Raw genomic sequence first — 144,179 nt, 5'->3', positions numbered from 1 at the left:
TCTACAGTTATCTCAAAACCTACAAAGAATTATGATGCTTTTTAACATATATGTACTTTAAAATTTGCATTTGTGAATGGTTAAATAACTTTAAAAAACATTTCAATGTTTATCTATTAACAGTTATTTTCTGTCGTGATTTTTCAGCATTTTGTTGGATATTTCCTTTTGCAGTGAAGCGTCCTGTCCAAAAAGACACTTTTGTTTATTTGGTCCCACAAAAGGTGAGTGCAACACAGAACAATCAGCGGCCGCGAGCATCCCCTGAGAGGCACAGTCTGGGTCAGGTTAATGCCACTCTGACCCTGAGCCATAAATATATTTACACACCATTACACGTCAGTGTACAAACGCTCTCTGTCTCCCCCACTCACAAGGACTGTATAAGGCTCACAAGGCTTGATTGAATATTTCATCTATAGACTGACAAACATTAATAACGTGAGAATTGCAGTGACGTGATTGGATGAAAACATGAAGCCTGGGAGTGTGAATAGAGAACAGAGACATACAGTACTTTATAGTAAATAATCAGATCAGTAGCCTGCACGCCCCTTCTAGATATCAACGTGTGCGTATTGCAATTTATTAAGGATATTGCAAAATTTTATATCTAAAATATGAAAAAAACTGTGGGCCTCTGTTATATTCAATAAAGCACCCTTTTTGAAATGCCTATTTCCTTTTTTTCTAATTAAATTACATTAAAAAATCAAACCATGAGTTTTTGTTCTGGTTGCTATTTAGAAATTAATATATTATTGACACAATACAATACATTCACTTACTGTAGGTTGCACCATCTACACCCCCAAAAAAATGATGTTAATTTCTCTTAACATTTGGATAGTTCCTTTTCTTGACTTTTCTTCATATATCATTGATTTTTTAAATTTTTATTAAATTAAAATAAATTACATTTCCCTGTGATTTATATGTTTAACTTAACCACATAAATCAGTAATATACCAGCAGTGTTTATCTCTAAACAATTAATGGTGATCAAAATTATGATTATTATTATATTTTATTTTTATTTTACATTGCTCTTAACTAAGTAGCACTCTAATTAAATTTAGGTTTGGCACATAGGACAGGTAATCAGATGTGTGTCTTTTCTGTTACCAGTCAGCAAACACCAGCATGGTAACTAAGTTGCAAAGCTAAGTCCCACCCTGGCCATCCACTTCCACCCCTTGAAGATTTTTCGAGCTTATTCATCTTCTACTGCTTATCGAAACGGATTCTATTGTGTGCGTGTAATCTTAGGTGTGTATTTGTTGCTGTGTTCAGGGTTCTGCATGTGTCCAGGATGTGCCTTCAGGCCAGGGCCGCTGGCCTCTATCAGAGCCAAGCTGCCATCACCTCCCTGCAGTCATTCCACAGGTCAAGAGGTTTTAGCCTGAGGGGCTTTGTTTTTCACCATCTTAACTGCTTCTCCAAATGCTGACTGGATGACCGAACCATTCATGAGTATCAGTGGGCTATAAGCGAGCTATTAGAAAAATATAATTTATTTTAAGTTTATTTGAATGTTTTTTTATATATACTTTTACTAAATGAATAAAATGAAGATATTATTCTTCCTTATTCTTTTTAATTATTAATCCAGACCAGGGGTCGGCAACTTTGAATCCTCAAAGAGCCATTTTGACTGTCTCCCAAAAAATAAAATAAACTAAACTAGAAGTAAACTATAGTGTGTTGCATTTATGAAATCAATGATCTGCTACGGAGAAAAACATTTTTCTTTTGTTTTATTTCTGCATGTAACAAAAACATTTTGAACTCTGAAAAATGACGCTTGGTTGAACGTTGGAGCTTACGTTCAAATGAAGTGGTCAACGTCTATTTGAGTCTTTCTCATATTCATGAAATTCAAACGCAAACCTAAATTATCCACCTGCAGCCAGCTAAAAATGAAACCAAAACTGTCGTCTGTTTCTGTGTTCCGTCATCATTTTATCACGGGGAGCGCTGAGTCAGCTGTCAACGTGAATTAAAAAGGACTATTTCACTTGACAATGTCAAATATTTGCAAAATAATAGCCAATTAAGCTATTTATTAAATTAATGAAATTAATTAAAGTGATTTTTGCTCCTGAGCCTCAGTCTCAGTGTGCAGCGGCGGAACATCAGGGCTGTAGACGTCGCCTTCATTTTCACACACGATTCTAAGCTGTCATCTGTGGGGCTATGTGAGTGATGTTTGTTTTTTAATATATTTCATGTAGCACATAGAATGAAGTGTGTTTCCTTCAGAAACTTTTATTTTCTTGTATTTATCCCTGGTTTACCTAAGGAGGGTCAAATAGCACCATAAATAAAAAAAAATATGTGACCCATATTTTGAGCTTTTCAGAGAATGTATTTATTTTAATGTTCCTTGAATTCAGAATTACATTTGCGAAACAAACAAACTAAAATAAATTTTAAAAAAAAAATGTAAGTTAAATAATCATTATTTTCCGAAGTCACAGAGAGCCACAGCAGAAGGGCGAAAGAGCCACATGTGGCTCTGGAGCCGCGGGTTGGAGACCCCTGTCTAGATTCTAAACCATCACAGTGCCCGAAGTGCTTTACAGAAGCTCACATTCACCCATTCCCGCTGGACGACTCGCTCTACCAACTGAGCCAGAGCAGTTCATAACTTAACACCGAGGAAGTAGTACAAATACATTGGGCTTGACGAGCACTCTACAGCTAGTCTAGCTGGTTAGTTAGGAGGCTACTGTACATAAAAGCAGCTTCTTTAAGAGCACGTTTGTTTACTAAATACAACAGTATACTGTAATTATATGATTATATAATCTAAAAATATAGGCAGATAATGTTAAAGTGTCATTTCAAAAGTCATTACGTCACCATTTATGAATGCAAAATTATCGATTGGTGTCAATACAGACCGTTTATCAATTAGTCTTAGTTTGTTTTTGTACCTCTGAGTGTTTATAGTTTGGGACTGTTTTATCACTTACCCTCGAAAGGTCAAGGGATTGTCAAGAGGATGTGATCATAGGTCATCACCGCACACTTCATCTCCGTCTGACAACTCAGTTAAACTCAGCAGCAGATAACAGAGATTCTGCAAGCCCGTCTCTTTGGTTATTCTTATCCAAGTATTTTGAGGGTTAAAATCAATGTTTTTTTTTTTTTTTTTTTTAGCCATGCCAGTGCCTGGACTTAGAATAACGCTTCATTGTCACTGTTACAGGAGCAAAGAAAATCAGTTAAGCATCTCCCAATTTGCAACATTGACTTTTTACGAACTTTATACCAACGGTCAACCATTTTGTTTTGGAACAAAACATGTTTCTCACAGCTACATTTCATAATGTTTTATTTTGCTAGCTTGCGGACACCCCAAAACCGGAAAATAAAAATCATCATATATATATCCATCCATCCATTTTCTGAGCCGCTTCTCCTCACTAGGGTCGCGGCCGTGCTGGAGCCTATCCCAGCTGTCATCGGGGTACACCCTGAACTGGTTGCCAGCCAATCGCAGGGCACATAGAAACAAACAACCATTCGCACTCACAGTCATGCCTATGGGCAATTTAGAGTCTCCAATTAATGCATGTTTTTGGGATGTGGGGCCAGGGATTGAACCCGGGTCCTCAGAACTGTGAGGCTGACGCTCTAACCAGTCGTCCACCGTGCCGCCATATATATATATATTTATATATATTTTTTTTTTATTTTCAAAACTGAAAAACAGTCTTGTAACCATGTGCCCTTCAACTGACTGGTGACCAGTTCGGGGTGTACACGGCCTCTCGCCCAGAGTTAATTGGGATGGGCTACACGACTCTAAAGTAGAAAATTGATGCATAAATGGCATTTGAACATTTGACATTTGAAACCACTAAACCAAATATAAGGCTAAAATAAAACAATTGTCAGTTTACATGACTCTGGCAATACAAATGTCAACATTTAATATTCAGTAATAATGTGTTAAAATGTGTCCACTCACGATGCACAAAGTGATTACAATATTATATAATACAATTCAATACATGACATCGAAGCTATTGTTGATTGCAGCATGTTTCCAGGGATGAATTGAATGCGTTTTATTATTTAGCAAATAAAAAATGCATAGTCAACCAGTTTTATTTTATTTCTTAAGATCGGCATATACTTGACAAGCCTTAATCGAAAACAGAATTATAGCTACAGTGCAGTTGTTTTGCAGCTCGAGTTCCTCTGCGGGAGCAAGAATGAGGTTCCAAAATAGTTCCTTTAACAAGTCCCACAGCGAGAGGGAAAGAAACACCTTTTTGGGCACATCACTTCTGGGCTACAACATGTAGTGTGACGATTCAATAACTCCAACAGCTCCGTTTTAGGCTACTGTGGGCGTTTTGAGAGACAGCCCGGCCAAGTGTGAGGACGTGCTCGCAGTTCGGGGATTCACCACCTGCAATGTGTCTCAATCAAGGCGCCTGTTTGGCTTCACTTACTCCCAACTTTACTCCTTTTTGCTTTATTCTCCTTCTATGCGCTAAGGTTTAAAAAAGGGAGAAAAAAAAGAAAAAGCAGGGATTTAATTCCCCTTCAAATTGTTCAGATTGTGATGAGTCAGCCAAGCGATTTGATTTCCACCTGTTTTCAGAAATAAATGGCCGACGCAGTTACAAGCTGTACATTTTCTTGACAATCTTCAGGGAGGAGGGAGAGTCAGATTCTTTTTTCACAGGCTTGTACCTGCAGTGGACTGGTAGTGGTTCAGTTTACTGCGTCCGCTGTCTGTCAGAGTAACTGGGACTCCAAAATGTTCACGTAAAAATGTTCAGGAAGTCACTATTTCTTTTAACACAAGATAACCAAAGATGACCTGTCGAATTTGAAACTAAAAAGGAGTATGCAAATAACGAGCCATCCCTTTGTCACTTTTTTTCATTTATGCTACAAGCCAAAATTGAAGTTACCATATAAATAAATAAGAATAAAGATAAGTAAACTTGCGGCATGGTGGCCGACTGGTTAGAGCGTCAGCCTCACAGTTCTGAGGACCCGTGTTCAATCCCCGGCCCCGCCTGTGTGGAGTTTGCATGTTCTCCCCGTGCCTGCGTGGTTTTTCTCCGGGCACTCCGGTTTCCTCCCACACCCCAAAAAACATGCGTGGTAGGTTAATTGACATCTCTAAATTGCCCGTAGGTGTGAATGTGAGTGCGAATGGTTGTTTGTTTGTATGTGCCCTGCGATTGGCTGGCAACCAGTTCAGGGTGTACCCCGCCTCCTGCCCGATGACAGCTGGGATAGGCTCCAGCACGCCCGCGACCCTAGTGAGGAGAAGCGGCTCAGAAAATGGATGGATGGATGGATGGATAAGTAAACTTGACTTGACAAGTGGGGAAAAAAAGAAGCGATTAAACAGTCCTTGCATTTGTGAAAAAGAAAAGCTAGTTGTGAAGGCACGTTCAGCTGTTTATTAAATGGGACAAATGGTCAAACACAGAAATACAAAATGAGTACACTCACACGGAGCTGCTGTAAGCCACAACTCATGCTCAGACGCTCACACACACTCACCCAAACAAATAGGCCAACCCAAAGTATGTACAGTAATTACACTTTATGAAACTATATTTTTCTTGACATTGTCTTTGATTGTCTTATCATGTTTTCTGCATTATTTGGCTCTATTAAAGCCCCACCCCCCAAGAGGGCCGAGAACAGAATCTTCATGGTCTGTCTTTTTGTTTCGATGAGGCCTGCATTCAGTTTTGTTTCATGTTTTGTCTTGTTTTCCTGTGTGCCATGTTAAGGTCTTGTCTTGCTTAGGTTTTCGTTTCCACCTGTTCTAGTTAGTCCTGTTCCTTGTGTCTACCAATCTAGTCTACCAATTTAGATCTAATAAAAAAAAATGTTTATCAACTTTTTTTTTTTTTTTTTTTGCATCCTGAATAAATGTACGTCTCGTTTGCAAATAAAAAGTACAGTAACTGTATTATACAGCCGTGGTTAAAAATATTGGCACCCTCTGGTTGCAAATGACTGTACAGTATATCTAGCAATATGCAGTCTCCAAGAGCGACACATGGCAGCAGGAGTTGTCTGGGAAATGTCGTGCATCGTTTGTCCAAACTGCTAGTCTTCTACAAATGTACTCAAATGAAATGGCTTGTATGTTAATTCTGTATTAATCTATTTGCAGTCAGACGAATGTAAATATGCTTTGAGTTGAGGACAATGCAATTCAGTAAAAGCTCAGCTAGTTTAGAGGATCGCTGTAGCGCTCCCAAATGTGGTTGAAAGCACTGAGGTTCTTGTGTGCATGAGCAGCGTGTGTGACTGGTACAGTGGCTGCGGCTGACTGGGCTGCCTCCTCATTAAGGCACTAGCGAGCCCATTTGGCCTGCTCCTGTAATGGGAGCCTGTACAGTGTCAGAAACACTTATTTGCTCCACAGCCATCACAGAACATTAACATTCACGACAGCCCATCACCTGAAGAGGGCGAAGGGGTGGGGTGGAGGTGCTGAGGGGGCAAGGGAGGGGTCGGGTGGATGTATTTGAGGGGTCACAGGGCTTGCTCACTGGCGCAGTCACATAGACAAAGACTTTTCGTACAGAGACACAATAGCGCTCACATCACCCCAAAACACATACACGAATTATTGTTTTTCATTTACTGTAACTATCCACACATCTCTGTGTTGTTTATGACCACCTGAATCCATGTTCACACATGCATATTTTCATTCTCTTAGAAGTCTCACTTTTGGAGATCACGCACACACTTCAAAAGTCTGCGTTCTCCCGTGCGCTCTGCAAAATATGCAATCAGCCTTCTAAGTAAAGGTCACATTTGCAATGCAGGTGACTCAAGCAGAAGGTAGCAGGTAATTGGCCGACGGGACAGGGAACACTAATACTTCGTCTCTGGAAGATAATGTGATGGATGGTGAATGCTTGGCATCGGTGTTATTAGATGTGTTTGGGGCTAGTGCAGACCAGACCGTGGCCTCCACTTACTGTGAGTGGAAATAAAAAGCTTGGGTTGGGGGGTGATGGACGTTGGGGATGTGGGGATTTACACATAGAAACAGATAGTAGTAAGGTCAAAGAGGAGGGCTTGACAAGGTCCTCTGTTCAGATAAGGAGTAACAGGCTGATGTAAAAACAATATATACACATTTAAATGACAAATAAACTTGAGAGTAGCAGTAACAACTTCGTCATCTTTTTCTTCTTTTTTTAAAAGACCTTCTCATTGCAACCAATAAAGCAATAGTAAGGCTCATTTTCTTATTAATTGTTCTTCATGCAATGTTGTCTTTTAGTTTGGACAGCAAATGTTTTTATTCCCTGTCCCTTTTATGCAACAAGACATTAGGAGCGAATAGGTAATAAATGCTGCCATGGGACTGCAATGGTCCTGGGCCAGAATAGCAGTTCTCAGGTGCCTGAAGTTGGTCAACGCCATACAACACAGATGTGAAGGAGTATCAACAAGCAATTATTATACAAATAGATATTAAATTAGTGATTCAGCAGAAAGAAAATTATTCAAGTATTTCTTCTCTTTATAAAGTACATGCAAAAGTAAAAAATGTTAGTTCACAATGCATTTGCATGGATGGAAATATGTGTTTTTGAGCTTCACTCATTTTGTTTAAACAGTCCTATTTTTATTTTATTTTTTAACGCAACTGTATATGTACTGTAAGTGTGTTGACATGTCTCACCTCCCGTTCTATTTTTTGAGACATCAATTTGGGTCGGTGAAAGTAGGCAATGTGTTCATGAAATCTTTGTAGTTCTGTTGACTTGAACTGTAACCTTCAGTGAAACTCATAGTGGTGAGCATGGCAAACGAGATGAAGGGCATATGAGAAGCATGCTAAGTGCTATGCATTCTAATTGAAGTGGGCCAGCTCTGGTGGGCTGAAACACTTTAAGACACATGCATTATTTACATAATGTCTGTGGCAGTGTGGTATGGTGTGTGTGTGTGTGTGTGTGTCTGAGAGACAAACACACACTGTATCACACCTCCTTTGGTGAGGAAATATATTCTATCACTTGTATTCATGTGGAAAAAAAGGCTCAGCATCCATATGTCCTTACGCACCACAGACACACGCTAAGACAGAAAACGGAAATTCTGTATTGCCACTTACTGTTCATAAAACAGGACAAAATGGGTACTATAACTTCATTACCCTATTTCATAAACGCTATTATTCAGATTCAGATGTTTTAACAGGAGAGCCCATCAGAACGCTGTTGCTATTTCTGAAACTAATCAAAACAGCAGCACCTACTGAGGCTCATAAACAGGCATTCAGACTGTAAAGTGTGGAGTCAGACCGCCAGTAGAGATGAGTTTGTGGAGATTAGGCCTTTTACAGAGTTCCCGTTGAATCTCATGTGCTTACTTTTGCACTGTTAAGAGTTTTTGTGTTTGTGTTCTCTGAAGCTTTGCACCAGCTACGTGCACACACAGCCACTAGGTGATGCTCGAGCACCTGCCCTTCTGCCCTGAACCTAAAAAGTGCCATTTTTGCTTCCCCATTTTTTCTCCCTTCATTCATCAATATACATAGTCCTTGGAAGATTTGTATATGTGCTCCCACCTTGCACAAGTTGAATACATACTACAATTTTTTAAAACTGCATGAATAATTTTGGTGATGGGGGCCTGTTAATTTTGGCTAGAGCACCTGCCCCCCAACTGTCTGTGCACGTGCCTGCGCTGTTCTGCTCAGCCGGCCTCAGTTCTTGCTGACTGAAACCAATAATACAATGCATATTATGTTATTATTATTCTAAAAAAGTATTGCTCCAAATAAAATAATTGCCCAACCAACAAACAAAAGTCCACCGCCCGCCCTATTAGACACCTCCAGCCATCTGCAGTTGAGTGAATAAACACTTGTGGTTGCGGGGTACATGTACAGTTTGAGTGCAATTGACTGTTATTTAGGCGGCATATTTGCTTGAGAGGAAGTCAAATCCCTCGGCTCATCTCTCCTCACTCAACAGGTTATTACCGCTGTGACCAAATAAGATTAGCAGGTTGTATTTTCTCAGGTCTCTGCCGCGAAACAGTAAACCTGGCTGTGTATATAATTAGATAGAGATTACAGCAAGGTCACCGCCAATGACCACAGCCAAGTGAAATTTGTGTGAGTGAATGTGCGGATGTGTGCATTGGCTGCGGTTAGTGGTCGCTGGCCTCTTGGTAATCGCTGCGTGTGATTGGCCCTGAGTGTCTGCCCCTCTGCATGTGTGTGTTTAGGATCACGGGGGATAAAACTACAGTAGAAAATCCAGGAAAATTGAAACAAAAGTACAGTCAGCACATTGGATACAAGGGGAGTAAAGCAGTAAAGTCACAAAAAAGTGAGGCAAGAGGTTTTTAAGCATCTGGATGAATGAAAAAACATATTTTATTACTAATCCAAGTCATTGTAAATATGCACCCCTGAGGACTTGGCAGATGTTTGTCGTCGGTGTCAATCTCGCTGGTGGTTGGAGTGTTTTCCTCCATCAATATCCTGTTTATTCAGTCTGCATAGGCATAATCACTTGTGTAAATGTCAAGTATTTTGCCGGATTTATAGGTCTCTAAGTCAGTGTGTTTGTCATAGTTGTTGTTGCCTTTATTTTGTTAACGCATTTGTTTGTTTTGGTGCACAGTTTTAAATGTGACTTTCCTCCTAAGAGTAAATCTAAGATGAAAGACTGAAGTTTGTTTCATTAGCACTCCATTATATATTGCTTTATAATATGATTTTGTTTGAGTTTGTGAATGTCTGTTAGAAGTTTAACTCAATAGGTTGAAAACAGATCGATAGAACAGAGAGCAAAGTAAACAGCTGCAATAATCTGGTTGCAAAAGTGTGCACACCTACTTATAACTGCGATGTGGCCTGTGTTGAAGTCGAGTCAAGCTTATTTGTATAGCCCTTATTCAGGAAAGAGTCCCAAACGCTTTCACAGTTGGCAATGATTGACGATTTACCCTAATCTAAACCCCAAAATCGGGTGGGGAAAAACTGAAAAAAATGAAACCTTGAGAGGGGACCGCAGGTGCGGGGGGGGCAAGCCCCCTTCCAGGATGACCAGGCTGCAATGGATGTCGAGCGGGCAACATTTATCACATAGTCAGGTGCTGTACAATGTTCATTACGACGGCGTAAGAGTCCACTTCAAGAGAAAAGGTGCCGCTGGGTTGACGCCTTCGGTGGTTCTGCCTTCATTCAGAATCAACCGGTCACATTCCAAATCATGTTTAATGGGAGTCAGCAGCACACACCTGCCACCATATAAAAGGTACCTCTGATGAACCCCAAATACATTTCAGATGTTCTATTGGGGTTTTCACCACATTTGTTTTTCTTTCAAGGAGCAGCCTGAAGATTTTGTGCTCAAACTGACTGCTACTTCAAACTTTTGATAATTGTCCTGCTGCAGAAAAATAGCCCCAAAGCAAAATGTTGCTAAAACCACGCTTCACTGGAGGTATGGCGTGAGCATTGTTGTGGTTGCGCCAAACATACCTCTCTCTTAAACAACCCATGTGGCAAATCGTGTTATGGTCCACTGAAACCAAGCCTGAACTTAATGGCCACAATTCCAAAAAATTGCAATCGACCTTCATGAAAGCCTCCATGTTTGACTGCAATGGTTACTGTGATCCTTCCCTTTTGCCATCTATTGGAACTTGTTTAATTAGGAAGCAATGTGCAACATTAGTAACTGCAGACATTCAATGGGACGACGCTCTTCTCCTACTCTCATTTGCTGTCTGCTTCCCATCCCGCCGCGTTGCTTGAAAGTTACTAAATAATGGAAGAACGATGGGTATTTTATTCTGCCATTTTTCACGCACAGTTTCACACAATTTTGCGCTCAAAGGGCTTTTCTAACTGACTGAAGAATCTTCCTCTTGGTTTCCCGTCGCATCTCCTAATAGATGCCTCACAGCTGCCCACTCGTGCCCTTCACAATTAGTTTTCATTGAATGCTATTGATCTTTACCGCCTTTAGAATTACACACACAAAAGTCACCAAACCACGAGGATGTTAATAGTCATTAGGACCCACTCGCTGTGGTTTCTCCAATACTAATTACGTCTGGCTGCTGGTGTTAGCTATCCTCTATGGATGAAAGCGGGGGTGGGGGTCGGGGGGGGGAATGAAAACTCCACAAGGGACAAAAAATAGAATCACGACATGCACCAGTGGAGATGTGGGGTCCTGTCACGTTTGTGCATGTGTGTGTATGTGAGGGAGTGTCTGAACGCATGGCTATCCTGCCACCATGAAGCCTATGGAGAATACGCCTAATAAAATAAATATGACTTGGATAAGGGAAAAAGTCGAAAGTGTTTGTCCCCTGGCACGTCTCCCTCAGAGTGTGTAATCTATTGTGTTCGCAGTGGCCTGGAATTTCCCGTGCTTTGGTACAGAATCGCTCCACGGATGTCTTTGTCGGATTTAACTCCAAATAAATCCAAACATCCGTACATCCATTTGCTATACGGCTTGATGTTTAAAACAGAAAATTGTGAAAGGAAAGAAGATGTCACACTGTAAAATTGACAGCGATTTGGGGGAATCATCCAAAGGATCATATCACTCAAGCGTAGATAACGGTTGTGTTTTACAATGATCATCATTATATTTTAATGTTATGTTATTTCATGTAATCAACAACATTAAAGAAACGGCCCGCAGAATTTCCTTCGGAAAAATCTATTTCACTGATGTGTATTTGAATTATTGGGAGTTGTTATCCATCAAATGGTTATAGTTGTTTCTAAGAAGAAAAAAAAACATTGTAAAGTAATATTTTCCAAACTTTTACTGCCAAAATGTCTTTACCGTTACCTTTCCTGAATTAGGTTTCATGATGTACAGCATGCTTTCTGAAGATGCTAATTACATTTTGGGATATATAGGCTTTTTCTCCTATTGCTGAATGTTCCCTTTCCATGAAAAATAACACAAATATTATTTTTTTTTGGGGGGGGGGGCAGGTTCTTTCACAAATGTTCCGTCTTTGTCACTCAATCTGTCTTTATGCCACTAGGGGAGAGTTTCATTATGTTTTTGCAGTACACCAGAGGGTTCTGCGAGCTGAAGTGCCAGGATGAGGCGGCCATTTTACATTCACACAATGGAAGACAGCAAAATACATGGTGTTATTTTTGAGATATGAATGAATATGTATGGATTTGTGAAAGTGTTGCAACTATTGCATTGTCCAAATACAAGAGTGTAACGGGTTTAATGAGTAGTTAGGATCAATTATGCACTTGTATCCGTAGAGTTTGAAGGGCAACGCATGGAAAGTGTGCAACCCACACAATTTTTATGAGGCTGTTTGTCTTTACCGTGATGCACTTTTGTCTTAACAGTTATGCAAGAAGCGTATTTAAGCGGGCCACCACCATTTGCTCTGTCAATAAGGATTCCCTTTTCTATGAATTGAATGAATTTAGAAATTGGTTTGAAGCGCAGCTGTTTCTCCCCGTGCCTGGATGGGTTTACTCCGGGCACTCCGGTTTCCTCCCACGTCCCAAAAACATGCATGGTAGGTTAATTGAAGACTCTAAATTGCCCGTAGGTTTGAATGTGTCTGCGAATGGTTGTTTGTTTGTATGTGCCCTGCGATTGGCTGGCAACCGGTTTAGGGTGTACCCCGCCTCCTGCCCGATGATAGCTGGGATAGGCTCCAGCACGCCCGCGACCCTTGTGAGGAGAAGCGCCTCAGAAAATGGATGGATGGATGGATGGATGGATGTGTCAGTTCTACATATATTTTTTCATCACTGTATGAAACTTTATACAGTATGAATGCAATACACAATCATCAGTTTTAAATGATTATAGTCACTGGTGCAATATATTGTTCAGTATTTTTTCAAATAGCGGTCAAAGGTGTTTATTTACTCACCTGCACATAGGACAATATGTTTCAGGGTGCCGTAGAGGATTTATTAGAGAGGAGGCCAATATACTTTTTAAACGTTTCCCTTTTCATCCTGTATTTTCCGCTAACATCACTTCTCATTTTATTCTTGTACATTTTACGCTACAATATCTTTCAGTTTGTTTGTCTTGATTTGACGATTTTCTTTGGAAACTTTTCTGAACTATTCTCTTTGTGAGCATTTCGCCTTTTCTTCATGCATTTGCTCCTTACTATACCTTATCATAGTACATTTTGTACATTTTTGCACATTTTCTTTTACTTCTCTGAACTGCTGTCTTTGTGATGGTTTTCATAGTAAATCATATTTCATAGTAGTTTAAACCTAGAACCCAGTTCCCCTGATATTCACATAACAGCAGCTGTCCTCCCTCCTTTGTTCATCAAGTCAAACTATTGCACATTGTGTGCAATCTATGTTTGAACTGCCTCCTCTCCCATATTTGCTCGTCGTCTAAACAGGAATGCCATGCATATGTACAAAACAGATTTGGCTGGCGTCTCTGAGCTGAACCATTCTGCCCTTTCTGCAGTATGGCAGCGGTTCAATGAGACTTCAGTCAATGGTAGGACATGCAGAAACCTCTTTCAAACCCTGTTACTACAACATGTAGCTAATATTGAGGCAATATAAACATAACTTTGAAATCTGTGATGACAACCATTCACATTCAATGACTGCCGTGAAGTCTGGAGCTGCGGAACGTCACCAAGTTCAGATTTTCCTCCCTTTTGGGAAGCTTTGCTAGGCCTTCATTTAGCCTCCTTCAGTGGCTGCTTATTGGTATTTTGCTGCATTTGTGGTATTGCTGCTTTATGAAAAAATATTTTATTAATTTGCCTTAAAAAAAAAAAAAGTCTCACTGTTTCACAGACAACTACAGTGGAGGATCGCAACATCAACAGAAGTTAAAAAGCCTGAGGAGAAAGTATGCGTACCAATGTCAAAATCTTCAATCAAGAGACACCTTCATGAATTAGATCGTTTTTGTATGAAATTGTTTAGACAGATGAAGTATATCAGAATGATACGAAGAATAAAGTCTGGAGAAGGAGACAAAGAGCTCAGGATCAAAAGCATAATTGGCACATAGTGTTTGTTGATGACGTGATTACTGACAGAAAAAAAAAGGATGCTTGTCCACTAGATAGTGCTACAGTGTATATACTGTTCACATCATATTCAGCCAACTGCTATGAAACTGAAACAAAGCAACGCAAGACTTTTTCAAGGCAAAAAAAAGTAGAATAGATTATCTCCTCCTGAAAATTGCCATGCTTTATGTATATTTTCCCAAACACCTTCCATTACTGAAGGTTAGCGTTTACCCTCATTTTCCTTTGACATCTAATTAGATCAACTTGTTTGACAGGTGCACATGTCTGAGGTCTAATAAGGCATAAGGATACATCGGATTTCAAACCACTTATCCCTGAGAAAACCTTTTTTTTCTCTAACCACATCAAAGTCAAAGATGTAATTATGATGAAGGCTGCGACTGACTTTGCCTTTCCTTCCATTGCGCGCTGCTCGCCTGATCGCTTGTCACCGAACACAAAATGTTGCTTTGATAATTACACACCAAAATCACTCCGAAAATCCCCAACTTGGTGAAAGGGATCACATAGCCTGACAAGCCAACTTACCTTTAAGGACTTTTAAACAGGTAAGTTTAAAGTATGCCATGCATTTAGGGCAACGTCCAATTAGAGTCTTTCATAACCCCGGGAATCATTATTTAGATTCAATAATTTAGGGGCAAAAAAAAAAATTACGTGACATTCTGCTGTCTTCGTCATCCTCGCGGTTTCTACCATGGCTCGGTTTGTGTGTGCGTGTGTCTGTGCTTGAGCGCAATCAAGCAGGCAGGAAGTAGAATTTGACACTCAGTGAAACAGATAATTAACCAATGTGCAATGACATGGATACATATTTACTTCGAAAGATTGAACGGGTAGAGAGCATGTTGGCTTTGTGTTTGTCAGTTGATGCAATTGAGACTTGCGGGGAGAGGGCCCAAAAGAAAACGGAATGTTGATGGGCCAAATGCCAAACGTCAAAAGTCTCTCGTGAGTTCTACGATGTGTGTGTATGTTTGTATGGAGGGTGGGGTGGGGTGAGGGGGGCAGACCCCGGAAAAAGCCAGCAGAGCCTAAACATTTGGCATGTGCAGTTCAAGTGGTAAATGTGCGCATGCTTGTCAGTGTGTGTTGACGTGTGTTAAACTTGCTTAGCATGTCACATGGTCACACGGACACTTGGACAGCGGACACCTGTGCAGGTGTACCTCGACACAGGATGCTAGCTTGTAGGAGCAAACACATTTCAAATGTTACAGTTCAACTGAACGCAAACACTTATGGTATCCTGCATAAAGCTGACAGAATCTATCCATCGTCTGAGCCGCTTCTCCTCACAAGGGTCGCGGGCGTGCTGGAGCCCTATCCCAGCTGTCATCGGGCAGGAGGCGGGGTACACCCTGAATTGGTTGCCAGCCAATCGCAGGGCACATACAAACAAACAACCATTTGCACTCACAGTCACACCTACGGGCAATTCTGGAGTCTTCAATTAACCTAATGCATGTTTTTGGGATGTGGGAGGAAACCGGAGCGCCAGGAGAAAACCCACGTAGGCACGGCGAGGCCGGGATTTGAACCCCGGTCCTCGGAACTGTGAGGCAGACGCTGTAACCAGTCGACCACCGTGCCGCAGCTGACAGAATATTTCAGATATTTTGTTCACATTAATGTTACAAAATTACAGAGTACACTGACAAGTTCTTCGACACTTTGGACTCTATAGGTGCAGTTTTTTATTCCCGCAATATTATGTAGTTAAATTGTATGGACAGGAACTTTCACTGGGGAGCTAGCAATAAATGTAAAACAAAATGGCCTGGAGCTCGTCCTGTTGCCAGCACAATGCATAATGCTAAATCTTACAATTCTTCAAGCCAGCTATTTTTAAAGTGTGGTATGAGTACCACTCGTGGTACGCTGACACCCTCGAGTCATATGCAAAAGAATCACAGAATTAAATACAAATAAAATGTACATTTAAAACATGAAATACAATCAAACACATAAGAAGCTTGTGCTGTACACACAGCCTGTTTAAACTTTTATTTTTTAATCACGTACAGTACATTTTTTATTTTTCATGCACAGTTCATTTTTTATGAACAATTTGGTTTTATTTAACTTATCTGAACAATACATTTTCCATTAGTCTTTAAACTTTTTATGTGCAATTCACCTAAATATTTTGTTTCCTATAGTGTTAATGTTCAAACTGCATCCTCTTAAAGTCCTTAGAATAATATAATTGTTCAAAAGAAATCTTTTTTCTTGCTTCGATGAACACTATGCGACTGTATTTTAATGTTGGTCCTCACGGTGGTACTTGGAGCGCTAAGAATTTTTTGAGGGGGTACTTGGTTTGGAAAAAGTTTGCGAACCACTGCTTTAAGGTGTGTGGGTTCAAATTAACTTTCTTCGACAAAGCATTTAATCATTATTTCTGTCATTATTATCTGTTCATCACATTAAAATAAATGCTTAAATCTTGCTTTTTTTGTATATTGGGTTGCAGGCCAAACTAAAACTTATGAATGTGTATATCACCGTTCCTCAGTGCAAGGAGGCGCATCCTTGGAAATCTACTCATTGTCGACCTTTTCTTGGGACGCTCGTATATTCATTGTGCATATTAACTTCAACAAACAAAAACACATTTGGTTTTTTTTGTCTTGAATGCATCTAAAAGTGAAAGTCACTTCTACTCACCCCCTCTTTTCTGCTTAGCATTGTGTAGCTAGCTGTCTTGCCTCCACTTGTCTTGCCTCCACCAAAATCTGAACACTCGCATTTCGTTCTTTCATTTGATTCCTACTGGCACAGAGGATCAAAAAGGGTTGATTAAGTTCACAATTTAGCTTCAATGTATTTAGAGTCAAAGGTATTTGGATGCATTTGGAAGTGCATTACTTGTTTAAATGCTTTGTGTTATGTTTTGTGGTTTTGAAACAGGAGTAGCACTTTATTATGGTTCCTATAATGTTAGCAAAGCCTTGACGTCTGTTCATTTTTGCATGCTGAGCCTTGTACAGGGAGTCTTAAAGTATTTTGCAAAGGGTTTGGGGTTAGTTTGAGGTTACACTTTGTTTTGACCTCAGACTCTCATTCACTGCTTGAATTTAAACTGCCAGAATTTCAAAGTTGCATGCGGAAAAGTAAATAAACCACAAGGGCTCAAGAGCTCAAACTGCATCATTTTTAGTATTTATCACCAAAACAGTACGCTTTTGTGTTGCAATATCACAATGACCAATTAATCTTGAGAGACAGTTTGAAGGGGGCAAAACCTGCAGATATGATAAAACTCTATAGAAAGAGTGTTTCTGTGTGATGCATTTATTATCAAAGTAAACAACATTCTGTTTTTATCTGCGAGCATAGTCAAGATGGGATAACATTGAAACAGGCTATTTAATGCAGTGTGTAAAGCAACAGTGACCTCTATGGTTTGAAAAGAGAACTCGAGAAGGGGGGAGCACATGGGCTGGCAAAGCATTTGAGGAATTATAAAAGTTACAGTAGCCCAGTTCTGTTTTTGTTACACAGCCAATATTCACAGGTCTGTTGGACATTTTTTTCATTCATTTTTAATTCAATACAACAATGACAAATAAAAATGCACAATGAACTACATATTTTTTTCTATTAAATGTGATAGAAATACAAGTTATGAGTGGGAAAAAAAAGAAAGGAAGGTTTATTGGATATACAGTATATTTCTTTGAACATAATGGCAAAATAAAAAGCATTTGTGCCAATTTATACAACACATCATCTGTGCTCATCACATACGTGTAGAGGTTTTTACGGCATCGAATACAACACATGAGGGGCAACATGTTTGAGTCTCTGTTCATGTATTCATTTCTTGTACCGTTTATAGGCTCAGTGTTTTGTCCATCGTGGGTCTGCACACATGACATCACAGGTCAGGAGGTGATGCAAATACTTGTCCCACATGGTCATGATGGCAGCTAGCTTGTCACTGCTGCTAAAGTGCTATGTTGTCTGAAATCATGTAATCCTGGAAATAATTGGAAAAGTTCTGAAGAGACATGAGTCAAAAGGCATGGAAAAGTAGTTGGTCTTGGTGGTGTCACTAATGCAGGGTGGTTCCTTCCTTGGGCAAGAAGACGATTCAATTGGATAGTTCTCCTCTTGCTGACTGCTTACATACGGGACCTGAGGCTGATTTGACAGCAACCAGTTCGAGGGTTGCCTTGACATTTGGTCAATTTCACCCTCTTCTTCAGACACAGAGTCCACTGAAATGTGATTTTTCTATTCTGAAGTCTTCCCCTTCATCATCTCCAAAATGTTCTCTCAATTCCCTTACAAGTCTGTCCCTCTTTTCTGCTGTTGTTCTTCAAGGGTCCGTCTCAGAGCCCATCCTTTTTCCGCTCTAAGTGTTTCCTCTTAGCAATGTCGTCAATCAATTTGAAGGTATCACATACTAGTTGTATGCAGATCCTTTTGAAGAAACCTTCGAGTCGTATTTGGTCAGGTCACGTTTTTTGATAAACATATTTAAGCTGTAACCAGTTCCTGCTGTTTCCAACTAAAAAATATTTGCAAACTTTGGTCCATCCTAGGTCATCGCTGGTTAGGCCTGCTGACTGCTTTTTACTTGATGTCCCCTACACTAGATAAAAAAATGTATCAGTGATCATCGAGCCTTGTAATCCGTTGCCCAAATTTTTTTTAATGAACTTCTTTTTCAGTTGAGAGCTTCCTCTTCAGCGGACGTTTTAAAAAAGCAGTTAAAAACATTTGTTTAGTCAGGCATTCCAGTAAAACTTGTTAGTTATATATATATATATTTATATATATATAAAACTCAAGTAAGGATGTGAACACAGTGAATTTGTATGTATGTTTTAATGAGGAAGCACAGTGTGCAGCGTTCAGTCATCTAAAATATGCTCTTTTGAGCAAAGACAAATTAGAATGGAAAAATGATCATTCTGTTTCTTTTTATAAATCACTTTTTAAGTTAACATTAAAATAGTCCACACTTCCCCGCATGCATGTACGGGTTGATTGGGTATTGTAAGTACCGTACCCAAGTTATATCCTAGCAACTGAAAAAACGATGGTTTTTTTTTGTTTAAACGGTGTACGTGTAATAAGACAAATTAGTGGATGATTCCTAGCAGATTTTAAAAAAAAATCAATATCATTGTAAAATATAGAAAGTGCTACTTTTACTTTGACATTGTGACAGTTTTGATCTACATCTCTCAGTCATTTTCTTGGGTGTGTCGGAGAGAGAGTCTGACAATGGGACTGTCCATCTCTCCCTGCCAGTTTGCTGAGGTGAAACATCCAGATATTTCTGCTTGAGCGTGCAGCTTCCTGACCAAAGACAGTCTGGCTCCCCGCTCGGCCTCGTCAGACTGCGCTACTTGTGTATGTGTGTGTGTTTTGGCGCGTAGAAATCAGGGCAAAAAAAAAAGAAATGTGTGGCCGGCGGTTGGACAGGGATTTTGGAATCCGTTTCACCCTCAGGTGACTGTCAAGCTGTCAGAGAATGTTGGCTCCACCTTAAAATGTACCTTGCCATGTTTGTGTTTGCAGTTATTTTCCCCTTTGAGTGTTAACATCTTGTTGACAACAGTGTACGCACAGACAGACTGGACAAGTAAATAAGTCACACACTTCTTCCCATTTGCAGTGTGTGTTGATGCGGGCTTAGAGACAATAACCACATGACAGATACATTTGCTTTTCTTTACGTACTACATTGTCAGAATTGACCTGGATAGCTTGTTTGACTTAATATGAACTCTCTAGCTGACAGAGTGAAATCAAATCACCTCTGTACTACATCCACTCACTCTTCCTCTTTCACAACCACTGGTAAAATTACAGGCCATTGTGCGGGAATGCTGCCACTAGCTGCCACTACTACATTTCCTGTTTCAATAGGCGAAGACATGAAGTTACACAAAATTGTGGATTTTGGCTCAATCCGGACTCTCGTTCGACTTCTGCTAGTTTTCTGCAGCCACAAAGAAACAAAAACGAGTCAGTTATGCATTATCATGTATTGTTATATGTGCATCGTGACTATATAGGCCTAAAAGCAATTGTACTCTAATCCATAGAATTTGTTCATGTTGAAATCTCAGCCAACCGGGGTGCGTGTCACTATGGATTATAATTTATTCTTTGTCACCTCTCCCTGGGTGAGTGTGTAACTGCAAATCATTGCACAGACAAAGTGACAGAGGGCCTTCGTCTATAGAAGTGCTGTACCTGATTACCCATAAAGCTATTGCAACATACTTTCATCTAACAAAACAACACAATGAATATCACATTTTTGGCATGAAGCAGTCACAAAGTGTTTTGGATGAACAACAGTCCAAATGGATCTGTATTTCATGATCCAGGATTATAATGAATGAAAGCATGTGAGATTAGTTTACTTCAAGCGTATGATCAAAGAGGAACTACAATGGCGGCGAGCCTTGTGTGGACCAAAGTTTTTGTTTCTGTTATTTTGTTTTTCAATTTTCAAATCCTTCCCTGAGAATCGCTGGGGGAACCAGTCGGCCTGACACAGTCCATTGTTGCTCTGTTGGGGGAATAAATGCAAGAAGGCTAATGTGTCTGTTGTTTCTGGCTCGGCGCAGCACTTCCCAGAAGATAGGTGACCAGAGATCGAGACAACAGGATGCCAGAGAGATATCACAGAGAATATGAGGATTTACATCTGCACTTGTCATATAACCAGCGGCGTTTACAATGGAGCTCAGATGGGTCCACAAGGACGGGAGCAAAATTGTGAGGGGACAATGGATTTGCAGCTCCAAATCACTCCCCTGTTATTGTCTGTACAATGTGCAACAACGAAAGGAACTTTAATGGAAATGCTCATATCAAGTATTTCACATAAAGGACCAAAAGAGTAGAATTGTGCTTTCAAACCTCTGTTTTGGATGCAAACAAATGCCTGGCAAACAATCCCACACGTACACAAAGTTGCATAAACACGAACCCGAGCACACCCAAACCATCACAGTGCATGGAGGGATTATTTCCCCCCTCAACCAGATTAGACAAAATCAAAATCGTTTCACTTCTCTGATGCCAGTTGTTGCTGTCTAATGCCGGCTTTTCAAACAACACAAGGTTTATTGTGGGCAGCGCTCCAAAGCTACAGTAACACTTCTGGTATTCAGCAGGCGGAGCAGGCCACTTACACTGGCTGCAGCAAAGCTGTTTATGTCTCTTATTCAGCACTTACACAGGCCAGTGTGTAAACACAACCGTATCTTTTTAATTGTGCTGTTTCGAGTCTCTCTCCTCTGTTGCATTAGGATGCAGACCACTTTCCGTCGCCACACCAGGCTTGCAGATTAGGAGGCCTTGCTGTAAGGAAATGCTGGGGTGGCTCAGTTTGAGTTGTCACCGAATCAGCTTAAACTTTACACAGCGAGCATGGCACAGAGCGATAACAACCGGGCGCTTGTTTGTGGTGCGGAGATGCTGCAGCGGGGGCGCCCGGGTGAAGGCGTGCGCGGGCATGTTTGTGTCTGTCCAGCAGATGTTCTTGCTTGTTGTCGTCTTATTTGTTAGAAAGCCAGCGATAAGGAGAAACAGTGAGAGCGCAAGAGTGAGACGCTCACTGTGGAACAGTGTGACAGAGACGTGTGAGGGATAAATCGTGCAGTGCGTCCACAGCGTACGATTTATCCCTCCCTCCTTTTATGGCACATTTTTTAGTCATTCAAATGTGGCAGACTTGTTAACAACACTCTTCTGTAATGTGTCAAATTTATGACATTTTTATTTTCACTTTAGAGGGTTTTCACCTTGCTGTAGAATTAATCACAAGCCAGCTGTCGAGTAAAATAATTTGTATGAGATATGTATAAGATATATTTGAAGGAACATCGGCGTGGCGAACATTCATTTTGACCACCTGACAGACCATCCACTAACATTTTCGTCCAGTCTCGTCATGTTTCAGTTATCAAAGAGCCACCGTCACCTTATCGTCATGAAAGAAGGCGCTTCAACAAAACCTTTTTGTCATCGGTGACAAAAACAACACTACATTCAATTTTGGTGGATTATAGACTTGTGGATGGAGAGTTACATTTTTTGTAGTCATCAATTTAGTGACAAAATGCCAACAATGTACTTTGCACTGTGTTAAATTTCTGTTTTCCCCACAAAAAAGGCAGGATACATGATCATTTTCAGTTTTCACTGAAAAACACTAAAAGCTCAGTACTATATTCACTTTGTGTATGATTGTAGCTCTTTTTACCACTAAAAAACAACAAACACAATACCAAAATAAACAAACATTGGATCTTCCCTTTGCTCTGACCTAATTACCTCGTGGACATCATCAAAATGTATCACTCGGATATATTTGGATGCCACCGTACTGTTTCCTTTCAGCTGGAGTTAAATTGTTTTGGACATATCAGTTCTGAAGTATCAACCAGTGTGTTTAAAATATGGAGGATGCATATAATTGTGCTGGTTGAAGTGAATTGTGCGCATTAACCTTTTCAGTGGAGAAGAGACAAGAAAGTGTCTCACTGTCACCTCTGGCATTCGAGAGAAGAAGGAAAAGCGAGAAGGGGGTGGGGAGAAATGGAATCAACCTCATGAATATTATAATGACAATGATTTTACCTCGCAATACTGTATAGCCCCACATATGTTGCTATGCGATTATTCTTATACTTCTTTATTGTGTGCTGTTGAGTTAGCAGAATCAAGAATGAAATAGCCAGCACATTGTACTTGAAACTGACACTCATTGAACGTAACTATTTCTTTCATTTATTTTTGTATCATGTAGAATGGTGGATCTGTGTGCCGTTTTATGCCAAAACATTATTTTTTTTCTGTGAAACGGGAGTTTGAAGTACTCCCTCTCCCCTTATTAAAAATGTTCATAAAAAAAAATTTGCGATAATAACCGACTTGGCTATTTGTGGTTTAAATAGGTTTTCGGTTAATGTTTGAAAGTGTTGCCATTTCCTTTTGACGGTACAAAATGTTGACGTGTAGATTCCTCTGTGTATGTCTCGGTTTAAAACTTCTCATTGTCTTGATTTTTAACTGTGACTGATATGCTCTCGGTCCAGAAAATCTGTTTTAAAAAATGTACATCAATTCAGTAAAAAAATGAATTTCAATTATTATTTCCAAAGGCTGCACAAACACGTGGTTTCGGAAAAGCACTGAGGTGATGCCTATTAATTCCCTTATCCGACAGCACCGTTGAAAAAGGTAGTCGTGAAACGACAAGCCCCTAAAAAAAAAAAAAAAAAAAAGTGAACGAGCACACTTGAATGATTTCTACTACAGCTCCCCTCAACCATGCCTGTGGTTTTCAAAAGGAGGCGAATATTGTGAATTCTGTCTGTGGACTGATGCAGAGCTGAATGGACAGGCAGGTAATAGGAGTGCGAGGCGAGGAGAGTGAGACAGGCATGGAGCAATCATGAAAATGAATGCAAATGGAGTCAGTGGAGATCTGGCAGCATGGAGAAGGGTGTCATTAAAAAAAAAAAAAAAAAAAAAAAAAAGGATCTCACCAAAGGGCACAGTAGGCCAAAAACTAACCCTAACCCAAAAACTACATTTGAGTACATTGAAATGAGTTCAAATTGATTCATTATAAGTTTGTATTTTTCATACAGTACTGTACACACTTGCCTTCCCTTCAACTGTTAAATGTGTGACAAGACATTTGCCTTTAGAGTGAATGAGAAAGCCTGAACTTAATGTCAAGAAAGAAAATCAGCTGAAGGTTTTAATGTAACGAATGGATTTTGGAGCCTACCTAAGCCTTTATTTATGGACACTTTCAATCGGTAAATCAACCATCTACAACCTTGATTTCACAACTCCTTTCCTTTATTCCTTCGGCTCAATAAACCAGGTTTCAACGACCACACAGAATGGATGCAGGCTTTTCTTTTCAGTCAACTGACAAGCATCTTACAAAAAAAAAACAAAAAAAACTGTCATCTTAAAAACGTGACACTCTGTGACCTTTGCATCATCTCATGCCCACAGCAGATAAATGAATAGGAATAGACATCAAAACTATGCGTGCATGTGTGTGTGTTTGGGGTTTCAGTGTTTCCTGGAGAAGTGTTGAAACGTACACGCATCATCCTTATCTTCTTCCCATCCACTTTTATCGGCACCACAGGTTATTGGCCTTCCTGCAGCTTTGAACATCTCAGCTTGTGGTAGCAGATTAATAAAACAAGAAATTAATGCATTTTGGATGAAATCATCTCAGTTGGGGGCACGTTGCGCCTCATTAAAGCCTGTATTATTGATCAGATTCAAAACCTCCGTTACCCTTGGTACCGAACGGTTCAGCAGAATCCCGCCTGCCCCTCCTCCATGAAGAATGCTAATTGCACAGAGGTAAAGGATTAATAGCTAATTGAGCATATTCTCAGCCAAATCATCGTCATGGCTTGACACTAAAATGTACACCTTTAATATGCATGGGCCCTGTCGCACACAGTTAGCATGGGAATATTATGGGCAAGATTTTTAAAAGGTCATGCACGATCAAAAGAGCTTTGAATGAATGACTTGTGACAAGGTTATTAGAAATAATAATACACGTGAAAAAGAACGTACATTAATGGCATATTTAGATATGACCTATTAAGTATAACAGCCTGATTTAAAAATATATATATATATATATATATATTGTGTCACATGCATACAGTTTTCATTATGGGATTTGCATTTATGACTACTTTTTAAAAACCATCAGTCTTTTTTTTTTCTAATAAAAAAAATATTTCGGGTTTCTATGGTAAAGATTGATGCATCTCTCTTTCTGTAACAGTTGTTTACAGTTGTTTTCCGCTGCATCTTTTGTTGTCTTTGCTTTGGTCACTGCTGTTTTTTTTTCTCCCCTCCCAAGCAGCTTGCCATGAAAAATTAAAAAGATGCTAAGTGACTAATGCATTTTCTCCATCGTGTGTTGAGACAATAAAAAATTAACAATAGAAATAATTAATCTTGATTGGTGTCTGCAGTCGTAAAAAACTTGCATTGTGACCTTATAAGTTATTTATAGCTCATGCAAATCCTCTCCTTTACTTACATCCCAAAATAAATTTGCTTCCGTGTTGTATAAATTCTGAAAGACTTCTGACTTATGTTCCGACATGTTGCGATTACAATATGCCCTTGTGCACCTTGGAGTTGCTTAAAAAAAGGTTATTTGCTTGTGTTTTGAAGTTCCAACCCATTCATCTAATATGCATTTAACCAGAGGTAAACATGCGTCCTAAGTAGGATTTCATTTTGTAACTATTAATTCGTACCTTTCTCCCCGGCATGGTTCATTGTCACACTACTGTAAACATCACCACTTTTGTTCCGGTGCCTGCTACTTGGCATATTGCTCCAAGCACTGCAAGCCTTCGTTTTAACTGTCATTTACCCTAATGCGGCATCCAGTTCTCCTTGTTTACATGATGTTAGCTTGACTGCATACCATTGGGGTTATGTTAATTGGTGGCTTAACAAATAGGTTTGTTGTTACAGAAATATCTGCTGTGAATTTGTGCATCTGCATGGCAATATTATATAGTATATTGTCAAAGTGGACTGAAGGGCAATCTCTGAAATGCATGGAAAATCTGTGCTTAATACATATAGTATAGCACATTTGCTACAGGAACCAAAGAAGCATCAATAAAACAATTTATAATGTATACCATATATATGATGAACTGGTTCTCATTAATTTGTATGGTTTTCTTTTGGGTCGTTTATGAAAATATGTCATAACTTAAAATCGTGGCCAACTACGGTATGTTTAGTTCAACATGTTTGCCATGTTGCTTAATTACTTTGGAGCAGGATTCATAAATTGCTTGAACAAATAGCAGTACTTAAATGTGTACATAATATCCTACTAAGTTCTTGTGAGAACACATGGGCGCAAATGAAGAGTGTCAACAATATTATCTGAATAGGAAGTTTACCATGTTATGACCCTTTGCTGTGAGTTGTAAAACGATTTCAACTGTGGACAAAACATTGTTAACATACAAATACAGTGGAATTCAATCCATTCCATGAGGCGGGTCAATTAAGAATTGTTTTCGGATTTCAATGTAAGTTATAATTGAAATAACTATGTGCCATGCAACTGTAATTACAAGTTATCCACTGGTAATAATTGGAAAAAAATAGTAATTCAATTTGACGTCTTTTGATGACACGTGTGTAGCTGAATTTTGTGTGTAAATTTTGTGGTTCAAATCCCGGCCCCGCCTGTGTGGAGTTTGCATGTTCTCCCCGTGCCTGAGTGGGTTTTCTCCGGGCACTCTCTGGTTTCCTCCCATATCCCAAAAACATGCATGGTAGGTTGATTGAAGACTCTAAATTGCCCGTAGGTGTGAATGTGAGCGCGAATGGTTGTTTGTTTCTCTGTGCCCTGCGATTGGCTGGCGACCGGTTCAGGGTGTACCCCGCCTCCCGCCCAAAGATAGTTGGGATAGGCTCCAGCAGCCTGCGACCCGCGTGACGATGAGCGATAAAGAAAATGGATGGATGGATATTTTGGATCTTCTTTTGTATTTCTATCTCTCTGCCTATCTTTTATTGGGTCTAATTTATTTAGATTTGATGATTTGCCTTTTATATGCCACCATTTCATGCAAAATGTTCAGCATGGGATTCAAATATTGGGTTTCAATTTAAATGTGTGGCCTTTACAATTCAGGAATGACAGTATATCCATAATACTGAGACTATGTCAATTTTTAGGCACCTAATCATATTTGGACATTTGCCATAATTGTAATGGAAGTCATCATATTTGGATGAAATTCACTTGCAGTAATGATTGCTTGAAGTCTTGAGCCTCTGGACGTAACCAAACACACTCCCAGCAACCAACGAAATCGCCCGCCCTCGTCTGACAGGAGACACACAGTCAAAAGCGCACCATGCAGCGCAAATGACCTTAGAAGGTGGGCGATGGTTGCTGGGGAAATTCAAATTGGAGGCAAAATGGAGATTTGTGGAAAGTTTGGAAAACAAAGTAGCATTACGAACCATCAGAAGAGTTTGACAGAAATAAACAGCATATTATTTTTAATTCTCTTCTATGACAAAATAATATGGGAAAGCTCTACATGGCCACACACTAAATTACTATCCATAAATACAAATGGGGAATATCTTTATCTGATCACCTCGTCGCAGTTTCCAATGAAAATGAATGGTGAAATTGCAAAATGCCTGCATTTCAGTCTTCAGTAACTGAAAACCATGCTCAATTGGATCAGTATGAAGCCTCCAACTGACTGAATGAAGAATATTCCATTTATTTTCCTTCAAACGTTCTTCAATTGCAGTCATATAATGTCTAACGTCAATATTTATCTGCACTCTGATGTGTCATTTTGTCAGTTTTTGGCATTAGGATGAATGTGAGCGGCGTCTATGGCGCTCTACATCACACGATTCATCTTGTTACTTCTATCATCAATAAACCCCAGCAAGCCCGATACATTCCCGTTGCCATAACAATATCTCCAACATGTTTGACACATGATGTGGTATGTTTTGGATTATGAACTGCTCCCTTCCTTCTCAATACTTGTGGGTTTGCATCTCGGGTTCAGACCGTTTTTTGTGAAGCGTTTGCGTGTTCTCCCGTTGCTTGTGTGGAGTTTCTCTGGGTACGAAGTTTGGTCGCTATTTAGTGCTTGCTTTTCACTAATTGGAGACAAATGTGAAAGTAACAAGACTCATAAACAACTGAAGGGGGCTTGCAGTCAAAGCCTGCCAAAACATCTCCAAGGAGGAAATCCAGAATTTGGTGAAGTCCATGTGCTCTAGAATTCAGGCAGTCATGGACAACAAAGTAAATAATCAAACTCACATTTTCACTGTTTAATTTCAAAAAGTAGAAAAACAAAATTGAGCTCCTGCCCCCACACCACTCAGACTAAAGCTTGTTATACACACGCACACAAACAAGCACACGCACGCACACAACCACACGCACACACTCACTCACAAATTCATTTCTGTCCCTCATGATCCCTGTTGTTATCCCCATATGGTATCCAAGTGAAAGAGTGAATCCATCCTGACAACAAATGGAATAGAACACAAAGAATATGTTCCCTTTCACTCTACCGTATTACTAATGGATAGACTGTTGGGTTGCAAAGCATAAATACTTTAACCACGTCACCACCATTTGTAACTTTGTGGCCCAAACAGATTCAAACAGGAACATATGAAATATGAATTGGCATTTTATAATGGTCCTTTGTATGTCTGTTTGTGCGCGTGAGAGACAGAGAGAGATAGTTGTAGTGTTGCTCAGCAGGGAGTCTCCAGCCTTTGTAGACAAAGTAAATTGAGGAGAAATAGAGATCAAGCCTTTCTATAAGAATCAGATGTTCAATGGAAGGCAAGGCAGTAAAATTAAGGAAAGTACATTTCTGTGTATTATGGCAAGACGTTTCTACCCGAATTGAACACACAAGAGAACACAGCTTGTTGAGGTTGTGTTGTGGAATTAATTCAGAATAAGAACAATAAATGTTTACTACTGATACCATCCCTGCGTTTGATTGCATAGTATAATTACACATTGCTAAAACGTAGCTCATTACTTGTATGCCTTTGTACTTTATCATTTCCGCAGAATGTTATCACAAACGAGACCAAAAAAAAAAAAAGCTGACAAATAAACTGACATTAAAATGAATAGGCAAAAGGGAGGATGGAAGGAAGATGAGGAAAGATGCCAGAAAGCAACCCAGAGGAGGAAAGTGCTGGTTACTTACCACGAGAGGAAACCGAGTTATAACAGAACAAATGCACCGAGCATGTAGACCAGCAGCAACATGCCTTCTTGGAGCTTGTACACCACTCATGTTGGACATCGTGTCAACCCAAGGCTGATCTATCACACGCACGCACACACACACACTCGTTCACTAGTTTTGCAACTCAACTGCAGATCTGTCATTGTAAAGGCCGTAAAGCACGGTGTCTAAACGAGCTAAACTGCTGTAGTACATCTTGAATCACGTCTTCAATCACGGGTCTATCACTGTAGCAGGTGAGTAAGGCCTTGCCTGTGCTCTTGAGAGGTTAAGACTACAAACTGAGGCAATTACCACAAATACATTTTAGATGTTTTTTTTTTTTTCTCGATTCACAGTCGAATGTGTGAAGCGGTTGGGATGACAATCAGCGTCTCCGAATCCGAGGACGGAAAAAGGGCGGAGTCCCCTCTCTTGGTCGAGGAAGACGTCCTGGCCCAAGTGGAGGAGTTCAAGTATCTCGGGGTCTTCTTAGCGAGTGAGGAGAGAATGGATCGGGAGATCGACAGGCGGATCGGCGCAGCGTCTGCAGTGATGCGGGCTCTGAATCAGTCTGTCGTGGTGAAGAAGGAGCTGAGCCGAAAGGCAATGTTCTCAATTTGCGGGTCGATCTACGTTCCTACCCTCACCTAAGGTCACGAGCTGTGGGTCGTGACCGAATCAACAAGCGGTCAAAATGACTTTCTGGGCTCTCAAATGACATCCGTAGTAATGATAATAACAATAATAACAACTAATTCATAAACATCCGGAGTGAGGGAACGATGCTTCAAAGAATTCAGGAGCAACTCTCTTCATCATCCTTGAGGCCGTTACCAGTGTTTTGCATTAATGTGAGAAGATAGAGGGCGATAGCTTTTGCTGTCGGGTACATTTAATTATGAAGTAACTCAATGTGCAATGGGGAACAAGTACAGGGAATAAAGTAAAGTGGTGTTTGGAAAGCTGACCTGGTTCAATATTTGTCAACTCTTCATGACTTGGCTGCAGAGTTCTATATGAGGATCTATACACTGAGAGAGTGCTCAGTGCAGGCCAGGGTGAAGTTGTTCACCACCTCTCTGGAAACCTCAGTTTCTTCATGTTGTTTGTGTGACAAAAAGTTCTTTTCTAAAGTCCAAGACATTTCTTTTTAAGTGGAAAAGAACATGCGGCTGTAAAATAATGGAATGACCTCAATGGTGCCTTGCAAATGATTGCACACTGTATGGCCAAAGCCTTTGAGAGACAACCTTAAATAATGCATTAATCAAGCAGTGGTTGGACTAAAGTCTTCATTGTTCATTTTGAAGAAGTTGAGACCTCAACCCCTCGAAACATCATTGGGGAGAAACTCGAACAGAGATTGTGAAACAGTCCCTCTCATCCAACATCAATGACCTCTGAACTAAAAAAAACACAAAAAAAAGCTGCATAGCTGTGTATCCCAATAATAAAGTATTTAGCTTCAGGTATTCTTCCAGATCAGACAATTAACGCATACTGTGCCAGGGGGAAGATGAACCGATGTTTAGGATGTGTCTAACTCAGCAAATGATCTGATTGCGTGTATCTCTGTCATGATCCGTGTTTTTGTTGACTTTGTTTTGATTAGATTTCATTTCCTGTTTTTCCCGTGTCCCTTGTCAATGTTAATGTCTTGTCTTGCTCGTTAGGTTTCCTTTTCTACCTGTTCTCGTCAGCCCTGACCCTTGACCCTTTATCTCCCAATCAGCTCCCTCCAGCCACTCTCGTCTTGTCCAGGTACTCCTCGTTGTCTCGTCAGTTTGCTTGTATTTAGTTCCCTACTGTCCTTCAGTCTTTTGTTTCCAGCTCACAATGGGTTCCTTTGATCACAACTGCAAACAGGGCAAAGGGTCTAGCAAAGAACCTGTAGAGTGGAAGCTGTTTTGACTTTAAACACTAGATTATACAAACTACAAATCAATCATCTCGGTTTTATTTAAGTACCAGTTCTGATATCATACCCATTCTTTCATTTGGAGATTTTGGTCTTATTCTCTCCTTTAGGGTAGGTTAATACATTGCATCTATCTGGACTGCCTCACACCTACTCAGTCTGGCGGTGTTAGTCTGACACACGCACACACACACACACACACACACGTCATAGAAACAACATTGGCATACAGTACAGGTGATGCTTTAATGTTTTAAGTACAATTCAGCATAGTTGCCGCTACTACTGCGAGAGAGATTGCAGATGCTTCTGTTAATTGATCAAATGAAAAATGGGTCTTTAAAAGCAATTGTCACTCGACAGGCGCAGAGTGTCTTTCGGAGATAATTGGATGATATATATTAAGGCTGATGATGTTATCGTGGTATTTTTGTTAATCCTGTTGCAAAGGCACTCTTTTACTGTAGTCAAAGTCAGATTTTTACACTTATGTACATCATGTTTTTACTTTGCCATTTTCTGCAATACTAATTAACGTATCTGGTTGCTACAAATCATCGTGAAGCAAAACAACCGAAGAGGTGTATTCCCACTACATGGTGTTTATTCATTTAGGTTTGGTTGCCGTACGGCAACGAAATTACAAACGATTCGGCAAACAGATTCTGTCGCCTCACACTTTTGTTTGTATGTCTCAAGAACGTAACACAAAAAGATACAAGTTAATGTAAAGGATCAGCATAAACAGACTCCTTTATTTACTGAAAAAAAATCAGTAATGCAAGAAGGAAATTAACTTTCAGTTCTTGTGAAAGTGGTACTACATAAGTGCACAGCGATATCAGAAATGTTGATAGACTGTCACTTGAAAAGGAAGAACAGAAGAATTAGTTCATCCAACATTATTAATGACTCGCCAATTTGGATTTGCACAATAATTAAGCATTCACAGGTGAATGCAACCGATAGGCACCTTGCTTTCGCCGCCACAAATCGAATGAACTTTGATAACATCAGTGGTCTCCCTCTTTTTCTTGCACTCATTCATTCTGGTCTTTGCTGGTGTTCCCCTTGGTTATCAAAGTATCTCCCAAATTTGCTCAGCCATATATGGAGGTGGGAAATGGGAGAAAGGAGAGTAGAGAAGGAGACAGGAAAAAGCCTAATTACTTCAGGCTGTTCGAGTGTCAGGTCATTAATAAAGCCGAGTTATCTTTCTGTGATGCCCAGCAAGGAACCTCCCTCTGCTGTATTGACTCGAAACATTAGAATTTTTTCCTCCAAAAATAATTCAAGATTTTTGTCTAGGCATCTGGATATTAATAAACACTGTTCATGCAAGAGATATTCACGGCATAATGGAAAAGTCACAGAAGTGTACGTGTGTGTGTGTGTGTGTGTGTGTGTGTGTGTGTGTGTGTGAGAGAGTGTGTGTTGATGCATTTTGATGTGCGTGTTGGTGTATGTGTTCCAGTTGGATAAATGTCCTGGAATTACACTGGCCCCGGTTTCATAAACATTGATGGATCTGGGAAACCTGCAAATGCAGATAAGGACTGAGGGGAAAAAAAAGAAAAAAAAGAAGAATCAATGGGGGAGAAATCAACTTCTCCCCCACTGTATATTTAAATAAAATATATATGTATGGTACTGTTTACATAAGAATTAATATTTACGTGTGCTTATCCGTGACAAGCTGGGAGTAATAATAGTGTGGTGGTGTTGTCCCATGCACAGACTCCAGTTTTCCATATTTTTTACACCTGCCTCTATCAAAAGGAAAGAGTTACATGATATTGCATTCACTGTGCTGTGCTGTGCTGTGCTGTGTAACCTCTTTGATGGCCTTTCCTTGCAGACAGAATGTGTTTAAAAGCCCATTGTCTTAAAGAGGCTCAACAGATGTGTATTTGAAATTGTATTTTTTGTCTGTCATTATGAAGTAATTTTCAAAATTCTCTTGTTCTGCTAAATGTGTGCACACGTGATGTGCAAGATGTACTTTGGCTTTTGGACACAAGTCATAATACTCATCCATCTACTTCTGCGCCTTCCACTGATGACAGATCACATCCAGCTGCTTTGAAACTGAAGCTCCCTCAGCTGCGTATATTTCTCCGAGCACACAAGGGCCATATTCAGCGGGACATGGAGTCATCGGATAGCTGAATATGGCTCACAGAATATTCTGTCCAAAGCATTCCGGTGTAACCCAACTCATATAAGACTGAGACGATGTGAAGAGTTCACAGCGAGTGTCAGGAGAAACCATGAACAGGTGTCAATGAGAGACACCTACAAATTCTAAAGTAAGCTAAATTGTTCTGTTGAGCCAAAATGTGACTCCAAGTGAACCTCGTAGATGTGTTTTTTTTTTGTTTTTTCTAAGTGAGTGCTTCCATGCCAAATTGCCTCTTAGTGTGTTAACTGAATCAAGTTCTAATAAAAATCCTCCTCTGATCTATTTGTCTTTGCACATAGAAAAATTAACCTCATATCATAGTTAAGATGAAATTTATTCATTCATTTTGAATGTAGTCCTTGTCTTATTCTGACTCACAAAGTTAAGAATATCTCTACGATAAAATTACTGTTAATCCACAATTTTTCAGATGCTTTTTACTCAAATAAAAGTGGTCAGTTGTAATTGTCACAGTAAAATTGGGCTTTAATTTAGCGATTTGTTTCTCACAGATGTTTTAGTTTGCCATGCCATATCACCACTAAGGACAACAAAATATTACAAATATGTCTCAGTATAATGAAGTGAAATTTCCCACCACTGCCAACTGTTGTCAGAAGAATATATATTGCTATGATACAAAAGGTAATTAATTGGGCTTGTCGCACGAGTGAAAAAAAACAATGCACATTAAAATACAATACCATTGTGCAAAGGGCGCAGAGACTTCAAGGAATGTATGCAGTTTAAAGTGACGAGAAGCGCGATAATCTGGGACAATGTTGATTGTGCAAATGTTGCAGATACTCCTCAGTCAGTGTGCAAGTGGTGCAGATGCTACTCTGGCATGAGTGGCCAGTATTGGTCAACAACAGATATGCAAATAGTGCAGCGTGGCGAGACTACTGGAGTGAGTGCACGAATAATATATAATTGGCCCAACAGAAATGGGACAACAAACTCAAGACAAAAAAATGGCAGCATGTTGCAATGGAATTGTAGGTTAGCTGTTTAAGAAGTTGATTGCAAGAGGGAAGAAGTTGTTGGAAGGTCTGCTAGTTCTAGTTTGCATTGATCAGTAGCGTCTACCTGAGGGAAGGAGCCGGAAGAGCTGGTGACCGGGATGCGGAGGGTCCGAGAAGATTTTGCACGCTCTTGTCTTAGTTCTGGCAGCGTGCAAGTCCTCAAGGGTGGGTACGGGGGTACGGACAATCTTTTCAGCAGTTTTGATTGTCCATCACAGTCGGAATTTGTCCTTTTTTGTAGCAGCTCCAAACCAGACTGTGATGGAAGAACACAGGACTGATTCGATGACCGCTGTGTAGAACTGCCTCAACAGCTCATGTGGCAGGCCGTGCCTCCTCAGTAGGTGCAGGAAGTACATCCTCTGGTGGGCCTTTTTGAGGATGGAGTTGATGTCGATTGCCCACTTCAGGTCCTGAGAGACTGTAATTCCCAGGAACTTGAAGGTCTTGACGGTTGACACAAGGCAGCTGGACAGCGTGAGGGCCAGCTGTGGCGAAGAATGCCTCCTCAAGTTCACAATTAACTCTATAGTCTTGAGCGTGTTCAGCTCCAGGTTGTGTCGGCCACACCACAGCTCCAGCCGCTCCAGCCGCTCCATTTCCTGTCGATATGCAGACTCGTCACCGTCTTTGATGAGGCCGATGACTGTGGTGTCATCTGCAAACTTCAGGAGTTTGACGGCCGGGTGCGTTGAGGTGCAGTCTTTCGTGTAGCGAGACAAGAGCAGTGGAGAGAGGACACAGCCTTGGGACACTCTGGTGCTGATGCTGCATGTGGATGAGGTGGCCTCCCCCAGCCTCACCTGCTGTGTCCTGCCCGTCAGAAAGCTGTAAATCCACTGGCAAATGGCAGACGAGACGCTGAGTTGGAGAAGCTTCAGGGATGATGGTGTTGTACGCAGAGCTGAAGTCCATGAACAGGATCCTCGCGTAGGTCCCCGCGCTGTCGAGGTGTTCTAGGATGTGTGCAGTCCCATGTTGACTGCATCATCCACAGACCTGTTTGCTCGGTAAGCAAACTGCAGGGGTCCAGCAGGGGACATGTGAGGCTCTTGAGTTGGTCCAGCACGAGACGTTCAAAGGACTTCATGACCATAGATGTCAAGGTGACAGCCGTGTAGTCATTTAGACCCGAGATTGTAGCTTTCTTGGGGACTGGAATGATGGTGGAGCATTTGAAACAGGATCAGAATCAGAATCTGGATCATCTTTTTTTGCCAAGTATGTCCAAAAACACACAAGGAATTTGTCTCCGGTAGTTGGAGCCGCTCTAGTACGACAGCAGACAGTCAATTGACAGAGTACTTCGCACAGTTCCAGAGATCTATTGAAGATCTGTGTGAAGACTGGAGCGACCTGGTCCGCGCAGACTTTGAGGCGGGACACAAGGTCTGGGCCTGCCGCTTTGTTAATCTTTTGTTGTTTGAAGATGCGTCTCACATCCTGTTTGTGGATGGTGAACGCAGAAGTCAGAGGTGTGATTGTGGTCGGTGGTGCGGCTGGGTGGGTATGGGGTGTGAAAGTGTCCTTTTCAAATCTGGAGTAGAAGGTATTCAAGTCGTTGGCTAGTGTGCTATTGTTCTCAGCTTGGGGGGATCATTGCTTGTAATTGGTCAGCGATCGGAATGCATGCCAGACTGATTTAGAGTCGTTAGCGCTAAACTGTTTTTCCAACTTTGCTGCATAGTTTCTCTTTGCAATGTTAATTTCTTTCGTCAGCTGGTTTCTAGTGCGATTATAGAGGGCCCTGTCCCCGCTTTGATATGCGTCCTCCTGAGCTTGGCGAAGTTGCTTAAGTTTGGCAGTGAACCACGGCTTGTTGTTATTGAATGTGCGAAATGACTTTGTTGGTACACACACATCTTCACAGAAACTAATATAGGATGTGACAGTGTCCGTATATTCATCCAGGCTTCCAGCTGAATTTTCAAAGACACTCCAGTCTGTGCAGTCTAAACAGCTTTGAAGTTCTAGATTTGCTTCATTGGTCCACTTTTTCACTGTTTTCACTGTAGGCTTCGCAGATTTAAGTTCTTGCCTGTACGTCGGTATTAAGTGAATTAAGCAGTGATCAGACGAGCCCAGTGCTGCACGAAGTTTGGCACGTAATGCGTAGTTTAGCGTAGTATAGCAGTGGTCTAAAATGTTATTTTCCCTGGTGGGACAGTCGATGTGCTGCTTGTATTTAGGGAGTTTGTTGTTCAGTTTAGCTTTGTTAAAGTCCCCGAGAATAATGAGGGATGAGTCCGGGTGTTTTTTTTCCAATTTTGTTTACTTGTTCTGCGAGCATTAGCAGTGCGGCATTCGTGTTAGCTTGAGGCGGAATGTAAACACCGGCGAGTATGAACGATGCAAACTCACCAGGCGAGTAGAATGGCTTACAGTTAAAAAACAGCGACTCCAAATGCGGGCTGCAGTGTGTGCTGAGCTCCGTGATGTCCGTACAACATTTTTTGTTGATATAAAAGCATATCTCGCCGTCTTTTGTTTTCCCCGATAACTCCATGACACGGTCTGCCCGGTGAACATGGAAGCCTGGAAGCATGACGGCGCCATCGGGTACAGCCTCACAAAGCCAAGTCTCCTTAAAGCACATGGCGGCAGAACGTCCAAAGTCTTTACTGGTCTTTATTAGAAGATGAAGCTCGTCCATTTTGTTGGGTAGAGAGCATAGATTCGCGAGGTGGATCGACGGAAACGCCAATCTGTATCCTCTCATGCGGAGATTCACTTGGATGCCGGCTCGCTTCCCTCTGTGGCCTCGCCTTCGCCTCCATGCGCCAAAGACCTCCGTGTGAGTAACTCGGGGAAAAAACTGAGCGGATTTGCGAAAGTTGGTGAAAGAAAGTCCGAGGTAGACTCCTTGATGTTTTGCGGTTTTGTCTCCCCTTGTGTAAGTGAGTCGCGTAATGTCTCCAAAGACGAACGAAAAACACAAACATAAACAATATTAGAGAGCGCGTAACCGAGGCGTCCACACGGGTAGGCGCCATCTTGGTAAATTTATTATATATAAATTTATCTAAATGTTTTTCCAGAAAATGTTTGCTCAACTTATACAACCAGGGTCCATCAATACCGTTGTCCACTTTATGTACACTTGTAAATGTTCAGGCATCCTTTAGATCCTCTCAGTAATTTTTGGATGGGATATAAAGTTACCAATATCACAGTAGGTAAAGTGCCTTTTAACATCTGCTAACTGGTATAGTATGTCTTATAAATAAAAATTCCATATTGTCTTACGTTTATCTTATTTGGCGCGATGGATCAAGTTCACATCACAGCTGATGTCGTGGGTTTGATTCAATCACACTTTTATCATCTAATACCCCCCCCCCAAAAAAAACCTACACCCCCCACCAACACTCAAACATAATTCAGCCCCTTATGATTCCTGGTCAGCCATGCCCATCTCCCCAGCTCTGCATTTAGAGCTCATGAATAAGTAATGACATCTCTCATCACCTCAGAGCACTGACAGTCAGGCCAAGAGCTTTCATCTGCTCCAGCCCGTGTTCCATGTTAATGTTTTTCTTCTTCCCTGATCATGTGACAGACAAGCAGCTGACCCGAAACCATAATAAACACAACCAATCTTTAAGTACATGATGGCCATGAAATGGAAATATCTTATATCAAGATTATTTGTTTATCACTTGGCCTTCCTTGATGCCACTTTAGTTTGCAAACTTTAAATAATTCCAAAGTGTTAGTATTAGTGTATTATAATGGATCCAGGACAAGTGCAGGTATTAGCATGCATCCTTAGTATTATTACGTTGTAATATGAATGATTTGACTGAAAAGAAACAAAACATCAATAAGAAAAGTAAGCTTGGGCTCAGTGTAGCCGACAGAAACGTGTATACAGTGGACTCAATAAAGGGACAAAACCAACAACTCTTCTCCTTGTGTTCATTGGCTGTTTCTGAACAGTTAGTATCTCACAGGAAAAAAAGCTTTTTGCAGAGCCACAAAGTCAGTGAGCTGCAAGTCCATAAATTGGACAGCGGGCCAAAAAAAAAGTGTCATCCAAGGGTCTCACATTTTATGACGAACCCCAGCAGCCAAATGCCTACATGTGCAGGCGCAGAGGTTCTTAATAAACTTGGATGTAAACAAGTGTTAACATCTTCTAAAATAAACATCTGGGGTAGCCACCAACTCAACCGTTTATTACGCGAGGAAGAATATTTGGTTACATTAAAACAACAGGAGTACAATGGATATATATGGTATACAGTCATGTACACAAATATTCTTGGCCATGTCAGTTCCAATAAACAAGGTTATATAAATTGATATTGAGATATCATCTCCATATTAGCAGGGTGTTTGATGTAATAATAATATCATTGACATAACTAAATTTTTAGTGATACATTAAAAAAGTAATTATTTTTCACAATATAAAGTGAAAGAGAAAATATGTTTCATAGCAATTTGAACACATTAGCATATGTGTGCTGATACAGTATGTAAGATACATAATTTTGTTATAGTTTTTTAATGTTTAACGTCCAAATATTTATACATGTATCAAAGGGAGACTTGAACCAAAATATTTTATCCTTAGATAACAAATAGCTTAGTATAGTAACAAATGGTATTGTACATCGTATACGCATACCTGAGTAATGTGCTTCTGTAATAGACAAAGTACAGTCGTGATTTGCGAAGGCGTTTGGATGCAGCACGCCTTACCTGTCATTATGAAGTCGCGTATAACATTAAGCAGTAGTGTGATGGATTCATCTTTAGATATAAATATGACTTTTCAAACTCACAATTAATACCACGTCTTTCTGCATGTGTTTGTCCACCTCTTTAGTCATTGCCGAAGAGGTTGGACTCGCCCCCGCTCCGCTCCCTCTCGCTGCTGCTGCATATTCATGTCATGTTAAATTGATAGATTAAGTTATCCCTGGCTCAAAATCAATCGTGGCTTGCATCCCCTTATTCTTCGAGCAGAGACCACAAACCCAGCGAGGGCGAGAGAATGAGGGAGAGGGAGAAGGCACTGAGACACTGATAAGGCCCAGTCCCATTATATGTCATTTTAAACAAAGAGGCAAAGCAGCCTGTGGAGACTCCCTATCAGCTATTAAACAGAGACGTAGCACGCAGCCTGAGATTGATGATTAGCATTTTCCCTTCCTCGAATAAAGATGCCGGCTCGGGCTGCCGATAAACACCAAGTGGAAAGAAATGCATTCCCTTTTCTACTCCTCAATTGAGTATTTTTTCTTTCAGTCTGTGGGACCATCAGGACCATATGTATAAAATGCTCACTTTCCTTTTCCCCTCTCTCCTGTCGCGCTCTCTTTACGGAGGCAAATAAATGCACAGGCCAAGTGTCTGTCCCTTTGTCTCGTGTCCTTGTGTAATCTGTTAGAAATGGACAACACGAAATCCCTTATGTCACAGCCAGAGACTTGTAAGTCCCTTCCAGATAGAAGGCAGAATGACACCCAATGAAAGCACGTTAAAAGAGGGGATTTAAGCAAGCGTTTGATAGGAGCATGTAGGGCCATTGTTTATTTTTGTTTTTTCTTCTACCACAAGACCAATGTCAAGCTTTGTGCCGTGACAGCTTTAACACCATGTTTGGGCTGCAGCTGAGAAGAAAATATGTTACCACAATATTGGCTTTTTGAATGGCAATTCAAATGGAAAGTTGAACTTATAAACGTACGAACGTAAAAAAGGTACTTTGTCATATATGATGTATGATGATATTTTTTTTTTAAATAACCTTCTACCACAAGCTCTACTTCGAGACATCATGTAGCTAAATGGTTGATGCAATTGTACAGGCATGAGTCAAATCAATGAATCAGTTAATTCATATATTAAAAAATAAATGGTTATATTTATTTTCTTCACAAAATGCTTACTTTGCACAAAATAAGTTAGTACACATCTTTTGAAAAGTAAGCCTTTTAATCCACACAATTGGAAGGCACAATTTTCTAAAATATTTGTCGATCATTACACTAACGTGTGAATCGTAAAAATCAGAATTACATTTTCTTAAATGTAAAATATTGCTTTGCTGGACGTCCACTAGCGTGTACTATTTTTTTTACAACATTCCGACATTAACTTTCTTTGTTAGGGAAAAAAAATACAAATACTAAACCTGTTTTGCAATCAACGGCCTACATTTATGGAAGTGTTTTGCAGTAGAATAGGCCACATAGACAATATTGAATTGAAAAGGAAGTTATGTTGAACACTGTGCACGACTGTACAACTCTACTGCAGAGGACAAAATCATGACATCTTACACAAGAGCTGCATCGGAATGTCTGCGTTTATGAAAATATTGAATGTGCTTGTTTGTCTATACTGTATGTGCCCCGCGATTGGCTGGCGACCAGTCCAGGGTGTAAAAGCCAGCAGGGATTGGCTCCAGCTCACCTGTGACCCTAGTGACGATAGGTGGGATGGAAAATGGATGGATGGTTCGATGACAATGTCAGAGAGATATTAATCTAACAACAGTGCAGTTATCATAAAAATATATATACATTTTGAGCTTGACTTTGCTATGGTGCGTCCTACTTTAAGTTACTCAATATGAGATTTTTCAGGTTAACAATATGGCTGGTGAATGTTTTGCAATTCTATACTATACAGTACTGTACTGTGAAGGTTTTAGGCCACCACCAGCTTTGTTTTTATAATCATGCCTTTTACAGCATTCATTGAGTGACCAAAGTGAGCAGGATAACACAAAAACTGTTTCCACAAGGAAGGACATGAGAGAAGGATGAACAAATAATATTTTGGTGAGGATCTGGATAAAGGGCGCAGAGACAAGGATGGTTTTTTTTACGAGTCACTATGGCATCAATGGAACCGTCATCATATGTGTGTCATTACAGTACTGCCAAAATAACAAATCCAAGTCAAACCTCTGCACAGTAGTGAGTGCAATGTAATAAAATGTTTTACAGTTTCTCAACTGAAACAATCAACGATGAGTTAGAAATGTGGTGTACATATTGCAACACTAATAACATTACACATCATTTTTGAGCTAAAAATGTTTGCGAGATGGTTCAGCGACAGTATATTTCATAGTGATAACACTAGAAACAAGCCTTTTCTTCTTCATATCGCGCATCCCTTTTTATTTTCTGTCCATATTTCATCTTTTTTATTGCATGTGCGAGAAGACTCATTGTGTAAAAAAGAACAAAACTCAATTTTAAATGGCTCCTGATAGGAATCTTACGATCACTTGTACAATTACAAAGTGTATGTTGGAACACGCGTATACAACACGCCAAATGATGTGTACCGAACATATGTGCGCCGTGCATACTCTAAATGCAATAACACACATTCCATAACTCGGAGGCAACTACACACACGCACGCCAAAAGATGTTCTCAGGCACAATCAGTGTCACTTTGCTGTCCTGTGGGCTTCCCAAATGGTCGAAAGAGCATCACAAGAGTGCCTCCATTTGATCACTCTTAGTATTGCAATCCAGTAGTGCGCTTGCTTGAGTCAGACTTCACCGAATGCATGTTGTCGTTCAATAAATATGGATACATGAATGCAAATATAGTATAACTTCAAAAGTGGGGGTTGCTTGAATGGGAAAAAAAAAAAAAAACGGACAGGGTATGAAGCCATGAAATGATATTATTTGAAAAGGGGACAGTATATTCATCCCTACATTAGTATTTGAAAATAGGAAATTAAAAAAGTCATAACTGAGGTAATTATTCGTTTGCAGTAGCTCATGAAAAAAAAACGGATCATCTTAAAAGTCAAAATGTAATAATGTGTCAACAGAAGGGCAAACTTAATCAATATACAACATTGTATAATAATACTCAATAAAATTGAAGAAATTATTTTTTTTCCCTTGCCAAAGGGAACAATTCAAGATTCACATTCGTAATTTTCCAGGTCTGCTCCTAAGAATTAGTGAACTTGTGTAAAAGCTCCAAGTAGTCACCACTGACATAAAGACCGGGTTCCGTGGGAAAGTCGGGGGTGGGAATACCCAGATGAACGAAACAAGAGCACAAAAGCAAAATTGCATTGCTTTGATCATCATTATAGCAGCTCAATTAGACTTAATAGTCTGTGGCTAACAGAAAAGCACATGGTGACTCAGGGCTCAGAGGGAAAAAGGAAAACAAGACACATGCTGCAATGTTGACAGATGAGGAGATGAGACATTTCCCCCTCACAAAACTTACCTAGAAGATTTCATTAAAAACATGAAATGTGATCTCAGCCTTTCACCAACTGACAAAATATGTGGCGATGTATTTCAGCACATGTACGATGTCTGCCGCAAAAAAACAGGAACAGAACGCACCATTCAAATGTTAGGCCACTTCTTCATTCTTCAAGAGAAGTGTGCTGATGTGATTGCTGGGCCTTTTAGTGAGATGCATTTTAGTCAAATGATATGCATAATGGATTATTCCTACTAAATTATGAAGCATAACACCTGCTACACTATGATGTCGGTGGTGTTGTTTCATCCTTCAGGAACCACGGTGACGCTTGTCGAGAGCGAATTGTATCGTGATAGTTGGGCACATGATCAACTGTGCATTGTTACAGGAAATTCGAGATAAGAAAAATGAAATTCCTACGACTTGGTTGTATCTGTTATCTTCACTTTAATAGTGAAATAACATAAATAATAGTAAAACTGATGGGAAATTATTACGCAAAATAGTGAACACTGTATCAAGGTTAAACATTGCAGCCTCCCACCCCATGCAGAAAAACAGCACACAAACACAGGTCTTGATAATCCTCCTTCACACATTGCCTGCCTTTGTAAGGTATTTTGGTTTTCCAGTGGACTATTACAGTTGTACAGCTGTATAGGTGCCCAAATCCAGCAAAAGCGAGCTGACAGACAAGTGTGCACAAGGACAGCCAAGCACTTGTGTTTGCCACAAAGATCTTTCTTGTCTTACAACTGCCTGTGTCCTGCCCAACATGTGGGTTTAGTTACAAAAGTAGCTCTCCAAGCAGAAGCCCCTTCATCTCCCTCCGGAACACAGCGGATGATGGAGAGTGTCTTCCAAACATGATCTGAAAAGGGCCTTCCTCTTTCATGATGATGTATGTGGTGCACAGATTCACCTCTTAGCCGGGAGATGGTGAGGCACCTGGACAGAACATCTTGGATGAAAGGACAAGGAGATGACGAGGGGGGCGGGGGGGAAAAAAAGAGAAAGATACTTAGATTTGGTGCCAATAAAGAGACGGGCCGCTTTCTCAGATTTCAAACGTCCGTGTGAAAATGTGGATTTGGGTTTACTAACGATCACCTCCCCACCATTATCGCATGAACTCTGCCCCCACCGCATGCATATACACCACAGTGTGTAGCGTGAATCAGGAATCAAATAATACATGATTCAATAATTAAGAGATTAAGACCTTAATGCCAGCACTCTACTTTTGATCTAAGGAACAAACGTATTCTTTCAATGGCGGTTTTAACAGGTTACTCCAAATTCACCTCGGAGCACCACCCAATTTTAATCAGAAAAGGGAAAACTTTAAATCAGTTTTGTAACCTTAAGGTTTACAGAGTCCATAAGATTTCACCCACACAAAACATGTAGTCAAGTTTATTTATACAAAAAGGCTTTATTAGCTAAAGTACTGATAACATAAATAATGAATCAGGAACTATGACAAAATGGGGCAATATGGATAATGAACACAGAACCTGAAGTAGGAAGCTTAAGGAAAGAAATGATATAGCTGTTGGAATCACGCATACAGCTCAGCTCAAACGGGGTGAACGCTTAAATGTTTTCATCACCAATCACAAGTGCATGAACCCTTTATTGTGATAATGTGATGTGAACTGACTCGGAAGATGAGTGGGCTTTGTGTCTGGGATGAAAGAAGAGGAGGACGAGAGTCAGTGAAGGTGTTGCTTGGTGACGAGAGAGGCAGCATGTCAGTTGGACGCAACCGCAGCCTCCCTCTCTCTGTAACAAGAACCGGATTGTTACAAGAAACTGTTCTTCGAGTCTGACTGGTGTTTCCTCGAAATTCTCACTGCCTGCCTGAGGTGAGTCTTGTGGCATTACATGAGCAACCCTTCACGATTGGGAGACAGCGAGCGCTGAGGACTCTTCTGCTAAACTTTATGCACACAGACTTTCTCGGGAAGCAAAGAGGTGACAAAGGGCGTGGATTGGTTAGACTGGTTGGGCGAACTCCCATGCACCCACCACAACTCTGCTGAGGGTGTCGAGCCGGTCCACTGTTCCATGGCCAGGACGAAAACTGCACTGCTTCTCCTGAATCTGAGAGCCTCCTCTCCAAAAGCCCTGAATAGACCCCTTCTTAAAAAGGCGTGCATGTTAATTACCTCGACGACTTGAACCCCACAAATAGGAGAAGCCGCCTCAGAGTCCCCAGATTCTGCTTCGTCAAAGGAAGCCGTGTCAGTGGAATTGAGGAGGTCTTTGAAATATTCAGCCACCGACTCGCAACGTCCCGAGTTGAGTTCAGCAATGCCCCAGCCCCACCATATACAGTGTTGATAGTGCACTGCTTCCCACTCTTGAGACGTCGGCTGGTGGACCAGAATTTCCTCGAAGTCATCCGGAAGTCTTTCTCCATGGCCTCACCAAACTCCTCCCATGCCCGTGTTTTTGCCTCAGCCACCACTAAAGCTGCATTCCATTTGGCGTGGCAGTATACATCTGCTGTCTCTGGAGTCCTTCGGGCCCAAAAGGCCCAATACAGGACTCCTTCTTCAGCTTGATGGCATCCTTCGCCGCTGGTGTCGACCAACAGGCACAGACCTCCTAACGGCCACAGCGTCGTTCGGCCGCCTCAAAAATGGAGGAGCGGAACACGATCCATTCGGACTCAATGTCCTCCGCCTCCCTCGGGACATGTTCGAAGTTCTGCCGGAGGTGGGAGTTGAAACTCCTTCTGACAGGGAACTCGACCAGACATTCCCAGCAGACCCTCACAATACATTTGGGTCTGCAGGTCGGAGAGGCATCTTCCCCACCATCGGAGCCAACACACCACCAAGTGGTGACCGGTTGACAGATTCGCCCCTCTCTTCACCCGAGTGTCCAAGACGTGTGGCCGCAAAACACGACCGCAAAGTCGATCATCGAAACGCGGCCTAGGGCGTCCTGGTGCCCAGTGCACATATAGACACCCTTATGCTTCAACATGGTGTTCGCTGAGGACAGTCGATGACAAGCACAAAGGTCCGATAAAAAACACCGCTCAGGTTCTGCTCGGGTGTGCGGGCATTCCTCCAGATCATGCCCCTCCAGGTCCCCCCCCCCCCCGACCCCCCCCACCCCCTGCCCCCACTGCTAGAGGCTAGGTATAATATAATTTAAAAAAAATCCTTATCAGATGAATATGATACATGTAATAACAAAAGGTATTCAAGAATGAACCAAAAGTGAAATATATATGTGTCAGTATTTTGTTGAGCGAGGCAAAAATGACAATAGTAAACCTCTTTTTTTACTTGTAGGCTGGGGACAGGAGCAAAAACAAAGAGCTTTAGTTGATTGACACATCCACCGGGTTGCCTGCCAATCATGCGCACAATCCATTTCCTCAAGCCAAAGTGTTTTCTCTGTGTGTTGAATATGTTTCGGAACACGGCGGCCATTGATTGACAACGGCGCAAGGGCTAGTAAAACATTACTGTGGTGCGAAGCAAACAATGGTCCGTATGTCACTCGGCCTCAGATGTTTGGCCTGAGGGGTTATCCGGGTTTAATAGTGGTTTAAAAACCTGGACATCCTCGCACAGCTTCATTTTCTCCCTTTTTCTTTGTTATCCTTTGGCAGCAATGAATTGTATTATTTGTATTTCTTCATCAAAATATGTGAAACATAACTAGATGCACCAAATATGTGTTTGTGTGTCTGTGTTTTTCCTCTCATTGCGAGCCATCATTTTATCAAATTCCAAAGCGATTGTCTACATCAAACACTCTTAACGCACATTCAGCCTTCACATGTTGCGAGTGGTTACATTTCTTAGTTCACTTTGAAGGCAAGTTGCAAGCAAATGTCCAGATGTTTTTCTTTAAAATAAAAAGTCCACAGTTTCGTTTTGTTTTAGTGACATTTCATGTTGAAAGAGGACAGGCACATTATTGTTTGAGCTGCTAAAATGATCCCCAAAGCAGGAATCAAAAATGGTTAATTGTGCTACTAAAGGCCCTCTGCTTTGTTCCTACATGCAGCTTTGGCAAAAAGCACGCTAAAACAATGATAGTGACATATTTATACTTGTCTGGGATATTGTAACTTCCATTTCCCCTCACAAATAGTTGGAAGGCATGGTCTTGCAACACAGTGCGAGTCACCTTGCTGTTACCAAATGAAAACAATACCAAAAAAAAAAAAAAATAATGCTGTTTGTATACAATGTCCTGATACTTGTGTATTTCGAAAATGTCATATGGATTGATTCAACACTGACATTACAGTTTTAATCAGAGGCGTACAACCAGGTGTTAAAGTGCAGCAGCAGGCCTCCGGGCCATAAGAAATTGGACAAGGCACCAGCAAATTGTGTCTCCTTCAGAAACAAGTGTTTTGTGATTGTTTACCCCATGTCTTTAAATTGCATTTCTTCCTTTTTAATTTAAGCACCTCGGCTATGAGATTGAAGGGAAGAGGGTTGGGCGGGGAGCAGGTTGAATGAGGGAAAGCTATTCTGCTGTGTGTTTTTTTTTTGTTTTTTTTTCCTGTCTTTGCATCCTCTGCAGTATTAACCATGTCTGATGTGATTCCTGTCAAATGCAAATGTCGCTACCTCATACGTCAGCCTACGGGGCACTTTGACTGCATGCTCGACAAAAACGAAAAGGAGTGAGTAGTGTGCCTGCTTGTGTATATGTTGAAGAGGTGGTTCCTGCTGTACTTGCAATTACAAAAACAGGAGCGGGAAAAAATGCGTGGAAACATGATGATGATGATGAGAATGTGTGAGTCAATTATTTGAACAACTTCCTGCATGAGGTCAATTAGTCACGCAATCCACAGAACATGGGTCCTTGTCTTGATGGGATTCTGATGACACAGTGCAAGTCATTAAGTACTCTACTTTGTTTTCATATTGTGCCTTAAACTCCACAGATAGATAGATAGATAGATAGATAGATAGATAGATAGATAGATAGATAGATAGATAGATAGATAGATAGATAGATAGATAGATAGATAAAGTAGTATTTACAACAAGAGACGTGAAAAAAATATTATGATTACCACAAGGGGGTGCTCTTCCTTCCATATCACAGTGCCTGTGTTACCAAGCTTGTTGCCACTAGAGGGGAGCAAAGGATTACTTAAAAATATTGCCTCATCGCAATTGAGTCTTTGGGCGGTTGGCCCGTCACTTACATTGGGGCGAGAGGGGGGAAAAACTGTTGCTCGTGTACAGTATATGCAGTATATGATTGGCGTCCACATCAGGGTAGTGGGATGAGTCGTTTTTTAATCAAAATAGCATAAATGATATGCTTCCTCAGTGCTTTCCGTGGACATAAACGCACCAATGCAAATGGAACTGCACACCATATGATACGTATTTAATATGTAAAGATGTGGCTTGTTTGTGGAGCCATGCCTACGGAATACTTTGTGCAGCAGTCAGCTCTAAACTATATTCTAATAAAGAGCGTTGAAAACTCAAATCAAATAGCAACATAACCACATTCGACTACGACTTTCATTTAGTTTTGATTTCACAGATGCACATACGTAAACAAACAAAAGGGGTTGTAAATTGGTTACCGTTGTACGTATTTATTTGTTTGTTGTTTGTAACCTTAAAATGCGGTCGGAGGCTGAAGGATGTCCGGCGCATGCGCAGAGACAGGGCGGCGGAATCGTGGCTCCAGTCCGTTAGCATCCCGAGCTAGCGGATCGCAGCCTTCTGCGCAACGGGGCTGACGAACAAGGCGACTCGGCGTCCAGATAAAGCCGACTTCAAGTGACCCCGCCTAATCCAAAGCTAACCATTATCCCTCCATGGTGCCCGATGAAGGGAGATAGCGTTAATAACCACGCACCGTCGCCGTAATTAGCCGCCGAGCGCGATACAGGCGAAGACTGCAACTGCGAAGTGTCTCTTCCGGAGCGTCGTTCAAATTCGCGTCTGCCTTTTTTGGGGGGATATTTAGGGCGCACTCGACACATATTTGTGGTCGCGATGAGGCTGGGGGCTCGCGGACAACGTGCGATGGACGCCGACGGGAAGAAGCTGGACCGAGCGCCTCCGTTCAGAAACCCTTTTGTACACGTCTTGAAATTCACCGCCATGGAAAAGGCCAAGGTAAATAAATATCTCGCGTGGATGCAAATGAGCCGTTTGCGAGGCTGTCACCACTAATGATGACGACTGTTTGGGCAAGGATCGAAGTCAGCTGTGCGAGTCCTAGCCACTCGGCTAGCATTAGCCATGTTACATGTTGCATGTTCCTCGCCCGCTTTGGAAGGAAAAGGGAAGACATGAGAGCAGTTTCAGTCAGACTTTGTTAGTATCGTCATGTAGAGAAATGGCCCCCCAAAAACACAAAACTAGCAATATTAAAGGAATCCTAAAGCATGAAATGATTACATGAGCATGACCGTCCCTACATGATGATGAAGATGATGATGGTGCTGATGATGGGCCTCGCTTGTTGCTCCTGAACTCACATTTTTTTTTTGCTTATTTCAAACACGAGTTACTGTTTAGTCACGCTCAGAGTTGCAATCAGAGCTGGATCGATTATTTTCCTATTTCTGCTTTGTCGCTTCACGCGTCCCATTGGTACACTGTGGAACAGTGACAGTTTTCACACAATATTTATTTAGGTTCAGAGAGGAAGAGGCCAGTTCAAATTTAGAACAGCTATTAGTCATATTACTCTCTCTGATAAGGCCATTATATAAATAACTGTTGGCCAACCTTTATAGTCAAGGCACAGTTTACATTAGAAACATCTCAGCAACAAAACTGTCATTAATAGTATATATTAAGGCTGTAACTTCACAAACGTTAAGATTTGATTTGGATCTCAATGTCTGTCCAATGTCGGTTTGTCACAAGATTAACCTTTTATAAATAAATACATATGGTACTGTTTAAAAGTAATATAATTATTACAAATATTATATAAATATAAAATTATATTACAATATATTATTCATACTTATTACAAATATAAATCATATAGGTATATATATTATACATATATGTATAAGGTATTAATACATTTGTCAGTATAGACAGTGTGCCTGTATTTTGTTTTATTACAGTACAAAACGGGCTCCTAATATCAAATGACGTGGCAACATTGGGTGAAGTGTGACTAAACTGTTCTGTTTGAATTGTTTTTATTATTTATTGATATACTTTTTATTGTTGTCGTTAACTTGTTTGCATGTGATGGTACATGAAGCCCTCGTTATGCTGCTTAAAATTTTTTCATAACACTAATCTTAAAACTCTCATATTTATTCGATGCAATTAATCATCATTAGATTTATGACAGCTCATGCTTTGTATAGGAATGCACTAACAAATGCATTAGACATTACTGCTTTGATAGTTCAAGAAAAGCTTTTCGTTCATCATAAAATTAATTCAGTCTGCTTTGTCCTTTTCTTTAAAACTGTACACCACTTGATAGCCAAGTGACGCATGCGTATTTCTGCAATACACTGACCAGCCACAAAATTATGACCACTTCCGGGTTATTAATATATCCAATACAAGAGCTGCATCAAATATTCAACCATTACAAAGATTATAATGTTCAAATGCTTATCAAAGCAGTATTTATGTACAATGTAAACAGATCATCTAAATTGACAGATAAGAAGTGTCTCCAGATTAGATAGTCCCGATACAGTTCCCGACTCTAGCTGGTACTATCAAGACAAATATTGACAGAAGATAAACACTGACATCAGTTGTGAGAGTAGTTAACATAAATTGTTTTTGTATTGGCGCCTTGAAAGACTCCTATTGAAACCTAATTATTTTAGTTATTCAAATAATCAAAATCGTCGCGAGACGTGACTGTGAGTATGAATAGTGTTTTGTCTATATGTGCCCGGCAATTACGACTTGTTCCCAAGTTGCTGTCATCTTTATTGGAAGCAACTGTCGCTGTCAGGCTAACGCTGCCACGTGTCTAATAATCTCATTACAGATATTTTGTAGTGATGGGAATTTAGGCTCTCTTTAGAGAGCCGGTTCTTTTGGCTCAGCTCCCTAAAAAGAGCCAGCTTTTTCAACTCCCAAGTGGCTCTTCAGATATTTTTTGTTGCTTCAATTCATTTATTAAATTGTGTAAAGATAATTACTAATGTAAAAAAAAAAAAAATACATTGTTGAATACGTGTTTGCCTTGCATTATGAATTCAAATAGAGTGCAACAAAAAGTATGCAAAAACAGATTTTTTTTGGAAGTGCATATATTGGATTGTGGGCATGAGTGTAGCCTCTGAATATTTTGTCACCCTTTTATTGAAAATTAGCTAAAATTCCCATGCAATGATTTTAGACAGGTCCATCAATTGCATTTTGTTTTTCTGGGGTCACAATCTTGTGCAAAAACAGACTCGTAGAACTCTGACCTGTAGGTGCGTGGTCACGTGCGACTTTAACAGGAAAAAAAGACGAGAAAAACTGACACATTGGCTCCCAATCATTCAGTTCAGAGAGCCCGCTCTAAAAACCAGATCGTTGGTGACCCACACGCAACATTTTAGACACAGCAATGTCCTACTTCATTCAGTTCTGTCTGACAGGGACAGGCAAATAAATTGTTGCCAAAGTCTTGCTAAACTGATGTGAGCCATGCTAGTTAGCGATATTATCTGCATGGGTAGCAAGCCTAGAGTGTCGGTATTTATTTTATAAGTTGTAGACACACTAACTCTCATAGCTGGTTAAAAATTTTAATTTCAAGACGCCGTTCTCGTAAAGAAAAAAAAAAAAAACGGCAAAACCCCTCATAACACAGGAACAGTATGGTGGAAAATTTGTTTGGCGTTGAAACCGTGACCTTTTCAAATTGCAGTATACCCTGAAAGCGGTAACCAGCCCATGCTTATGTACATGTAACACACACTTGTGTTTTTGCACCCATCTGTCTGTCTTCCCACTCTCAAACCTCGTATGTATTAGGATGTTCTTAGCAAACCTGTTTTTACTGGTTTTGGACTCCTCAGTTTTAACACGACGATGACTTCCTGTATGTATCCTTTCTGTTAGATTAGTAATTTTCAAAATTTTGGGGAGTTTGTAAAAGTGTCTTTATATTTGTGATTTATTTATTTTTAAGGGGGGGTAATTTTGTTCTTTTGCATATTAAGACATTTAAGAAATTATGTGCTGGTCACCTTGTGGTCGGCTCTTTTCTGTTCCAGTATGACTACTGACTGTACCCCAGAGAATTCTTGCGCAGTCAGATAGTACAATGAATAACCTTGAATGAGTTGGTCAGATGTTTTATTTATCCATATTTATTTTTCTCATTGTTTGCAGATAGCAGTTATGACAGTCACGCTATTCCCCATCCGTCTACTCGTAGCTGCATCTATGATGCTGCTGGCTTGGCCTTTTGCGTTTCTGGCCTCAGCGGGACACTCTGAGACTGCTGTCGAACCGCAGTGCCTCTGGAGGAGGTGCGTGCCCTGCTGTGTGTGCACGAATGTTTGCATTACGATTCACTCAGCGAATTTGGACACATTGTGGCAGTTGCTGTTGCATTGGTAGTGGTGACCCCGTCCCTGACGTCAAAAGGATTTCTGTTTTGTTGTACATGTTGATAACGGTTTCATACATTTGGTCTACGTTAATAATGTCAATTAACTTGAGGCCTTTAAACTTGATTTCTCTTGGTTTCAGACTGGTTGACATCATTTTGAAGATCATCATGCGGGTCATGTGGTTTGCGGGCGGCTTCCATTGGATAACTGTTAAAGGGCAGCGGGCGTTGCCCACCGAAGCACCCATTCTCACTCTGGCGCCCCACTCTTCCTACTTTGATGCTATACCAGTCACCATGACAATGGCCTCCATTGTCATGAAAGCAGAGAGCAAGGATATACCCGTGTGGGGAAGTGAGTAACTATCACAGATTTCTATCATTTGAAATGATAGTTTATGCACAATCCATGTGTTCATATACTGTAGTAGCAGTTTGTGGCTACATGATATTTTTATGCAGACAGTTGTCCTGATAATTGACATGTACATTTTAAAAAAACAGCATGTTTGGAATTGATTTGAACATTCTGTGCTTGGGAATAAGTGAACACACTTTTTATGTATTTATTTATTTATATATTTTTTAAATAAGCTTTTTTTTCCCCAACCACTTTCTCAGATATCCACGTAATCATGTAAATTCGGTCAGCTGGTCAGATTTGTGGGAGGAACCAGAACCCAATGCCCAAATTGAGCAAGGTGAATCCAGACTAGGTATTAAGACCTGATCAGCCACAGTGACGTGTGCAAAGTGTCTCTTCAGGTTGTAGTTGGAGTCCTAATCCCTTTCCATCAGCTCACAGTTGGAATCAATTAATTCTTTGCATGACTGCGCTACCCGTGCTATGCTGCCCTTATTCTGCTTTATTTTATTTATTTTTAAAGACAATTTATATCAGTTCATGGTTCCTTCTGTAAATCATTTTACATTTTTCCCTTTTGTGGGTCATGTTTAGATCTTAAATGCTGGATACAAATTCCATTATATGTTAGGGGTGCAACTTTACAGGTAACCCACGATTCGCGGTCTGTATCTCGGTTTTTGCGCCACGGTTGTGCATGATGATTTTTTTTTTTCCAAAATTATCACTTTATTTTGTTTCTCAGCAAAAACTGCTTTTCGCAGTTAACACAATCCAGTATCACTGGTGTACTGAATAATTTAACACTTTTGTTTCAAGTTAACAGTAGTTAAACTTACACTTTCAAGTTGTAATCTGCCTCATTTTCCTTGTTTACTACTTTGTATCAAGATCAGACCAGGACTTGAGAAAGAAGACTGTGGAAGAGATCAAACGCAGAGCCCACTACTACTTGTCTACACATGACAATACAGTCGTATAAAATCTGTATAACAAACTAAAACGTAAAAAAATACCCCAAAAAAACACAACTTGTCCAGTCATGGAGGTTGGGAATTACATTGACGATGAAATGTGTACAACAGGGCAAAACATAATATGGGTCGGGCATTTTCGTTAAGTGACGAAACCCCGCATCTTCAACCATGGAAAAGGGCTGCAAATCTTCAGCAATAAATGCCCTAACTACGCGTGTTATTTTCTTGTTTATCTAAAGTGAGACGTTAGGTGTGTTCAAAAGGATTCCCAATAGACAAGAATTGTATCACTGGTATTAATCATCTTTTCGAGTTGCTCGACTGTGGTGGTACAAGAAGGTTTTACTGTATCAGAATGCTTATGCTGGAGATGCTTGCTCATATTTTTTTTGTTTCCTTTTCAGTATGGGACATGTTTCAAGCTATGTTTGCAGACAGTAAAATATCTGTCAACAGTGTTCACTCCCTTGTCATCATATTCACATGTGAAACTAAAATTAATCCACACCAAAGATTTAAATGAAGCTGGTGCTGCTTCAAACTTTTCTTTCTCAACTCCTCCAGTCTAGTGCTACTTTTTACTTTCCATCTACTTCTGTATGCTTTGAACACGGATCTATTTGAAACTATGGGTCGGGGGGGGGGGGTCACAACAGTGATAGGACATTACCTCATGGCTGAGGACTTTTCATCTGCCTGGGCAGGTTCTCTCACGCACACGCAGACAGACAATGGCCCAAACTATTGTCCCGTGCAGAGCTTACCGAACATATTTTACCAAGTACTGTTGCATCCCTAATATTCTAGTGATTTCAATTTTTTCTTGTCTGTCTTGTGCTACTTGGTCCTTTTGTTGTCATGTTCTTGATGTTGTATGAGCAAATACTTGTCTGACAGAGGTGACATATTGGTAATATATTTTTTTTCCATGTTGTTAATCTACTGAACTAAATCAACACTTTCTGACGACTGTGCTTAAATTTTACAAACGCATTTAAACTAAAATTGTTAGTTTGACTGCATTCTTCCACTCTCACTATTGTCAAAGCGATTTAAAAAGCGAGTCATGCTCGAGCCTTTGTAATTATCTTTGTCTTTTCCTCCAGCTTTAATAAAGTACATCAGGCCAGTGTTTGTATCAAGATCAGACCAGGACTCGAGAAAGAAGACTGTGGAAGAGATCAAACGCAGAGCCCACTCTGGAGGGGAATGGCCACAGGTAAAGAATGTGTCTCAAAAAGCCTCCATTTTGGAGTTCATTTATGATCACTGACATACTGTATATTTTAAACCAGACATCCACATTGAAGGTTCCAGCTTCCACACAGCTGAGAAATGTTTGCTCTACAATGGAACCGCCAAAGTTAAACACGATCTGTTCGCTGAGGCTGTTTGACCTCTGATTGGTTTGAATAAAAAATAAATCCCATTGGAATTCATCAGAATTTGGAATAACTGGTTCCATAGTAAAAGTTGTAGCAATAATAAAACATTTTTTATTTTATTTTAGTCAATTTGTTAAGTTACATTTCATCATTAGTAATTGCCATACGGATAAAGTGGTACCTTGACATTCAAAGAGCCCCAAAAGTTGTACAGACGTGATATCTGCATATTACATGAACAGCTTTTGCTTTTTGTGACCTCACTGACGTGCATTTCTCACACTGACGACAAGGCGGTGAAGAGAGGAGCTACTTTATAAAAGAGGCACACTTTTATCAGTAATTTGTAATTGTTTCTGTTTTGCCGCATCGGACAATGACCCAAAATTATTCCGCTGCAAAGTATGTTTAAAGTCAATTGCAACCAAAGGGAAGAGCACGACCAATTTATTTCAAGGTTTGAAACGGTGACACAAAATTCACAAGATTGTGAGAATGTTGCTCTGTACATGAGTCAGAAGTACACGAGAGCCTGAGAACTTTGCTAAGATATGGACAATAGCTGAATCATTTTCATCTTGTTTTCCATATGACAAAAAAAAGGTAGTCTGCTGGAATGCAATTGATCGCATCGGTGTCTGTCTTAAGGCCATCACACGGATGATGTTGGCGTAGATGAGCCGTTGCTGCATCCTCTCAAGCGCTGTCGTAGCTGACGTTTTTTTGTTTTTTCTTCATTCTCATTCTTCTCCTGGTCGATGACTTGAACCGGCATCCCCACAGTTGCAGGCAATGATCTTGGCCACAACTGAGTGTAAATGAGTTTTGTCATCAGTGACTCCTTCATGCGACTGGCTACAAGTTGGCCCTTACTCAGAAGTTCCAAAAGCTGAATAGATGATAGTGATCATTTTTTCTGGCATTTCAAAAATATATACAGGAGCGGGAAAACATCTGTTCTCCCCGTCGCCTCTCATTTTTGCCTTCGCTTCAAAGTCAGTTAGCCGTGTCATTTGCATCTGCCATTTAGATGGTATTTAAAAATGCTAAATCAGCAGTTGCAATTTGTCTCAGGTTTGATAAATCGCACTGTGCGTGCCAAATTAACCAATTTGCATATCCTCCTCCAAGAACGTGCAAAATTAACGGCCTAACTAAAATGGCCCAGTTGGCAGACGCAATCCTGTGTGTGCCCAGTTAATAGATCAGCTCCCACATCTATTTGCGTGTGCACTCCAGTTTGTGTCCATTTTGGCACATGCAAGCCTTTAGTAAATCAGGCTCATGGTGGCCATTTATACTTTGCAAAAGCAGTGATTTAGCCACTTTTATAATAAAATATAATCTTTCTTTATTATTTTATCCTTTTCTCAAAATGTTAACAACATAATTTTTTTTTACATGGTGTGTGCATTTCTTTCATGCAGATAATGATTTTTCCAGAGGGCACCTGCACAAATCGATCCTGCCTAATCACCTTTAAGCCAGGTAAACTGGTCATCTGTTTTCTTCTTCTTCCTCGTTTTAGATGTGTGTATGTCACCTACATTCCAGATTGTGTCAGGAATTGTACTTTTATTTAAAAGCACAGTATGAATTGATATCTAAATCATTTTTTGTTTTGTTTATTTTTTTTCTCTCAGTTACATTTAAAAAAAGTGAATGCTCTTGGTTTGTAAAGCATAACCTATAGGTGTCTTCGTTTGGGTCTTGTAGGGGCCTTCATCCCAGCTGTACCAGTGCAGCCAGTTGTGATGCGATACCCAAACAAACTGGTACGATTCTTGGCATCTTAAATATATATGTATATTGGTTTTGTTTTGCAAATGCAGCCCTATGGGGGGGGGGCACAAGCCAGTGCAAACTGTAGGCCGGTCCTAAGCCCGGATAAATGCAGAGCGTTGTGTCAGGAAGGGCATCCGGCTTTAAACTTTGCCAAACAAATATGAGCGTTCATCCAAAGAATTCCATACCGGATCGGTCGTGGCCCGGGTTAACAACGTCCGCCACCAACGCCGTCAACCTGCAGGGCGCCGGTGGAAATTCAGCTACTGTGGGCCAAAGTGGTGGTGGGGAGGAAGATTAGGAAGACAAAGGCAGAGCAGAGAAGCATGTGGTGGAAGCTTAGACAGGACAAGTGTTGTGCAGCTTTTCGGGAAGTGGTGAAACAGGCTCTCGGTGGACAGGAGGAGCTTCCAGAAGATTGGACCACTGCAGCCAAGGTGATCAGAGAGGCAGGCAGGAGAGCACTTGGTGTATCTTCTGGCAGGAAAGGAGAAAAGGAGACTTGGTGGTGGAACCTCAGAGTACAAGAAATCATACAAGGAAAAAGGTTAGCTCAGAAGAAGTGGGACACTGAGAGGACCGAGGAGAGGCGAAAGGAATACATTAAGATGCGACATAGGGCAAAGGTAGAGGTGGCAAAGGTCAAACAAGAGGCATATGATAACATGTATGGACACTAAAGAAGGAGAAAAGGATCTATACAGTTGGGCCAGACTGTCTGATAGAGATGGGAAGGATGTGCAGCAGGTTAGGGTGATTAAGGATAGCGATGGAAATGTTGACTGGTGCCAGTAGTGTGCTAGATAGATGGAAAGAATACTTTGAGGAATTGGTGAATGAGGAAAATGAGAGAGAAGGGAGAGTAGAAGAGGCAAGTGTGGTGGACCAGGAAGTCGGCAATGATTAGTAAGGGGGAAGTTAGAAAGGGATTAAAGAGGATGAAAAATGGAAAGGCAGTTGGTCCTGATGAAATTCCTGTGGAGTTATGGAAGCATCTCGGAGAGGTGGCTGTGGAGTTTTTGACCAGCTTGTTCAATAGAATTCTAGCGCGTGAGAAGATGCCTGAGGAATGGAGGAAAAGTGTGCTGGTGCCCATTTTTAAGAACAAGGTTGAGGTGCGGAGCTGTGGGAACTATAGAGGAATAAAGATGATGAGCCACACAATGAAGTTATGGGAAAGAGTAGTGGAGGCTAGACTCACGACAGAAGTGAGTATTTGCAAGCAACAGTATGGTTTCATGCCTAGAAAGAGTACCACAGATGCATTATTTGCCTTGAGGATGTTGATGGAAAAGTAAAGAGAAGGTCAGAAGGAGCTACATTGTGTCTTTGTAGATCTAGAGAAAGCCTATGACAAAGTACCCAGAGAGTAACTGTGGTAGTGCATGCGGAAGTCTGGAGTGACAGAGAAGTATGTTAGAATAATACAGGACATGTACGAGGGCAGCAGAACAGCGCAGAGGTGTGCTGTAGGTGTGGCAGACGAATTTAAGGTGGAGGTGGGACTGCATCAGGGATCAGCCCTAAGCCCCTTCCTGTTTGCAGTGGTGATGGATAGGCTGACAGATGAGGTTAGACTGGAATCCCCGTGGCCCATGATGTTTGCAGATGGCATTGTGATCTGCAGTGAGAGCAGGTGGAGGAACAGTTAGAAAGATGGAGGCATGCACTGGAAAGCAGAGGAATGAAGATTAGCCGAAGTGAGACAGAATATATGTGCATGAATGAGAGGGGTGGTGGGGGAAGAGTGAGGCTACAGGGAGAAGAGATGGCAAGGGTGGAGGACTTGAAATACTTGGGGTCAACCGTCCAGACCAATGGAGAGTGTGGTCAGGAAGTGAAGAAACTGGTCCAACCAGGTTGGAACGGGTGGATGAAGGTGTTTTATGTGTCAGATGTGTTATGTGACAGAAGAGTCTCTGCTCGGATGAAGGGCAAAGTTTATATATATAACTTTTTATATATATAACAGTGGCGAGGCCAGCCATGATGTACGGATTAGAGACAGTGGCACTGAAGAGACAACGGGAAGCAGAGCTGGAGGTGGCAGAAATGAAGATGTTGAGGTTCGCTCTCGGAGTGACCAGGTTGAATAAAATTAGAAATGAGCTCATCAGAGGGACAGCCAAGGTTCGATGTTTTGGAGACAAAGTGAGAGAGAGCAGACTTCGATGGTTTGGACACGTCCAGAGGAGAAATAGTGAGTATATTGGTAGAAGGATGATGAGGATGAAGCTGCCAGGTAAGAGAGCTAGAGGAAGACCAAAGAGAAGGTTGATCGATGTCGTGAGGGAAGACATGAAGGCAGTTGGTGTTCGAGAGGAGGATGCAGGAGATGGGCTTACATGGAAAAGGATGACGCGCTGTGGCGACCCCAAAAGGGACAAGCCCAAAGGAAAAGAAGATTGGTTTTGTTTTGCAAATATGAAAACAAAGGCCTGATTTCTGGACACTAATAATACTCTGCTTACGATTTAATAAGGCAATGTATTGTTTTTCTGTATCTAGTGTCTAGGTTATTCTTCAGCTTTAAGGTCATCTCAACAATCAGATTTGTTCCTTATAACTTTTTGGTTTTGTCTTAGGCCGAGCAAGCTCCAATTATGAATAAATTCTTGCAATGTTTTATGTAATATGATTAACGTGTTCTTATAGAGACACCTGGTGGCCGCTTTTGGGCGATCCATTAGAACACAAGTAGCAATCTTATCAAGCACCTCGTGGTATTAAATTGACTTCAACATGATTTAAATGTAAACTGCAATACTGTTTCAAAAAATGTGGACATTTTCTCGGATTATTTGCAGAAATTAGACCTATTGCAAAATTCACATGTGAAAATATCTTTCACTGATGTAAAAAATGTCAAAGTATGGATCTGGAAGTATGGATGGAAAGCTAATTGAAAATGCCCTGTAATAGAAAATACTGTTTCTTTCATTTACTGGCCTTTTTTGTCTTGTGAAGGACACAATCACTTGGACGTGGCAAGGGCCTGGAGCGTAAGTATTTTCTTTTTACCATGTACAGTACTACATTTTACTATATGTATTTGACAATAAAACTACTTACAATAAAAAAAATGTCAACCAGTAAAGTTAGTCTTCTTATTCCCAGAATATTGATAAAGAAATAAGTGGCGGATGGCGACGTGCGTTTTTCTCCTTCATCGACACTTAAAATAGCAAAGTGACAAGGTTTCCCAAAAAAATGACAGTCTGTCAAAATGTGAAGTCTGGTTGGACAACGCACCCAAGAATTTTTAAAATCACATGATGGGATCTGGAGAAATTGAGTCAAATTCAAATTAGAGTAAAACAGTATAACTAAATCATTTATCAACTCCTTGACCCTTTTGTTTAATCTGCTACTCGGTTTCCCATTGGCCGACAAGTTTCAGTGAAAAATATCCATCAATAAACTCGTTCGTACAAGATGAACGCGTAACATTTCAAATTGCGTCACTTGCCCTAAAAACTCGACTCAAGTTGTGCAAATGGAACATAATTCATGAGAAGAGCAATATGGGCAGTAGACTTCAACTACTTCAGTAATCAATTGCTTTTTTCCCCTTAATTTAGAAGATTTTCAATGTGTTTGAAGTGTTCTATTTCATGTTTTGTAGAAAATTCCACAAAGATCCAGGCCACTAGTCACATTGCTAATTCATTTTTTATTCCAGGTTTAAGATCTTGTGGCTGACACTATGCCAGCTACACAACGTGTTTGAAATAGAGGTAAGTGTATGGAAGCTCAATACATCTCACCGTTTATGATGATGAAAATTCCAGATCTTTATAGGGCATATAACAGTGGCTATTAAATGAAAATTGACCCTAATCATTTATTAAATGGTCTCTTTTTGCAGTTCCTTCCAATCTACACTCCCTCTGAGGAAGAGAAAAGGAATCCTGTTCTGTTTGCTGTCAACGTGAGGCATGTCATGGCCAAGTAAGTTTTAAATAGGAATATTTTTAGTATGTTGTGTAATTAATTGTAGCATTTAGTCTTTGGAGTGTAAACAAAAAAATAAAATAAAAAATCCAGTGCAAATGAGAGAGCTCTCATAGTTTAGAACTTTATACAGCATGTAATGTGTACACAGTCCCTTTTTTTTTTTCATTCATAAGCATTGCAATGTGTTTTATGTACTAAAGACCTGCCATTGTTTTCACTGTAACAGAGCCCTGGGGGTCCCCATCACAGATTATTCATTTGAGGACTGCCAGTTGGCAATGGCAGAAGGCCAGTTAAGACTGCCAGTTGACACCTGCCTGTTGGAGTTTTCCAAACTTGTCAGGAGGCTGGGGTAAGTCATTCAAACCTCACGTTACAGGAAACTGAGCAATGGACACAGGTGGGATCGTGGTCTTCGTCGTCGTCGTTGTTGTTGTTGTTGCTAATATTTTTTTTATAGGATCAACTTTTGCCACTATCTGACTCATCCTATTTTTTTTGTGCACACTGTTAATGATCATTAATTTTCTGTCACAGGCTTAAACCCCAAAACCCCGAAAAGGTTCTTCAGGATTATGGGAACAGATCCAGAAAGCTGCAAGGACAGAAGCTGTGCTTTGATGACTTTGCTCAGTTCTTGGATGTGCCCGTTTCAGATATGTTACAAGACACATTTGCCCTTTTTGATGAGGTCAGCATTTGCTGTAAAGTTTGAGAAATATATTTGGTTGCAAAAAAACATGTTTCTTAGCATTTTAAAGGCCTTTGCACGAATGAAATGAATAGAGGGATGGACATGTTTCTTTTGTAATTTGGGTTGCTCTTGCTTTTCCAGCATGAAGATAACAGCGTGGATATCAGAGAATATGTGGTAGCCTTATCTGTTGTATGCAGGCCTTCCAAAACTCTGGAAACACTGAAATTGGCCTTCAAGGTAAGTTCTATTTTAAGATTCAAGCCCATCTAAGTAATGGATTGAATACGGTTTATAGTTTTGTTTGTTCATAGGAACACCCCAGTGCATTTGCTTTATTAGCAACATCCTGGAGGTTTTTGTTCTTCTGTCTTTGAAACAAAACATATTTTCAACTTTAACCTGTAAGTTTGCAAAAAATCTTCAATTGGAATCAGTTAAAATTTTAAGGTTGGTCATGAAAAATAAACTCTTGTGATTGCATGAAATAGTTTTTAAGGTCCCTTTCCATCTTTTTCTCAATTTAATTTCTAAAATCTTAGATGTCTTTTTATCGGTTTTGCAAAATAGTTTGGGTAGGAAATGCCCAGTAGGTCATTTTTCAAGCTATTCAAGTTGGTGTTTTCCGCCTGGCATTTGAGAAATTCTGTATTCGCATTATGCGACATGTAAATGAGCTTTGCTCTGATTGGATCACTCATCTTCCTCAATTTAAATATGGAAAACAGCTTGGGCCTGATTGTTCCTTATCACGGCATCTGCCAGCGTAGAAGCGTGGGGCAGCTATGAGGGGCCGTTAGGGACATTCTTCAGGATTAGCTCTCACACATATTATTCAAATGCTTTCACACACACAAACTACTGAAAGGCTCTCATAAGGACTACTCAAACACTTTCATACCCACGAGTCTTGCTCTCATTAACACTACTCAAATGCTCTCATTGGCACTACTCAAATGCTCTCATTGGCAATAGTCAAATGCTCTCATTGGCAATAGCCAAACGCTCTCATTGGCACTAGTCAAACGCTCTCATACATACGAGTCTTGCTCTCATTAACACTACTCAAATGCTCTCATATGCACGTGTCTTGCTCTCATCAACACTAATCAAATGCTCTCATACGCACGCGTCATGCTCTTCGGTCGGGGATGCTGCCGAATAAATGTGACTTTCGGGCTAAAGCGCAGTGGACGTGTGTTTACTCCTGGACTCAAGACAGCGTTTCAACACCGCTGCGTTACAATCTGAAACGTTATACATTTCGTTGCGGGCAGGATGGTCGGATAGTCGCGTTTAAGCTCCCCTGCCCCGGTGTACCTAATGAGGTGTCCAAAGGGAAGGAAGGAATTTAATTGTCGTTGTGAAACTCGTGTCAAAGATATGCACTACAGACTACACACAGTCAGAGTCAAATATTTTGACTTTTTTTAAATATAGGTACATCTCAATAAATTAGAATATAGTTGAAAAGTTTTTCTCAGTACTCATAGTGATTAAACACTGAAGTACTTTTCAGAGGGCAAATTCCAGCCTAATTTCTACATTTAAAATCCCTTTATTTCTTGAATTAATTTATTTCGTTTGACGTTATAGTTTAGTTTGATAGGCAGCCAAGCATTCATAGCGACGTTGCGTCCTTCGCTAATGCTACGTTCAGACTTGCGACCTGACTCGTTTGATCGCGGGGTAACTTAAACACACTGAATGCGCATTCGCTTCATTTACGCCACAATGATATGCTCCTCCCACTTTGATCCTCTTGAGCGGGTCGTCGTCACGCTCGTGTCCAGCGAAGGTGTGCTGTGAAGCGGCCATGGCGAGCGCGAAAAGCCCCCCCCGTATACTATCATTGTGAAGCTTAATTTGTGTTGGATTGTTGGCCTACTAATAGAGAACGTGGCTAAAAGTTAAGAGAGAGGGGGTGATGTTGAGTTCATCTACTCCTATTTATTGGAATTTATTGGACCTGCCGCTATAGTCTTTGCTGGCGACGATGAATGCAAGCTTCGCCATTGCATCCACTGTTACATCATACATTATGATATTTCGTTACGTATTGTTGTAAAACACGTGTGTACTTTATAGACTGTATTTTTATGGCTCGGCAGTGGCTGAGACTCGCTCGCTTAAAGCCCGGAAATGCCACGTTGCCGTTCAGCTGAGTTGAGTGGGTGGGTACCAACCATGAAGCGGGCAGGCACTTGAATATTGTACAAAAGTATGTAACACCATTGGCAATTTCAAATCCTGTTGTTTGCAAGTGGTTTTGGTGTTCAAAGGCTATTGCATTCAATCGATAAACCGCGTAGGTGTCAGCCTTAAAGCATGTCATAGACATATTTTCCCCTAAGTTATCCATAAAACAGTAGAACAAAATGGATTCTGATGGAAGGGCCCCTTTAAACATATCTACTTTTGCAGATCTATAGTCTTAATGTTGAGTCAGCACTATAAATGTGGGCCTCATTCATTTTTCAAAATGCATTATTTGGAATAAATTCTATTTGATCAACTCAATTGAATAGGCACCTCATCACCTTGTCCCCTTTAGTCTCAGAACCAGAGAGCAAGTCAATTAGGGGGACAACAGCAGTTGATGACGATCAACTATTTGTATATAATCTGACTTTTCAGATGTTTGAGGCCGAGGAGGATGGCGCTATCACAGAGCCCGAGTTGGCAGTTATTCTCAAGACCGCTTTGGGAGTGAGTCACCTCAGTGTCACCTGCTTGTTTGCTGCCATTGATAGTGAAGGCGCGGGAAAGATCACATTCGGTGAGAAACGCAACTATCTCTTGAGTCTATGAAACACAGTTTAAAATGGAAGCCTAATTTGGGTCTGAAAGTAAAACACGATAATTTAAAAATGATGAATGAAGCATTGTTAAGCCTTGGCAAATATAGTCTTTTCAGCACAAAGTTCAAGTCCTTTTATTATTAAGGTTTTCTGCTGCTTTTGTCTTGTCCCCTCTCGTGGTGTCTACAGAGAATTTCCAGAGCTTTGTGGAAGAACATAGTGACTTGGGAGAGGAGTACCTGTACCCGAAAAATTCTGGCCTCCTCAGTGGTACCTGCCAACACCAACAAACAACTTTTCACAACGTGCATGACACTGCCAACAGCAAAATAACTAACGGCTTCTGCCCCGACTTCAGCCCCAATGATCATGACAGCACAGTACACGGACTCCTCAAGAAACACAATTGAAAGAGTTGAGGGTGCGGTTGTGGAACAACAAGCATCTCTCCTGGCGAGAGGTTGTGATGTGGCGCATGCTTGATAGACGGTTGCATTTTTTTAACTGAAAGGGACTATATTTCAGTCACTACAAATGAGATGTTTACCTTACCTTTTTGCTAGCGTTGTGTTCACATAGTTTTCGTAAGTAGGGTTCTACATGATAGCTGTTTTATGTATATTAATTACAATTATTTTTCATAGTCAGGGTTGTCAAAAGGCAAACTTTGGCTGTTTCAAATACAATGCATAAATACTTGAAGGGCACTTATTAAAGGTCAGGGCGTTGGTTTTTTTTGGTTTTGTTTTTTTTTTCTCTGCTGAATTTTTGAATAGACTGTGCATGTTTAAAGTGAGTGGAAATCAAGCCTTGACAATGGAAGTGACACATTTTGGTCAAATATTGAGTTTCACATTTTTATTTCTGTTATTTTTTTGTGTGTGTTTTTTTTAATTGGTAGCTGCCTTTGGCGAGAGAGTGTGGACATGGAATTTTGTGCAGTATTGAGAAGTATTTACATGACAAAGGTCCACTCGAGTATACCAGTGACAATTGTACCACTTGAAGCAATTTTTCTGCATCAAGCCAAATTTGAGGTGTACTCTGACCTTTTGAGTTGATTACATTTTTGCTACGAGTTTGTTATATACATATATTTATACAATAATTTTGTTTTAGCTCAGGGTTCAGTAACACAACAGACAAATATACTTGTATGATGTCATAATTTTTGACTCTGGGTTCTGTGCATGTCTTTTCTTTGTACGACATCAGAACTGGTCTGCCCAATCACTCCCTCATTTATTCAAGTGTCTTTTTTTATTTTTTGAAAAGACACAATGTGGACCAAAAATGTGTTTGGTGATTATGTCACCTGTTATGTCTGTATTGTCCCTTTTAGTCAGTGGTGTAATGGCTTTAAAAGGGGGAAGGGGGCAGGGATGTGACCATTGAAAGCACATTTTGTTTTGGTGGATTTCCTTTTCTTTTTTTTTTTTTTTTTTTTTTTTTTTTTTTAAAGGACGTCATTCCAAATTCCCTTTCTGCCTTACATTGCCATACAGTTTGACCATTCCTATTAAATACAGAATATTAATAGCTTCAATTGCTTGAAAAAAAAATATGCTAGTAGTCGTATTTTTGTATAAATTCTCAGTACACTATAGGCTAGTACAACGACCATATTTGGAACCAGCCTGAAACTTCACAAAGCATGATGCAATGATACTAGTTTCAATCGTTGCCCAAAAATGGAAACAAATTTTGTATTTATGCTATTCTTGTTTAAAATATAAAAGGGATATTACCAACTCTGTTGGAGGGGGGGTAATTGCTTTTTCATTAGCATATCCTTTTAAAAAAAAAAAAAGTGTTTTCCCCTTGTAGATTATATACCACTGAAGACTATGCTTGCATGTTCCTGTTAAGACTTTCACTAAAGCAATATTCCACTTTTTTTTCAGCCTTTCAAAGAGTTCTGTTATGTATTTTGAATATTCCAAATGCAGGACATTTTGTGAATGTTTGATATACGTGTATGTCTATATATATATATATATATATATATATTTTTTTTTTTTAATACTGCCGCAGATTGTATTGTTGACGAAAATGAGCCACATTTTCTTTTTTCTTCATGTGATACTACAACTTAATGCTGTATTTTTCAACCACAATGTGATGTCCAATTATTTTATTCCTTCTATTGCTAAGTTGATTGCTCCCAACCTAAATTCTGATTTTTGTAGAGAAACCGATAGCCTTGAATATAATTTTAATGCTTGATAAGAGAATGTATTGACAATCTTGTCACAATCAGAAGCAAAGCAAACTGAAGTTTTGGTTAAATTGTTTTTTTTTACACTTTTTATCCTCCTTATACCTTTTTTTTTTGTTGTTGAACTGGCGTGCATAAAAGTCGACTGGCTTTGAGTGTAGGAATGTGTCGCGCCTTGAGGTGACGTCTGCACCGCATGACAGGCCGCAAGACGCAACCAAACCCTCCAGATCGTACGCATATTCAAATGAAGTTTTGATTTTGAGTCACAATGCTTTTGATATGGCTTTGTGTTTTATTTCTCTCGAGTATTTGTGCTTGCACTTTAGTTCTGTTTATTTTGTAAAGAAAGTTCACAGATAAAGCATGTTAAGTTTGTTTACTTTTTTAATCACAATAGTCTATCCATTGTAGATTTAGACGAAGCAGCACCGATTCCCTTATTTTAGACCAATTTTGGGTTATTTGAATGCCTCAAGTACAACTTTTAGACTGACTTTTCTGCTTCGTCTTGGAACAAACACTTATAGCATGAGAATGAATGACTTTGCAAACTTGGAAACATCTATTAGGTTTGAATGAGTAAGAAATGTTTGCACCACACAGTGGAAATGTATTTGTCAACAGGTGTTTAAGTAGACAATTTCCATGTAAATGTGAAGGAAACAATATTTTGTACATCCAGAGAGGAAACGTGACTATGAAATACTACTCAAACACAATGGCAAGGACTTGACCTTGAATCGAATGTTTTTAAATCACACCAAGTACCCCCTTTTTTTTTATATACTTACAAAACTGTTCATTTGGATCGCAAAAGAACGGTATTATTGAGTACATGTGTTTTTCTGTATTTACACCTGTAACAGTTCCTGTATACATTCACCGTTTTATTCCTGAATTTTCCATCTTGCCGTTCTGAATATTCATGCTGCTCGCTAAACACAGTTTGCCCATCATTGAGCTGAAGAAGAAAGATGTTGTGTACTCTTGACAGAGTGATATTGTCTTTCTGATGGTTCACTGCTGGTGGACTAAACAACTGTTTCCTCTGTAGCTTTACATCACCTCTTTTTTTGTACTCAAGTTTTATTTTAGAAATGCGTTTTGATGAGTCATTATTGCAAGCTACTTTGCATTTGTCTATTAAGGACTGCTATGATGTAACTTGTTAATGTGACTTGGATTTAATTAAAAAAAAAATAAGCTACCTGAGCAGGACTGTCCTTTATAGGAGTGCTTGTGTGAAATTTTGCCTGTCATGGGGAAAATGGTGACGGTTTAAATTGAGTTCTTCACAGGGCGATGCTACAACCACAGCCCTCCCGACCCACCAGGCGACAATTTTTATTCACCCCGTCGGAAAATGAAACTTGCCGATTATACGTCTGTTGACTTCTCTCAAGAATAAGTAACCAAGACAACCCTTCGCGGTTTCTAAATGTATTGATGAGAGGAAAATTTCATTACATCCACCAGCATCCCTTAAATAATTGCAGCCAAGTGAGTATTCATTAAATGCATGAGCCCCCACTGGGTTTCTCAGCAGGTAATCTGGTAGTTTGTGTTTTCTAATTGTCTAGATTAGAACGGTGGCGGTGGCCTCAATAGACATTTTAGACACATCTCTGAATTGTCTAACATACATGCTATAATGCAAAAAAAAAGCAACTAAATCTGTATTCTTTATAACTACAACATTTGGGATATCTATGAAGGAAAGACCTGTTAAATGCATGAGATTGCATTCTTTGCGCCAAAATGTGAAACACTTCAGTCTGTTCTTGGCGCCACTTCTTGTCCTTCTGCCTCATTTCACCTGCCATTTGTATTTCTGGTGTCCTTTTTGTCCCTTTACCTCACGTCTTGCTCTTTTCCTCCTGCCCTTCCTCTCTGGGTCACAGCTGTTGCATTTAGGAAAACAAGATACTCGATTATAGCCTTGTCTGTGAACCATCGGGGGGGGGGAAACCTCACACCCACCACAGCTTACATCGACCCAATGATTTTTGATATGAGGCCTGAGGCTTGATGGATGATTGTACTTTCAGGGTGTGTGGGTGCATTGGTGGCTGTTTAGTGGCTGCTTAATCACTATGATTGGCTTGAAGGCAACAGGCTGTCATTCCGAACATAAAGATCGTAAAGCTGTCCGTGGGGAGATGGCTGATTGTGTTATTTGGGGCCATGTCTCGTTATGGTTTAACTAGAAATTGGTGAGGTCGAGGTGTCAGAACTGAATGCAGGTCAGCTGGACGTCGCAAGTAATGAGATTTGTCGTCGACCCAAAGAGCCCCAGAAGACGTTTCACTTGGGTAGTCCAAAATTTTTCCTCACAGGGCCGCACAAAGAAAATTCAAAAGATGCAATGTTGACATTCTTTTTATTCATTAAAACTCGCTAAAACCAATCCAAGAAGCAAATAAATATTCTTTATAATAGTTTTGGTCGAAGGGGGCTGTAGCTGCAGAATGGCAGCCACGCATGACTGTGGAGTGATTGTATAATGTGTGCAATTATCAAGTGTCTTTGAGTGCCTTGAGAAGCGCTATGTTAGTGCTGTAAATTATTATATTATAGTTATTTTGGAAAAGCTGCTGCGTCATGGCTTTCTGTTGAAGGTGATAAGGCAAATAGTTAAGGACTTTTCCGGATTTGTGGGTGGCCCGAGGTCCTTTATCCCACATGAATAGATCTGGCCTGCACTAAGGAGGAGCCTCCACAAGGAAGTTGGGATGTTGTGTTAAACATAAATAAAAACAGAATACAATGATTTGCAAATCATGTTCAACCTATGTTTAATTTAATACACGACAAAGACAAGATATTTAATGTTCAAACTGATAAACGTTATTGTTTTTAGCAAGTAATCATGAACTTGGAATTTTGTGCCTGCAACACGTTCCAAAAAAGCTGGGACAGGTGGCAAAAAAGACAGAAAAAGTTGAGGAATGCTCATCAAACACCTGTTTGGAACATCCCACAGGTGAACAGGCTAATTGGGAACAGGTGGGTGCCATGATTGGGTATAAAAGGAGCTTCCCTGAATTGCTCAGTCACTCACAAGCAAAGATGGGGCGAGGTTCATCTCTTTGTGAACAAGTGCGTGAGAAAATAGTTCACCAGTTTAAGGACAATGTTCCTCAACGTAGAATTGCAAGGAATTGAGGGATTTCATCATCTACGGTCCATAATATCATCAAAAGGTTCAGAGAATCTGGAGAATAAGGGGCAAGGCCGAAAAACCAACATTGAAGGCCCGTGACCTTCGATAAAGGATATCACCACATGGGCTCAGGATACTTCAGAAAACCAATGTCAGTAAATACAGTTTGGCGCTACATCCGTAAGTGCAACTTGAAACTCTACTATGCAAAACAAAAGCCATTTATCAATACCCAGAAACGCTGCCGGCTTCTCTAGGCCCGAGCTCATCTAAGATGGACTGATGCAAAATGGAAAAGTGTTCTGTGGTCTGACGAGTCCACATTTCAAATTGTTTTAAGAAATTGTGGACATCGTGTCCTCCGGGCCAAAGAGGAAAAGAACCATCCGGAGTGGTATGGACACAAAGTTCAAAAGCCAGCATCTGTGATGGTATGGGGCTGTGTTAGTGCTAATGGCATGGGTAACTTACACATCTGTGAAGGCACCATTAATGCTGAAAGGTACATGCAGATTTTGGAGAAACATATGCTGCCATCCAAGCAACGTCTTTTTCATGGACGCTCCTGCTTATTTCAGCAAGACAAGACAAAAATAATTCCACCTACAAAGCTTCAACAATTAGTGTCCTCAGTTCCCAAACGTTTATTGAATGTTGTTAAACGAAAAGGTGATGTAACACAGTGGTAAACATGACCCTGTCCCAGCTTTTTTGGAACATGTTGCAGCCATAAAATTCTAAGTTCATGATTATCTGCTAAAAACAATAAAGTTTATCAGTTTGAACATTAAATATCTTGTCTTTGTAGTGTGTTCAATTAAATATAGGTCAAACATGATTTGCAAATCATTGTATTCTGTTTTTATTTATGTTTAACACAACCTCCCAACTTCGTTGGAATTGGGGTTGTACAACCAAAACTTAAAATAGAGGAAATTGACAATATTTAGATGAGTTTTTACCTTATTAGGATTATTACTGTGATACATACATTTCGCAAATGAGACTTTGACATGGAGCAGAAAATACAGCATTTTGCAATTCTTGTGATTTGCATCTGAAACAGATTTTTATTCGTTGAGGCTTTATGAATAGAAATGTTCTTATTTTAGTTAAAAAGTTTATTTGCATAAAGTCTCAACAATATATATATCTATATAATATTATATTATGTTATTTTGTTAGGTGGGTTCTCCTGTAAGAAGTATAAAACTTAGTTATTTTTAGTATATGCCAAGGGCCACGTAAAAAATGGATGACAGGCCGCAAATGCTATCTTAAGAGTAAAGCCAAATAGTAGTGCTTTTTCAATGTATCTGTTTTAGGTTCATTTAGAAATGTCGTCTTAATCTTTGGCCAACCTTGCACATGTTTCGTCTGAGGTCAGATACTGTATGTTTTATCTCTCCATTGCTGACGGAGAAGAATATTGATTGAACTCCACTCTGGGGATGGAATCTGTACAACAGTTCTAGAAATATTCATTTGATAAGAAATACTTATGAATGTTCCTTTCAGCAACCTCAATTTCCAGAGGGACTGGATGCTTCTCATCAGAGAGGAAATTGACACTGACTTGGATTGTAAAGAGGAGCAATAGCAAAGCCATGAAGGGGATGGAAGGAGGGAGGGGTCAGAGGGATTGGGTGTGGGGGGCGATGAGGGAAGGTGGGTCGGCGGGAGGAGTTGGGGTGGGGGGGTTGTTGACTGTTCCTCATATTTCAAGGGTGGTCCTGCAGGCAGATCCCCACAGCAGACCACACAGTCTTCTGGTAGCCAAAGAGGCTCCCACTTCATCATTGACTGGCACGTCTCATCTTTTCCTCTCTTTAGCCTGATCTGTCACTCTGATTATTATGATTTTTCTGTAATTATTTGGATTGATTTGGGCTAGTTTAACTTGTTAATGTTGATTATGATTTTGTAGCGAACTGAGGAACCGCAACACGACTGGAAGTAGACTGAGCAAATTGTCCACTGAGGGAGGTTTTCACTTGATATCGGTGAGTATCGGCGAGTTTTGTATCAAACAAGAATTACCTGTTTGCCTACATATGTAAGTAATACTATGTAGTATAATCATCACTTTTGTTTTATGGTAATGTTTGCAGAGGAAATTAGTGAATTATTTATACTGACTTGCTATGAAATTGAAAGGTTGTTTTGACTTTATTGATTACATTAATGTTTTACTAAACACATGGGGGTTTTGAATGAAGTTTTTAGGTGAAGTAAAACATTTCTTCCATTTTTGTATTTCTTTATTATATTATTATTAAATTTAGACGTTACATTTCAGAAAATGTAAATATTCATTTTGGGATTTATACTGGTGATAATGTCTATAATAGTATAAGTATATATATAGTATAATTTTAGTGAAACAAAGCTTGAACTCGTGATGTAATAGATGAATGGTGTGCCGAGCTTATTAAGCTTTGTTGTGAGCAAAATGGCGATCAGCAAGTGTGAAGTGTAATGAGCGGGAGGCGCGTCCTTTTCGACATCACGCCCAATTGCTGTTCGCCAGGCCCGCGCTTAATCACTTTGGATGAAAGGAAAGAAACAAAGTAATAACAACGTACACCTAGTAACAGCATTAAAGTGTTGAAATGGAATTCAATTAGGCTTAATGTAAACCATTGGGGCTGCACTGTGTGTTGTGGTTAATACGACAGCCTTACAGTTTTACGCTTAGTGCTTGGAATCTCGGTCCCAGCCCGCCTGTGTGGCGTTTGCACGTTCTCCCCGTACTTAGGTGCCTTTCGGCTGGTACTCTGGCTTCCTCCCCGTGTACCCAAAACATGTTGGCTTCATTGAACACGCTAAATGGCTGGTGTCAAACTCAAGGCCCGGGGGCCACATCTGGCCAACCACATTTTTTTATGTAACACGCGAAAGCAAATCATGTTTGTCAACTTCCATGATTCTAGCTCAAATCTTTACCAAAATTTCAAATTGTCATATGGAATAAATAATAATGTTGAGATACTGGCAGCATTTTTTAGTTACCAAAACCCTTTTTACAGTTCTTGAACAATAGTTGAACAAACTATTATCCTTAATTATATAGTTGAACAAACTATTATCCTGACCCTAATGAGGATTGTAAAGATAGTTGTATGTACAAAATGTCATCAACATTTTAGATGATCTGAGGTCTGCATTTTTTTTTGTAATCTACATTTCTTCCACAGTCAACTGCCTCTGTCTTCGATAAGCAGACTTATTTTCCTTTCCTCGAAAGCTGAGCATCTTTCCATGCTGAAGGATCAAGTCCCGATAGGCCTGATGTCATCAGTCGTAGCCCCAGAAAAAAACCCTTCCAATGCTGCGGGTCCCAAAGAGGTCAGTGCATTTATTTCGTAGTAAATGTATGCTTCACTGTTGTAGAAATGATTTTGTTTTCTTTTCATGAAGCACTAAATGTGATTGCCGTGTTACCTGTGTAGAAGGTGACAGAACATGAAACGTTTGTAAAAGTTTGTTAAAACGTTTACCAGTACTTTTCTTGACATTATGCTCTATGTGAACACAATTAAACAGTGGAATTACGTTCAGGATAAGAGCTGTATCAAAATATATGACTTAAAAGAACATTTTGTGTTTTTATTGATCCGCTCAGAAAGGTGTTGTTTAATTTTGTCTATTATCGTGCTTGTTGTTTGTGCAGTGGCGTTGAACTGCACTGCATCTAGATATTTTGGTTTCTTTATTTAGGCTAAAGTGCATTTTGTACAGTGCATATCAGCAGCAATAATAAAGCCAATCAAAAATAAGCATAACCATCTTTGTAAATGATTCATTTTATATTTTATAATGATGCTTCCACAATTGTAAATATGTGCCTATATAAATAACATTAATGTGGTACTTGATGTTAAAAGTCAAGAAAAAAAATATTTGATAATAATGTTGAAAAGTGTGTTGAAATGCCGAAACAACAGCGACATCATACAGGTGGTAGCTAATGGTAACTAATGGATTATGCACTATATGAATCTACCCCTGCAGGTGGAGCTGATCCTTGTCAAGGAGCAGAACGGGGTCCAGTTCACCTCCAGCACCATCGTGGCTCCGGCCACATCTCAGATCGGCACCAGCGGTGAGGAGGAAAGGGAAACCTGGGGCAAGAAAATTGACTTCCTGCTGTCGGTGATCGGATTTGCGGTGGACCTCGCCAACGTTTGGAGGTTCCCTTACCTCTGCTACAAGAATGGAGGAGGTGAGTTTGACAGAAAATCAGCCTCCTATATTCAAATAGTTGAGGTGGACATGAAAGGCTGACACTGTCTATGTTTCTAGTTTTATTGAAAAGACAAATGGTAAAGGTGAAATAAATGCGCAAGTTGTTTCTTGTTTTTGTAGTGGTGTATCACCTCCTGTTTCCCCCCCCCCCCCCCCCCAATTCTTTCAACCCTTTCGAGAGATCAAAATAAGGATAAAACAGCAACCACAGCTGCTCTGAATAGATTAGCCCCAACAATTATGGTCACTAATTATAGCTGTTTAACATAGCTCTCTCATTAGATATAAAAGCTGTAGCCATAGTCCAAGCTCACACCCTGTTCGCAAGGATGCTCAGTGCCTCTAAACATGAATTATTGACAATATGTCTGTTTAGGAAATATAACTAAAAACGTGTCTGTGTGTGTACAGGTGCTTTCTTGGTGCCATACCTGTTCTTTATGGTGATAGCGGGCATGCCTCTCTTTTACATGGAGCTGGCTCTGGGACAGTACAACAGAGAGGGCGCAGCAGGGGTCTGGAAAATATGTCCTATATTTAAAGGTAAGATGGCAAAACATCCATAATTCTTCCATCAGTAAATATATTCTACTCGCCCTGATATCAAAATCGAGATGGCTTAAACGACTGCAAACTACAACTACTTTTAGAGTCAATGTCACCATAAGGGGCCTTTGAGACCACTCCCCCCCCACAAAAAAAGAAATCTGGGATTTTCCATTAAACTTCATATTTATTATATTACTTACAAATGCGATATTTTGCTGTTAGAAATGGGTATCGATCAAGCTTCTGCTCTTTTTTTCTAAATGAACAGCATGCAGACAATGTTCATCCAAAGAGCAAAATATGCGCGCTTGCTGATAGGGTGGACATTTTTAGCTAATGATAGCATTTTACGAGCACATGGTCGACTTTCACTTAGCAACATCCTTCAGTCAGCTCTCTGACTGTGAACTGTTTAACAAATCTATTTAGAAATTCTCAAAGGTTTTCTTATCGATGGGTATTATTTCACAAGGACAAAGTGGACATGTTCAGCTTCACAACATCCAACTAAGACACCTAATATGATGAAAATGAGAAAACTGTGAAAACTGATTACACACCCCACAACATCAGTTTCATTATGCTGCTACATTTTCATGATGACCGAGTGATTTTGACAAGGATACCAAAGGCACTTCTTAGTGATATTGACCTATTTATTTACCATTAAAAAGTATTCTTGTATTGTAGCCCATTGTATTGTGTAGGTGTACCTAATGTCACCCATTTTGCATTTGTGATCGGCTTCATCCATCAATGTCTGCACACGTGCCCATCTCGCTTCCCACTACACTGTCAACTCGTCGACTTCCCTTCCATACTTAGATGTCCGTGTGTCTGCTTGCCTGCCCATTCACATGCCAGTCCCCCTCCTCCCCCCCACTTTTGTTCGCTCGTCTGTGTCAAGCGCCGACAGGCATTGTTTATCCTCCCCGAACATCAGGTTGTGGTTGCACTCAGATGGAAAACAAATGAAAATTAGGCTTTTAGACTGTTGTCCTGATTGTCCGAATTATTATTTTTTTTTTTGGCAAACAGTGGCTGACAATTTCGGCAGGTGCTTTTCAAAACAATGACGAGGAAGGTTTAGTTTTGAGGGATGCAATTGGTTTGGATTCTTTTAATTTACTTTATTTGATTTTTAATTTGTATTTTTTTGCTCTTGTTTGTTGTTTCTATGTATTGATCTGTTTTGTATAAGTATGCACATATCTGAAACTGCCTTGCTCTACAAATATATTGACAGACCATCACCTAGACCATCTGTGGCTTCTCAGCATGCCACCAGACGTGCATCCTGTGTCCAGTATCGTCCTTGTCGGGCTGAAGGTGGCTCATAGCTGTGTATCTGCACTTTGCGTGTGCGTGTGAGAGGAAGCGTGTGTTTGTATGCGTGTGTATGCAAGCATGGGCCTCCCGTCTGTGACCATGTGCTGTCTGTCAGGATTCCACACAGGACATTGACGTTCTAATCACACACTTCACACGCTGTCCTTCTCTGCCTCTCAGTGGGGGAATGACAGTAATTATTCAAATGCATAAATACACATGCCCATATTGACAGTAATTATTCTGATCAACAAGCTGGTTTCCTCCCAAGATCAATGTATCTGAAGAAAAGGGAGGATGGAGGGTCGGTGGACATGCAAACGCATGTGGCGCAACTATTGCATCCAAACTTTTATGAATCACAATATGGCTTGGCTAAACTTTTGACGGTGTGTACTCATTTTTGCAACATTACTGGAAAATACATTTGTTGAAAAAATACTCAGTTTTAACATATGATATACAACTGCAAATTATTTTTTATAATAATTTAATTATAAATATATAAATGTAAAGTATCTCCTTGCTGTATGTGAGCTACAGTATATCAGGCAATAGTTACAATCACAGTAACATGAATGTTTATATCCCTTTCAAACTCAAGGATTCAAGGACTTTAATTGCCATACGAAAACACATGATATTGCAGAAAATTATATACCCAAGGTCCCAGATTAACCTACAAAGTCTCAAGACTTGTGAAATATAGGTACAATAAAGAATAGGAAAAAAAGACAAGATTTTAAAAAGAAGATAAAAATACTTATTTGCAGTTGTGAATTTTTGCAAATGTGCAAATGCAACAAGGATTTGGATGCAGCAAAAGTTAAAATGTCAGAGTCTTAAACTGCACATAATATTGACATAGTTCCGTGGTCCTTGTTTTCTTGGATGAATTGGCACAATAATAATAATAATAGTAATAATAGACTAACAGCTCAAGAAAGAAGGTTTTCCTCAACTTGGTGGTCCTGCATCGGATGCTCCGTAGCCTCCTGCCTGAGAGGAGCGGATGGAAGATGTCATAATGTTGACTTGCAATCCTAACTGTCTGTTTTTGTGTTACAGGTGTAGGATTTACAGTGATCCTCATTTCCCTCTATGTTGGCTTCTACTACAATGTCATCATCTCTTGGGCTCTCTTCTACCTCTTCTCGTCGTTCACTGCCGAGCTCCCGTGGATTCATTGCAACAACACTTGGAACAGTCCAAACTGCTCGGACTGGGCTGACAACAGCACCATCAGTGACATTTACAAGGCAACTCCAGCTCAAGAGTATTTTGAGTAAGTTGGCTCAACTTCACCATTTCTACTATCGTGTGACATTGGATATTTATAACTGTGTATTATTATTTTTTATTTGATAACACCGTAAAGATTTAATGGTCAAGACTGCGGCATTATATGTATGCTAAGTATGAACTACATAATGAGTCAATGTTTTTCTAGGAGTGTTTTTTTTTTCATTATGTTTGCAATTAACCCTTATTTTAAAGTGATTTGTTTAAAATTGTGTTGAATTATTCATAAATGTACTTAATTGTGATTCCCCTGGACACTGTAAAGAGATTATTTAAAAAAATATAATTATAATCAATTTGTCTTGACATTGTCATGCAGGTATTATTTTAATTACATTATATTTATTATCGTTATTTTCATCGTCATAATCTTGACCTGTGCATCATGCTGAGATCTCTCCAATGTTTATGTTGCCAATTTTTCATTCACATCTTTCTTGGATGTGTTTTCATTTGGCATGCATGTGACCAGGTGCTAGCCAGGTGCTTTCTCTTCCAGTGAGCCCAGGGTCGTTTTGTTGTGACAGTTGGAGCTTTTCTTCAAGCTGAGCAGGAATCGCACTGTGCTATTTGCATTGAGCCACCACAGACAATTTGACGGCATTTAGTGTCATCTGTCAGAACCTCTCTGGAATAATCTGAATCATACCATTGACATCAACAGTCTTTTTTTATACCTAGCTATAGGAAACATCTTGACGCATCATACTGGTTGGAGAGTTTGACTTCGAGAATCCTTGAATCCAATTTTATTTTCAAGTTGCACAAATTTAGAGTCTTTCAAGCGAAGCATCATAGTCTTGAGTTTCACCAGAATATTCCTTGTTCCAGGCGAGGGGTGCTCCACATTCAGGACAGCAATGGCATTGATAATCTTGGTCGTCCACGCTGGCAGTTGACTTCCTGTCTAGGTGTGGTCATTGTTCTGCTTTACTTCAGTCTGTGGAAGGGGGTCAAGACATCTGGCAAGGTAGGGAATTGTCATTTCTGATTGTCTTTGTTAGAAAAGAAGGACGGCGACCTCGTGAATGCTGCCAACGTGGATCCTAAGATGTATGACATGGTTATGTGGGAACATTGTATTTCTATGTACAATATGGTTAAAGCTGTAAACTGAGTATTTTAACGTGAACTCACGTGAATGCATATGGTCAAAATCTTGCGTGGCCGTCTTGCTGGGTTTGCTGTATTCTAACTGTGTGTCTGTGCGTGCATGTGTGTGTTTGCCTTCTGTGAACCTCTCAGGTTGTGTGGATCACAGCCACCATGCCCTACGTGGTCTTGACTGTGCTGCTCATTCGAGGGGTCACCCTGCCCGGAGCCAAGGATGGCATTAAGGCCTACCTGTCTGTCGACTTCGGGAAACTCTGCGATGCCAAGGTGAGAGCCAAGTGGAACGCAGGAAACAGGAGTGAGGAGGGAGATAGCACTTCAGCTTGTTAAACAAAAATAGGATAGAATAGAAATATACAAATGAGCCTATATAAGACTATTTAGAGCAGTGTTAATTATAGTATCTAAGTAGGAAAGCAGCATCAAGAAGGAAGTAACTACCAGTGTAGTGCTTGAATGTTTCACAAAAATTGTCATTATGCATTAATCTGACAAAATATGTGGACAAAATCTTATGAAAAAATGTCAGAGGCCCCGTTTTTGGGCTTAGAAACCTCAGGTGGCCATGACCGAGCGGAGGAGGAAGTTAAACAGTCAACATGGCGGCGCTCAGTACAACTATCAAATTACTGCTACGATTTAGAAAACAAGTAAATGAAACACTAATGTTTCCATGCAGTCAACAGAAAACCATGTTGACCCAATCCTTGTATTTACTGTACCATACTCATCGGTAAACGTGTTAGCACCTGTTATTTACCTTGCTTGCAAACGAGATCCTCAAGTATCTGCAACGAAATACTCAGTTATGGGAAGAGAAGAGTGAGTGAGAAAAAAGACGGAGACACATGGCAGGGAATTGGAGAATTAGATTAGATAGATGCATGCGCTGTAATTTGCAAAATTACCCCGGTATTCACAAGCGTCTTTCATCTATCGCCGTTGAATGAGTTTCCTGCAATTATCTCTAATAATGGCTTTTTTCCTCTCCTGTGCCTTTTGTTTGCCGCTTCACACAAGTGCGCCTTTTCTGTCACCCATCCTCCCCAGGTTTGGATCGATGCCGCCACGCAGATCTGTTTCTCGCTGGGAGTCGGGTTTGGTGTGCTCATCGCCTTTTCCAGCTACAACAAATTCAGCAACAACTGCTACAGGTAAAGAGACTCGCACATTAAGTTTTGCTTCGCACAGGTGAATTGCCGTTAAACCAGTAACACGCATCAGCCAGTACTAATTCACGAAATAATGAATATATTTATTTTTTGATCTGTTTATCTTTCTAGTAGCAGATTCTTAACACTGTATCTGCTTCAGGATTCATCCTTGTTCTGTGGTAATGCACATTATTTCATTGTGGACTGTTAGAACCCAGTTTATGCCCGCTTATTTAAGAATTTTGGCGGTTAAAAAATAACACACACATACACTGTTTATCAATTCATATAATTCATGCAGTGGCAGTTATAGCCAACTGACTAGTTGTGTTAAGACGATATTGGACTAATTAAAAGGAATTCTGCATTCTGTCTTTTCATATTCAATCTTCATCTGAGCTGATCTGATTTTTTTATTCCCCCCCCAATGATGCAGAGACGCCATCATCACCAGCTCCATCAACTCTTTGACCAGCTTCTTCTCTGGCTTTGTTGTATTCTCCTTCCTTGGCTACATGTCATACAAGCACAATGTGACTCTGGACAATGTCGCTAGAGATGGTATGCTGCTGTTGGGTTAAATATATATACAGTATGTGTGCAGATATGTATATGAATGACTGAAAGAGTCACTGAACTTGAGACACCTCAGAAAGCGCAGTTGTGCCTTTTAGATGACTGTGCCTCCCTAGTATCAAAAGGGACCTGGAAAGTGAGTGATGTGAATGTCGAGGATGCTGTAAGGGTTCACATTTTAACAAAAAATATTATTTAAAACAAATAAAAAATAAAGAAGGTAAGTTGAAAATCTTTTATTAGTTCCTTTGTCGGCATGGTGATCGACTGGTTAGCACATCCGCCTCACAGTTCTGCGTGCCTGCATAGGTTTTCTCCGGGCACTCCGGTTTCCTCCCACATCCCAAAAACATGCGTGGTAGGTTGATTGGAGACTACGAATTGCCTGTAGGTGTGAATGTGAGTGCGAATGTTTGTTTCTATGTGCCCTGCAATTGGTTGGCGACCGGTTCAGGTTGTACCCCGCCTCCCGCCCGAAGATAGCTGGGATAGGCTCCAGCACGCCCGCGACCCGCGTGAGGATAAGCGGTAAAGGACTTGCATGGATAGTTCCTTTGTTTTTGGTAACACTCAAAATGTCATAGAAGCATCAGACAGGCAGGTCACTTACATAAGCGGTCTCGGCAGCCTCGTCATTGTTGCTAGCTCATAAGTCCAATTGTCTTCTACAAATTGCACTGTAATGTTGTTGTGATGTTTTCAAACACAATCCTATGTCAAATGACTGTGTCGTAATGGACTGAGACAGCGGCCTTGAAAAGCAGCAGCGAACAATTGGTGTTATCGCTGAACGACCTGCTGCCTGTCCAAACATCATAAATCCAACTGCTGATACTGTACGTTTACTGTGTCACGGTAATTGAAAGTAATTTAGTTGGAGCACCAAATTTTGATGTGCAACATTCTCACATGGGCATTTTTGCACAGATGTTTCATTTCATCATTACTGCTATCACCAAGACAAGATGCAGGAGTTTTGGGGAATGACCCGTGGTAATGTAACAGCGGTAGGTTTGTAAAAAGTCTTTAAAACACCTGACAGATGACTGAAGCAAAACTTAAGGACTCAGGTAAAATTATAAATCTGGCCCAGTAGCCTTCCTGTAAACATTTTTCTTGTCTCGCTCACCAGATGAATTGATGAAAATATTATCCAAAGCTAACGGTGTTGGTCCATGTGTTGCTAACCGTCTGAACTTCACTCAAGTTACAATCTTTGCTTGCTTGGAAACTGTTTCTGTGAATTGTCAACAGTTTACCTGAGCTGTCCATGGTGCTGAAATCACAGATGACTATTTTTATTTGTCATACATACCAGCATGATTACATGATAAACTCTATTTGAATTTAACTTCTTCAAAAAATAATCATTAACGTGACCAAATTTGAATCTTTTAGAAATTCTGCCTTTACTAACAAATAATAATGGCACTTTCAAAGAGCTATTGATTTAACATCCTGTAACATACTGTCTGCTGCCAATTTTTTTTTTTTTACCTCGCTTATTTTTTTATTACCACTGCATTTTTGGTTACAGTTCGTGTACTGGATCTCAACTGATACTGTAACTGTAACTACTGTTGTGGATAGAAGTGACGGACAGTGTAGTATAAGTGGTGCGATATCCTGTACTTACTTGAATTGTAATTCATGGAAAATTACTTTATGCCTGTTAACTACACTTACAAGTGAATCTTAGTTTTAGAGTACTTGTTTATTTATAAGGATGTTGTTTTTTTCCCATTTCTGCTATTTAGGGTCTGGATTGGTGTTTGTTATTTACCCAGAAGCCATTGCCACATTACCCGGGTCATCAGTGTGGGCAATAATCTTCTTCATCATGCTTTTGACACTTGGCATCGACAGCGCTGTGAGTATACGGTCGCCTTCCTTTACGACGACCATCTGACAGCATAATACGATATCTTCCTTATTTTCTGCCTACCACGTCTACAACTTGGGACTTTATAATTGAAGACAGCACATCTGCCTGTCTTCCCATGTCTTTCATGCACCACACTAAAAGTTACTTATACGGAACAGGGATGACGGTCGGCAGTTTGGGACCTGGTGACCATAGTAATAGGGTGGGAGGCGGGTTATAACAAGGCACATGGCGTCGTGACTCCTGGAGCCTGGCGCCCTCCGATTTGGGGGATATTTGGGGCACACTCCCCAATTGCACAGAAAAAGTATTCCAGCATTTAAAAAAAAAAAAAAAAAAAAAAGGCAAACAGATCCAGCATTCTGCATGACCAAGCAGACAAACAGGACCGGTTAAGAAAAAAAGGTTTCCATATGATAGTCAAAATGTTTTTTAACGTATTATTATGAATGAAGTTTATAATTGCTAATCTGATGCATTTTCACATGACACAAAATGCATTTCACCCCTGGCTTGTCTCATTTTTAACTAACTTTAATTTAGAAAAATATCAGTTTGCCTCCACCTAGATCCTGCTTATTTTGCTTTGGGTGACGGCAATATCCTTATGCTGTACATCATCTTTCAAATAACGGTAGCCAATATATTATTATTAACTTTATATTTGAATATGATGATATGACATTAGTAGTGCATTTGTGCAGCAACGTAAAAGCTTCCGTGCGTATTCTCCTCTTCTCCTAGATGGGTGGGATGGAGTCTGTCATTACGGGTGTGATTGATGAGTTCAAATGCCTCCACAAGCATCGGGAGCTCTTCACCCTCTTCATTGTGGTCGCCACCTTCCTCATCTCTCTCTTCTGCGTTACAAACGCAAGTATCATCACACCGACACTGTCATGTTGTGTATTATCTCCACAATTGATTTTTTTTTAAATGTTTATTTTTTTCTGTAACTGTTTTAATCTAATGAAATGAGAACACTAGGAGTTATGTAAGTGAGCTCTTTCTACTGTAATAAACATTACAAGCGACTTTGTGTCTGTCGTTCCAGGGTGGGATTTACGTGTTTACTCTGTTGGACCACTTTGCAGCAGGGACGTCCATTCTGTTTGGAGTGCTTATTGAAGCCATCGGTATTGCATGGTTTTACGGTGAGAGCAACTGAGAGATGGAGTGATGGGAGGGGGGCGGGGGGAGATGATTCATGTTGTCGTGGCGAGCAATGCTAATGTTATATTAGGGCTGTGATGAGAAATCTGTCTGTATGGATGCGCTGTGACTCCATGTGACCTAGTTCCATTTGGCCTAAGTGTAAAGAAACGGAAATGTCAACACACACGAACGTTTTTTTTAATTTTTTGCCTCTTCAGTCTCTGGCCTCCTCAATGTGCATCCTGGCTGGGACATAATCTGTCTATTAAATGATCATTATCATGTTGTCATCTTGTGAGGTCCATTGTAAGGCTCCAGGAAATTACAGTCAATATTGACTCGCTTATTTGGAATATGTCACAGTTATACCTTACAAACAACAAGTTGAAAAGATAAAGAACAAAGTTGTTACTTGCTGGAAATTGTAAGCGGGAAACGGAAACAAGCTTTCATCGTGAAAAGTTGTCAACATTAGATAACAAATGATACAACAGAATAATCATAATCTGACTCATAATTAATAATAAATCTGACCTCGTGTGTATTATGCCATTGAAGTACATATCAATAAAACAAAAGGAATTTTCATTTTCTTTTTTTTAATTAAAGGAAAAATAAATCTACATACTGAAGGAAAATTTGTTCCAGTGAAATTTTGTGCAATTATTATTATTATTGTTATTTAAACAATTGGAAATACAGGCACAAAGATATTAATATGTTAGCTGCTAAGGATACAATTATTAAGGTTCGATTTCTGTACATTAATAACCGTGTTGTGGTTTGCAATTGCAGTTGCAATTATTTTGAATCCTTCTGGTCGTCTCTGCCAGTGTTACTTTGTGTTACCCAGCAGTGGGAGTCCCGTTTAGGTAGCTGCGTGTGGGACACAGGGAATTCCCATTTGTCATGAACTACTCAGCTGGCTGATAAGTCAGGTGACCTCAACTCACATTTTGCTACTCAATTTTACACAGGTCACCCGCATTGTTACATGCAGTTTAGCTTGATTTGTACGCACCACATCTGTACTATATCGCCGTTCTTTTGACTACAAGAGGTAGCGAGGTCTTCTCGAGTAAGAAAACTGTCAAATGTATTTTAATTGAGTACAATAATTGATAATACAGCTTACATCTGTGTTGTTTTCATTCGGGGTCGTAGTGGGTTCTTTGATTCTGCCATTCAGGATGACCTCACAAGAAGAAAGCCTAATTACCAAATTTTGAACTAGTGGGCTGTAATTTATCTTACCCTACTGCTCATGCACAAACAGTTAAGAACTAGTTATATATATGTATATTTTTTAATATATATATATATATATATTTATTTATTATTTTATTTTTTTAATTTGTATTTATTTATGTATTTTTTTTACAGTGTGTGCATCTGACTGACCCCATTTTTTTCACAGCAACTTGCAAAAATTATCATAAAAATAATCTGAGAGTCGGGGGAAAAAAAGACTGACTTGAACTTGCGTCTCGGGTTACTTTTCACGTGTCCGTCCAGCTCATTGTGAGGACTTAATACGAACGCGGCCTGAGGCGGCGCGGTCTGTAGATTGGCCCACTTTGGCGGGGTTCGACCTTGGCAGGCCTGATAAATCAAGCCTGAGGCCTCGGTGAGCCTTTCCCCCCCCCCCCCTTTTCTCATAGCTTTGACAAGAACCTTTGAACCCTGGCCACTGTGGTCTTTCGTTCTGGTGTCCAGCTCAATAAAAACCTCAGCAGCGAGAGATGCCTTCTGGGAAGGAAAGCTGGGGGGGGGGGGTGAACTGTTGTTGCACTGTATTGTAAATTATAATTGTATCTTTTTTTTATATACAATTCCGAAATTTACTATTTACAATTTTGAGACACTTTTTGAACATTTGAATTTTAAAGGGTTTCTTTCAAAAGGTTGATGGACTATTTAGCAGACAACTAATGATACTGTGTGCATACAGTGTGTTAGGGAGCAAAAGAAGAGTCCGTTTAAGCTGTTAGTTAAGTTGTGCATGACAAAGTCCAAGTAAGATAGTGCTTACATTTTTTTCCCCAGTGAAATTCTCATGTTGAACATGATGAATCCACGCTGACACGCAATAAAATGTAACTCTGAGTTCGTCCTGGCGTCAACGCTAGGTCGGTGTGTGTTTTTCAATTTGTCATACACTAAGTTATTGGACAAATTGTGAGTGTTTTGCCGGTGTTCCAGGTGTGGACCGTTTCAGTGACGACATCGAGGAGATGATAGGTCAGCGGCCAGGCAGATACTGGAGGCTGTGTTGGAAATTTGTCAGCCCTTGCTTCCTCCTGGTGAGCATCTCTCCTTACATCGTTTTAAACCATCAATTTCTTTCTTTTTTTTTTTTTTTTTGATGATCTTTTTCACAGGACGTAGTAAAATAATAAATAGGACACATACAATTAGCAGTTTTATGCAAAAAAATAAAAAGAGTAAATATGCTGCAAATTCAATGACTATTTTCAATTCCTCAAACTGTGAAATGTCTTGCAACTCTGTTGTGCATAATAATATTGCGTAATCAATCAACACAGAATACATGTTTTTTGGGGATGCGATTTTATCGGATTACTTGAATGCTTTCTCTAAAACAAACTTCTCTCTTAGTTTATGGTGGTGGTGAGCTTTGCGACATTTAACCCTCCCAACTACGGCACCTACACCTTTCCTCCGTGGGCGAACAGGCTGGGATGGTGCCTGGCCACTTCATCCATGTCCATGGTGCCGCTTTACGCCATCTACAAACTTTGCAGCCTACCTGGAAAGTTTTGTGACGTAAGCCCGCGCCGCCGAGCATCTCTGTCAAATGTCATTCGTGTTTGTGGAATAGTTACACCCCGCTTTATTTTCTCCATAATATTGTCCACCTTTCTACCGGAGCAGAGACTGGCTTACGCCATCACCCCGGAGACAGAACATCATTTGGTGGACAATGGAGAGGTTCGTCAGTTCACAGTAAGTGCTGATTTGTGCTTGTCACGTTGTGATTATTGTACTGTATATAACTGGTTAAGTGGTCTGTTGGCTGTCGTTAATTTGTTTATTTCATTGCCTTATTTTGTCCCCCCCATAGCTTCATCACTGGCTGGTTGTCTGAATGCTAAAGTGAAAATCGATAAGAAGGAAGGGGGTGATGAATGCATGCACAGCAAAGGTCTGAAACGTGAAGATGAAGAAGATGAGGTGAGAGGGAGGGGTCGAATGCAGGAGAAATTTGAAAGTGCCATGAAAAATCTTGTAAGAAATCGTAGTGTGATTTTAATTTCAACTGTGTGAAGATGTGCGTAAACCCGTTTTGGTTTGACATCAGTGAACTGGAAACTGGTACTGTGCTGTTTAACCTGCAACTTTTCAGAAAATACAATAGTCCTCAAAGAGATGCTGCGTAACTTTTCAGCTTGTCGCTTATCTTCACTTTGCACGTGATAGTTTTATTAACTTCATATATCTTATAATAATAACTCAAATGTGAGGTAAACTCATTGTGGGATGCAAAAGGTACCACTAATAATGCTATCATAAATATTTGCAGTAGAATGGATGGTAAAATATTACATTTTGTCGGTGTTCTTAAAAAACAAAACTATTGGCAGGCATTTGGATTACCGATAAGCTTGATTAGATTTTATTTTTTTTTTCAAAATGATGATAATAGTCGAAAAATGATGAAGTATTAAGAATCGTTTAGTCACAATTTAGGGATAAAACCTGTCAAGTGTTGAGTCGAACATTCAGAAATATTTACAACAAGCCTACATCGTATTTATTCAATTAATGTACTGTCTTCTTATAATGACTGTTAAAACACATGCAACTGTTTACATTCAAAGGCTTTACAGGAAAGCAAGTATATCAACAAAAAATATTGAGCTAAAACAACACTAAAATGATCAAAAATACATACATAGCACAATATCAAATGTCATCCAATATTAGGGCAACACTGAAAAAGAAAATACTGTTATACTATAAGATCATAGAATAATGACAATAAAGTTGAAATATAGATTATATTTCAAGGGTCCCCGATACAAATATACGAATGATATTTCAACTTTATTGTCGTAATTCTCATCATTTATAAGAATACAGTAACGATTCTGCAAAGAAATGCAGTAATATTATCAGGATAAAATCATTATATTATGAGAGGGGAAAAAAATGGTAATTTTCCCCGAATTAAATTGTAATATTACGTGCCTAAATAAGATGAGGACTATTGAGGAGCATGTCAAGTTCCAATTTTGAATGTTTGGCACATGGAGAGCATCATAAGTCGCAAGTTTCACACGATTCGTGTCCCGAGACTGAATGGACACAAATCGGCTCATTTGTGAGGAAGTCACAATAAATGTCATAACCGACTGTCAATATAACAAAAATATATATGACTGTAGCATGAAATATGATATCTGCAACCGTACTTTGTTGATATAACACACCCATCAACCAGACTGTTGATTTCCACAACCAAAGAGTCACAAAACTCTAGATTGAACTTTAAGCGAGCTCCTGCATTCTCGCGGTGAATTGTTAATGTTGAATATTCCAGCTCTAATTTGAAAAGTGTATGTTTCGATCAAAAGAAGCATGAAGCATTTAATTGTACTCATCGAATAACACGAATAAGACTGTTTAAAGGCTGCTCTTTGCTCGTCTGCAAAAGGATGGTGTGAAATGTAAATTATGGGGTCAATTATGTATAGATATGTACCTATGAATTCATGTATCGATGAGAGATTTTATTGTATTGTATTTTATGATAGTTATGATAGATGACGAGTTTATTCATGGTATATACAGTATGTATGTATACAGTATTTACTTTGTTACTGTGAAGTTGATACATATTAGCCTGAAGGATCTTAATGACAATTACATGGATAATCCAAATAAGCTTTTGTCTGACCTAAAACCTGAACGAAATCCTCTTTCAAATATTTCAACAATGACTTTTTTTTTGGTGGTTTAACATTGTGCTGCATTCAATCAACACATTAAAGAGTTCAAAGGTCCTGAACTGTATTTTGTCTTGAGATGATTCTGACTGACTTTCACAACGTCATCATATAAAGTTACGCAGTAATTGTGCACATATACGCTTACAATGTCACATTAAAAAAAAAAATAATAATAATTCAAAAACTCATATTATTTAGATTCACCACAGAGAGTCACATATTTCCATAAAGAAATGGCATATGCTGGCATCATTCAGGTACAGTACAGTATGCTTTTTCGTACACTGTACTCTGGCACCGCCAAGTGGTTGTAAAATAGAATTACATGCATGTTAATATTTGACAAAAAGCCACTTCATACGTGACACCAATACATCATATCGCTCTTGAATTTGAATACCCAATGAGAGTGACGAAAAAGAAAATATGACATTTAAAAAAAATAAAAAATAAAATCATGTTTACAGCTGACTCTATGTTGTCAATAAATGCAACACATACAGTTGCTTGACGACAATGAAGTGTGAAGTACATGCCGTGCGCAAGCGGACAACAAAGTTGTTTTTGTCCCACTTTGGGGATGTCACTGGCAAGCGGCCACTGGGTCCCTTGATGCCTAATTAACTTTGTGTGCTGCAGGGTTGGACGCAACCTAAATGTTTTTTTTGTTGTTGTTGTTGTTCGGTGCGCAGTATTCGGGCCGCTGTGTTGCACGTGTTGGCTTAACGACGAGCCTTTTTTTTTTTTGCTCGATGCCAGACCGCATGCCGATTGCGCTCGGGAAACGTAAGGCGCGTTGCCATGGATACGTCTTCCCAACAGATGAGCTCCCGCGAGGCACTTGAGTCAAGCTGAGGCGCGTTTGGCTCTCAGTCGCAGCAACCGGCACATTATTTGTTGTCTTTGTCGCCGCTTTTGGAAATCATTTGCCATAAATGGCTTCACCGTGTTGTTTCCTCTTGTGATCATTTTCATTTTAAACCGTTTGGCCAAGATGGAATTCCTAGAAAGCCTTTTCTGATGGCTCGTAATCGCTTAGCGCGCATTTTGCATCAGACTTGATCGGAAATAAAACGACTTTTACGCACAAGGATGGGTTCGGAGAGGCCGAACTTTCTGTCCCAACCGGTGGTGAAGAACATCTTCATGTTCCGCAATGGTGACCCTTACTACGAAGCCCGCAGACTCGTGATTAACCAGAAGAGAGTGAGCAACTTTGAGATTTTACTGAGGGAGGTGACGGGGGGCATCCAGGCGCCCTTTGGAGCCGTCAGGAACATCTACACCCCGCGTGGGGGGCATCAAGTGGACTGCCTGGATAAACTTCAGAATGGGGAGCGATACGTGGCTGCTGGGAGAGAGAGATTTAAAAAGTTAGAGTAAGTAACATGATGGATTTGCTTTGGAAATGCGACAAAAAATGGAAGTCACTCATATGGCACAACCTTCTTGATCACACTGACGCTCATTTGTTTGCAAAGTGTGCCGTAAGATCACATTTGTGCTCGACCATTGTAACAAAAAAAAAAAAAAAAAAAGACAGAACTGAATCAATAAAGTGTCTTTATCTTATCTAAAAATGCGTAAATCAAAGTCAAAGTTCTGATAAAAACACAAAATTCTAAGTTCAATTAGTATTGGCAACACCACTTAGACAACGCTTTGAATGGATAGAAATCTAGTTAATGCTGCCGTCCGTTTCTCACCTGCACTAACATTTGTTTGCATTTCTTGTCCAAGTGGCGTTGGACTGTGACTTTGCTGAGTTGCAGCCGAGCTGAGTCACCGCTTTAGGCAAATCAGATCACGCGCGAGATGCGTGCATCACTGTGGTCTAAAAATAAGGGAGCTCTTGCTATGTCTAATGAGATTTGCGCTACTGAAGGCCGCAGTGCAGTGGCTCACAAGTATTAAGGTCTTTTGCTGTAAATCAAATGCGCACTATATATATATTATTTTTTTTTTATCCCCTCCTAATCAAAGCTATGAAGATTGTTTTGTGATTGTTTCATGCACTCACTTTCCCAACACCTATAGGGCATACTTTGAAATCCAATACAAAAAGCCGGAGTTGCATGGAAAAAAAATATGCGAACCCTTTGGAATGACTTTGATTTCTTGGTCATAAAATGTGGTCTGATGCTCATCTAAGTCCCAACGTTTCATTTGGTCAAAAGTTTCATTGAATTGAATTGTTTTTATTGGACGCACCTTGTAAACATTCACAGGGCTGCGTGGAAAAAGAATGTGAACCCCGATAGGCCACTGGTTCCCAACCTGAGTGCAGTTGCGCCCCAGTGCGCCACGCGAGATCGATCATCAGGGCTGCTGGAAATGATTTATGTAATTGCAAATACATCTTTGTTCATCTATCTTTGCCAGCGACGCATAGTGACAGACAAAACAATCAAATGCCCTTACATTAAATGGCGGAAGGTACAATAAACGTTGCCATTCATACAACAGAATAAGGCTTCCTGTGCGTGTATCACCTTTGCGCTTAATCAAACAGGCCAATATTTGTGAGTCAAGATTGTCATAATTTCAGTGTTCGTACCTGTTGTGGCATTTTTGTTTGGTGGTGCTCTGTGAGATTTCTCAAATTTTGAAATGGGTGCCTTGGATCATTGAAGGATGGGAAACACTGCCCGAGGCTAATGACTTCTCTGTAAATTATTCGGAGTCAGCCAACCTAGAGTCCAATCAATGTGATGAGATTGGAGGTGTTGGTTATACCTGGCCTGCCCTATAAAAAAAAAAAAAACACACACCCAAGTTTTGAGTTGGCTATTGTCAAGAAGCATTGCCTGATGTGGACCACACCTCACACAAAACGAGCTCTCAGAAGACCTACAATAAAGAATCATTATCATACATTAAGATGGAAAGGGTTACAAAAGTCTGCAATTGGCTGGCGACCGGTTCAGGGTGTAGCCCGCCTCCAGGACAACTTCGGGTAAGGTTCAAGCAGGTTTTATAGCCAATGTTTCACATGCTTTTTTACACCCTACACAATGAGTGTTTACATGTTGTGTTCAATAAAAACATGACGACAATTGTTTTTGTGGTATATGTTTAAGCAAACCGTGTTTGTCTATTGTCGTGACCCTGTTGAAGTCACATTTTATGACCAGTGTATGCAGACTTTCAGGTAATTCCATTCTAAAGGGTTGACGTATATTTTCTTGCAATTGTATATCAAAACGTCTGCCCTTACAACGATAATGTTCAGTTTTGATTGACACTACGAGAGTTAACATTAACAATAGGTTTATTATTGTGTTTGTTGTTTGCAGCGATGTAGAACTGCACTCCAGTGCACTCCTGAGAGGTAATTATAATATTTAGCCACTCAAATAATAAAGTCAGCAAAATATTGGAAAGGCCTCTGTAAAAACAACCACAATAATAAACACATTGTTAAATTAATACCGCTATGACAGCATCCCCCAAAAACTGAGCCCTCTGATTTCTGTTAAGTTTGTAGAAAGGATGATATTACGTGGATTGTTACCTAATTTGGTGGCCAAAAAGGTCAGAAAATGACCTTTTGATAAGTAAGGTTACTGCAAATCCATTTCTTAGTGAACAGATGGCTTTTCATGATGTTGGACTCACCTGCGGATAAAGTCTTGTGAATTCAAAAAAAAAAAAATAAAATCTAAAATGTAGCTTCCCATGTTGTGTGCTTACTTGAGCAACATTGCAACATAAAACAAATGTTAGAAAAATGCATTTTTGTCCACTTGTTCACATGTCATTTGCAATCAATGGCCCACATTTGTGGGATAATGTATGACATAGGAAATATTGATTCTGAAAGGAAAACCAAATAAAATACCGTATTGTATGTATCTGATAACTGATCCATTTGCTGCTACTTAGAAATTCGGTCGACATAAGTCCGGTTTTGCTGAGTCTTTGTGATATTTTCAACCCCAAATGGTGAAACAAAACACTTCATTTGACAGGAATAACTCAGAATATCTGAGATGATCACATCTATTCACTATGTACCTCTCTTGTCTGTAGTTATTTACAGATCAGCTCTAGAAAGAGAAGGCTGTTACAGTCTCTTCCACTGCAGGTAAGACAAAAACCGAGACTGTGCATATCTTATTTGCTGGGTTTATTGAGTCTAAGATGGATTCTTAGTAGGTCCACCCAACCAGTTTCCTCCTCCATTTGCGAAGTCCAGCAACAGCGAATTCTATTATTTGCGACAGGCTGATACTTCAACACTGCAGAATGTCATTCTCAAATCTATGGTGTCGGTCTCTGTTTTCATGCTTGTAATGAAACATACCATGTTGCACGGCAAATTGAGGTCTATTTTTAAACACATCCCAAGTAAAGTGTAAAGTCGGATGGATGACTTTAAACATGGTCAACCTCCAATTTGTTCAAATTTTGAAACAAAATTTGGCTCCTTAGAAAATACAAATAGGGCTAGTCCCAAACAGGGTCAAACTATGGTCATCGCAAAGCAATTATTAGCAGTGTATGCAAAAAGGAACGTTTGAACATTATTAGGAGTCATGGAAGTGTAAAAATAGGTTATCCACTGTTAAGTCAAATCAGCGATCTATTTTCAGAGATCTGCGACAGGCCGCAATTTCTGGCATATCTTGATTTTCATACAAGCGTGAGACTTGCTGCGTGTGTTTGCCAATTTGGCAGACCGTTCTGTGACAAGCTAGGTTTTCCGGCGCAGCGAGGGTGTGCCCTTGGAGATGCCCCCCGGTCGAGTGACAATTTGGTGGCAGAAAGTCGCCTGCTCAGACCACATCGAACAGCCGCTGCAGGCTAGACTGCTGGTCTAATGCAATTTTGGTGAATTTATTTGGGGCACAGTTAGACAGAGATTGCAGATAAACCAGAGATATATTTAAGCCGCCAGTGGTTATCAACGGCTCATTCTGTATTTAATACGGCTACTTGCTCACGTTGTCTGTTGCCACACCGGCTAAGAGCAGTAACAATGCTCCACTCACGCAACGGTGCCATGTCTCTGTCGAGCCTGTTATTGTGCCACATTTAATGGGCGTGAAAGGAGACGCTTTGATTGGCGGCAAAAAAGTCGGCTCCCATAATGGAGCTGCCCGCCCACTGTCGGATGGTCTACGAGATGACCGACACCGGCCTAATCTGCTCATAGTTGTGTCGACCACCGCCCCAGATTTACGCCGTTTATGAAAATCGAGCCCTCAGTCTTATTTAGACCTCCATAGAGTGACTCTCTAACATGGACTTAGTATAAAAGTGTCAATTTTATATAAAAAAAAAAAAAAAAAACACTTTTGTCATACGTGTGTCCCTAAAAGCCCCCTCTGACAGCTACTTCTGTTTGACCCAGTTTTGTATCCGCTTTGTGCATATTTGGCTAAGACCGCTCCCTTTCCTCTGATTGGTTGCCTCTGTGAAGAAGACCCACTTGTTAGAGCACGCTGGGCTCGGAAACAGAGAGGGAAGGCGGAGCTCTTCGCTAGTGACGTAGATAAAGTCGAGAAATTCGAATGACCTGATTTCAGTCCTCTCAGCAAAAGAAAAAACATCTGGAACTCAGGAATGCATGGACCACTTTAATTAATATTTTACATGTTTACTGAGGCACCACAGAGAACAATATTTCATCCCAAATTATAGAAAAAGTTGGTTTGGCAAAATATGTCCCCTTTAATAGATTTATCATGTAAATGTTGAGTCACATTGCAGATGTGTCTCCAACATCTCGTCAGATTTACCATAACAAAGCATTGCCTTATCATGTTAAATGGTAAACGGCGACACACGGTGACGCTGGAGTCTTACGGCTTTGAATGCCAGTCTGCTTACATAACATAGCCTCCAGTGTATAGTCTTCTTTTTCTCTTCTCACTTTCTTCTTCTCTTCATAATTACCAATTACAGTTTGGATCTTTTGGTGCTTACTGAGGTGTTGCTTGATATCGCAGATGACGTCACGTCACGCATTACGGCCGTTCAACATCCATAGATTTTGACATGTTTAGAGACACAATATTTTTTCCCAAAATTGTGTTGTTTTGATGAATTGTATAATTTCAGTTACAGGTTCCAGTGTATTTAAACATTAATTTAGCATCTTTGCAACTTTTAAATGTGCTCCAAAATGCTGGCTCAAACCAAGCTATCGTTTAGATCTGAGCGGGACCAAATGTTTTTTTTTTCTTGTGTCTGCTCCTTTGCAACATGTTAAGCATTCCAACTATTCTTTGTGCTCCTGCTTTAGTTTATTTTTGTATCCCCCCCCCCCCCCCCCTCCCCCCCTGCATGCAATGCGAGACAGATTTTGTTACAGAACCTTGAGTGCTTTTGGTTACTTGATTACCTGTTAACGTTAATGTAGTCAATCTTCTACACAAGGACCACAAATCCCCCACCCCCATTTAACATGGCTGATTGTGTCAATCAGTGGTAAGAGCTCTTAACTGTCTGAGTAGGTGGCAGCTGTGTTTCTTATTCTTGCAATTTCTTTGTGTTCATGGATTATTTTAAACCCTTAAAAAATCCATAGTAGTCTACCTGAAATCATGTAGATTGTACAATATAAGGTTTAGATAACTATTACCTGCAAAATGTGATAATAGTAATAGGATCCATAAGATTTAGTTTTCTGCCCTCCTATTGTACATTTTTAAGAGACACACATGCTTGTCTTGGAAATTCCTGATTAAAATGTGTTACTTGTTGTGGTTTTATCTGCATAGGAGCCAAATGTATCGTCACCGTGGGTTGCTTGGTGTTACGAGAGCAGCTGTGCCTTTTTTTATGCAATCATCACATAATATTACAGAGGACTACGTTGTAGGGATGAGGGAGTTTCTCTTGCTGTGGAAATAAAAAAAAATCGGTTTTTTTTCTCTTTGCATTAAAAAAAACCAAAATAAAGGTCTCCATATCACAAGCTTTGATATTACTTTTGGTGACCTTTATTACTATGACAAGGCCTGTTTACAATTTCTGATGGATTTTTCCCAGTTGTCTCCACAGAGCAAGTGAATGTTTACCTATTGTAATACACTGTACATATAATATTGTTATGTAACTTTCTTTTTTTTTTTTTCCTCCCCAGGCCAAACCACTTCCCCCAAATCGAATTTCTGTGTCCGCTAGGTTCTTGGAACCAATTAAGGAACCGTGTCCAATATTGTGAGTCCAGGTCCCCCTCATACAAGATGCGTAACTCTTAGTTCATGGATGTGCCGTTATAACATACCAATTCAGAAAATATAAAAATTATTGTAAACAACATTGGTCTATTATTATCACAATCTGCTGAAACCGGTCTGAAATCAGTAATTTCTGCACCATGCTTGTACTTTGGTATCCAGTGTGGTGGCAAACGGGGACACTCTGAACCCTGCAATAAGGCTGCTCATCCACCAGAGGCTGCTGTGCCAGTTTGAGAGGATCCTACAGATGATCACAGAGAAGATGGGTTTGAGAGTCCTCGGCGGTGTGAGAAGGTATTATGTATGATAAGTGCAACATGGTTTGTTTTTTCTTGATAAACAATAAGCTGTCTGTCTACGTTGTCATTCAAACTGAGCAGCGTCTGACTGACGGGACATGCCCTGGGCTAAGGAATCATTTGTAGACATATGGGCAAAAGTCTTGGGACGCATCTTTTTTTTTTTTTAAATCAGTTTGTTAACTAAAGGAGGGGACCTTGGTGGAGATGTGCAAGTCTACCTTACAGTTCTGAGGTATTTAAGTGTGAATTGTTGTATTTCCATTTGCGCCCTGAGTAGACTGAGTTCCGAAATGGATGCTTGGATGAACTAACCACCTTTGTGATAAATTAGAAGAGATGAGCCAGTCCTAGGGTCTAACACGGGTGACCTCTGACATCACAAGTAGATCTTATGAATGAGTGTACAGAAATACACATAAACCACCAATACATTTGGCCATGTACAGTTATATTTTGAATCGTGTATTTTCCTTGTTATAAATTAATTGTTGCAAAAGAGGAATCCATTGGACTGGTTCTCTCTTTCTGTGCTAGTCTTTACACTTATGAAGGCCAGCAGGTGACTGATGGCCCTCAGCTGGAGAGCGGTCAGCTTTACGTGGCCGTGGGCAGAGAGAGATTTAAGAAGCTCTCCTACACCGACCTGCTGTTCAGCAAACCTCGAGGGGCACGGCGGGTCAATGGGTAAGTGCTACACTATATGATATTATATTAGGGTAGCATGTTTTCGTGCTGGTGAATTTCTACAGTTGTTGACTGTTCACTCGGTCATGCTTCTCTCGCCGTATACAAACAGAATTCTTAAATGATACCAATTATACCTGCTTGTTTTCTTTAATTGCGTTTGAAATCACGCTGCTGTTATATGTTGTAATAATATGGCCACCGTACCTATATTTTGGAAATATTTGTGAATTGCTCTGCTTCGGTTTGTAGTGCAATTTGTAGTGCAATTTGGCAACTCCATCTGAACTTACATTTAAAAATCCCATAAATGTAACTGTAGATAAAAAGCGATAGAATAGCAATACTACTACTACCACAACTACTACTACCACTAATAGCACTACTTTTAACAATAATATTGATGACAATTGATTTTTTGTTTACAGGATGAAAATGGGCACTCTGCCACCAATCGACAGATCCCCAAAACAAAATGAAAATGTAAGAATCATGTGCTTTTTGTTTCACTAATTTCAACTCATTTTTGAGCATGAATGTTCGACGAAAAAAAAAAAAAAAAAATACAAAAACAAAGATTACAGAGGAAGATCTTCCTCTGACTGTTAAGATGGAATGTGTGTTTAACTTTAAAAAAAAAAAAAACATTTTTTTTTTTAAAGTTAATCTGGGAGAACATAAACGATCTCATTATATTAAGTTTGCCATTTTTCAGAGTCTCATTTTCAGTGTCCAGCTCCTCACAGTCAATGTAATCCTGACCTAATCTCCCTCCAGAGAAAGTCAGCGGTCCAGAGCACTGAGAGTGGCGATGGCGAGTCGAAGGCCTCGCCTCCAAACCACAATGGCGGCAGCAGGGAGAACCTGTCCTCCATCGTCAGGGAGATTTCTCAGGCCAGACTCCTCTCTCTCAGGTTGAAGAGGAGTGGACAGAGCATGACTCTCTGTGACAATGGTAATACACCTTGATCTTTGAATTCAGTTGTAGCCATGGAAAGGGTATTCGACACACGACCATTCACATTCATATTCACCCCTATGGACAAATTAGAGTCGTCATCAATTAACTTAACATGCATGTTTTGGGAAATGCCCGTCTGATGATCAAAACACGTATGACATTGATGACACAGAGGGTATTATTATTATTATTTTAAATATAGATGAATGAAGAAGAAAAAAAAAGGACTGCAGCATAAAGGGTACTTTTTCATCCAGGGCAAAGGGGCAGGTGCTTGAGCACCACCTACCGGCTATGTGTGCACATGCCTGACTAGTAATGTAGTTGTCCTATGCCAACGATGTCCTACTAGTGTGCATAAATGTCATACATGTTACAGAAATGTCCTACTGGTAGCATACAGAAAGCATTTATTCAATATCCTTTCTATCCAGTTTAAGCACAGCAGGCCAAAAGTGGCACTAGTTGTGACAAATAAATGATCTTACTACTAAGGACAAAGCTGGATGTCAAGCATTTAGAATAAATGCCCAAACGGCTTTCCGCAGCAACACTGCTCACATGTCTTGTGCAGCCTGCAATGATGTCATTGCAAGCCTTTGCAATCTTATGCAACCTGCTGCCTTCGCAAACGGCCGCTAAGTGGAGCAGTTGCTCCGCGACAGATGCTGAAAGTAGGCAACGATGACATTAAGCACTTTTACAAGAAACACATGACGTCACCTTCACTCTGCTCTCATACCGTAAATATGCCCACAATTTCCCGTTAAAGCATGCTCATTGCAAATTTACAGATAAGGGGACTTGACAGGCTTTGGCTGACCTTAGCGTGACCTCTGTTACTGCAGCAGTCACAGTAACATCCCCTTGTTGCTTGTCATAGATTCTTGCTTGTCTTCATCTTTCATCAGGCTTTTGGCATGTGAACAAATAGTGTGTGTGCGAGTATTTCTGCATTTGTAACAATCCAAACTTCTGGAAAACCTTTAAATGTGCCCCAAATCATCTTTGTACCTTTAATTGTTAGACCTGCCACCATGTAAATCTAGATGTTGCATTTCCCCTTGTGTGACCTTGACCACAGATTAGATTAAGAGACAAACATCTCAGGATACAAGACCAGACAATGGACCCAATCTTTTGAATCATTTACAGATGGTATTTTTTTTAAATGTATTTACCCTTCACTCTTTGACCTAAAGCAACAGCTAAATTTAATATTTTCCCCCCTGCCCTCATGCTGTCATTGCACATTGCAAGTGATGCTTTCTATATCCAGCAAACAATTCACATACAAAAACATCCCAAAATATATATCAACTGCAAATGTGCATTGTAGATTGCTCACTGTTGTTCACTCGATATCATGTAAACTTTTCAGGTTCAGGTGTTTAGGAGGAGTTGCTTTTATTAAGAAATCCTACCGAAAGTCCAGGCATAAAAACAAAGTCAGAAAGAGCACAGCAGGAAACGTAGAAGACAGATACAAAGAAGAAGAACAAAAGTGGTTATACTGTAGATAGAGTGCTGGATACGAGGAGCAGGGATTGTAAAATAGGAATCTGAGAAATGATAAGTAAGAAATAAGCAACTCGGAAACTTGCGCGTTGACTATATGACAGACAGGTCACTTTTTGTGCGTAATCCCATTATTCACTGTCGGTCATCTGGTGGGAACCGAGGGAATTTGGTAAAAAAAAATTAAAAAAAAATGTGGAAAGCGTGCGACTTTTCTGCTTCATTAGAGTGAACACAGATGCAAGTGACAGTGAACACGAGGAAAAGGCTGGCACGAGTGCAACAAGTCATGCAGCAAAGGTCATGGAGTGCGTCTCTCTGTCTCTCTCTCTCTCAATCTTGGAGACAACCAAACTGCAGATGCTATTATGCCATGAATAGAAATGCGGTCTTGATGGGTTTCTTTTTTTTTCCTTAAAATTTGACCATTTATTAAAGATGACAGCAGAATAAGTAAAGAGAAAGATTATTATAAGTGAGGGCACATGAGCTGTTATGAAAGGTGAACATAAAGGACTCAGATATGGAGGGGGGAATACAAGATAGGGAGAAAAGAGAGTACATGTGGAATGAAATATAATGAATAGATTAAAAAAAATACATGGCTATATTGAAGGCTAGGAGATGGGAAGGGCTTTGGATAATTGCCTATCATTTGGTTAATCTCTCAATTTCGAGTCATCAAAGCAGATATGAATTTGCCTGTGCCCCTTGCTGGGACCATATTGCTGCTCCGCAAATCAACAAAAGAGCCTGTTACTGGAAGGAGAGATCCGCACATACGGACATGATGAAGGATAGGCAAGGAAGACGAGGTGGCTGTCCACTGTTCGTTGGACTGTAAAAATAATGGATTTTTTCTTTTCTTCAGTCTCTTCTGAACATGACTGCCATTGCTCAAAATTCAATTCACCCTCAAGGCAAGGAGACAATAATTTGAAATTTGGACTAAAAATAATGGATTAAAAATCATTTTAATGATACATGGTGGTGTTTTATATATTGCCGCTGTCCTACGACAATGATGACAATATTAGCCAATATTCCAAACTGAAAAGTCTAATAATATATACCATAACCTAATACATAAAACAAGTACATAAGGAAAATCTTTAGATTTAATGACTTTTTTTAAATTTTATTTTACAAAACAACCTCAGATTTCTTGAGAAAAAAAACTTCATTTTTTCATCTACATGTGTGCATTAGAACTGATCACACAATTGTCAGACACAAAACTTGTCATAGTTATTTGGAACTTTAAAATATAGTAATTTAAAATTAAATCAACTTATTAAGACCAAGGAATCATTACAATTCCATTTTCTGTATGAGCATAATAATTCTCAAAATTATCCTTCGTCCCCACTACCAAAATTTCTTATGTATTTTTTCACTTTCAAATTCATCCTGCGGGCCGGATTGTACCTCCGAGTGGGTTGGTTTTGGCCCGCGGGCCATATGTTTGGAAAAGTCACTGACCTGACAGTTTTTTTTCCTAACTTGGCATACATCAATAATGCACACCATGCTATAATCCTTTGCAATTAAGAGTTGGGGTTAGGAGTTAGGGTTAAGAAATTAGTCCATTCGAAAATATTGTAAAAAGTGTTTATTTATTTAACGAACATAATTTTGTGCTTGTACAGTACAGACTTTCGCTTCTTTAGGTTTGACACTTTATTGTTGTTTTTTTGTGTTTCATAATTCATAAATGCTAACTAATAAATGAATAACACTTCAAAACTGCTTAATAGTGAACATATGACAACTTTGCAAATAAAGGAGGTGAGCTGCTCGAGACCCAGTAACTCATAGTCCAAGGTCTTCTTTGCGGCAGAATCTTTTTTTCCCTCTCTTTTAGAATATTACAGCCCCTTTGTGTCAAACCTTTTGGAGGTAGTGGAGGTGTAGAGTGATTTTCAAATAGAGCCAGGTACATCAGGGCCAGCATTGAAGCCTTAAGGGTATTCACTCACACAAAACCTCATGTTCTGAAAAGCCAGCTGCCTCCTTTTCATGTACGAGGCTCCGTCTTTTAATACAGCAGGAACAAATTCAATTTACCGAATGTCACATGATGGTGCACCATTATGTCCACTTATGTTATTTCCCTTCCCAGTCAAGGATGGGCATCAAAGTTTGAAGGTGAGATTAAGGCCGCGTTCACAGCAAAACATGACAGTATTTTCAAAACTTTAAAAACATGTATTGGACTGTTGTCCGCATGGAAACTTGAAAACAGACACTAGTCATCATGAAAAACAATGAAACATTTTTGTTTATTTTTTTTTTTTCAGAGGCGTTACATTATAGTGTGAAATTCACTGTTTTTTATTTTTTATTTTTAAATTGATACAGACAGAACCCCTTTTCCTCAATTAGCAATTTTTTTTTTTTTTTTACATAGTTTTTCTACAAATGTATCCTGTTTGCTTTGTTAAAAAGATATTGGCACTGGCACATACTTGACTGCCTGCGAATGCACAATTTAATCATTGTTACTGTAAAAAACAGAAAAACAAAAACAGTAAAATGCCGGACTGTTACTGTTTTGAAAGTCATTCCATTTAAATTGTCATGTAAAATCTCGTTTTTTAGACTTGTCCCAAAAACTGTGTGCATGCCTGTGTACACGTCATCTAGCCAGATCAACCCAGTACTTCTGGTGTCATAGAAGGCGATGCTGCCAGGGAGAATTATCCATGTTAGCATATGTATCTATAATGCCTGTCAGAGCAAAAGAGCACTGGGGGACAGGAGCATGTGCACAAAGGCAAATATGCTGTGATGGAGTCAAAAAGAGGATCAGTAGCTAAAGGATGAGGGATGGCAACATTGAAATGATTTATTTTTTTCCCCGTTGCACACATCATTTTAAGGGATTGTGTGAGCAACATGTTATTTTTGTGTAATGTGTGACCTGTGTGTGTGTGCTTTTCACATTTGTGGAAAAATGGCCATGCTTCCATATCGCCTCCTTTATTTGGGGCCTCTCATCTCGCCTTTTTACTGCAGCAGGAAAAAGGTTCTTTATGACCCTTTGATGCAGGATTAGGGGATTAAAGTGCGGTGTGGCAGCACTAATCTGGCACATTTATCTGTTAACAAGTGTTTCAGCAGCGACATATAAGGGTGCTAACTGTGACATGCAGAGTGTAGCATCTGACACTTTCACAGGCGCACATTTTCCTCACGTCTGTCATTTTAAATCCAAGCTGCTTTGCACAGCTCACAGAAACACATCGAATTTGCAAGGTATCAGCGCAGAATGTATAAACTAAAGGGCAAAATGTTGCAAATGTTTATATCACGTCATGTATCGCATAGAGCTGAATTGTGGAGCAGAAGGGCTCATACGAGGTGTGTCAGAGACGTTTCAGGACTGAACCCAAACTCCAAAACTACGAGTTTTACCTTTCAGTTTGGGTCAGACGGTCTCCAAAGACATCCTGCAGTGTTTGCTTCATTCAGTGCGTGAGAAGAGGTGAGAGTTGCGGCACGACAAACTCATGGCGCCACGCCTGCTCACAATGCCCTGAGCATCTGACACTTCCTGGCTGAGAAGAACATCACCGTGCTGGAGCAATCTCCCTGCAACCTCAACCTCTTTCCCGACATCGAGATGGCCTTGAGGACGTAGCTCTGTTGGATCCCCCAAGAATCCACCCGGGAGCGCATGAAGGCGTAACAGAGAAGGCTGGGAAAGTGTGTAAGACGCCTGGGGTTTTACTTCAAAGGGGAAAACTTGTCATTTGTAGTTTGGATTCAAAATATTTTGTGACACACCTCGTATGCATGTACGTAAATAGTGTTTTCATATTTAAAAACGAAATTTCTACCAGGCAGCCCTTGTCATGTTGAATAATAATCACTCGCGGGAGAATTCAGCAGATAAAATTGTGCATTAGGTCCAATTGAAGTGCCGCATCAAAATGCTCAATTTTAATTGACACTGTCTTAAAGTATTAACAGAAATAAAAGTTCACCCCATCCAGCGCAGCTCTACCAAGGCTAAAAGGTCATGAGGGTCGTGGGTGAGGTCGAGCCGAGCTGACTGTGGGCGAGCTGGCCACGCGTAGATAAAAAAAATGTTCACACACTTTTCACAACAATTTAGCGAACACGCATATTTTGGGAATGTTGGAGGAAGCTGGAGTACCTAAAAAAAAAAAAGGTGTTAAGAACTGGGCCATGTTGCATCCCCTAGCAATATGTCTGCAAAAATCAAGCTGCTTTGCAACAAAACAAACACACATAGTCATGCCTTTCAACATCACAGGATCGAACTTGGTAGAAGAAAGAAAAATACATTTAATTGTTTAATTAAACTTTGAGTTAAGAATATAATTTTTTTCTTTCTCATATTTTTTTCTGCTTATTTTTTGTTGTTGCGCAAAACAATGCAATGTTAGGAATATGATCGAATTTAACTAATGATAGACAGAACGATAGAGCGTGAACTTTAAAACAGCCTAACCCTAAATTACGAGATGTGCTGAAGGTGCTCATTATTTCATGTATTACATTCTTATGAAGTACTGCTCATGTAATAAAATTCAACAGGCCTTAGGTGTGTTTGAGAGAGACTATAACAGATGGGGCAGCCAATCCATCAGAAAATATATCCAGCAGATGGATTATTTTTTTTTTTTCCCTCAGCATGTCAAATTGATATAAACAAGCTAAGAGTCTCTCATGGATTCAGGCTATACTCTCATTAAATGTTTTAACAGGACTATGGTTAGTGAAAGGAGCCCCACTTGCTGAGTGGCAACGTTTCTTAATTGCCATTCAGAGCTGGCGCTCATGTTGTTTTACACGTTACCATAACTCAGCTACGTGCTTGGTGAAGGAATCCAACTGGGCGTAAATAAGAAATATACTTTGCGCTGCGTGATGATAAGAAGTGCGGAGTGATTTAGATTCATTAAGCGCTACATCAAGACGTCAGTGTGTTAACTGTGAGGCTAAAGTGATAAATGTAGAATTGGCTTTTTTTATTTTTTTTCCCAATAAAGTTGCATCACTGCTCGTAAAAGCAATATGGACAGTGGAACATAAAGTCGAACAGAATCCATATGGGGATTCATTTCTCCTTAAACTGTCATACACCTAAAAAAAAAAAAAAAGAAAGAAAAGTTAACTATTTTAAGTACCGTATTTTCACGACCTTCGAATGGTGACTTGAGACGCTTCTCCCGGCTGTTCTTTGCTCATTAATCCACTGCTCGAGGTGGTCTTCCAACTCGGCCCACCTCGCCTTGTTCCCCGCGTTTTGTTTTTCTTTTTTTTCCGCGCGGAAACTCAGCGTCGTCGTCTTGACTTGGCGAAGCTTGTTTTCCTTGCGAACCATGGATTCGTTGATCTTGAATTCTCCTGCGGCTGCTCGATTCCCATGTTCCTCCGCGTAACTGATAGCTTGCAGTTTAAACTGTGCTTCGTAAGCGTGTCTCTTCGTAGGAGCCATTTTCGGGGGTCTTTAGCCAAACCGATGTTGTTTTGCACAATGCAAACCACGGCACTATATACCTACTGGGGGCGTGGCTTTAGCGTCCTCCTTCACGCACCCTTCCCCTGTCCTCAGCTTATAAGGCGCCCCGTCCATTTTGGAGAAAATGTAAGACTTTTAAGTGCGCCTTATTGTCGTGAAAATACAGTAGTAAAAGTTTGACATTTGATGTTACGCTGCATCCTTAAAAGCATAATTTGACACTAGAATACTCAAATCTTGTTTTCCCTTCACAAAGGGTTTGTCTGTCATTATTTTGTTACCAAAAAAATTTGTTTTGTTTTAAGCGAGTGATTATATCTGTCAAAAGTGAATGGCACGCAGCAACCAACTACATCTCATGTCAATGAAAAACAAGGTTTTACTCAATCAAGAGCTCATCAAATATACATTGATGTTCCGCGCTGATTTATGACGTAATATGCTTTTGAATGACAACGAAAGATAAAGAAACACAGACGCAGCTTCAATCCAAATGTACGAAGTATATCACTGCATGTTATTAATGATCCTATTTTTGGAAACCTGCTTTTCATAGCACTTAGCTGCTCATCCACAGCTTCCTTCAGCCACTCAACCATTGGGCTCTTGCTCAATAGATGAACGGAATGTATTTCCATAAAATAATATCCATGAGATCTGTTCTTATTCCCATAATGTTTCAGTTTAGCATTTGGAAGTCTTCTAATCTCGTTTGCACTTGCGCTGTTAACTGAAGTAAAGCACTCCAACGAACATTTCTTTTAATGATTACTTGAAATGAGCAAATCAGTGTCTTGCTGCTGTTGTGTTGCATTGTGATGTCTTTATTCAGTCTGGACTTTAAGTGGCTCAGGCAGGAAAAATTGGACGGCCGCTTGCACTGGGAGTTTTTATTTGTATTTTATTTTTGTAAACGTTGCTCATTATGACGCAACAAGACTTTTTTTCTGGTGACTTTAAGGGCTAAAGGAAATCCACACACACACATTATCAATAATAGCAAGAGTGAAAGGAAGCGGAATCTGCAAATGAAACCAATATCAATGAAATATGATCTAAAATCCAACAAGTTGTGGTCAGGATTTTGTCAAATCATTGAGGTGGATTTTTTTAAGCACTTGCCGTAAGAAGCTAATATTCCTAATTGGAAAAAAATGATTTACAACCAAAGCAAGTGATTTGTCGTCGCCATGGAAATAACACTTTTGTCCTCATTTCTCAAGTCAGTAAACTATCAGCGTGATTTGTATGTGGATCGATGATTGGTGCTTTAACATGAAGGGAAAATGCCTTTATTTATACCGTACGTATAAGTGGGAGGTAAGATATCAGGAAATGTTGTGACATTGTTATTTAGTATGCGTGAGTTGTGATCCTTCCCCTATGAGCTTTTAAAGATGTTCCCGATTCCATTGTCTGGACAAGTTGTTTACTCGCATGAACACAAGCAGAGTGTTTTCCTGAAGACCACCAGGTGTCCCTCTTGTGCTGTGTTTGCACAAACCTTAAAGTCAATTACACTACCGGTACCTGAGAAAGATTTGATTTAATTTGACGGTTGATGATGTTCAGGATTGATGGACCCTTGAAATGGACTGAAGAACATGGGCTATGTGGCCTCAAATGTAGTCGTAGAAAACAGCAATTACACTACACAACTGGGCTTAGGAGGTTTTATTAAGTGGCTCTTGGCTGGCAGTTTGGAACATTATCACTGGTTGGATTCGTTATCATGTTGAAATAATTTGGATTACTTTTCGTTGTTTCTGTTTCTATATCTAAGAAAACAGTAATTCGTCCAGATGAAATTGTTGGCTCGATGTTAACATCTGACGTCTTTTAATAATAATAAAAAAAAATTTGCTCACCTTTTTCTCCCCAGATGACTTAGATTCCAAAACTGATGATGGAAATGCTGATGTTAAATCCCCGGACCAGTCAACTCAAGAGGTACAGTTTTGACCGGAGTACAATGATTTTTTTTATTTTTTTTTTTAATACATCATGCTACTGGGCAGCCATCAGCTGATGTGTAAGCTATTATGCGTTTTTGATTTAAGAGACACAAACCATCTCCGTTGTGTTGCCAGGACCTTGCATCAGATGATACCAAATCATCAGAGGAGAATGGCGAAAAGGCTGAAGAGAAGGACGAGGCCCCTGTTGAAAATACCGCCAAAAATGACGCTTCAGTCAGCCAAGAACAAAAGGCAGATAGGGAGACAAACAGTTTCACAAGAGGAGGTGCAGAAGAGGAAAATGAAGCAGCAAAGAATGAAAATGAATGTGAAGCAACGGCAGTGTCTGAAGAGCAGGCAGAGGACGTAAAAGAAGTGAAAGACGAACTCGTGGATGCAAGTAAGGGGGCCTCGAATGAGAATTGGGCGACGCCAGATGAGAGTTGGAGTGAGGAAAAGAAGGTTGCAGAGGAGAGTGAGGCGGCGGCAAATGTCAGTAAGAATGTTTCAGATGACAACGAGGATGAGATTTCAGACGGACAAAAGGAGGAGAACCCCGATGAGTGTAAGGGGGAAGTCGCTAATGAGAGTAAAGACGAGGTTGCCGACGGCAGAAGGGTTGAGCTCACAGATAAGGTTTCAGATGAGAGTGAGGATGACGGCGGAGAGGACTTTGCCGATGAGAGCAAGGATCAGGGGACCGATGAGAGGAAGGCTGAAGTTGGAGATGAGGTTGCCAATGAGAGGAAGAATGAGGATGCCAACGAGCGTACCGGTGAGAGGACGGATGAAGGTACCAATGAGAATAAGGACGAGGTTGCCAATGGGAGTAGGGAGGAGGTTACCGATAAGGCTCCAAATGAGAGTAACGAAGAGGTTGCAAATGAGAGTAGGGAGGAGGTTGCAGATGAGGCTAAGGATGAGACTCCAGCTGAGAATAATTCAGTTACATCTTCTGCAGGTGACCAAATAACTGGGCATTCAAACAACATAAATGGAGATACCGAAGAAGGTCAAAAGGAGGGAAATGATGCCAAAGGCAGCCTTGATATCCAGGACAGTGGTAATGATTAGAAAGAAAAACAATGATGTAGTCTGATAATTAGACCAAAGAAACGATGATAGGAGTACCAATATTTAGGAAACAGAGCTGAGGACCAAATTTCAATCTCAAGATTCCACATCAAATAGAGATCAAGTGTATGAAGTTTTGGGATCGACATAAAACCAGTAAGGAAAAGGAGGAAAACTCACAAAAGACATCAGATTCGTTTTATAAAAGGATTCAACATTTTACAAGAAAGAAACACAAAACATTAGATCTTGGAGTAGCTTCTCGACTGAAAACCATTCAAATTTATTTAACATCAAATATGTCTTCATTGTAGCGGCGTAGCATTGCAGTGAAATATTCAACTTTCTGTTCATGTATCAAGGGTAAACTTGTGTTGGATTAATGAGGAATTAAAACTGATTAACAAACTATACAATGACACTGTACGCATGAAACATTTGCGCTACATGACTGTATGATAATGTCATCTGAATGCATTCTTATTAAAACCGTTAAACCAGGTTGTCTAGTTTCATCCCAATGTGATTTTATGGACGACGTCAGTAAACATTGACGGTTGGTTGGATGTGGAACCTGGTTACCACAATGGACTGCAGTTGGTCAATAACCATTGTTATTTCCCCTCGAGAATAACTACGACATGATTGGAAAAGCTTTGTGCTAGCGCTTCAAGAGAGTCAAAAGACATTTTAAGTTTTCAAGGCCCCACATTAAACATGTTTGAAGTGATTTTCAAATGACGGAAAACTCCAGTACTTACATTTGTGCCAGCGTCGTTTTCAAGACTGAGCGGTGAGACTCTTGAGAAAAAATGTGTCATGGTCTGTTTTTGTGTAGATTATACGGTATTTTGTTTTGTTTCATGTTTTGTCTTGTTTTCCTGAGTCCCATGTTCTTGTCTTGCTGGTTCTGGTTAGCCCTCTTCCTCGAGTCTACCAATCAGCTCCCTCCAGTCACTCGTGTCTTGTCCAGGTGTGCCTCGTTGTCTGGTCAGCTTGTATTCAGTTCCCTGGTTTCTTTCAGTCTGTGTCTGTTCATTGATGTAGTTGTGAGCTGTGTTAATCGTGTTTACTTTTGTGGTGAGTTTATTCCCTCAGTTTTTCTTTTTTCTTCTTCTTTTGTTACTTTGAGCCTTGTTTTTCTGGACTTTGATGATTTAATGTTTTGATTTCAATGGATTCCCTGCTGGACCTTTTTTGGTTTTATAATTTGGATTTTATTTTTTTCCCGCCTTGCCTCCCTGTTTCCCTTCAGCTTTTTGCCTTCATCACGAAAACCTTCATTCGTCACATGAGAACATTCAAATTAGGACACACTTTTCAAATTTGGGCATAGTTGTTGTGGTTTTCCCACCTCAAAGAGTTAGTAAATATTGATATATTTATTTTGCTAACATTTATTTGACTTTTTTTTTTTTTTTTAACCACTGTTTATGTACAAACAGTTGCTACATAGTTTTTTTTTTGTTTGTTTGTTTTTAATGTTTAACCTCATCATCATTATGTGAGCAATATAATAATTAAGTGTACTGCTGCCCTTAATGATGAATTTGCATTTCACAGTGTGTTACATCAAGGTCATTTGCATATATAAATTTGCTGCCCTTTTGGGCATGAAAAATGTTCATGTTATTGTAACTTGTGGAAAGATGCAGACACGCCAAGCACATTCTTTATTCCCTAATCAGACGCAACAACCTTCCCCAAATGCACTCAATGGAAGGGTGTTAATTAATGACCTCCATTGTGCAATTAAACTTGCTTTATTATTCCCATCACATGAATTAATATAATATGATATGGAGGAAATTATATATTTGTTTAAATGACTGGTTGCCTTGTAATCCAACGAAACATTGCTGACATAGAATGGAATACAATTGTATTATTAGGTTGTATGCGGGTGATGGCTTCACTTTCTCTCATCAGCAAGTTTTCTTGATTTGGCATCCATACAATATAAGACTCCAAGTGTGTGTGAGTCATGAGTGTGCAGGTGTGTGTGTGTGTGTGTGTGTGTGTGTGGTGATGGTTGTGTCTCCATGACTCACTTCTGACCGCTCAAGGTGATCGTCCTCTGGGTGCTATTTCTGGATCTGTCATTAATTTCCTCCTATCTGGTCCAGTCGTCCCCTTTCAGTGTGTGCACATGTGGGTGTATTAATGAGGCCTCAAAGAGCACACTTATCATCCCATACATCGACTTTCTAACTGACCCTGCTGATGGATTACAGTGAACACTGTACTCTACACTAATTAAAGCAGCTCACGTACATCATGTTAGAGTTGTACTCGTAAAAGTAAAATAATTGTAAAGTTGGTTTAAATAATATATAAACAGAGAGAGAGAGAGAGAGCAAAGTTTTCCAATTTTATAATTTGGCATAAATGTGAATACAGTTTTATACAACATTGGCCAGCATATTCAGTTTTTATTATGTTTGAAAATAGATATACTACATTGTGGATATTGACTGCAGTTGATCTTTATGCGTTATAATTCCCTTGGAGAATACAGTTACATCAGGAGACACACTGGATGTTAAATAAAGTTACATAGATTAAACCTTGAGTAAAATTTTTCTTGAGAGAACAAATATCTTATTTGTGAATTTCAGCCTTTGGACAGCAAAAGGAGGAAACCAAACGCACAATTCACAGCATGAGACTACTAGTGAGCACATTTATTGATCACCTGCTAACTCAACTCTCACTCAACCTTTTAAAATCTTGCTTTCTGCATTTTGAACAGTAGGATTGCAGCTGACTTGTGATGGGGTAACATTTGAAAATATTGATCATATAGCTTTGTGTTTTGTGTGTGGTGAAAAAAAACGTTTGCTAACAAAGAAAATGGAGAGGGGTTGTGGTAGCAACGGAACTGCTAGTAAAAGGTCAATTTACATTCATATTTTCATTGCTTATGCAAGTTTGCTGGAGGGTCCTACACCAGTGATGCACAAAATAAAAATAAAAAAAATGAATCAAGAAACACAATTGTGACCATTGTATTATTCCTCTAATCCAGGATAACACAAAAAGAAAATTTTGAGGTGCAAAACAGCTCCAGCCCGGTCGTCATGGTAACGTCAAACCGGCCTTGTATTATAGATTGGCACAGAGTGAGCAGTGGCTGGTTTGCATGAGACCAGACAGCACGGCCAAACACTTTAAATTCCACTGAAATGCACAAACTATTAAATCGAGGTGAAATGTTATCTAGCATCCGTTGTTTGAGAGTCCCTGCTGTAACCCAAGTAGATTATGGCAGAAATTGTTTTTCAAAAGTAAAATAACTCAACACTTCCATGATGGCTGACTGATGAGAAATGTCCAAATCTGTGCTGTTTAATTGACAGACTGGGTTGTGTAAGTTTGACCTAACCCCTCCAATGTAGCTTTCTTCAGGCCGTCTGGTTTTGGTTACTCATCCTCTCAGTGGTTTTACTCAAGAAGACAAGGAGAAGATTTCAGACTCTCAAGTGTGTCCTTACTGGATCATCTTATTTGCACTAATGATACACAATTATCTAACACAGATTGTAATGAGACTCAAAGTTTCTTATTGTCACATGTAGACAGTATAGTGCTGGTGATTTTATGAGCCTACTGAAGATTTTTGTATTGTGCAGCTGTGATTGGTTAGTGCGCCCAGTGCTTTGAGCATTGGGAAATGGCAGCTCAGCATTAATGATGCGTGCTGCCGCTCAGCTCCCCTCCGGCAGCGCCACATTCCTCTTCGACACATTGTGAATCCACTTAAAAGAAAAATGTTGACTTGTTCAGAGGCTGTGTTCTATTGATTTGTTCTTGGGTTACTTTCTTTGTCTTGCTTCAATTATTATATTTTTTTTTTTGAAGGCTAGAGCTCACGACCTTGATGTGTTTAGTCTGGTATGAAGCTGATACACATGAAATGTCAACTTTGCAATCTTAGAAATGTTTTTGTCGAACAACAGCGAGAAGAGTTGACCCAATACGTCATGTAAGCTGATCTTTTACGTGATAACGTGTCTGCATTCATGGACAATACACGCAGTCTACTCACTCGAAGGCTGCACAGTACACAGCCATCATTCAGCCAAGAAATTATATTTTCCCCTTTCAACCAGACTGCTGTCAGGTTTCTGACTTTGGGTTTACCGGTTGGATGTTTTGGACCTTGGAAAGTGTAACTGGCACCTTTCCCTCCCCAGGGGTTGGTGCTCTCGTGATGGGGGTACCTGTGACAAAAGCGTACTTGCTGTGTTAGTTTCAACCCCATTTCAAACAATAGTGTGTCTCTTGGTGAAGAACTTGACCTTACCGACTGTTGAATGCAAATCAGCCAGCCGCTCTTTAAACTTTTGCTGCAGATATAATTCCTCTTTGGAGTAGCTTTTGGCAAACACAGACAGCAGGAGACCCACAGCCACGGAGGTGCCTCCCACACAGAACAGCACGGCCCCGGTTAGCTTGCAAACATCCAGCGCGCGGTTAAAACTGACTGCCTGGCTGTTGAAGAACAAGACGTGTGGCGATGTCACGCAAAAATCCAGACTGAATCTTATCATATCTCAGTAAGTAAGTAAATACTGTTGACATTTTGTATTTAGTATGTTGCTATAGTAAGACTCGTGTTGCCTTATTAATTTGCTGTTCACGCCTGTTGATGCATATTAGCACTGCATACTTTTATGTCGGAGCCAGTGTAACACAAATGCCATAAAACTTTGAATCATTTGTTCCCTCAGGCACGGCGTACCTGTCCACAAAGAGAAGATCCTCTTCACCAAATGCTTCAATCCTAGCCGGAGTAGCATAGCCCACGACGTTGACAGTCAGGCCTGCAAACAAGATCACGGTGCCAAACGCGAGACAGACCTGAGGTTGGAAAAAAAACAAAGGGGAAATATTTGCAGGTAGTATTTAGTTTGTAATGTAACAGCAGTGAATGTTGAGGGATGAGCAAACTGATGGTTAATCCCACCTTCCAGAGTAAAGAGCTCCACCTGCTAGGCGATCTCTGAATCTGAAAATCTTCATCACGTTCCCAGATGGAGGCTGTGCACTCCTCATAAAACTGGATGACAGAGACGTATATTATCTTTATTTTCCAAGCCAAATTGCCCTTGCGCTTTCTCGTGAGGAAAGACGCTCTACCTGGTGTAAGTAGGAGCGGACGCCGTACTGCTGGCAGTTCCCGCTGACTTGGGCTTGCTCGCCGTTTTCCGACCCACAGATCTCTGAGCAAGACGCCATCCTTCACATCAGTCTGCCTGCTTGAACAAACACAAAGAAACGCATGAATGAAGCCACCCACACAGTTTAACACACATCTCCATATAATACATTTATGCATTCATAAACACATTTACCTCCCACAGACTCACATAAAGTTATATAACACGTTGACGCGACACATGCAAACGTGTAATGAAGCAATGGTCTGTTCTCATTTATTGAGAAAAGAGCCTTGCACTATTCCACCCTTTGCAGTATTGTATAAACCTAAAGAAGAGCGTGCTGACATGTGCTGTATTTTTTTTATTTGTTTTTCTCCTTCGGACAAATAAATGAAATCAGAGGTTGAACGAGATGTTCGTCGCTGTCCCTGAAATGTTGGACAATTCTCTGCTTTCAACTCGTTTTCTGTTCCAGCACAGCTCCAGAAAGTCCAATACAGTAGAGATTATCATATCTATAAAATTTCAAATTTAATTTGCATGTTTACATAAATACTGCACCCACCAGTTTCTGTATGCTAAATTGTCATTTTGTATTTCCTAATGTCAAACTATTCAAGTCAATTTTTATTTATGAATCCAATTCATGACGGATGTTATATCGTTTTTTTTTTTTTTTTTTTTTTCCATTTGAAGGAAACAAACTTGGCGGCACGGTGGCCGACTGGTTAGAGCGTCAGCCTCACAGTTCTGAGGTGCGGGGTTCAATCCCCGTCCCCGCCTGTGTGGAGTTTGCATGTTCTCCCCGTGCCTGCGTGGGTTTTCTCCGGGCACTCCGGTTTCCTCCCACATCCCAAAAACATGCATTAATTGGAGACTCTAAATTGCCCGTAGGCATGACTGTGAGTGCGAATGGTTGTTTGTTTCTATGTGTCCTGCGATTGGCTGGCAACCAGTTCAGGGTGTACCCCGCCCCCTGCCCGATGACAGCTGGGATAGGCTCCAGCACGCCCGCGACCCTAGTGAGGTGATGCGGCTCAGAAAATGGATGGATGGATGGATGGAAACAAACTTAACTCTCGACTATTGGGGGATATCCTTCTGTCTTTGTTAAAGAGTCGATCATTAGGTTAGATTACACGCCCAACTGTGTACAGTAATACCCTCGGCAATCTCACTGTATTTCATGACTCACTACCTTCACACATAAACGAGAATAATGAGGTTTCATGGTTTTTTTTTTGTCAGCTTCCATGGGCTCTCATCTGCTGTCTCTGTTGAACTGTAACCACATTAGATGGAGTAACACCACAGAATGGGTGATCAAATATTGATACCAGGTCTCATAAAAAAATTTTTTTTTCTATTTCCCGGCCAAAATGAACCAAGTAATCCCAAAATATTAGCTTTTGTTTGATGTGATATTACTCAATTGTAAGATTTTACTGGATTCATGCAAAGGTTTGTTATAATCTAGAACAAATCACAACAAACACATTAAATCAATTTAAGCAAATGGGAAATAGCTAACTCGGGTATATATATATATATATATATATATATATAATTGAAATTCTGATCATTTAAATCTGATCCAAAGCAGCTGCAATAGGAGTGGCAGGAGGACATTACTTTTTGACTGTCAATTGATCCCTACAAAAAAAAAAGAAAAAAAAGCAGAGATGGATGCCTCATTGCATGGGACTAACAGCATTAGACAATTCTAATGAGCGTAGCCCATTTGTCTTTAACAGCGTGCAAGTGACAAAAGATTGTTCAATTGACGTACAGAAGGCGACCATGCATGTTTTTGGAATGCGGAAGAAAACTAAAGTGCCCGGAAAATAAACCACAAACAGGCACAAACTCCAGACACGAAGGCAGGAGCCTGGATTTGAACCCACAACCTTTGAACTGCGAGGCAGATGTGCTCACCAGCTCCCATTTCTAAAAAGGAAGAAGACTTGTTTTTTTTTTATTATTTTCATGTTTTTAAGATCGTTTCAATGCCGTGGCAAGTGGTGGCAAAAGTACTCACGAAATACAGAGACAGAAAAATAGAGCACTGATTCAACTCCTGTACTTCCAAGTAGAAAGTTTGAAATAAACTTAACTACAAAATTTAAAAATTTGTTTTACCGTCAATTCTATAACCATTTTGATAACTTGGCGCAATGGAAAAAAAAATAACACGATGAGCTTGCTCGCGAATGCTATCAAAACGTGTTTCATGGCTAAAGTTGTGAAATAACTATGATGCTAAATTCGGTAATGATAACTAACAACTGGAAAAATACAATCTACATGGAGGTAAAAAATCACACCAGAAAGTTTGTGATTTTTAAGAGGCCACAAGACTCAGCACATTCGACACAAATCATCACTCTTGTGGCCGACAAAATCCAACAGTTCTCTTAAATATGGCCGTGGATGGGTAATATCTTGCTTCTCCCAATCTGTCACTGTCGTTATTGGTTCATTTTCTTTTCTTTTCTTTTTTCTGCCCGAAAAGACCCCAAGATTACAATCTCGATCTCACCTCTTCTTATTTAGTCTTTTAAAAGTAAGGAGTAGAATTATAGATATTGGTTTTTAAACGTAGGGAGTACAAGTAAAAAAAAAAAAGTCGTCAGAAGATAAATACCACGCTAAAGTACAGACACCTGCAAAATCCACTGAAGTAGAATCACCAAGTTCTTGGACTTCCTTACCATTTGCATGCAGCATTTTTCTGTGAGCTGGCCTTGGTGCTGAACGCCATGACGTCAGCCTGAAAACACCAACGACGTAATCTGTGACGCTGGTCTGAGAACAGACCTCCAGCGTGCGTCCTCCCGACCCCCAGGAGACATAAATAGACCACACGATACGCGCCTTTCAATTCCATTGACAATGATTAGATTTGGACCAAATCCGGTCGACTGACTGAGACTCCCCGGCAAGCAGAAAGAAAGACATCGGCATTTTTTTTCCCGTTTTTTTTTTTTTTTTTTTTTTTTTTTTTAGACCAAGTTTTATTTCATTTGATATACTCAGATTCCGACTCTTGAATTCAATGCACGAAGTAACAGCACACACATTGAAAGCGGACATTTTTCGCCAACACATACGCAAGAACCAGATGTGGACGACATGATTGGGGTGCGCTTATTTTCTCGGATGGACACGCGCGCGTCGACGACGTCGTGAGCAAGAGCGACGGTCAAATGTGCACGGAGGTCGCTTGGAAAATGACCATTTTCCAAACTGAAAGAGCAATTTACCTGATTAGCAGCACGGAGAGCGATCACTCGCTGCTGCTGCTGCTGCTCGCTCAGCCGGCTCCCATCACTCCAAAGTCAACTCTCTCTCTCTCTCTCTCTCGCTCTCTCTCTCTCGCTCGCTCGATGATTCAGGCGGTATGGTGTCTACTGCGCATGCGCCAGCTCCATGACAACATCATGATTTAGAGGCGTATATAAATAACCAGGCAATGACTGGAGAAGCCTGGCAGGAACACGCGTTGAGATTTCAACATAAAACGAACCATGAATCACATCTTTTTCATTCATTCATTCATTCATGCATTTTTCTATGTCCGACGTCTGCTGAAACTAACTGAATGCAATGTAATTTAAAATAAAATAACGCAGTTGTGTGTGTATAAAGGTTTTTTTTTTTTTTTAATCAAATAATTTCCCCCATCTTGCGTTCATCTCCGTGCGTTGTACTTGCCGTATACAGTCAACGTGAAAATGATATATTTTCAGCCTTATTCGATCTGATTTGAGCAGAATCCTACATAAGATATGCTTTACAATGTAAGCACTGACTCCTAACCTCCCTTTTTCGATCAAACATATCACTATAGTTATATATAGTTATCCATTTCAGGTGCTATCTGTTGCTACTGCAGCCTCCGTTCACGTTCAATCCTGTTTCTGTTGTTTCGTATCTCGGCAGAACGGAACAGATGGCTTGTTCGATGCTTGTTCCTGTTGAACTCGAGTTGCTAAGGGATCCCTCATGCGGGGATACGATTCGAGTCTCTGTGGAGCGAGGTCCTAAACCTGCTGTTATCTAAGTCACAGTCTTCATATTCATATTCATGTTACATCCATTCGTCTATTGAATCCAATGTGAACAGTTCTGCCAAAATAAAAACTATTATCAGTTTTGAGTCACGCTGTCAGAGATTTAGTAATATAATTACACGTTCATTCATGATATTTGCAACGGCCCAAAAAATTGGACTTCTTGTATTGAATCTCAACGTGCAGATGTACCTAATGTTGTGGTCGGGAAGTGATTTATTCATGAGTGTTGTTGCCAGGTCAACCACATAATATTTACCTCCAAAATAATGGATGAGAATACATACTGTACTGTAAGCATCACACGGAGAGCTCGGCTTACCAATTGAAAAGAAATATTTGCAATGGAAATATTCTAATACAAAACTCATTTCCTGCTCTCTCTCTGTTTGTCTGTTTCTCTCTCTCTCTGTCTCTCTCTCCTTCACTCTCTCCGTCTCTTTTACTCCGTGCACATGGTGAGCATCTCAGTGTCGAGTGAGGCAGTTTCTATGGTGACACCAAAAGGTCACCTTCGGGGAGCTCTCTGTGAGCGTGTGCAGAATGCCAGTCGAATAATCAGGCTTCCTGTAATGACTGATAACAGACCACATAGAAGAGAAGAAGAAGAAGAAAAGAGAGATTATTAGTGTGTGAGTAAAAAGAAAGGATTTTCACTCAAGGTATGCCCGAACTTGTATCGTTTGTATGTTTCTGGCTTGTGAGAAGAGACAAGAAGAGAATATCCGAAGATGTAAACTGTTGCTCCATGTGCACCTACATACATACATACATACCAGTAATATTTTCCCCCTCACTCAGCTAAATGAAAACATTAAATCAACAACAACAGAACTGTTGAAAACATAAAACTACGCAGAGTGGCCTAATTTATCACCAACTGTAAAAAAAAAAAAGATAGCCCTCGGGATCAGAATGTATTCATTGTATGCAGGGGTCATTTTCAGATCATTTGATTCAATCAATAACACCGGGGAACACAATTTTTGTTGAGTTAAGTCTGACAGCTGTTTTTAACTCATTTTTGGGTGCCGAATCCAAAACTGGTCTCAGTTTTTCTTTATCACGTCAAGTTTTTGAACAAAGTGGAAATATATACCTATGCAAATAAAACACTAAAATGGAATAGTTACAAGTTTTGAAAACTAAAAAAAAAAAACAATATACAACGAAATAGAACTTATAACATTTCTCGACAACTGCTATAGTTCCGACACTTTCACAAATTCATACATATTCATTCATATCTCAGAAATAACACCATTGATTTTGCGGTGAATGCAAAGTGGCTTCCTCATCCTGGCACTTCAGCTCACAGATCCCTCTGGAGATTATTTGCCATGCTGGTTTATCATTCCATATCATTGAACATTTTGTGGCCTTAATTAGAGTAAACAATGTGCTAAAATATCATTTGAAGTTTCAAGTTAAGTGAGCTACTGTTGAAATACAATATTGTACTCAGTGAGCAGTTAAAGAGCAAAAGCTTCATTGGCAACATTGCTGACATCTACTGGACAACATGTCCTGCTTCAGTAATTACACTGTCCTGGTAAGAGTTTTATTTGTATTATTTTTTTTACTGTCATCTTATTATTTCAAATAAATATAATTCTTTTAACACACATGCACACACATACACACAGACTCAGGCAAACGATTATTTAGGCGATTATTTACACTGTCCATTGTCATTATTAATTTCACTTTATTTTGGGTTTGTATTGTTTCACCTCATAAATATTTTGATAGTTTATTGTGAAATAATTCACTTTTTTTTTTCTTTATGGGAAAAAAAAAAGTTACAAGTTAACCAAAGTGCATTAGAGTAGTTCCAATCACGGCCACATTCTTTTGGCTGCAGTCGCCCTTGCCACAACTGGTGATAAATGAGATGGAGGCCTAAGCTATCTATCCATCTGAAGAACCTTATCCTTGGCTATGGTGTCCATTCTTCATCGTATTGATTCTTTTGTCATCTTACCAGAGCAGGAATCTCTGACTTCCGCAGTATTTCAGATTTTACTGACCGGAGGGGACGAAAGTGTGATGCTCCAATGGACGTGATCATTTTATCAGGGTAAAGCTGTCAAAAGTTGTGCAGAAATTAAAATGTTGTGACATTTATACTCTTTGCAAAAACACTGCTAAGAGTTTGAAAGTAAACTTCTGTCGTGCAACAAGTTCACGTCTTCATCTAAACAGAGCATTGAAAACATTATCAATATAATCTTGTGCGGAACACTACTGTGGTTGTGTGAGCCAATGTAACCTTGAAACTTACATCGCTAAAAAAATCTAAATCTTGCCAAGTACACTTTTTAACAAATGAAATATGTAATTGCACCCAATAAAAGGCTGAGATGGAACAATGCAGTGAGAAATACAGATTTAAAAAAAAATGCTTTTTATACACTTTTGTATGAGGATCAAATATTTCATTATATTGTGTAATAATGAAAAATATATTTCTTTGGGTTTTTTTTTTAGATGAAAAAATTGCAAATCTCTCTAGAAGCTTGATGATTATGATTGTCATTCAATATGAATTGAACAAAAGGTGTACAGACAGTATAGTAGTAGTGTGTGTGTTCATATTGGAATAAAGGTCAGCATAAATATGAATTGTACATCTCTTCTTACTAAGTTTAGTTAATAAGTTAACACTAAAAATATCACAATACTTTGCAACTGTCTAAAAAAATCCCACCTTTAATTGCACATTTTTGCAAAATTATGTCAGACCTTTAACCACTTTAATCCACAACAATCACAAAAATAACCTTCAGAATCCGATTGTGGGAAAGGAATATATTCACAACACTTGTGTTAATTTAATCACCTGAAAACAAACAGAGTTTCTAGGGGCCACCCAGAGTTCATTTTGGTGGGTTGAAGTCACATTTAAAGACGGAATGTATAAAATGTTGCTTAATTGGAACAAGTGCATTCTAACAGACATTTTTCCATATGTAAATTGTCATGGGAATTTTGTTAGAAAGGACCATGAAAAATATATAAAGATGGACATTTTAGTAAGGGACTTCTTTTGACACAGTTGTGCGCCAGAAGTGTAACTTGGCACCTGCATGGACAGTATTATTTGCTGCTGTACAGATACTACAGACACAGGCACAAACAATTGTTTTATTTTGACTTTTAAGACCAATTAAAGACCAGACTCTTGTTGGGTGTATTTTATACGTCTGCACTAAGTGTTGCTAGGGGCAACCTTCATGACTCACTGTCATAGTGGGTTGATGGCCTTGGTCAATTATGGTCTTTAACTCCAGTCAGCTTTTGACTGAGGCGTTTTTGGGAGAAACCCTCTGATTGGTTGCTCAGGACAGGCAAATCAATAAAGTCCACACATATTATTATCATGTTTCAACTGTGATCTGACATTTTATTTATTAATATACCGCTACTTTGTTTTATGAGCAGTGTTTTTGAGTAATACTTCCATACACTTTTCCAACATTAGCAACACCTCCAGACTGAGTGGATATCTTTAGACTGTGCGACTTAATGTTGCGGCTCATACGGCAGTCATAAACAGTAATACAGTTTGTGTTTCTCGAGTGAGATGCAGAGAAGTTGCCATGAGCATAAGGCAACCTTCCAAAATCGTCAATTAATTTGGTCTGAATGAAGCATCCCACAGAGCAGTACCTCTGGATTCTACTGTTTCATGTTTTGCAGTTCCATCTGTCATCGATTTTACCCCACCCGCCCTCTCTCGATTGTGATTTGTGTTTCTCTCTGTGCTCCTATCTCTGTAATTGGTCATTTAAATGAAAAAGCTTCAAACCGGGGATTAGAGTTGCATGTGTGTGAGTCTCCAAGTCTTCATTTGCGCTTAAGAACAAAAGCATCTGTAAGAGGGCCCTCCTTTGCTTTGCGTAACCGTGGTTACGGGCGTGTCTGTAATCGAAACTTTGCTATGTCGATGACCAGTTCAGATTATTTGAAACATTTTTGTAGTTTTAGTGTTCTGCTTAAAATGTTGTTTTTTAGTGTATGCACTATATTACGTGAGCGTGTGTGTGTGTGTGTGTGTTTCAGTTGCTATTATACAGGCAGACAAGCAAGCAACTGTCACCGCGTGGCGACAGCCGTCCATGCTTCACTCGCTGCACCAGAGCGCTTCCAATTACGTGAGACTGACTATGCCAAGAGTTTCCTCTTTTCCTCTCAATAGATGGGACGCCAGGGCTACATCGTATGACATAAACGCACATGCCTGACTCCTCTTCCTTATATATAGTGGCCACTCATGCCAGAGTAGTATCTGCTTCATTTGCACACTGATTGAGGAGTATCTGTAACATTTGCACAACCATTGTCCCAGATTATCGCAGTACTCGTCACTTTAAACCGCATACACTCCTTGAAGTCTCAGTGCCCTTTGCACAATGGTCATTGCACCGGACTATTGCGTCATTAGCCATTCGAACTGAGGACTCTGCATCTTTTTGCACAATTGTTGTTTGTTGTTGTTTTTTGTCAATGTCTTTATGTCTCCAAAGTGTTCTGTAAATTGACTGTCTGTTGTACTAGAGCGGCTCCAACTACCGGAGACAAATTCCTTGTGTGTTTTGGACATACTTGGCAAATAAAGATGATTCTGATTCTGATTCTGATTCCTTCTAGTCATCATGCACCTGCTTCACTCTCTCTAGGCCAGCTATAGTAGTCCTATCAAAGGACGTGATCTCCTCTTTTTTTTTCTCGCAGAAAGCTAATCCAACACGTCTCCAGCAAATACAGAGTTGTACGTGCACCACAGTATGGATGCGAGTCTACTATGAGCATGTATGTATGGGACCAAGCTTGTAGTTCTGCAGAGCACAAAGAAAGCGTTGTCTGAGGATTTGAGAATGGACATATGGAGAGGCTGGACTCTTTTCAGTGGTAAAATATTAACACTAGACCAAGAGAACTTTGTGACAAAAGCCCTAAAATAACTACAAAAACTGAAATGAGGCAAAGTCAGGCTAAATAGTCTTATTGTCAGGTTGAGTACATTTATAGTGATTATTATTATTTTTTTGCCCCTGTATAAAACACAAACCAACGTTGCTACTCTATTTACCAACATAGCGCACCATGGAATTGTTTGCCTTTTTTTTTTTTTTTTTTTTAAAGACGTACTTTAATTTAACAGGACGACTCACTCGATCAGACCTGAAGACGATTCGCCTCCAGCAGCAGGGGTCTCTCAAATTGGAAATTGGAGGTAAAATAAATCTAAGATTGCTTCCTTCCCTGTAGAGTCCCAAACATGGCTGCGGGGGGATATTAGAGAGGTGGCTGAGCACGAGGGCTCGATGAATGGAAGGCAGCAACACCCAAAGAAGAAAAGAAAAATGCAAAAAGGACCAAAACACAGAGTGAAAAATTGAGAGATTTTTGTAGGAAAGTGATGGATTGACTGTACATTATATTCACTTTAGCCATTGACGACTGAAGTAGTCATTTTACCAACAATGTTTTTTTTTTTAATATCTCCACTCTGCAAGGCAAGGAACTAAATGTTACACCTGAAGCACTTTTCAGAGACGGGACTCACAAAGTGCTGCAGACGGTGGCGGCTAGTCAGTAGAGGGCGCTCGGGTGCCGCCCTGTCACACACGGTCGACACCATATTACTTTCTTTGAAAGCACAACAAATAAGGAAAAATGTTCATAGATGAATAAAAGAAAATAAGAATATAACTATGCATGTTATTAGATGAGCAAGATAAAGAGTATATAGTTAATCATTTTCGGTCTGGGGCACAGGAATCTTTATCCACTGACTCCCGTTAAACGATGGACATAAGCAATAGTTCCTCTGCAATGCAAAAGATAAGAGCAAGGTTGGAATTTATATTCCAACGCCCTAACTCCCTGACGTCACATCGGACTGACAGCTCCATCTCCATAGATGTCAATGCATAGATAGACATCTATGTATGTTGGTCTACATACTATATGTTTCTGCTCTGTCTCTCTGCATGCAGCACTTCCACGTTCTGTGTTGATATGTTGACTTCCCGGCAGAATCCTAAATTCACCCGCTGTCTCCTGGAATTGCTATTTTGTATTTTCATCCATCCATTTTCTGAGCCGCTTCACCTCACTAGGGTCGCGGGCGTGCTGGAGCCTATCCCAGCTGTCATCGGGGAGGAGGCGGGGTACACCCTGAACTGGTTGCCAGCCAATCGCAGGGCACAGAAACAAACAACCATTCGTGCTCACAGTCATGCTTACGGGCAATTTAGAGTCTCCAATTAATGCATGTTTTTGGGATGTGGGAGGAAACCGGAGTGCCCGGAGAAAACCCACGCAGGCACGGGGAGAACATGCAAACTCCACACAGGCGGGGCCAGGGATTGAACCCGGGTCCTCAGAACTGTGAGGCTGACGCTCTAACCAGTCGGCCACCGTGCCGCCTATTTTGTATTTTGAAAGACTAAATATGCAAGATGACGAGCACCACGTAAAAAAAACCAACCGATGTTCAACTCAGTACATGCTGTGAGTCACCGTCACTCACGTCGTGTTTCATAGTTTCATATTTGTAAAAATGTGTTATTGTGCCGTAAAGAGACAATATTGTTTTTGTTGTTTTATGGTTTTAGGTATCACTAAACCAAAAAAATATATAAGTTTCAGTTTCACCTTGTTATACTGCTGGGTATTAAAGTATGGAAAAAAGGTAGAAACAATCATTTTTGGTAGAAGAATAGAATCGACTCTTTTGGTGGTTTTGGTGTTTACATAGTCATATAACACAATATTCTGTGGGTCTTGAAAGATCAGTCCAAATGCTCTAAAACAGCTAGAAGTGTGGAGTTCTCTGCTCTGAAAGCAACTAGCAGTCAATGAGTTAAAGTTGCTCCGTCGGGAAATCAAATGCTTAAATTCAGGAGGAGCAGTGTGCAGACCTCAGCATCGCATAACTGCTTTTTGCAGATGATGGGCTACTGGCTTCTTCGGGTCATGATTTTCAGCTCCCACTGGAGCTAGGTTTAAAGCGAATGCCATGGGGTGAGAAACACCTCCATCAACTCGGAGACAGGGTCCTCAAATGGAAAGGGAGGAGAAAAAATCCTCCCCCAAGTCCAGGAGTTCAAGTATGTTGACGTCTTGTTCACGAGTGATGTAAGAATGAAACGGGAGATCAACAGAGTTGTGCTGAAGGTGTTGAGCAGAGAGGCAAAAGCTCTTGATTTCTCGATCGATATAATAATCCAAAATGTGGTGATGAAGGAACACCTTCCGCTAATTAAACAATTATGCTGAAACCTGAAATAATGCCAATTACCACTTTCTATCACGACCCCTGTAACAACACCCCCCCCAAAAAAAAAATCCCAGTTGAACTAACTAAGCTAACTCTTACACACACGCATATACTGAACAGTACATGAATCGCATGGTTCCCAATTGCCCCAACACACTATATGAGTAATAGTGTGTGCCTTTCTTCTTTCTTTCTTGTCCCTTTAGGGGTCGCCATAGCGCGTCATCCTTTTCCATGTAAGTCTATCGCCTGCATCCTCCTCTCGAACACCAACTGCCCTCACGTCTTCCCTCACGACATCCATCAACCTTCTCTTTGGTCTTCCTCTAGCTCTCTTGCTTGGCAGCTCCATCCTCATCATCCTACTACCAATATACTCACTATTTCTCCTCTGGACGTGTCCAAACCATCGAAGTCTGCTCTCTCTAACTTTGTCTCCAAAACATCGAACCTTGGCTGTCCCTCTGATAAGCTCATTTCTAATTTTATCCAACCTGGTCACCCCGAGAGCGAACCTCAACATCTTCATTTCTGCCACCTCCAGCTCTGCTTCTGTTGTCTCTTCAGTGCCACTGTCTCTAATCCGTACATCATGGCTGGTCTCACCACTGTCTTATCAACTTTGCCCTTCATCCAACCAGAGACTCTTCTGTCACATAACACACCTGACACCTTCCTCCACCCGGTCCAATCTGCTTGGACCAGTTTCTTCACTTCCTGACCACACTCCCCATTGCTCTGGACGGTTGACCCCAAGTATTTAAAGTCCTCCACCCTTGCTATCTCTGTAGTCTCACTCTTCCCCCACTACCCCTCTCATTCATGCACATATATTCTGTCTGACTTCTGCTAATCTTCATTCCTCTGCTTTCCAGTGCATGCCTCCATCTTTCTAACTGTTCCTCCAACTGCTCCCTGCTTTCACTGCAGATCACAATGTCATCTGCAAACATCATGGTCCACGGGGATTCCAACCTAACCTCATCTGTCAGCCTATCCATCACCATTGCAAACAGGAAGGGGCTCAGGGCTGATCCCTGATGCAGTCCCACCTCCACCTTAAATTCGTCTGTCACATCTACAGCGCACCTCACCACTGTTCTGCTGCCCTCGTACAAGTCCTGTATTATTCTAGCATACTTCTCTGCCACTCCAGACTTCCGCATGCAGTACCACAGTTACTCTCTGGGTACTCTGTCATAGGCTTTCTCTAGATCTACAAAGACACAATATAGCTCCTTCTGACCTTCTTTGTACTTTTTCAACAACATCCTCAAGGCAAATAATGCATCTGTGGTACTCTTTCTAGGCATGAAACCATACTGTTGCTCGCAAATACTCACTTCTGTCGTGAGTCTAGCCTCCACTACTCTTTCCCATAACTTCATTGGTTGGCTCATCAACTTTATTCCTCTATAGTTCCCACAGCTCCGCACCTCACCCTTGTTCTTAAAAATGGACACCAGCACACTTTTCCTCCATTCCTCAGGCATCTTCTCACGCGCTAGAATTCTATTGAACAAGCTGGTCAAAAACTCCACAGCCACCTCTCCGAGATGCTTCCATAACTCCACAGGAATTTCATCAGGACCAACTGCCTTTCCATTTTCATCCTCTTTAATGCTTTTCTAACTTCCCCCTTACTAATCATTGCCACTTCCTGGTCCACCACACTTGCCTCTTCTACTCTCCCTTCTCTCTCATTTTCCTCATTCATCAACTCCTCGAAGTATTCTTTCCATCTATCTAGCACACTACTGGCACCAGTCAACATATTTCCATCTCTATCCTTAATCACCCTAACCTGCTGCACATCCTTCCCATCTCTATCCCTCTGTAAGGCCAACCTATATAGATCCTTTTCTCCTTCTTTAGTGTCCAACCTGGCATACATGTCATCATATCCCTCTTGTTTGGCCTTTGCCACCTCTACCTTTGCCCTATGTCCCATCTCAATCTATTCCTTTTGCCTCTCCTCGGTCCTCGCAGTGTCCCACTTCTTCTTAGCTAACCTTTTTCCTTGTATGATTTCTTGTACTGTGAGGTTCCACCACCAAGTCTCCTTCTTTCCTTTCCTGCCAGAAGATACACCAAGTACTCTCCTCCTTGCCTGTCTGATCACCTTGGCTGCAGCAGTCCAGTCTTCTGGAAGCTCCTCCTGTCCACCGAGAGCCTGTCTCACGTCTTCCCGAAAAGCCGCACAACACCCGTCCTGTCTCAGATTCCACCACATGGTTCTCTGCTCTGCCTGTCTTCCTAATCTTCCTCCCCCCCACCAGAGTGATCTTATACACCACCATCCTATGCTGTCTAGCCAAACTCTCCCCTACCACTACCTTACAGTCGGTAACCTCCTTCAGATAACATCGTCTGCATAAGATGTAATCCACATGCGTGCTTCTACCTCCGCTCCGGTCACCCCATGTTCCTGCCTCTTCTGGAAAAAGGTGTTCACCACAGCCCTTTGCATCCTTTTTGCAAAGTCTACCACCATCTGTCCCTCCAAGTTCCTTTCCTGGATGCCGTACTTACCCATCACTTCTTCATCACCCCTATTTCCTTCACCAACATGTCCATTACAATCTGCACCAATTACGACTTTCTGTCTGGGATGCTCAGAACTACTTTGTCAAGCTCCTTCCAGAATTTCTCTTTCACCTCTAGGTCACATCCTACCTGTGGGGCATAGCCACTAATCACATTATACATAACACCCTCAATTTCAAGTTTCAGCCTCATCACTCGATCTGATACTCTTTTCACCTTCAGGGCATTCTTAGCCAACTCTTCTTTAAAAAATAACCCGACTCCATTTCAAATTGAAACCAAATTTGACTCCAAAATAATTGAAACCTTCCCCCTAAACTTCTAGCCTTACTGCCTTTCCACCTGGTCTCCTGGACACACAATATATCCACCTTTCTCCTAATCATCATGTCAACCAACTCCCGAGATTTTCCTGTCATAGTCCCAACTTTCAAAGTCCCCACATTCAGTTCTAGGCTCTGTGTTTTCCTCTTCTCTTTCTGCTGAAGAACCCGCTTTCCACCTCTTCTTCTTCTTCTTCGACTTCGACCCACAGTAGCTGAATTTCCACCGGCACCCTGCAGGTTGACGGCGCCGGTGGCGGACGTTGTTAACCCGGGCCATGACCGATCTGGTGTGGAATTCTTTGGATGAACGCTCATATGTGTTTGGCAAAGTTTTAAGCCGGATGCCCTTCCTGACGCAATCCTCTGCATTTATCTGGGCTTGGGACCGGCGTACTGTTTGCACTGGCTTGTGATCCCCATAGGGCTGCATTAGTAATAGTGTGTGCCTTTGAGGCCATTAATACTCACTTTCCCATTGCATTTAGATTATAACTATGTTATTTGCTTCTGGGCAAAGACAGCTGGAATACCTGCAGGCAGTTTTACACCTTCTCTCACACAAACATGGCAAGAATCACATCATTGGATTATCATATCTACTCCAGAAAAAAAAATGCAGATGACTGATGTTAGTTGTGACTTACTTTGCTTCATCCATGAAATGTTATTCTCATTCTTGCTTCCATCCTCCTTGCTTATGGAATATGATAATAATATCAATGAAAGCCTTTGCTATCACATTGCATCCATATGGGGATTATCTATTTGCACATTTAAACTGGTCTGCGTGCCAGACAGTGCACACCACTGACGCTACAAATCAAAGGCATTTGCCAATCCAGTACAGTTTTTTTTTTTTTTAAATTATGCCAACATACACTAACAATAACACAATAAAAGCATGCTTGGATGCACAAAACAATATTCTGTTTATCTAAATGGTAAATGCAGGGAATACATTCACATCTACATGGACACATGCATTCTACACACACAGACACGGGGATAAACATCACAACCCCTGCTCTCGAAATGTCACGGGTATTTACGGGTATTGGCTGGAGTACCATGACATTTTATTCTCATTTTTGGAATTTTGGATTATCCAGATAAGGATCAATGGGAAAATATTGCATAGTTCCTTAACAGCATATCAGCATGCTGTAAATGGGATGTTCCTCACCCATCTAGTTTCCATGCTTTCCTTCCTTAAAGGACTAGTTGCCATTTTTGCAACTTGTAAAAGTGTAATATGGCTTTTATGATTCCTTAAACCTCCGTGTGGAGTAGTAATGTTGACTATTCAACGAATCAGTTCAACCTCTAATTTAGAGTACCATAAAATCAGAATTTTTTTTTTCATAAGTTGTAATGCACAATACAGTACATTCATAAAACAACTGCTGTTACCTATAAGGTGGATTTGCAGTGTTTATAATGTCCTATTGGAATCAATTGCAGTTCAATATGTCACCACCATACATAATTATAAGAATGTTCTGGTAGAAATGTTCATGGAATGGACTGTGCTGACTCGCATGAATCTCCATTTAAAGTAAGTTAGTCTTTTCATTTGTCAGAGCCTAATGGTGCTTTTAAGGAGCTCACTGGCATTTGCTGTCCTGTAGAATAAATTCATGCGTGCTACACTGTTCGTGCCAAAAAGGGACACACGCACACACACGTACACACACGCACGCAGTTTTGTATTTTCCTTTGTAGGTACAATAACATATTTACTCCACGGTCACCTGTCAGGGTAATTGAGATTTGCTTGTTACTGACCACCCACACCGTCTGTTTTGTCTGATACACTGCTAGGAGCGTAATAATGGTAACACATAAAGCAAAATTTCAACAGAGAATGGCTACGCATGTATGTCTTTCCAATGAGACATTCATTGCGAATGTTTAATGTTTACATGCATCCATGTAAACATGCAAAGACCTGTGAACATACATATACAAACAGAATTAATAATGATTCATTAATTCAGTTAGACACACATGTTAATAGTGTGGGAAGATTGGAGGAATTGTTTTGTGTGTTGCAGTAATGTTGTGTTGGTTCAGAGTATACCTTGCGTGTCTGTTATTTTAAAAAAAAAAATCATAAAAGATTCTTCTGTTTTGCCTCAATGACTGATCTCCCACTTCCCTCGGATAATAAGACACTCCCATTGGTCTGCGAGACTCACTCTCTAAGCATCCATCACTCACACAGTCACATTACTGCCCTCCACAAGGTCTGGGATGTTTTTCTCCTTAATTGTAGCTGTATACATACCTTACCCCCTGGAATAATAAATGGTCTTGTCCTCCATTATGGCCATTAGGGAACTCACACTGAGAGTAGCACACCGCCCACACTGAGGACGGCTTGTTTTGAATGAGGCATTGCAGCCAAACCAAGAAAGAAAGTCCCCTATATTTGAGACACACTAGGGCATGTGGCGCTGTATTTGACTACAGCATGGAGCTGCAGGTCTTATTTTTGCCCGCTCTTCACAATCAATATGTTTTTCCTCACAAAGTCGCAGTGAAGTACAACCAGCATGTTGCACAGTCGACAAAGACTCCCCGGAGAATGTTTTATTTGCAACCAGATGTCCCACACCAGCATCCGATCTTTATTGATGGAACTTTAGAATGGAAATGAGAGTACCCAGTTTGGCCAGCAGATGCCACTGTATTACTATTGTATTTCAAAGATCGAGCATTCCAACATGAAATGTCTGAAAAGAGGCATTTAAATTAGATGCTTGAATGGAAAGGTAAATACTTGAATGACTGACTGCCTTAATGCGTGACACTTCTATCCTTTCCGGCATTTATATGCCGTTTGCACTCCGAACATCTTGACATATAAACCCTTCGGTAATTACAGTATAAACGTAATTGGAATTGAATGTGGGTATACATTTGTAAAACCAATATTTGCCAAACCAGCAGTAAGTTTGTAAATGTTGTTTGAAGTAATCAACACACCAATGATTTCAATGATTTACTTAAGGAATTAAAGTTTACGTCCGTTCTAAGGGTGGGGTATGCAAACAAAGAGTTTCAGGTTTGAAATAGGCAAGCAGTTGCCCTCGAGCAAGGCAGCTCCCCTCTCTGCCCAACTGGGTCAGTGATGTTGTCCACTTGCTGTTCATTAGAGTTAGAAAATCATTTGTAGTCAAATTTCAATATAAAGTACAAAATATGTTGTTTTATAATAAAAGACTCTGCCAATTGTTGATGTCATCCTCTCATGAGAAGCACAGACTTGCGCAGCTGGCACGGATGCAATGTGTTGCCACATAAAGTCACCACTTGACAAACTGCTGACTGATAATATAAAGAACTGAACAAATGCTATTTAACCACAAAACATATTAGCTTGAACTAAATGTATTTAATTATTCTTTTTTTGTTTGTTTGTCGGGTTATAGGAATTCACCCAAACACATTAAAACTAAAACACATCATGATGTCCAATAATTGCTGTATTATCTAAACTCTTAAAGACACTTTTATTCCCTTCTTTTGATTGTATTTGTATCTTGTTGTTTGATCCTGTATCTGTCCCAAGGCAACTTCAACATGATGTCAGTTAAGTACCGTATTTTCACGACCATAAGGTGCAGCGTAATAAAAGGCGCAGTCTCAGTTACGGGGTCTATTTCTTTATTTAACACATACATAAGGCGCACCGTATTATTGGGTTCAGGCATGGTAAACCATACGCTAGCTTAAAACATACAGTAGCATGCATGCACGCTAAGACAATGTTTTTAAAAACATGCCTGCCTCCTAGTCTTAGTAAAGCTGTGTTCACCATCTGTCATCCATCGCTCCCACGCCGCTCGCAACTTCACTTTGAACGGCCTGTTTACACCGATGTCCAGCGGTTGGAGTTCCTTCGTCAAGCCTCCCGGAATGATGGCAAGCTCCGAGTTCTTGCCGTCAGTCGAATGGTGACTGTAGAGACGCTTCTTGACTGTTCTTTGCTCATTAATCCATTGCTCGAGTTGGTCTTCCAAGTCGGGTCACCTCGCCTTGTTTTAGGTTCGTCTTCTTGACTTGGCGAAGCTCGTTTTCCTGCTTCCTCCACATGCGAACCATGGATTCGTCGATCTTGAATTATCTCGCGGCTGCTCGATTCCCATGTTCCTCCGCGTAACTGACAGCTTGCAGTTTAAACTGTGCTTCGTAAGCGTGTCTCGTCGTAGGTGCCATTTTCGAGGGTCCTTAGCCAAACCGATGTTGTTTTGAACAATGCACACCCTGGCGCTATATACCTACTGGGGGCGTGCCTTTCGCGTCCCCTGTCACGCGCACCCTTCCCCCTTTAACGGCCGCATGCTGTCTTCAGCCACTTCCGCCTTTCCTCTATTTAAGCAACGTGTCGCCAGGAAAAGCTCCCAGTCAGTCAAGCGGAGCGCTCATCACACAACAACATTTACAGATTTTGGAACTCAGTGCACACATAAGGCGCGCTGCATTATAAGGCGCCCCGTCCATTTTTGAGAAAATTTAAGACTTTTAAGTGTGCCTTATGGTCGTGAAAATATGGTAATAAGATAACTAAATGATATTATATTGTGGTAAGCGTGGGATTTTTGGTGGAATGTCGGCATCAAGGTAACGAGAGAACTGGGTTTAAACAAAGAAATGCTTCTTATTTGCTGTGTCAGCAACACAAGGCCAACTGGCACACAGTCACAAAGCACCTGAAGGTCATGAATTGCCTAACACTCTTAGTCACAGTGTAAACAGCAACATAACACACATTGCTGCAGGACCCTGCAAAGCATGATGGGAAACGCTCCCCATCACACTCCCTAAAATATGATATGATGGTAAATCTAAGCCCTCAGGGAGGGCCGCTACAGGTGCAGGCATGACCAGGAGCTGAAGTCAGTTGCCGAAGCCATTTTCAAAGCAACAAAAGGAAACAGCAGAGCAAAAGGAACATCACCTTTGTCAGGGCTGGAGAGAAACCTCATTCACACCCCAAACCGGCAGCCAGTTTCCTCACCTCAGCATTGGCCTGGAATCTGCCAGTTGACTTGGGAATTCAACTCAAGTTTCCAGACCATATACTGTAACATCAGCATCATGTAGTGGTGTCGTCAGTCTCCTCAAGGCAGGTTCTACTGATAGAGCTGACAGCTCCCTGGGAGGATCGCATGGAGGAGGCACAGGAGCGGAAGCGCTCAAAGCACTAGGAGCTGGTAGAGCAGTGCCAAAGAAGTGGATGGAAGGCGAGGTGGGGTGTAGGGGCTATGCCGGCCGTACACTCTGCAAGGTGTTCTCATTACTTGATATCACAGCAGCTGCAAAAAGAAAAGCCATCAAATCCACCATGGAGGCAGCGGAAAGAGCCTCTAGATGGCTTTGGATCAGGAGGGGCCATCAATGGATCAATGCTACTGGGGCACACACCAGGGTCTTATCAGTCCTGGTCGGGTCACCTGAGGGGAGGGTGTATGATGTTCAAAGACCCGTAACACCCGATGATTGTGGTGGGGGGATCGATCCAAAATATCGATAATATTGATACCAAGTCAGTATTGTATCGCATCGATACTAGAGTGAAAATATCGATACAGTAGTTTCAGTTTCATTCTTGCATGCACTGCTTTGATCGGTAAAGTATCGGTATCGGTATCGGCGATACTGGCCCCGTATTTACATGGTATCGGCCCGATACCAAAATATGCATTATCGCACACCACGAGCCGATGATCTCAGGAACATAACTGAAGATGTGTCCCAGTTGCATTCAAGGATGTATCTTTCATCGCAGTGCACTGAACGTCTGGAAACAGTCATCACACTGAATCGATGGGTAAGTTAATATTCAAGCACATTTGTACGACACGGTGCTCCATTTATGCTCAAAATAAAAATTGTAGCATTCATGAGAGGGTGTTATCTTTTTCAATCGATTTATGTATGGCTTTTTTTTACTTTTAATGTATCTAAAGGGCATGGTAGATCTTTATTCTTCATCTGACATGCAAGTCAGATAAAAAGAAAAAGTAGTGATGACTGTTCTAGAGCATTCTTATCAACTAAATTTAGAAAATTAGATATGCATTTTTTAAGAAAGACTCATTTTGTACTTGCAACTTTTTGTTAATTTGCAATCTTTTGCCATTCCAGGCACAGCTATCTATTCTGTTAAGCAAAAAAAAGAAAAGAAAAATACTGTACATTATGGGTAAGCTTAAACCCCTCAGATTCTGATTAATTTTGGGCTGGAGTAGATATATAAACTTATTTCGGTGTGCTGTCGGGTCTCTAGTATTGCTTATTTCTAATTACAAATAAAAGACAAAAAGCACACCAGACAATATCTGAAGTCCTCTACACACTATTTGCTTTTTCCTCTCTTATACTAACTGTTCTTTTTTGTGATTGATTTTTTTTTCTACTCTGGGACACTCCATCTGTTTTGCAGCAGTCTGCTGTCATGTATGTGACTATTTGTGCCTGATACCAACAGGCCAATTTACAGACGGTGACACAAGAAACGGACAAGGGAATCATTACGGACAGATTCATAAATATCAGCTGCTCTGTTTCTTTTAATGGTCAGGAGTCAGAAGTTTACAGTCTGGAAGTCCCCGAGCTAAAAGACTCAAGGATAGATCAATGTCAGTCGTCAGGGGGGAATGAAAGCCAGTCTGGTGGAAAAGGGTGTGGGGACAGGAAGGAGCTTCAGGCACTGAAAAGTCATATCATAAAGTCGTCAGGGTGGGCTATGGTGGTTTCAAATCATGAATTCTTTAATGTACTAAGTCCAAATGGTCCCCTGTGCCCCCGCAGTGCCTTGCCTGGCACTCTGAAAATAATTGAGGACTTGAGCGGGAGAAAAAGGAGGGGTGCGTTAAAGCGAAGGAGTGAAGACGTAGGACAGCGAGATCAGGATGGAGACCGAGTGAGGGAATGAATGGATGACTCTTTACAAAAATTACCTTACAGGAACTCTCTTGTGACACAGGGGGTCATCATTTTGTTCAATCCTCCCTCCTCTGAATCATCTGTACTGATGATGAAGCTCTGATGGAAGGGGACGATGTAATCTCGTGGCATTTCAGGGGATGGACCGCAGAGGATTACTTCTTTCGTCTGAGGTCATTAGTCGCTCCATCCAATCAGATGGCTTGTAGATCAATACCACAGACCTGGGCTGGAAAATTAAGGCATGAGAAGTAATGCTAGAGTATAAAACGTGGTAAATGTTTCCCATCAGCAACTTTACAGATGGTTGAGTCAAAGAGTCGGCGCTGTTCCCAATGTTCGGTACTGAAAACGTCAATACGGCGGCGATGCTACAGGAGGGCCTGGGGGCTCAGTGGCAGTGCTCCACCTGTTGGCGCTGTTTCTAATATGTATTTAATATTTAAGGCAGAGCGGGGATTCAATTCAACCTAACTTTGTGTAATAAACATCTCATAATCACGATAGTGCTTTATAAAAAATTATTGCCTTTGTGTGCATGTTTTTGACATCCTGTTCCAGTCAGATCTCTGTCCAGAGGCACAGCGCCGCCCGCTCCTCATTTGCATCTGAGCATCTCCGGCAGTTGCTTGACAGATAACATTTAATTTCATTTGGGACGTTTTTTCTTTTTTTTCCTAAGATCGATTGGAATAAAAAGGAAACACATCATAGTGTAGTAGTAAGTCGCAAAATAACTGTAGTGTGGCCAAGACATTTCTTTTTCGTGTCAACTGTATATACAAGATATAGATATCTAAATCAGTTAAATAGTGACGTATCATGAAGAGGGTATATAAACATAATTAACAAAATCATTTTATTATCTTTCCAAGCTAATTATTACATGACGTTCAAATTATACAAAAAGACAATTTGTGCCGAAGATCAGAAATACAGCGGAACCTCGATTTAATGGACCCCAATTTAACGGATTTTAGATCTAACAGACTGAAAATAGTGTTCAGTTGGAATTCAAATTCCCCCTCCCATGCACCAGTGATGTAAGTTTGGATCTTCTTCTTCTTTTCCTTTCAGCTTGTCCCGTTAGTAAGTTTGGATAAACCTTAAAAATGTTCAAATATTTGAAAGCTTTTTTCATATTTATTTACAGTACTGGGTATTTTTGGGCCACAAAAAAAAGGATGAAACAATAATTTGGGACTGTATTGGTGATTTTAGGCCACACAAAAAAAGTGCTTAAATTTTACGGACAATTGGATTTAACGGAAGACCCCTGCCCCCTAATTAGTCCATTAAATCGAGGTCCCACTGTACTTCATTTTAGACAACAGAAATTAACTAAACAACTTCATTCATCATTAACGATATACTATGTAACCTGCTCATCTAAAAATAGGTATAATTACTTTTAATATTTGTATTTATTTATTATTTTCCTTCAAGGAAAGTGGTAGGGCGGTGCCCAAGCGCCCTCTATCGACCACTATGTGTAATGTTTGTGACTGTATTTTACCATGTAAGGCGCTTTGTGAGCCTTGTCTGTGAGAAGTGCTGAACAAATAAATTCTATCTACTTACTTACAAACTATCATAATGTCATGTATTGTCTCATACGGTACAGTATCATTGCGGCAGCATCTAGTACTATGATTGAGATTTTACATTCTTAGCAATAGTCTGCTTTGCTGCACCGTTTCCTATATTTATTCATCCTTATTTTTATACTGGTTATCGTGTTCAGGGTCACGGGGAACTCAAGCCTATCCCACCTGACTTTGGTCAATAGGCAGACTACACCCCAAACTGGTCGCCAGTCAGTCGCAGGGCACGGAGGTAAAACATGGAGGTACTTGCTGTTTGATAACCTTAATACTGTATTTGACTTCGCTGGTGTCTCAGCACAGGGCGTACCGGACACTACAGTATCTCTCACCTGGTTGGGATTTCATTAGAAGTCCTCATGCAGTAGTTAGAAAGAATGTAGCTTTCACGAAGCCCGTCAAAGGCCAAACGTCACCAATTTTACTGCGCAAGGCTCATAACAGAAGCCATGCGTGCCACTGATGTTCATTGCCTTTCCATTCTTTGTAACAAGCCGCATGCACAGCACACATACGTAACTGCAGAGTCAACGGTGTATACTTATAGACACCTGTAAATTGATTACATTTTGGAGCTTGAGGTGTTTTTAGGAATACTTCTTTTTAATCCATTTTTATACTTACTACTCCAATCTATTATTTTTCAGTAGTGCTATGTTGCGAAATGAAAAGTATGAACCCTGAGCATTTCCTGAAAGAATAGCTGCCCAAATACTCTTATCCTGTGTGTACAACAAAATAACCCACATCTGCTCGCCTCCTGACGTAGCCACGAGGGGAGGAAGTGAAAACAGGATTGGGTTATTCCGAAGATGAATGTGCCTCGCAGCTTTTGGGCACACGACACAAAGCCAGCGAAAAGGAACATCGGCATCATTTGATGAGGCATTCCAAATGTCTCGAGGGAACCGAATTGCCCCAGGCTAAATGACAAATATATGTTGTTGGTGGTGGAGGGTGATTCTGCTGGCTGCCCTCGTGTGCTCTGTGGCTGCCAGCACTATTCTATTTGTCCTTGAAGATGTTGGCTGAAAATGTTGTCATCTGCTTGGGTTGCCTCTTTTGTTCCTGGTTTATTGTGTGTACAGTGCCGACTTCCAATTGCTTTACTCTCTGTGCGGGGGGATGTTACGATGTTCTATTAAATTGTCTTTCTTTACAACGATGTAGTTTTATATGTACAGTACAGTATGGTTTTGTTTTTGTTGCCACCTTCATTTTGTGGACTTCTACTAGTATTTCTTGGATTGTATTTTCCTCAGACAATTATTAAGTTGACAGCCTTACGGAATAAATACAAATAGGATCTTGAATAGCACACCCACAGTGGAGTGCAACGACTGCCTGAACTGTTAACTTTAGTAAAAACAACAAGAACAACAACACAAAAACAGATGTCAGTTCAGTTAACTCCTAATGAAAATGTACCATCCTTCCATAAAAACAACAAGGTTCGTTCACCTGACTTCTGTGCAGGCAGCATGAATTCTTCTTCCACTCAGTGAAGGTGTGTTTGTCTGGTGACCAGTCCAGAATGTAGTCTGCCTTTTGCCGAAAATCAGCTGAGACACAGTCCAGCGCTCCACAACCACGAACCGGATGGAAAATGGATGGATGGATGGATGGATAGATGGATGGATGGATGTCAGTCCATAAGTGAGTTCGAGTATTTCTGGCTCTCACTGAGAATTCCATTTTGTTGAACTTTACACAAAACAAATCGGACAGAATTTGCGCTGTGAGTCAAATGTACTTTTATTGAAAAAATATAAAATATATAAAATAATGAACCCCCCACACGATATATCAATGTATTCAATGCAGTGCAGAGAAACCTACTAAATTCTGATAAGAACCTAAAAAATAACAATCTTACAATTAATATACAAAATTTCCCTTTCATCGTACAACTGGTATGGAATATAAATTGTGTGTAAGTGAAGGTACCGAAGTGTCTTTTCGCAGTGGAAAACATGATGTCAGTCCTGCTGAAATTGCATAACGGCAGCATATGAAAATAATGCAAATTCACCTTGTTGAAGATCTCCCTGAGGGTGATGACGGTGGCTGAGCCCTTGACAAGAGCTTTCACTTAAGATATAACTTTTATTGATTCCCCACCTCACAAAAAAAAGAAAAAAAAGAAAAAAAGTTACTTGAAAGCCAAATGACAATTATTGCACTTCGACGTTCACTGGGCACATCAGGAAGTCCAATTTTTGAGGTGAAAGGACTTAACCAACACTTTGGTGTGGTGTTACAATAAAAAAATATTACACCTTGGAGCAAAAGCATATTATTGGAAGCCATAATATATTATTTCAATCAAAAAGACCCAACACTGCTAATCATTTATATCTTCTTGAGTGCGCTGAAATTATTTAACAGAAACCCTAAAGGCACTGCTCAAGACGTGGCCTTTTAAATATTAAATATACTTATGACACTTTCAGCATAACACAATGCAGTTAGTTTCAAGCATACAATTTCCCGAATTGTGCCTTTCACCACATGTAAGACATTGCTCCCATTTAAAAAGTTCTGTCACTATAAAAGGCTCAAACTTACAACAAGCATGGAGATGAATAATTCTATGTAGGTAGGTGTTTTATTTTTTTTTCCACCTATATGGCTGAATTATTGATATAAGACTCAAAGAATGTCTTCCCTGTGCACAACGTGGATTATCTATGCTTACGCCTAAAGACAAAACAACATGGTAAAAACCTTCATCAGAGGGTGAGTGATGGAGTTTGAATATTTGCAGTCAGCTAATGACATTTCAATACTGTGTGCTTGTCAGAAATAACAAAGGCTCGCATTTACCCTCTGCATCTGCTTAAGTCTCTTTCCTCCTCCCTGTGCCCCAAGTGGCTCAGAAATCCTACTTTATAGCAGAGAGGTGTCAGAATTTTAAACAGGCCCCGTCTTTATCCCCCGCTTCCCTGAGCTCTTTCCTTTTAATTCCTCGAAGACTAGGCCGCGGTCGCCTTTTAACCCTCACCGCTTCCTCTGCTAGTATAATGTTGGCTTGGGGTTGGTGGGCGAAGTAGGGGGGAGCGAGGGGCGGGACGCGATTGAGAGAGAGAGAGAGAGGAAAGGTGAGATATGAATGTTCTGCACTCGGGAAAGATAGGGTTAAAATGCGAGGAAATACAGCTGTGCGCAGTTAAACGGAGTGGAAAAAAACTGAATATGCTTGCAAACATAGAAATGCAAAAATGGGAAAAATGGAGAGGCAGCAAATGCTGAATTTATATTATTCTCTGGTGGGACGCTGACTAGCTCTTTATCACATCACTGGAAAAAGAAAAGAAAATGACGGTGTTTTATCTCATGTCAGACAAACTTGCTGACAAAGCGAAATCCACTCACAATGGTAACACCCCTATTGTGAAACGTTCCCATTAATTTCATAAAAATCTAAAAAAAAAAGGTGAAAATGACACACGTCATCTGTATGACAGCTAGCGAGTTGGATTATTCCCCTGATTGTGTTTTACTTTTAAATGTTATTTTTCTTACATGCTTTGATTTCAAATGTTTCACGTTGGGTTATGATTCCATCACACTGGCACCAAATACATGAAAAGTTTATAAAATGTAGGACATCTCTTTTCTTTTTAAATCAGCCCAGCACTAAAGGGTATTAAATTCGGAGAATTCTCCAAATGAATTGTCTTTAAAAGGTATTCTGCTGTATAAGTAATTGCCTGAAATTCACTCCCCTTTGAGTCAATCTCATGTGTGAAGTCAACGCTGTTAATTAGACCCATTTTCATGTTCAACGAACCAGCTGAGCCTCCTCTTTTCTCTGTCCCCCCCCTCACTCGCTTTCTCTCTCCAGCATTTGTACTTAATTACTGAGGGACTGCTGTCTGCCCCAGCGAGGCATTACAAAGAGATGTAATATCATTAGCAAGCACACGCGAAAAACAAAAACAAAAAAAACGTCTGAAGGAAAATATTAAATATATATCACTTATTAGTTTTAATTAAGTATGTGGCGGCGCAGTTGCAACAACCTGTTATTAGACCTGAATTCTTATTTACGCCTACTGAAACTATCTATCTATCTATCTATCTATCTATCTATCTATCTCTCTATCTCTCTATCTCTCTATCTCTCTATCTATCTATCTATCTAGCTAGCTATCTATCTAGCTATCCAAATCTTTTAAACCATTGTTTTAACCTCTAATTTAATGAGGAAAAAAGTGGAAGTCGTGTTTGAGTTATAATTATGCAAATGGGATGGGCATAGTCAAGGTTGCCATATGTCACCTACTGGGTGTTGAAAATTGGATTCTCACCACAGCGGTTGGTTCCGTTTGTTGTTCAGCGCAGTGCAGTGAGGGTGAGGTGTGGATATTGAGTGGCAGGATAAAGTACGCGTGCGCCCACGCACACACATTTTGGCACTTTTGACTTTTGATTGCATTTGACACCACAGTCCACAGGACATGAAAATGTGGAAATGATCCACTGATTACGGACCTCTACAAAGTTTTTATATAGTGAATTAAATCACCCTTTCCGAAGCTTGTTATTATTGAAGAGTTTCATAATTCAGTGCAGGCGTAATAGCTTCAACAGCAAAGGGCAGTTGTGTGCTTGTGATTCATATTTGGCTCACTCACTTCCCACAAGTCCATGGCAATAGCATGATTTTGTTGATTGCAGAAATTGTACTGATTTATTTTGTTTTATTCATTTAGTTTCCTCCAAGATATGCAATTATTTCAGACTTGTATAATCATTTCAAGAACAGAGACGTTCGAACCAGAATAATTAGCTTCTGTTTATTATTAATCAAAAAAACAAAAACAAAGCCTGCAGCGATGCAGTGAAACCTCAAAAGTTGAACTGACTTACAGTTGTACAATGTGGAGTAATAGCAATTAATACGTGAAACTATTCCACTAATATTGCACAAAAAAACAAGACCTTTGCATGTATTTTCCAGCAAATCTTGTTTTCATTCAAGAATTCATCTAGTTTTAGCCAAATTGCGTACAGTATCAGGTGCCGGTGAAACATTCACATGAAACATGTTGTCTTGTATGAAGCAAATTCTGCGATACAAAGTCTCGTGAGTTTTCCCAACATCACTAGGTCAAAGAACAACATGTGCTTTTCAGCTTCGACTCACAGCTGCAATTGTTACACACGGCAAAAACCGGTCTCGGTTTTGTACGTGTGACCCATTCGCCACCTCAAAGTGCCAGCTGGCACTAGCACGGATTTTTTTTTTCCGCTATTTGGAAGGTGTCAGTTCACCATGACACTTACGTGACAAACAAAACATAGACATATATGATGTAGGTGCAAGTGGTGTAACAGCAGAACCTCTTTTTAAAATGCTGTAAGTTGTAGTAGGATTAAGCCCTATATCAATACGATACTGTATCTGATATTCAGGCTCTCTTGCTCTTCGACTATAGTTTGTAATAATTTCTGCTATTAAAGTGGATATATGCAAAAAATGACAGCAATGTGATTACTGTATGAAAGAAAGGAAATTCTAATAGCCTCCGACCTGGCCACAATAGAACAATGCAATGTATGCCTGCGGAGTTCCTTCCCACACTCTCAGATGCTACATAGCAATACTGACAATTTAACCTTATTAAAATATCTCTACATCTTTAATGGTCTTCACCCTTTGATTGATGAAGGTGACAAGAAAGATTCAAAATATCATGCAAACCTACACTATATGTAAAAGTACACTAATTTCCTTCAACGTATTCAAAAAGTCTGAGAAGAATTATATCTTTATAAAAATAAGAGTCCGAAGATGTATGACTAAGTTTTGCAGTCCATTTAAATAACTTCATCATTAGCCATTTTTGCTGCCATGACAGCAATTTCCAAGTATTATTCTTGACAAAATTCAGAATTCAATTTTAGATAAAAATAACCAAGGGCCATAACAGTAACCAGTGGGTCAATGTCGAGAGTTTCTGTGTTTGAATGTTGTCTCAGGCCCTGCTGTGTGTAAGCTTGTATGTTTTTGTTTTTTTTGAGTGCTAGTGACTATTCCACGACGTATTTCTACTATCGTCCAACGTCAGCTGGGACGTCCATATCGATGACAAGCGCTATCGAAGAAATATTTACAGTCCTGCCGTTTATGTCCTCGCTGGCATACAATTAAAGTGATTTTTTTATTTTTTTCTTGATTTAATGCCTGACCTTTTCAGTCCAAACTGTTCATTGGAGCAGACCTATATTATAGGATAATCACAGTCACATTAAATGACTGCAAAAGAGTAATACCACCATAAGCATGTCATACTTTTATGTGTGTTAATGTTATTCTCATGATGCAGTTATCAGTCATGGTGTTCCTCCTCAGTTAAAACATGCGCTATGGTCCGTGAATGTGATGCCCTGCATGCATGCGCATTAGTTTGGATTGTTCTTAATTGATGTTACAAATAAACATTTACCAATTTCTACCATAAACCGCAAATGCTCAAAATTGACGTACGTGATGTCATGTCGACCTCTTTCATGGCCGAAGGAGATGAATATATTGAATTGGTCGAGTATATGCTTGCCAAGATGTTTTCAAGGAATGTCAGGTCAAAGGTGAGTCCCCCCTAAATAAATAATAATAATAATAATAATAATAATGATACTGAGATGCACAGATTACGACATACAGCAGCAATGAGTATAATGCATCTGATTTATTTTTGGTTTGGTTGTCATATTTGACTGATATTGTAATGCTTCTGCTGCGAGTGGTGTGTGGTGGGAGGTGTGACTGCAGTGTTATGTTTTTTTTTTTTTTTTATTATTATTATTTTTTAATTGATGGTTTCAATCTTTTTTTTGTATGTGTGTGTGGTGCATTAATGGCAATGTCACGGTAAGCGATTACAAACTCAATACTGTATGTAATAATAAAACAAAAGTACCAAATCCCAAATAATACACAATAAGGTAACCACAATTTCGCAGCGCGTTCATGAAGTCGTGGTGGTGGGGGGCGGGGACTGTAACATGCATGCAACACGGAATGATGGTAAAAACCATCCTTAGGAGGGTATCTTAAGGTCATCAGCATCCCTCGCAGCTCACTGGAGCTATAAGTTGATAAATTCAGAGGGGCATTTGCCCTTCAAGTTGCACAATTTGCTAGCAGCCATGCCTCTCTTCAGCCTGCCCTAATCAAATGCCAACTGTCTGTCTGTGAAGAAGAAAAAATGGGAAACATTGTTTGTGAAAAATGAGCGTCAAAACCTTTCCTCAGCCCCCCAGACCCTAATCGGAAATACGTTCAGTGTTAGCATTTATTGGGCCTGGGAGCATTTCCTATGTTTTGCCCTGTAAGGAGCAGTAAATGCAGGCAATTATAGATGAAGTGATTTAACATTCCAGGATTCCCTCTCAGCAAAAGTGTCTCTTTGTCAAGTGCAGGCCGTAGTCGCCATATGATGATCATTCTAAGTCCCTCGGAGCAATGTTGCTGTCAATATGTTTTCTGACAGCTTCTATAGAGTAGTCGGAATTTACCTGTGTGCATTGTGTTTCTTGGATATGTAGTACTGATATAACAGTAGGCGGCACGGTGGCCGACTGGTTAGAGCGTCAGCCTCACAGTTCTGAGGACCCGGGTTCAATCCCCGGCACCGCCTGTGTGGAGTTTGCATGTTCTCCCCGTGCCTGTGTGGGTTTTCTCCGGGTACTCCGGTTTCCTCCCACATGCCAAAAACATGCATTAATTGGAGACTCTAAATTGCCCGTAGGCATGACTGTGAGTGCGAATGGTTGTTTGTTCCTATGTGCCCTGCGATTGGCTGGCAACCAGTTCAGGGGGTACCCCGCCTCCTGCCCGATGACAGCTGGGATAGGCTCCAGCACGCCCGCGACCCTAGTGAGGAGAAGCGGCTCAGAAAATGGATGGATGGATGGATATAACAGTACACTTGCGTTTCAGTGGAGGGAAGGTCATTTGTATAACAACCACCGCTTAAAGGTCGAGTCCCTTCACATGAAGACTGAACACACAACCTCTTTCATCACTGATGAAGACTTACTGTTGATTTATTCATGTTGTATTGCGCTGCATTCAAATCGAGTAAAAGTCACACTTTTTTTTTTTTACTTCTGTGGGAATAAAGTGATTATATTATACAAACGAACATGATTTGCTGCCATGATGTCATCCATGAGGTCATATGATATGGGTTTTGTGCGTATCTACAAGCACATTTTCCCTGAAATTTGTAGTTATTTTGCAAATGGTACGACTTTAGAGTATTCAAGGTTCGAGGTGCCAATGTACTTTATATCCGGTACTTTTCTAGAATCTTCCATCTGTCGTTGTCAAAGTCCAAATTATTTCTGACACCAATTCGATCATTTCACATTCGCTGTCAACATTCTATTTAACTGAATATTTGTGTAACAATGACAGAAAAACGTCCGCGCGCATGGCGGCAGATTTGCCTCATGTCAGTCGAGCCATGCTTCAAATAAACACACTCGCAAATGCATCCAGATAGAAGACGTAACCCAATCACAAACAGGGGGAGCATCACGCACGCATTACAAGCTAACACCCGCATAAGCGCCGCTTCTGCATGCCTCCGCCATAAATAACTGGATTAGTCAGCTACAATCGATTTGGCACATGCTATCAAAACCAAACGGCCAATCTCCTCTTCGCTGTCCGTCTCGGCAACTCACTCTTTCTCGCCCCTCTCACCCCACCCCTCACCCTCCTGGATTTTTTTTTTTTTTTTTTAAATCCTAACCCCTTTCCTTACTCCATCTGTCCTCTCAAATTCAATTCCCACTGTTGCCCCACTGCTTTTTTTCCCTCCAACCACCACCTCATCACTCATTTCCCCCATGTCTTTCTTCATCATTCCCTCTTTTGTCCCAATTCAATCGATTTCGCTCTCGTAGCATTCTTCATTTATTTCCTGATTCCTCCTTGCTCCCATCTGCTTTAACTCATTAAAGCCCTTTCTTCTGCCTCTTAATTTTGTCACAAAGCCTTACATTATTCAAAATGTTGCCCCTCCCCTCATCCTCTCTTCTCATTGTCCCCTCTGCTCCACCTTTTAAAATAAACTTTCCCCGCCTTCCTCGTCCTCTGTCCTTCACGGTGACTTTCCCTCCTCTTCCTCATCCCTCCCTGCCACGATGCCACACTATTGCTCACCACGCATCCATCCAGCCATTTTTTTCCTTCAATTCACCAGCCAAATCGCTCTCTAACAGATGCCGGCCTCATTCAGTCGGCCTCCCAAGTGTACGAGTGTGCGCCTGTGCGAGTGTCAGTTGTGTCGGCGGCGTAATTATGCATGTGTGCATGAGCATGTCTCACTGGAACAGGCCTGGCCAGGGCTAATTGCTGCCTCCTACCTGGCGGTGACAGGCCTAATCAAGGATGATGAGCTCACTGTTGGTCTCTCTCTCACTCCATCTCTCACTTACTCTCTCTCTCTTTTGCACCCTCCTCTTTTGGCAGAAAAATGGATAGACAGCCTCCAGTATCCCATTATTTTATATTTTTTTGAGGGGAGAATGGGAGGATGATGGTGCAAGTGTAGACAAGGTTTTTCAGTTCAGGTCTCTTCTCTAA

General features: G+C 40.3%; 4 protein-coding genes across 7 annotated transcripts; 3 read left to right on the top strand and 1 right to left on the bottom strand.

The window, feature by feature from the left end:
* Positions 1 to 47,885: 47,885 nt before the first annotated feature.
* Positions 47,886 to 67,188, top strand: LOC133479379 (lysophosphatidylcholine acyltransferase 1). Of its 2 annotated transcripts, XM_061776295.1 has the most exons (14): positions 47,887 to 48,367; positions 51,575 to 51,714; positions 51,938 to 52,152; positions 54,245 to 54,357; positions 55,951 to 56,011; positions 56,240 to 56,298; positions 59,276 to 59,310; positions 59,991 to 60,045; positions 60,177 to 60,259; positions 60,492 to 60,617; positions 60,803 to 60,956; positions 61,101 to 61,199; positions 63,597 to 63,738; positions 63,950 to 67,188. In XM_061776295.1, the coding sequence occupies exons 1-14, from the start codon at positions 48,245 to 48,247 to the stop codon at positions 64,168 to 64,170; spliced, it is 1,626 nt and encodes a 541-aa protein (XP_061632279.1). In that variant the 5' UTR covers positions 47,887 to 48,244; the 3' UTR covers positions 64,171 to 67,188. The 2 variants fall into 2 exon arrangements, with proteins under 2 accessions (XP_061632280.1, XP_061632279.1); XM_061776296.1 differs by lacking the exon at positions 63,597 to 63,738 and having other exon boundaries at positions 47,886 to 48,367.
* A 3,826-nt stretch (positions 67,189 to 71,014) lies between these two features.
* On the top strand, positions 71,015 to 87,191 carry slc6a3 (solute carrier family 6 member 3). Of its 2 annotated transcripts, none has more exons than XM_061776293.1 (16): positions 71,015 to 71,147; positions 72,392 to 72,492; positions 73,159 to 73,369; positions 73,804 to 73,935; positions 76,339 to 76,555; positions 77,404 to 77,542; positions 77,818 to 77,952; positions 78,736 to 78,839; positions 79,276 to 79,400; positions 81,173 to 81,285; positions 82,045 to 82,173; positions 82,355 to 82,454; positions 84,658 to 84,758; positions 85,075 to 85,242; positions 85,351 to 85,422; positions 85,541 to 87,191. In XM_061776293.1, exons 2-16 carry the CDS (start codon positions 72,406 to 72,408, stop codon positions 85,562 to 85,564), a joined length of 1,857 nt encoding a protein of 618 aa, XP_061632277.1. In that variant the 5' UTR covers positions 71,015 to 71,147; positions 72,392 to 72,405; the 3' UTR covers positions 85,565 to 87,191. The 2 variants fall into 2 exon arrangements, with proteins under 2 accessions (XP_061632277.1, XP_061632278.1); XM_061776294.1 differs by having other exon boundaries at positions 71,084 to 71,147; positions 72,342 to 72,492.
* A 1,049-nt stretch (positions 87,192 to 88,240) lies between these two features.
* On the top strand, positions 88,241 to 108,991 carry LOC133479377 (doublecortin domain-containing protein 2-like). The gene is made up of 9 exons (XM_061776291.1): positions 88,241 to 88,807; positions 91,461 to 91,515; positions 94,522 to 94,598; positions 94,781 to 94,915; positions 95,458 to 95,607; positions 96,036 to 96,090; positions 96,385 to 96,562; positions 105,463 to 105,530; positions 105,671 to 108,991. The coding sequence occupies exons 1-9, from the start codon at positions 88,521 to 88,523 to the stop codon at positions 106,610 to 106,612; spliced, it is 1,947 nt and encodes a 648-aa protein (XP_061632275.1). The 5' UTR covers positions 88,241 to 88,520; the 3' UTR covers positions 106,613 to 108,991.
* Positions 108,970 to 115,187, bottom strand: nrsn1 (neurensin 1). 2 transcript variants are annotated; one of them, XM_061776298.1, is made up of 6 exons: positions 115,041 to 115,187; positions 111,755 to 111,870; positions 111,582 to 111,674; positions 111,357 to 111,475; positions 110,919 to 111,106; positions 108,970 to 110,835 (listed from the first exon to the last, which is right to left on the bottom strand). In XM_061776298.1, the coding sequence occupies exons 2-6, from the start codon at positions 111,851 to 111,853 to the stop codon at positions 110,732 to 110,734; spliced, it is 603 nt and encodes a 200-aa protein (XP_061632282.1). In that variant the 5' UTR covers positions 111,854 to 111,870; positions 115,041 to 115,187; the 3' UTR covers positions 108,970 to 110,731. The 2 variants fall into 2 exon arrangements, with proteins under 2 accessions (XP_061632282.1, XP_061632281.1); XM_061776297.1 differs by having other exon boundaries at positions 111,755 to 111,873; positions 115,041 to 115,180.
* Positions 115,188 to 144,179: the final 28,992 nt, after the last annotated feature.

The sequence above is a fragment of the Phyllopteryx taeniolatus genome, chromosome 6, assembly GCF_024500385.1.
Source record: "Phyllopteryx taeniolatus isolate TA_2022b chromosome 6, UOR_Ptae_1.2, whole genome shotgun sequence".
Lineage (NCBI taxonomy): Eukaryota > Metazoa > Chordata > Actinopteri > Syngnathiformes > Syngnathidae > Phyllopteryx > Phyllopteryx taeniolatus.
This window is presented reverse-complemented; position numbering and strand designations above follow the sequence as displayed.

Coding starts and splice junctions, on each gene's coding strand:
- nrsn1 (XM_061776298.1), bottom strand. CDS start 111,853: ATGGCGTCTTGCTCAGAGATCTGTGGGTCGGAAAACGGCGAGCAAGCC. Junction 111,476..111,581: donor GGAGCTCTTTACTCTGGAAG/GTGGGATTAACC, acceptor TTCCAACCTCAG/GTCTGTCTCGCGTTTGGCAC. Junction 111,107..111,356: donor GATCTTCTCTTTGTGGACAG/GTACGCCGTGCC, acceptor GTTCTTCAACAG/CCAGGCAGTCAGTTTTAACC.
- LOC133479377 (XM_061776291.1), top strand. CDS start 88,521: ATGGGTTCGGAGAGGCCGAACTTTCTGTCCCAACCGGTGGTGAAGAAC. Junction 88,808..91,460: donor GAGAGATTTAAAAAGTTAGA/GTAAGTAACATG, acceptor TCTTGTCTGTAG/TTATTTACAGATCAGCTCTA. Junction 94,916..95,457: donor GTCCTCGGCGGTGTGAGAAG/GTATTATGTATG, acceptor TTTCTGTGCTAG/TCTTTACACTTATGAAGGCC.
- LOC133479379 (XM_061776295.1), top strand. CDS start 48,245: ATGAGGCTGGGGGCTCGCGGACAACGTGCGATGGACGCCGACGGGAAG. Junction 60,046..60,176: donor ACAACGTGTTTGAAATAGAG/GTAAGTGTATGG, acceptor CTCTTTTTGCAG/TTCCTTCCAATCTACACTCC. Junction 61,200..63,596: donor CACTGAAATTGGCCTTCAAG/GTAAGTTCTATT, acceptor CTGACTTTTCAG/ATGTTTGAGGCCGAGGAGGA.
- slc6a3 (XM_061776293.1), top strand. CDS start 72,406: ATGCTGAAGGATCAAGTCCCGATAGGCCTGATGTCATCAGTCGTAGCC. Junction 73,370..73,803: donor CTGCTACAAGAATGGAGGAG/GTGAGTTTGACA, acceptor GTGTGTGTACAG/GTGCTTTCTTGGTGCCATAC. Junction 77,953..78,735: donor GGAAACTCTGCGATGCCAAG/GTGAGAGCCAAG, acceptor CATCCTCCCCAG/GTTTGGATCGATGCCGCCAC.